At 41.6% G+C, this 119,717-nt stretch overlaps 8 protein-coding genes and 1 non-coding gene across 19 annotated transcripts; 6 read left to right on the top strand and 3 right to left on the bottom strand.

Annotated features, from left to right (window-relative positions):
- Nucleotides 1-6,333: 6,333 nt before the first annotated feature.
- On the top strand, nt 6,334-20,418 carry mtrf1 (mitochondrial translational release factor 1). 3 transcript variants are annotated; one of them, XM_041032038.1, is made up of 13 exons: nt 6,334-6,690; nt 12,558-12,755; nt 13,666-13,745; nt 16,960-17,050; nt 17,670-18,010; nt 18,166-18,257; nt 18,353-18,434; nt 18,589-18,696; nt 18,856-19,028; nt 19,105-19,222; nt 19,333-19,469; nt 19,569-19,667; nt 19,806-20,418. In XM_041032038.1, the coding sequence occupies exons 4-13, from the start codon at nt 17,013-17,015 to the stop codon at nt 19,944-19,946; spliced, it is 1,329 nt and encodes a 442-aa protein (XP_040887972.1). In that variant the 5' UTR covers nt 6,334-6,690; nt 12,558-12,755; nt 13,666-13,745; nt 16,960-17,012; the 3' UTR covers nt 19,947-20,418. The 3 variants fall into 3 exon arrangements, with proteins under 3 accessions (XP_040887972.1, XP_040887971.1, XP_040887970.1); XM_041032037.1 differs by having other exon boundaries at nt 13,666-17,050; XM_041032036.1 differs by lacking the exons at nt 6,334-6,690; nt 12,558-12,755; nt 13,666-13,745; nt 16,960-17,050 and having other exon boundaries at nt 17,143-18,010.
- On the bottom strand, nt 15,047-16,353 carry LOC121178233 (coiled-coil domain-containing protein 122-like). Its single transcript, XM_041032795.1, has 4 exons — nt 15,988-16,353; nt 15,729-15,845; nt 15,503-15,576; nt 15,047-15,143 (listed from the first exon to the last, which is right to left on the bottom strand). The coding sequence occupies exons 1-4, from the start codon at nt 16,351-16,353 to the stop codon at nt 15,047-15,049; spliced, it is 654 nt and encodes a 217-aa protein (XP_040888729.1).
- A 164-nt stretch (nt 20,419-20,582) lies between the features above and the next one.
- wbp4 (WW domain binding protein 4) lies at nt 20,583-24,028 on the bottom strand. Its single transcript, XM_041032039.1, has 10 exons — nt 23,910-24,028; nt 23,662-23,734; nt 23,507-23,569; nt 22,844-22,970; nt 22,548-22,748; nt 22,324-22,394; nt 22,128-22,203; nt 21,807-22,021; nt 21,452-21,687; nt 20,583-21,332 (listed from the first exon to the last, which is right to left on the bottom strand). Coding segments are annotated over exons 1-10 (1,266 nt in total). The 5' UTR covers nt 23,912-24,028; the 3' UTR covers nt 20,583-21,130.
- A 387-nt stretch (nt 24,029-24,415) lies between these two features.
- trnae-uuc lies at nt 24,416-24,487 on the top strand. Its single transcript has one exon. It is a non-coding gene; the product is annotated as a tRNA-Glu (tRNA).
- Nucleotides 24,488-24,888: 401 nt separating this feature from the next.
- LOC121178059 (glycerol kinase-like) lies at nt 24,889-33,447 on the top strand. 3 transcript variants are annotated; one of them, XR_005893453.1, is made up of 22 exons: nt 24,889-25,064; nt 25,441-25,514; nt 25,696-25,802; nt 25,930-26,007; nt 26,131-26,210; nt 26,426-26,563; nt 26,696-26,805; nt 26,959-27,025; nt 27,318-27,335; nt 28,518-28,553; nt 28,634-28,701; nt 28,821-28,863; nt 28,959-29,039; nt 29,142-29,220; nt 29,356-29,452; nt 29,552-29,636; nt 29,773-29,893; nt 30,719-30,862; nt 30,958-31,044; nt 31,186-31,272; nt 31,402-31,561; nt 31,647-33,447. XR_005893453.1 is itself a non-coding variant. In XM_041032559.1 (21 exons), exons 1-21 carry the CDS (start codon nt 24,972-24,974, stop codon nt 31,410-31,412), a joined length of 1,704 nt encoding a protein of 567 aa, XP_040888493.1. In that variant the 5' UTR covers nt 24,889-24,971; the 3' UTR covers nt 31,413-33,447. The 3 variants fall into 3 exon arrangements, 2 of the variants coding, with proteins under 2 accessions (XP_040888493.1, XP_040888494.1); XM_041032559.1 differs by having other exon boundaries at nt 31,402-33,447; XM_041032560.1 differs by lacking the exon at nt 27,318-27,335 and having other exon boundaries at nt 31,402-33,445.
- Nucleotides 33,448-34,320: 873 nt separating this feature from the next.
- On the top strand, nt 34,321-38,574 carry nfkbiz (nuclear factor of kappa light polypeptide gene enhancer in B-cells inhibitor, zeta). 3 transcript variants are annotated; one of them, XM_041032563.1, is made up of 11 exons: nt 34,322-34,424; nt 34,512-34,642; nt 35,175-35,266; nt 35,692-36,023; nt 36,140-36,245; nt 36,339-36,485; nt 36,618-36,681; nt 36,768-36,937; nt 37,050-37,160; nt 37,295-37,462; nt 37,546-38,574. In XM_041032563.1, exons 2-11 carry the CDS (start codon nt 34,579-34,581, stop codon nt 37,582-37,584), a joined length of 1,293 nt encoding a protein of 430 aa, XP_040888497.1. In that variant the 5' UTR covers nt 34,322-34,424; nt 34,512-34,578; the 3' UTR covers nt 37,585-38,574. The 3 variants fall into 3 exon arrangements, with proteins under 3 accessions (XP_040888495.1, XP_040888497.1, XP_040888496.1); XM_041032561.1 differs by having other exon boundaries at nt 34,321-34,424; nt 37,295-38,574; XM_041032562.1 differs by lacking the exon at nt 34,322-34,424 and having other exon boundaries at nt 34,476-34,642; nt 37,295-38,574.
- A 251-nt stretch (nt 38,575-38,825) lies between these two features.
- farp1 (FERM, RhoGEF (ARHGEF) and pleckstrin domain protein 1 (chondrocyte-derived)) lies at nt 38,826-86,265 on the top strand. Of its 3 annotated transcripts, none has more exons than XM_041032043.1 (28): nt 38,826-39,043; nt 43,848-44,075; nt 61,798-61,902; nt 62,867-62,909; nt 63,230-63,308; nt 65,545-65,642; nt 66,903-67,017; nt 68,777-68,924; nt 69,639-69,734; nt 69,861-70,027; nt 70,126-70,194; nt 70,370-70,445; nt 70,840-71,050; nt 77,705-77,913; nt 78,230-78,316; nt 80,344-80,477; nt 80,793-80,874; nt 80,979-81,043; nt 81,175-81,350; nt 81,528-81,658; nt 81,807-81,875; nt 81,959-82,048; nt 82,492-82,574; nt 83,071-83,171; nt 83,929-84,089; nt 84,902-85,009; nt 85,307-85,458; nt 85,824-86,265. In XM_041032043.1, the coding sequence occupies exons 2-28, from the start codon at nt 43,902-43,904 to the stop codon at nt 85,897-85,899; spliced, it is 3,105 nt and encodes a 1,034-aa protein (XP_040887977.1). In that variant the 5' UTR covers nt 38,826-39,043; nt 43,848-43,901; the 3' UTR covers nt 85,900-86,265. The 3 variants fall into 3 exon arrangements, with proteins under 3 accessions (XP_040887977.1, XP_040887976.1, XP_040887975.1); XM_041032042.1 differs by having other exon boundaries at nt 78,227-78,316; nt 80,982-81,043; XM_041032041.1 differs by having other exon boundaries at nt 78,227-78,316.
- A 696-nt stretch (nt 86,266-86,961) lies between these two features.
- LOC121177733 (gamma-glutamylaminecyclotransferase B-like) lies at nt 86,962-88,148 on the bottom strand. Its single transcript, XM_041032047.1, has one exon. It carries the CDS (start codon nt 88,033-88,035, stop codon nt 87,565-87,567), a length of 471 nt encoding a protein of 156 aa, XP_040887981.1. The 5' UTR covers nt 88,036-88,148; the 3' UTR covers nt 86,962-87,564.
- Nucleotides 88,149-90,396: 2,248 nt separating this feature from the next.
- Nucleotides 90,397-98,747, top strand: arl13b (ADP-ribosylation factor-like 13b). 3 transcript variants are annotated; one of them, XM_041032045.1, is made up of 10 exons: nt 90,397-90,886; nt 92,688-92,758; nt 93,120-93,369; nt 93,738-93,843; nt 94,084-94,286; nt 94,633-94,747; nt 94,860-95,019; nt 95,709-95,831; nt 96,506-96,574; nt 97,350-98,747. In XM_041032045.1, the coding sequence occupies exons 1-10, from the start codon at nt 90,828-90,830 to the stop codon at nt 97,361-97,363; spliced, it is 1,170 nt and encodes a 389-aa protein (XP_040887979.1). In that variant the 5' UTR covers nt 90,397-90,827; the 3' UTR covers nt 97,364-98,747. The 3 variants fall into 3 exon arrangements, with proteins under 3 accessions (XP_040887979.1, XP_040887978.1, XP_040887980.1); XM_041032044.1 differs by having other exon boundaries at nt 97,205-98,747; XM_041032046.1 differs by lacking the exon at nt 96,506-96,574.
- Nucleotides 98,748-119,717: the final 20,970 nt, after the last annotated feature.

Genomic DNA, 119,717 nt, shown 5'->3' with positions numbered 1-119,717 from the left:
AATGCTTTTCAGTGCACTCCACATTTTCTAGATAATAACCAGCCTCCACTGCTTCCCAGTTGGCCCACAACTCCCAGTTTAAAAGCAGGGTTGGCTGCATCCTCACCACACCTCATTACATATGCATGGTGGGCGACCGCCATGTAAATATTTATCTATATGTTCTCCTCTCATTGGTCGTATATGATCGAGCCCCCTAAAGCCGCTCCGCCCGCCGCCACCTCACGTGGAGGGGCACGTTGCGAGCGAGGACGCGCAGACGGGGAGCGCGCAAAGATATGGGGCGACGTTACGTGACGCGACTGAACATTGTGTTTAACTATAAAATATGTACATTAAACGTCTTAAAATTAGCTTTAAAACCGTTTTTGAAATATATATCTTTTTATTTAAGAAGATACACGCAGGCTCTGTTTATGTTTTTATTACAAATGCAGTTGTATCTGATTAAAAGCAGGTTAAAATGGATAATACATCATGTAAAGAAAAACTAATTCCTATGGGAACTCAAAATACAATAATAATAATAATAATATTTATATACTACTTTTCTAAATCTGCATTAAAAGCGGAAAAGAGAGAAAAAAAGATCATCCATAAAAGCATGCATGCTGTTTTATTACATATTTATTCCAACCCGCCTACACACATAAATACAGTGTGACCACATTATAATCTCCAGTTTTCAGTAGGATTATTATCTATAAATCTTTTTTTTTTTTAAATCTCCTAATTCACACAAATGCTGCAGTATGTGCTATATTTGTGCGGCCCCTTAGATTTATTTTATTAATATCAGCAAAGCTAAAAGAAGAAAAGCCCTGCTGCTGATTAATCTGACTGTGGAAACCATATTTATCCGTCTTGTACAACATAAGTGGCCATAACATAATAATATACACTCGGCTGCCAGTGTATTCAGAGCACTGAAAGCAGCACAGTTTAATACAAAGCCCGTGCAGCAAAACCTAAACCTGTGCTAAACATGGTCTGTACCCAAAGTCAATCACAAACCTTCAGGCTCATCTAAGATAATAGTTCAGTGACTGATGTTTAATTTCAAGGCCAAGTTTTAACCTGAAGGTACAGCTGCTCAGAGTGTGTCTGTGGTATTTTTAGTAGCTCTTTCTAGGCTACACTTTCCCTCCTGTTTAGCTGCAGAGAGTCAAGAGCTCAGTTTCTTTTGAATTCAGCCAGTCCAAATGAGGGATGTTATAGTGTTTCTTTGTTGGTTTAATAAAAACAAACCGCTCAATCTGATTTTCATTTATTTAAATCAATGCAGCTTCATGTTTTTTTGCACCATTATTATCAAGAAAATATATGTTAATGCTGTCCTAAGGCAAAATCTAATTAACTGCGGTCTGTGATCTGATGTATATCTATTTAAAGGACCCAACCACCCCCCTTTCTCAGGTCAGTCTGATCCCAGATCCTGACCTCGGAGTGGCTGGCTGACTGGCTGGGTGGATCAGACGCTGTGTGGAGACGCAGCTCCTGTTCTCGTGTCCAGATGGCACTTTCGCAAATCCCATTTCATTGACAAAAGGTGTTTTCTTCAAGCTCGCTGCCACGGGTACAGGATGTACTCTGAGGCCGAGGGATCACATGTGGATTAACCTCCTCTGTTTGTGCCTCTGGCAATGTTTTTAGGCACAAATACAGAGGCTGTTATTTACATTATGTGCCATCGATAACACATTTGGGCCCAATGGCTTGTTTAGGTTTTATTCTGAGCCTGCACACACTGACACATGCTACCTCTACCTTTGGCCTACTGTTCCCAGACATACAAAGACCTTTCTGCCCTACAATCGACCCCAAAAAATCCTCTTTACACCCCCTAAAGTGGACCTCCTTCTGTGCTGCTGATGTCGTCCTTATTGCTGAGAAAGCAGGTGGCCTGCTGGTTAAACCCTGAATGTCCAGACTGTCAGCAAGTGGGGCTGCACCTCCTGTGAGCCCCCCGAGATGCAACGTGGGGATTAAGTCGTCTAGTGTCCAGGCATCAGAAACAGTGTTTGTACACACAGAAAAACAAAACCTGCCTCATCGCTACAAAATCCCAAATATACAACGGCTAAAACCTGAGCTAAGAAGATCATTCGAGCACACGGCAGCAGCTTCATAAAAGGCTTTTTCATCACGATCACGTCTTCCATTTTCACTGCGACTGTGGGGTCAAACATGGAGACAGTGCTTTGTCTAAATTTCATTCTGACGTACGATTAATCAGGTACCGATGCCACAGCCTGTGAGCGAGGACGTCTCTGCACCAGTCTGAACATCTATTTACACACAAAATCCAGACCAGCGGTGACTCATTTGATGCACCATGTGATGCCAATAGGAGAAAACCCTCGAAACACGAGTGTGGACATTCTTAGGAAATTACCAGACCTACTACGCCGGCCACAGTTAATTGGACGTTCAGATGATTGAATGAAGAGGCTATTTGTGGGTCATGTCCGTGTGTTTGGGAAGCAGCTGGCGGGAGATGTGAACACGTGACCGCACTTAAATAGAGCATGAGAGAAGAGTCATGCTGAACATGAGAGCTCCTTCACCGGCACAGAGGTAGTGTCCTCTCGAAGGGTTACAGTTTTTTAAGAAACACTGACACGTGCAGACTTTCTTTGACGGCCTGAGCACTCGAGGAGTGTTTTGTAAGCAAGTGCTGCAAAGGCCTCACTATGCTCCAAACTATGAGCTTGTCAGGTGAGCCCTTCATTCAGCAAACACAGCAGCTTACATCCTTACGTCCAGGTGAGCTGCTTGCCCACCTTCGAGCACAGCCACTGGGTGCATGGTTTCCACTCTATTACAGGAAAATATTTGGCTCATGTTGAATTTCCTCGACTTCACTTCCTGAATTATTTGTCAAATCAATGGAGGAAAATGTCCATTAAAACAGGACTGAAAATGTTGATATCATTAATGCGAACACTTTGACACACCCCCACAGCCTGTGATTTTAAATGATGGGTTATTATTTTGTGTTAAGCTCGGGGTCTGTGTGTGCATCTACAGTATGTTTGTGTGCCCACGGCCCTGCAGCAGGACCGCTCTTCGGTATGTCCCTGTCCTCGTTTGTCCTCCATCCAAAGTCACATTTCCAAGAGACACGTGCTCCCGCCGCTGAGCGAGAGCCCTCTGAAATTTCAAAACAAACCGCAGACGGAAGCGCAGAGATGGAGGCACATAGCTCATTCCCCCACCGGGGAGAGAAGGGGATTATGGGGGATTACAGCCCTCTCTTATCCTCCACTTTTCCTCCCCTCAGCACCTTCTCTCGCTCCCTGTGAGTTGTCAAAACAGGAAAAGTTTTCATCCTGAAATCTCCATTGCTACAACCATGTAAACAGTGATTTGAGCACAGAGCAGTGCACGGTTGAACTGTTACTGTGTCGTCCTCTGCTAATGATTTTTCTGCACTCAGCCGTCTGTCTGAAATACTTTGCTATCGTGTCAGTCTGGTTTGACTGGTTTCCTGTGTCATTCTTTTTATTTTGCTCTGTCACTGTGAGAAGAAGACGCATTCCTGGTGCATATTAAGCATCTGCCAGATGATTTCTAATGAAAACAAAACAATAACCACACCTAAGGATAGTTGAGACGACAAAATGTGCGTGAGGACACACAGATTTTAGGCTCAAGCATACAATTTAGGCAGACAGCAGTAAATGTGCAGTGACTCTAAATGACACTTTTAGTGCTCTTCACTATAATTCTTTGTTTGTTTTGGCTGACATACTCTGAGTTTGTGTCTGCGTGTGAATGTGGGTGTGTGTGTGTCTGTGTGTGTCTTTTCCGTGCAGCCAGACAGTCATTACACCACTGTTGAGCTGACACAGCAGGAGAGACAACAACAGGCCCAACAACGCTACATTCACTTAAAGAGCTTTGCTCTTAATCATGTTGTTTATGGCACAGACTTTTCCAGTTTATTAGAAGGACGCTTGAAGGACTTTAAGTTTGAGTCATACGATAAAGTCCTGAGAATAATGTGCGTCTGGTGGGAAGAGTTTTTTTTTAAAGCTTTTGTCAAAATAAGTGTTTAAAATTATCCAGATAAAACAATCAGAGGCGCGCAGGGCTGCCTAACCCATTTTATAAACCTTAAAAAATACACAAGCAAGAGATAAATAAGGGAGTAAACCTGTTTGTTTGCTCTTAGAGTTGTAACCCTGCATTACTTCAAAAGGCCAAGGGGCCAATCAACTACCTCTGTTCTTTATCAAAATCTCGTGTTGAAAATGAGTTTCCAGTGGTAAATCTGCCAACATTATCACTGTAAACTGCAAACTCGCTGTGTTAGAATAAAACATTCGACAGACGTGGATGAGATGTGACTAATAGATAATGGCTTCACTCTGTAGCATCAATAGTAATTGATTTCCATCCCTATATAGACCGACATCAACTGTTTTGTGAAGTGCAAGACAGTCTGTTCTCTGGCTGACGATGTGCTGATTGGCAACAATCAGAGGGCGCGCAGGGCTGTCAGGGTGCCAGCGTGAGCATTAAATATGTCCGTCTGCTGGCTCCACATGGATACATCCACTCAGCATTGCCAGCTCAGACCGCAGGAAGGAGAGGTCTCGACCTTGTGTGACACAGTAACGTGACCTAAAACCACAGCAATCTCAAAAATAGATCCAACACTCAGCAAGTGTCAGTGATGCTGACGATCGAAGCGAATGTGACCCCGACTGAGGAAGCCGTTACGCTGATGATCTTTCAGGTCAGAGCAGCGCAGCGTGTAGTGTGTAACAGAAATCCAAACTTTTCCTTTCCTTCAGATTCACCACAGTGGGTGTGCGTGTTTGAGCAGGTGTGCACCAAATGGCCAACGAAGCCCGAGGCCTCTCAAAGAAGCAGGAGAACAGATCTGCTAAAAACCTGCCCCTAGATCAGCCCTAGATGCTGAAAGCTTTGTTTAAATAAGTAAATAAGCAGTGGAAGGCATCATCTGGTTGACATCTGCCTGTCTGTACTGGCACATCTGCAAGAACGTGCAAAGCCCTTCACAGAAACTCACAAATCCTACTTTTTTGTTTGTGGAGGCGGGGTGTGGGTGTGCTCGGTGTGCAGATAATTTGACACAGCATATTTGCTCTGAGATCATCTTTCCTCCAGCTCTCGGGCGAGCCTCTCGGGCGCTTCCACAGACACAACAGAGCTTCCTTTGCATCTCGTGCTTTCGTCGCGGTCCTGCTTGAGGAGTAATTTTGTTTTTCTCCCCCCTGCAGCTCACCACAAACAGCAGTTTAAGAGAGATAGATGGAGCTGGGTCAGTCAGCCAGTCAGTCGTGCAGGCACAGATATGTGAACACGTAGGACTTAATCTCACTCTCTAAGCTGTCTCCTTTCATATTCAGAGCATCTGAAAATGCTATTTCTGTGTATCCTCCATGTCCTAGAACCTTCATTCAGTCCATGTCGGGTACATAGTGTTCAACCACACACACACACATGCAAATATAAACACACACACACACACACACACAGAGTCTGAGGTCAGCCTCTATCACTGCACGGTTTCCTTCCTATTTTTGAGGCAGGAAGAGAAATCAGCAGCCGTGTCTTTCTTCCACACACCGTCCTTCACTTCTCATCTCACTCTCATTTCCACTTCCATTATCTTTTTTTTTTTGAAAGAGCGTCAATCCAACCACCACTATCACCAATTCCAAATAATTCACTTTCATTCATTTGACCCTGAAAAATGGCACCTTCACTGCACATTTTTCTCTCCTGCTTTTTCCTTCATCTTTAAGAACCTGTTTTTAAATTTGACAATTAAGCTCGACAGGTAACATTTCCATTTCCTCCTTAATCTTTAAAGTGTGATAGCAGGTGACTTTCATCATCTCAAAGGTGAGAAAATAAATTGTGGCAGCTCTAAAGATATCTACACCAAGAGACCACAGATGCTGGACTGAAGCAAGTCTGATTTGTTTTAAAATTTTAATTAAATACTCAACATTTCATTTCCAAATAGAGAGTTCATATTTTGAATCTTAGTTTCACAGCAAAATGACAGAAATAGTCTGGTTTCATTTGACTGTTTAGATAAGACAGTCATCTTAAAAAAAAAAAAAAAAATCGGATGTGTTTCTTTAAATTCTTCCCTCCTTAAATCTGTGGGTCCCTCTCACGTTTTCAGTCCGGCTCCAGGCAGCAGACAGCGACACGTGGAGCCAACACCAGCAGGAAGAAAATGCAGGCCGAGGCAAGAAAAGGAGAAGAGCACAGACACAGTGAGGCAGCGACAGAGGCGCAGAGTCTAAGCATGACATCAAAAACAAAGTATTTCTGTTGATACGCACTGTCCATCTGCTGTATCTCACACAGATGCTGTAATTACGCTGGCTGACAGTCAGACATGTGACGCTGCCATTACATATCAAATTATTTGTCCACAAAATCATGGTATGAGAGTGAATTTAATCTGTGTTAGACTGTTTATCATTCCTGCATTTGGCATGTTGTGTAGAACTGTGCTTTCACTGGAGCCAATTAACGACATGTGACCTTCAGATGGACACAACCGCCACCACCTGATACTAATTAACTAATGAACAGCAAAGGGTTTGTGAAACAGAAATCACAGTGACTGACAGTGCTTTTTCCTAGAGCTGAAGTGATGGCGTCACATCCTGCTGGTCTGTCTGAAAACATCTGTTGGTGAGTATTTCTGTCATTTCTCTTTCGTCCACTCTAATATAATTTTATGAGCTTTTTTAGAGAGCTGTCAAACCGGTGTTGTTTACGTTGGTTGAATCTGACTGTTTTGTTTGTGTTTGACTGTTTAAAGCCAAAATGCTATCTAAAAATTAACAAAATAAATATAATAGCTTCCTTTAAATTAAAAAAATCAAAAAATGCTGATTAGAAGGATGACAAGTTTTATTATGTTCCTCATACCATGTTCTCAGACCAACACTTCCATCCTTTGCATTGTTTTTAATATTTCCATCAGTGTGGTGGTACAGGACACTGTGTCCTCACCTGTCCTCCTCTAACAGAGCAGGTGCAGAGCTGCATTAAATATGAGCGTCAGGCGTGGGGCACAGGAAGCCCGCAGCACACTAGAAATAGCATGAATATACTGTAATTTGATTTGTACGATAAATTTGGTAAAATATAGATGAAGCTCCTCCATTTTTCCTCACAGATTTTAAGTTTTAAGAAGAATTCTGCGTCTTTTCTCTCCACTATCCCTCTGGACATCATTTTAAAGAGCTTATGAGACCTCATACACTTGAGTCCATCGTTGCTTTCCCTTTATAAAACCAAGCTTCTGGCAGGAAAAGATAAAGTGTAAAATACTTTCAAATATTTGTTAGAAAGTGCCAGTTTCCATCTGCATTCAGAACTACTGCAGTAAGATCACTGTGTAAAAAAAGCTTGGCATTTACAAACCAAAGCGTCTCTTTCCTAATTATTTCCAAGAAAATAATTCATATCTCCTCTCATGTCATGAAAATATTCTCAGAAAAGATTTTATTTCTCTCCATCACCCGACACTGTATTAGTAACTTTAGAAATGTGGGAATTGAAGCAGAGTACAACTCACACAAACTCAACGTACACAAAGGAACACACACACACACACACACAGAGGAAACTTTGAGAGACAGCAAACAAAAGCAGAGGAAGGGTCAGTGTTTAACCTGCAGTCACGATACATCAGAGCGTGGGCAGAGTGTGTAAAATACTGAAGATCTCAAGTGGTTTAAACAACAAACCCACTGCCTCCTCAGGTTTTTACCCACTCGCTATTGTCTGTTTTGTGACTGCATTTAATTTGTCATTTCAACAATTCAAACTGTCAGAGCTGATGTGACATAGCTTCTGTCGTGATTTACAATGAGGCCCTGAAATAAGAAGACAGCAGTGTGACAGTAAAGCTTGTCATGCAACATGTTTTGAAGGATTATTTCCTGAGGGGGTTTCTCTGTAGATGTCGAGTGATGCCAAGAAACGACAAAACTCGCTCAGGGCCTGCAGTCGCCCAGACCACTGATGCTTTCCTTAGGAAAAAAAAAAAAAAAAAAAAAAAATACACACCAGCAGGAAAAAGGCAAATATTGGCGTCTAAACACCCACACACACCTGGTGTACAGTACTAAGTGGTAAACAAGCAGCCTCTTCACAAGCAGGAGTTGAAAAAGGCTGCTGGGTCTGTTTGCATGAAGTGTTTATCTCAGTCTGGAGCTTCTTTTTAAAGAGCCATAGGAGAAGTACAGCCATACTGTCTATTTAGCAGCTCTTCTTCTTTGTCATTATTTCTGTAGCCTGCAGGGAGAGGGATGCTGTAAACGTCTTATTTTTAACCAACATTTCCAGGGCGTGATTTGGGGGTTTGTGGGAGATAAAGTGAAGCCTCTTAACATCATGTACTGATGATTTTCACATCTAAATACTGAGGGAGAAGGTTGAGGACAATTCTAATTGTTTACCATGTTCATCATCTTCATTTAGTGTGTTGGCATGCTGACATCTGCTAATTAGCCCAAGCATGGCTGAGGATGAAGGGACTGCCGATAGTTTTGCAGGTATTTGATCATAAACCAAAGTATTCAGACCTGACGATGGCGCCTCCTGAAAAGTCAGTTAAAGTTAAATTAGTATAGAGGGTGGGTAAAGGGGAGGATGCTGTTCATGTTGTTCATTGGTGATGTTCAGTGCCTTGTGAAAAAAATCACTGCAGAGCGATAAAACTGCAGCTGTGGTTTCTGTGTGCCTGCATGAGGGGCAATAGACAGGGAACAGTATGTACAGGACAGTGCAGAGCATTTTCATTTCTACATGTGTGAGAGGAAAAAGAGGCCGCGGAGAAATGATCCTTGAATTTTAGCTCCTTCCCTCCATCTCTTCCTCTTCACTTTCATTCATAATTCACTGTCCCACTGTTCTGTCTGCAATTAGGGTACAGGGAGGAAACAAGCTAAGGCATGCCCCCCTCTTCCTGTAGCACACACACTTGTTCTTATGATGTAATGGAAGATGCAGGACTCCCTGCTGCTCCCTCTAGCTGCCCTACTTTCTGGCTGTGGAGGAACAAAATCGGCCTCCTCATCTCTTGTGCTGCTGTTACGGTGCTGCCTGCATGCAAATGGCATGTAAAGCATCTGGAGTCCTGGACTGCACTGTTTATTTAGCAAGCTATTTATATGCAGTGAAAGAAAAGTGTGCAGGTGTAAAATGGTGAGGGCTATCTGACTTAAATGTACACACACCGAGCTGACACTAATGCATGGTCTCAAATGTAGGACATTTTGGAGAAGACATAATGTCAAACATCTGGATCAAGCTGCTCTTTAATCTGGATCACAGTGTTCTCTTTACATAGAACCTCATCAGATTAAATCACGAGCAATATTAGCCACATAATGAACCAGCTGGTGTGTGTACGATGTTGATCTGAGATTAAATTATTCTACACTGTGATCACACTGATGCATTTATCTAAACTGGCTGCTTTAGAGCAGCCATAGCTGTTCAGTTCAGTGCAGGGAGACAGGTGTAATACATTTTTAATGCACAGACACAGGCGGCTGGGACTTATGCAAACATGGGGTATATCTACCTGAATCCTGGACTTAAATATAGTTCTAAGATACTTTACTGGAGCATTTAAAACTGATGCTTCATCATCTACATGTCAATTAATCATACAAGTTTCAGGTTACCTTTAAGAGAGTATTTTTAATGGTAGTATTATTATTGCTACTTGTGTTTGAGTAAAAGATCCAAATACGTCCTCCCTCACTGGGAATAATGCTGGAGGATTAAAGATGCTGAGCAGTATTTACAAAAATGACTCACTGCTGAGTGGGTGTGAAGCTGACTCTGCACACCTCCAGATGTACATTTGGCAGTGGGAACAGATCACGTACAGTATACAGTAGATATATGTTGTTGTGTGTGTGTGCAGGTGGATCTATGACTCATCTGAGTATCAATAAATCACTGTAATGTCACAATTCCTGTCGCTATGTTTAGGCGAGTGGTTGTGTTTCTGTAAGCACACAACATATACATTCTTCTTGTTTTAGGACAAAGAATTAGTGAATGTGTCATAGCATGCATTGTGAAAAATGCGCTGTTATCTATCATAGATACAAGTGTGTGTCTGTGCGTGTTTGTTTACGTTGTTCAGGTACACAGCAGGGTGAGGCTGCGTGATGGGCGTGTTTGCAGGTTAAAGGTTTCGTTTACTACATCTATTTTCGGCCTGGGCTTCTTCCTGGAGTTACGTGAGACCTCTTAGCCACGTCAGTCCTCTCATCCCACAGTCACAGTCGACTGTGGGCCATTTTGTGCCTGTGCATATCAAAACATTCCTCAGTCTAATGCCCGGGCCACACCCTAAGACAACTCTGAACGCCTTCACCTGGTTTCTGTGTGCAGCTGATGCCAAGAAAAAGGCAAGGAAACCAGAAACCTCACATAAACACCCTCGTGACTCAGCCAGTGGACATGTTCGAATCTGAAAGACGCATGCTGACCTTTGCTATTGCTCATTTGCACAGATAAAAGTAACATGAAAATAAAGCAGGATGTTTAAAGCTGTTTTAAAAGTCAGCAGGTTTTGTAAGTGAACTGACACGCTGGCGATTTGCTGTTTAGTCTAACAAGGACCTACGGGGGCAATTAGAGGCCAACAGAGTCACAGTGGTTTCCCTTGTGCGTTCATCCCTAGCCTTCTGAGGGATGTCCCCTCCTTGTTTCTTTTTAATTTGGCAATCCACGCACAAACTACACACTTATTTTTCCTGCACCGACACAGATCAGGGACCTGTCTCATGAATCAGGTTTATGGCTTTGTGAGACAGAGTTGTCTGGATAACTTTACACAGACAGTAATTACCTGAACAAACAAAGGAAGGTAAATAAACTCTCTCTGGTCTCCAGAGGTAAATCCTTATTCAAGTTGACTATAAGCTCTTGCCCAGGGGGTTTGTAAAGCACTAAAGCTCTTAAAGCCACGGTGAAACAATTACTGGCAGCACTGAAATGTCGTTTTCACTGGAAATTTATATTTCTTTAACTTCTGAAACTGTTCATCTCTCTGAGATCAGGAGCAAACAAATCCTGTATCCTCTCCTGACTGCTATGACGTGCAGAGGAGGGAGGACGCTTATTTGGGAGGATGATTTCATGCTTATTTCTCGGAAAGCTCATCCCACCTTTTCTCTGGTGTGAACTGTTGTGGAGTGAGCTGCTGATGCCACAGAGGAAAACTTTACTCTGGTGTGTGCGCACACAAACACAGCTCGGCTGATTGTCTATAAACACACAGACAGTTGTGTTGAAGTGCCACCCACCAGTCAGGCCCCAGGCTGGGAATGTACTGGGGGTTGTGGTGGATGGTAAAAAGGTAGTTATGGCCAGAAACAGTGAGCATCTGGAAGTTTGGATAATAAAAAATTTCCACTGGGCAGTTATTTTTGGTATCAATTAATCTTTCAATTATTTTCTTGATAAACTATTAGATTGTTTAGCCTATGAAATGTCTTAAATGTTCTCTGTTGATCAATAGATCAAGCACTGCTTACTCAATAATCTCTTTTCTAAGTGCTGACGTCTCCAGTATTCAAAATTCACACCGCAACTTAAACCCTGTTTTGCCTTGAGTATGTATTTTTAATTCTTAGAATTCTTAGAACGGACCCCAGATATTGTTGCTTAAAAATACGGTGCATCTGTGAGGAATGTAATCTGTCTGATGCAGTTGAGTGACAACACTTAAAAAGCAAGTAATGCTTTCATAAGTTTTCAAAACAGCTGTCTTCAGAACAGCTGTCAATTCTGTGACAACATTCACACACACACACACACACTGACACGCTGATAATGAAGGTGGCGACTGGAAATCAGCCGTTGCAAACACACACACAGGTGCACCTGAAGACGTGCACACATTTTGGATATTTTCATGCAGTTTAGATAATTCACACACCCACACAACCAGCCGTTATGTTTCAGCAGAGTCTGCCAAACTCAGCTGTAAATACACCTCAACTGACAGTAGTAAGAGTTCAGGAATTTATTACACAAAGCCCAACACTCAAAGCATGCACATAACGATTTCTCAGACAGTCCAAATCCGCCGACTTCTGCCTTCACGTAACATAGATGGGCGACGAGCCAGAGGCTGTGCAAACAGCTGTAAAGGTGCCAATCAGACACTTAATCATGCACAACATGGAGTACGGCTGTAAAAATTGTTCAAACTGAACAAACTGAACAATCAGTACTCATATTCAGTCTAAAATCTGTTTTTTAATGAAATTTCCTGCCGCATCATTTTTTCACTTTGATTTTCGGGGTGTCTTTGAATTCAGCCCTCTGTAGGTTGATAATTTTCATTTCCATCAACAATGTGGTATCCTTTGGTTCCTAACACATTACCTAGTCCATATCAGTATAGATATCTGGCATGATTTTTTTTCCAATTGAGATCTGATGTGTTTTCAAAATGTTTCTTTAATTTTTTTGAACAGTGTATATTCTTCCCTCACCTTCCTCTACTCTCTCTATAGACTCCATTTTGTTGGAGAGACAACATCCACAAACAGTGCATCTACTGAAGATGGCAATGCTGCACAGAGAAATAAATGAGCTCAGCCTTTCTGCAGAGAGCTCCTCAGTCGATGTGAAAGCTTGCCAAGCATGTTTTATTGGCACATTCATTTATCAAAAGGCCAACACAGGGTGAGAGAGACGCCTCTTGGAGGGAGGTAAGCCAGTTTCACATGAATCAACTACATTTTTAACTATAGGTACTTCTCAGTGCTGTAAAAATGGCCTATGTCAGTGATCTACCTGAAGAAAGTTGACTGTTTTATGTCTTTCACAGCAAACTCAGCCTCTGTGTTCTCTTCTACTTCAGCAGCCAAGTATATTTTGAAATGACAGTTGATGCCAAAATGGAATAGACAAATGTGTCACAGCCACATAAATGAAAGCGGCATGTGGTGGAAGGCTGGTGTTAAATTCAGTCCCCACGTAGCTCGGCTCAATTAGCTTGGACAGGGAGGATGTGACTGGCATTTACTGAAAGAGTGTCTTACAAAAGAAACTCACTGCAACGAAATGCTCCTCAGAGAGGAAACCCCTCGTCATGTGAGTGCAACACAGTGCACCTGACATTGCATAACTCTCACTGTTGTAATCAAAACAAATGGTGCACAGTGAGTTTCATTTCAACGACCGCAGTACGAGAATTAAGTTGTGGTAAAAATAAAGTGGTGAGAGGGAAACGAGGCTAAAACAGAAGGTCACTCTGTTAGGAGAGGCACTGTGGGTGTGAGTGTACAGGCACGTGCTTGTACTGTACAATGTGAACGCTCAAAGGCAGGAATATAATATTCATTCCCTATATTCACATGGTTTTCACTTTAGATTTGTTTGTTGTGTTATTTTTTCTTTAGCTTTTACTTCCATACTTCAAACCTACACTCGAGCTTTACGTAACTGATGTTTAACATTCTCATGCTGTATTATGAGTTATGCCAAAATGTCATAAATGTGTGGACCCTCTCATTTGCTTCAGATCACGAGTCAGGTCTGTAACATGCAGTTTGTGGCACGTTTGCCTGTGACTTCACGTCTGAAATTTGTTGTGTGTAATTGTGTGTGTTTTGACAGTTTGAGTAGAGGGGCCCTGGGGCTTGGCAGCGTCAACAGGACGGAGCAGAGGGCTGTCAGGCTGAGAACATGCTAATAAGGTCAGTCAGACAGAGCAGTGCTGCAGTATCACAGACATAGAGACTGACTGGATACTCTCCACCATGTGCACCTTTAAGGAAATGGCCCACTTAACTACAATTTGTGGTTCAGTGGGTAATGAAAACAGGCCCAACTTTTGGGCAATTCATCACACGTTGTCCTTTACCTCCCACACACTGCACTAGACTCGCTGATTGTAAATTAAAGCTGTAGGGACTATGGGTTACTTACTCCATGGTTTACTGCCCAATACAGATAACTGTTCCACATATATGTCATGAAGCAATTGTTTTTAAAGGGAACATAACTGCAGGTATTTATCTCTCTATAACTGTTCCAATAATGCAAAGGGACATACAGATAAAAATACGGAAATCAAGCTGCACTTGATATCACAAGTTATAGCTTTTCTCAGAGGCTGACGAAATACATTCTGATGTGGAGTAATTTAATGAAAAGGCATTTTCATTGTTTAATTAGTTTTGAGTTATGGCTGAAGTAGCACAGTCACGCCCTTGTTAGCCGGTGGTGGGACTGTCACCTCGCAGACCATCAAGCCACTCAGTGAAGCGGAAGCTGGAACAGCGTGTACCAAAACAACACCATCGCATCGACAGTTGGAGTGTGGACACTTGGCTGTTGTTCTGTATGGGTCACTGTTGTGGACACTCACTGGACAAACCCGCCTGACCTAAAATCCCATCCCATGCCCTTTGCCTCTGATATCGTCTCAGAACAGTCTCTAAAAAGTGTATCAGAATCAGAATCAGAAAAACTTTATTAATCCTCGTAGGGAAATTCTTTTGTTACTAACAACTCCCAACTGAAAATGAAGAAAAGAAGAAAATTGCTCATAGATTGTGTAGTAAGAGAAAAAAGTTTCTAAAATAAGTGAAGTGAAAACCAAAAAAAAAAAAAAAAAAACCAACAAAAAAACCAAAACACTCCTGCACATTCATCAAATTATCAAATAATGTGATAACAGGCAAATATTTTAATATTTATATTGAAACACATTCGGCAATAACTGCTTTGTTAATATCTCAAGCCAAACTAGTATAAAAGTCTAGGTGAGGGTTTGGTGATGAAGTTAAATGCATAGGGGTAGACATTTATGAGACACTGCTGCCCCCAGCTGTTCAAATGTAGTAACAGCAACAATTCTTCCTCAAACAGACTCAAACTAATGATCCAGTCTTACATTTAATTTGAAAACAGGACAATTAACCTATAAATATAAGAACGCTACTACTATAATATAATAAATCATTTCCAAATAAAAGTAGCCTGACACCAAGGTTTAGTGGCCACTGACCACTGAGTCCTGTGATGACTCCTGCTGCTTCTTGAGCTCAGCCAGTTGTCTCTGCATGCGAGAGATATCTTCAGACATTTGCCTAAAGTGAAGAAGGCCTTGTTTAATAGCTTTTAATATGTGGAACATCATTGCACTACTGAAGTAGTTTGCCCTCAAATAGCCTCTTATTAAACTACAACAAATGAAAAGACACTATGAAAAGCAACTGGGGTGATTATCATTGGAAAACCACAGGATGGGGTACAGTAAATTAGTTTTTTATATCATTAATCTGAAAATTCTCATTTAATTGTATTATTAAAAAATATGTTCCTCATTTTCTGGCTTTTCAAGCTGTTTTTGTCACAAAGAACAAAGGAAATGCCATTTTTCTATCTGTACTTTTTTTTTTTTTTTTTTAGAATGAACACTTGTACTTGTATTTGTGGGGATTTTAACCTGTGGGCAGCCTGGGCCCTACTCAGTTGGCAGTGGAGACGCTTGACGATGGCTTCATAGCGCCTGTTCTGGATCTGAGGCAATACAAATACAAACAAAATTCAGTCAGATGAGTTTTTATTGATTTGATTTAATTTAGTGTTTTGGATTGTTGTTGAACTTGTGATGAGCATTTTTTACTTGCAATACAATACAGTGAAAAAATCACAACTTCTCTCTGACATACCTCTATGCCTTTCTTTATGTGGGTATGAGTCTCAAACTCTTTTTGTAGTTGCTCTCTCCTCTCAGCTATGGTCTTCCTTGTCACAGAGATCTGCTCCTTCAAAGCGCCAATCTCTCTCTGCAGAAAAGCAAATGCGGAAAAATAAAATGGATAAAAATGGCTTATTGTCATCTGGATGGACACACCGTTGAGCCAAAAAACAAAAAATGTGATATGTTAAATTCAAAATTTCACTATAATTCAGGTTAATTTTCTCCACCTTTGCCATACGCACTGCGTTTCCATTTGGATTCTCCAAATCTTCCTTCAGCTCCTCTTTCTTCTGTGTTACCATCCTGACCAGTGCTTTCTTCTCCTCCAGCTCTTTATGGGCCTCTGTCTGGCTTGCTGCATGCAAAACAGCTGCTCTGTGACCCTCCATCTTGTTTCTGTAGCTGTTAAACCCTGCCAGTGCCATGCGAGCGTTCTCCTGCTCCTCACATATACAAATCTGGAGTTCTGTGTTTTCTTTGCTGATGGATGCACAGCGATCATGCAGGACTTTTGTCTGCCGCTCCAGGTGTTCCATGTCGCCCTCCAGGAATAGGATTTCCCTCTCTTTAGATCTCAGCTCCTGCTGCGCCATCTCACCTTTGTTCTCGACATCTGAAAGAGCTGCCTGGAAGAGGAGGCATAACAAGTTCAAACCAAAAAAATATATTTTTGAGAAGTCTTTTAAAATAAGCATGTAGACGGCGCACTCTCACAGCTGTTTTAGAGAGCGTAGTCAGACTTGTCAGTTGGATGAAAAAGGAAATACTGATACAATATTTTCCTTACAATTTTATTTCAGAAATTGGATGTAGGTTCATTAAGTTGTATTCCTTTGTTAAAGCAGTAATGAAACCGATTCTTTTTTTTTGCATGGTCTACCTGATAACCAATTTACCAGTTTTGGCCATTAATAAGTATAATTGAACCAAAATATTGCAATAATTAATTGCCATCTATTAATCAACTATTTCCACTGTGATACCAACTACTTCTACTTGTCCTGCAACTTCTGCTGTTACTGTTACTACCACTAATAATTGATGTATATACTTCTTCATGCAGCAAAATGCTAGAGGGGATTTTAATTGTATCATGGAGAGAATAACTGAGTGTATGGCAGTGTTAGCTTGAGCCTTTGGTAAGTGAAGGGTATAAGTTGAACCTGCAGGGAGCTGAGTATCTTCTGTTTCTCTCTCAGAGCCTCAGTCTGGGTGTAGCTGTGTTGACTGACATCCCCCGCTGCTTTGGCTAATGAAAAGCCAGGATTTTTCTGAGTCCCTGAAGGAAAGGTAATTAAATGTGTGTTAAAATTTCTGTAAAATCAGCTGATTGTTAATGTAACTAGTTAACAGTCACTTATAAATTTTAAATTTTAAATTTAAATTAAACTCAAACACATATGTATGTTTATTTAGATAATATCATCTTACCATCTTCAGTGTCTCTGCAGTTTGACATTTTAGTATCAGTTAGATGTTAGCTCAGCTGAATGCTTTAGGTTGGACCTCAAACTAGCCAACAAATCAACCAAATCAGATCTATGCTAACGATCTATCCAATTATTGGATAGATCGATATAAGGATAGATTGGCCTAAATGTTAAATGCTAAATGTTAACATAAAACATAAAAAAAAAAAAATAAAATTGGTGTTAGAGTGTTTAAGCAGCTGGGCTTATGAAAATCACATCACATCCTACAGCTCCCACAATTCCTTTCTTGCGTCTCCTCGACGTCATTTCCGAAACTACATCCGGTTTCTGTCAGTGCTAGCTGCAGTGGGCAATGAAAACAGTACAAAAACACGTGTGAACATTGTTTTATTTAACTCATTGCTCTGCAAATGTAGTGAAATGCGCGTCGGTCGCTGTTTTCGACTGTGCTCACTGTGTAGCCGTGTACTTTACAGCAGTAGCGCTCCAGGAGGAAGAGGAGGAGGATGGAGGACACTGACAGGACACAAGTATGCTAACATCACAGAGGTGCCACTGTGGAGTACAGCAGCAACAAAACGTCTCTGTCACAGTGGTCTGGGGGACTTGTATAAGAACGAGTCTGTTCAGAGGTACCTTCAGCAGCTCATGGAGGAGTACAGAGACCTCAGCAAGAACTTACAGCATGCTCACCTCAGCGATTCAGACAGAAAAGTGTTTATAAAGAGACACACAGAGCTTCTGCCTCTGGTAAATATATTTGGTAATGTTGAACAGGCTCTGAAAGACCATGAGGAAGTCTATTCACTACTGCATGGTGAGTATTTTTTAGACTTTCCGTCAGTAACAACTATCAGGACATAGTAAACAAGCTGATTTTCTTTAATACTGTTTGTTCAATTTGCACATAGCTTCAAAAAGTCTGAGAATGCAAATGCCATGTTCTGTGTTTCCTGCTGACTGCGGGTTCAGCTAGTACCAAAGATGAAGATGAACAACTGATCCAGCTGTTAAGAGAGGAGGAAGCACAGATCACCAGCAAGATTTTGGCTTTAAGAAAAGATGTAAGAACACAGAGGCATGATCAGATATATGTTGAAATGTGCCATAGAACATTCGGTGTTAACGATTGTTTCTTTGTAACGATCTTTCTCCTCAGTTGATCAAAGCTCTCATGCCCACTGACCCTCTTGATTCCAGTAATGTCCTGCTGGAGGTTGTATCAGGACGGACGACAGGAGGTATGAAAGAATGCAAAAAGTTATTATTTGAAGACTGGACTCATTTTTACAATTAGTTAATTAACAAATTTAGCAGCTGTGAAGTAATTCTTACCACCTACCTGAATGAACAACAACATCCCATATATTTTCTTATACATTTATTTGGTTTCAGGTGACATTTGTCAGCAATTCAGCAGTGAAATGTTTGATATGTATCAGGGCTTTGCCTCTTACAAGAACTGGGACTTTGAGGTTTACAACTACACACCTGCTGATTACGGTAAGTCATGTTTTTCCCTGTAATTGTGCATCATCAATCTCGATTTATTGTGAAAATTTGTTTTGTTGAACATCAAAAACTTCTGCCACAAAATTATTTTCACTTCCAAAGAGAAGCATGACAGAAAAGGTTTTAGCATTAACTGACTGTGTGTCTCAGGTGGTTTGCATCATGCAGCAGTGAGAATAACCGGGGACAATGTGTACAGATATCTGAAGCATGAAGGAGGAACCCACCGGGTGCAACGGATCCCTGAGGTGGGCCTCTCCTCCAGGATGCAGCGTATCCACACAGGAACCATGACTGTCATTGTCCTGCCTCAGCCAGTGGAGGTACACTCTACTCCTGTGTCTTTTACCACTTTCTTTTTCATCAGTTTGTCTTTATTAACGTGTTTTGTGTTCATAGATTGATGTCCACGTTGATCCAAAGGATCTTCGCATTGACACTTTTAGATCTCGAGGTGCTGGGGGCCAGAGTGTCAACACAACAGACAGTGCAGTGCGCATCGTTCATCTCCCCACCGGTAAAAAAGAGAAGAGTTCTCAAGCTACTCCAGCATTTAGACGCAGCTGTTCTTTCACATCGTATAAACCTCATGCCTGGTTGATGTTTTCATGGTTACCTTCCCAACAGGCATAACAGCTGAATGTCAGCAGAGTCGCTCTCAGCTGCAAAACAGAGACACTGCCATGCGAGTGCTGAGGGCCCGGCTCTACCAGAGCATGATGGGTAAAGAGACCGAGCAAAGGGATACAGCACGAAAGCAGCAGGTGAGTGAATCCCTCACACTGGAGACATTTTTACAAGGAAACTTACTGTAAGATCCACGTGTTTTAGCGATATCTTCATTCTCCTGTCCCTGACGACAGGTGGGTGCACGTTCTCAGTCAGACAGGATTCGCACCTACAACTTCAGCCAGGATCGTGTCACAGACCACAGGACTGGATATGTAACTAGAGATATTAAGGTTAGATATTAAGGGGCTGGTAAACCTGTACATTTTGTTTTTGTCATTCCTTTTCTTTTCAACCAGCAAAGGTCTCTTGTAAAACAGTCCTTTCTGTTTTTTTTTCTTTAACTCCAACATGTTTTGGTCCATGTGTAGGAGTTCATGAAAGGAGGGGAGGCTCTCGACAATCTGATTTCTGACCTACTTGAACATACAGAGAGGGAGGCTCTTCTGGACGTGGTGGAGAGAAGCAGCAGCAGTCTGAGAAAACCAGAATCTGGCCAACCTGCAGACTGACACCCAACACAACGTGCTGTCAACAGGACTGACCATACAGTATGTTTAAATACATATTACTTTAATGTTAATGTTGCAGTTTACCCTTGTACAGTAGTCACATTGCAAAGATGCAACATAAAAATTGCATCCATCACTCGTATATCAGGAGGTTTTTATTCTTGTAATAAAATATTCAGTGATGTATTTTATGTCATGGTAATTCCCTGATTGTCCAAGTTATATTCAGAGTTTCTAATGTTGAGTTTCAGCACCATTTTTACTACTTTACATGGGTAAAAAGCTCAAAGTAAATTACAGTACAGCTTACTGTCGAATATAAACAGATATTAATACTGTTTATTGTTGGTAAGTCATCTTCGTGGTTCTTTGCCAATCAGGGTGCGGTAAAACCACCTATCAGCTTTGTACACACACTCTCACTGAAAGCATGTCACACCCTGTGTGTGTGTGCCAGCTGGCCAGCAAATTATTTTTTCTCTTACCATCTGACCTGTGAATGTGCTTATATTGCTTATATTTGTGAAATTAATTATGATGATTATTTATTCGGTTGACCTTTACCTAGTTAAAGCTTGTTACATATTCAAAATAATTTTGCTGGCAAAGTTATTTTTTCAGTATCCAGACAGTCATTGTTTATTGAGATAACATTTCTTATAAAGTATGACATTCATTCACTTTAACTGACGAGTATTGCAGTGATGTCTCCACAAAGATGCCTTACTCGCTTTTCATAACTTACACTGGTAAAAAAATACAGATATGCAGAATATAAAAAGTTTTGTGTATTGCTCTGTATGGATACATCTGCACTCACCAGACTACAGGAAGAAATGTCTTCACATTAATAAAAACGATCACACCAGGATGCCTACAATATTGTACACATGGGATAATACTAACCTGAAGACTATAAAAGTGTTGCACACCTTCATACTGACAGAAATCAGGACAGACAAAAGAGTGTGTCCAGTGTTAGGCATTTATGGTAGGATTAGAAAAAAAAATGTTGCATCAGAGATGTTTTGCTTTGTCTTCAGGTTTTTCAGGCCAAATTGTCTTAAAAATGTTATTACACAAAGGCTTATATCTGTGCACACTTCAAAGATCCTAGAAAGAGTTGTATTTGTGTAAAAGTCTCGTTCTGCTGCCTTCTGGCTTGAAGTTTTGCTGTGTTCGGGTCAGTTGTCACTGTCTCTCTGTCGGAGGTTCCTGGATTTGCCGTTCTGTGTCTTGTTCTTCCTGAATGAAGCAGGTCCGCCTTCATCTCCAAGGGAGGTGATGACGCGTTCCTTGAACTTGGGTTTGGGCTCTGTTGGGAGGTCGGCTGGAGCGCTGGCTGTGCTTCCCTCCACCTGGGGCAACTGTAGGTCCACACTGGCACTGGAAAGGAAAGCAAAAGAGACAATGAGAGCCTTTTCAATAGCTACAATCAGTTATTGGATCAGTCCATGGTGTACCTAATCAATCAGCACTTAAATAGGCTCAAACTCTTCACTTACTACGGATCCTCCTCTTGCTGGATCTGTTCCCAGGTTCCATATGGATTGGCAGCTTTCGGCCTTTTGGCTTGGGTCTCCCCTTGTGTTGCCTCTTTCTCTTTCTTCTCCTCAGGTTCAGCTGTTGTGCTTTGGACCCCCTCCTCCTTTTTCATCTCCTTAGCATCCTCTTTTGGAGTATCATCACTGGCTTTATCTTCTCCCTCTTCTCCTGAGGGCTCGACCTCTGCTTTTCTTTTCTGAGAACCCAAAAAAAAAAAAAACAAGGAGGAAAACTGAGAGGTCTGGATTTTGAAGAAGGACAACTTGACCAGCAAAGGTTAAAATTTAAATTCTGCGCTGCCAGGACTCCTCTCACCCTGAAGCTGATCTTTGGGACTTTGGGCTGCTGACTGGCTTGTTCAGGGACCTCAGCTTCCTGAGACACCTGGGCCCCGTTGGAGCTCTCTTCTTCTCCTGAAAGTGGCTCCGGCTGAGGGGTGGAAGGCTCCTCCTGACTCTTTTCCTCTTTGCTGTACCCAGATCCAGATGCTTCATTCAAAGGAAAGTCTGCTGGTTTCTCCCAGCTGGACTCTTTGAGATGAGAAAGATATAGCATGTAATTATCAGACAGAATGTTCACGACGAATAAGAAATAAAATCCAAAAAATAAGAGCAAAGCATATGGGAAATATTCCACCTCCAGTCTCTGTGTTATAGTAATATGTATAACCATCAGGGCTGATGGCTTCCATCCAAGGGCAGCCTGAAGAGCTCTAGAGAGAAACATAATTTTAAGGTATAAATGCATGTTATGAATACAACATAACAATACAATACAATGCAGTTTACAATAAACACAATATACTAAAAATGCACAGAAATATTTGATTAACCTCTGTCTGTTGAGGGTTTGCAGTGGCTGTACTTTCTCCTTGGAAACCTTCTGGTTTTTCCCATTGAGATTCTGTGGATCAAATACATTTACAACATAATGCAACAACCACAGTGGAAAGAGTCAGTTTCACCTGAAATAGAAAAGTATTGTGGGGATACGTTGGTATAAAGGGCAGTTTCAATTGTCATGTTAAAGAGGAGTTATATTTTCAGGTGTCCTTACCTCCAGTTATTGTATTGTAGTAGTATGTGTGTCCATCATCTGTTTGTCCTTCAACCCAAACCTGTGTTTCTGTTTGTTCTATGGGTTTCGGTCTTGCTTTCCCTTCTTTCTTTTGCTGTTTTCTGGGCTGAAATTTTGCCTGAGGTTTTGGCTGTTTTGGCTGTGTTGTTTCTGTTGTTGTTTGGGCTGGTGAACTTGATCCTAACACAAAAACAATGTTAATGTAATCAAAGCAAAAGGTTCTCTTACATAACCCTGAAGTTACACATTACTATTATAAAATGCCAAACAATTACCTTCTGCCTCCCTTTCCATCCTCTTCAGATCTTCCTGATACGCTTTCATCGCAGCCTCCTCCATCGCTGCAAAGTCTTTAGACATACGTTCCTCCTGCTTTGCCTTGTCAATGCTCTTCTTTTTAATCTGCAGACAGAAAGATAGGATGACATGAGTGACAGCTGCTAATAGCCAATCAGAAGAGAGGTTTCAAGTCAAGAGTCTTATGCGTGCACCTTATCTCCTCTGCCAGTACTGAGAGCTGTGCCAAGACAGGCAGGTTTTTCTTGGTTGTTAGTATTCATGGCTGTGTGTTACTGAGAACCCAGTCTGATGATTACAGATATGTGTATTTGTTTTTTTATAGCACTGTAAATTAGAAATGCAACAATTAGCCAATTAGCTGATCAAAAGAAAATTAATCAGCAACTATTTTAATAATCAAATATTGTCTGTGGTCTGTGGGAAACTACAGGCAATTTTTACTTTTTTATTGAATTTTATAGACAAACAATTCATAATTATAATAATAAAATGTATAATCAAATAAATTCGAATAAAAACAAATAGATCAGATTAATCATTATGCATTCTTCATGGACAGACTTCATTCAGATATGGAACTCAACTCACATGACTGAATTTTTGACTGAAATGGGGAAAAATAAAATACACGTTAATACCTCTGAAATTTTGGCAGCCACATTTTCTTTATGATTCTTCCCTCTTTCATGGAACTCGACGCTCTGCAGAACAAAACAAACATGAGGAGAGACATTAGCATTAGATATATGGATATTGTCCTCAGAACATGTATAGCATATTTAGGTCGACTCACAGGCTTATTGTCCGCAATCCAACACTTGCAGTACTGACAGAATTTCCTCGGTTGTGATTTCCAGTAGTCGGCCCTGAAAATGCACAAAAGAACTTTTTTAAGCTTACAAACAGATGAATGAATAAAATTACCTTTAGCACGGGCAGCTAACGTGTTTAACTGTCTGAAATGTTGCCCAGGGCTTAATAATTCACTTGCTGTGCTACACATCGTGCAGATAAGATTCCCCACTGCATCGCTTTACGTACATTTTAGTTTTGGTCTTTGTAGATTAAGGTAGGACGAAGAATTTAAAACAAACCAAATAAAAACAGAACCGCTTCCCACATTTCAAGAATGACAACACTGTCCGCCAGTGATGACGCCATCGCTCGTCGCCGCACAAACGAGCTCCCAAACGGAAGTTTAGAATAGAGTTTTGTTTAACTTTGTTGTATGTTCGGAAAAACGTCGCAAAATAATCAATAAAGGAATAAAATAATTAAATAAAATATTTAAAAGATTGTGAAATGCCTTTATCTCAAAATTTAGGTTATTAGGAAAGACTACCAGGAGCATCATGGGTTTATTTTTATATTTTATTGCCCCATAGTGAGCTGATATAGAGATGTTTTGCAGAAATATAAGAATGAAATAGATAATAGGAAATAAATAAATAATAAATAAAGATATAAATAATATATCTTAAATAAATAGAGATCATGTACGCTCACTAATCTTCATAAGCTCTATTTTGTAGATTAAAATTCAGACCTCCCATATGGTCTAGCGGTTAGGATTCCTGGTTTTCACCCAGGCGGCCCGGGTTCGACTCCCGGTATGGGAACAGGATTTTTTGTTTTTGATTACACAAATTAAACATACACATTAAACAGACAGCCATATTTACATTTATATATGAGACTAAGGTAAAGCCATATAAAATATGCTTTATACATAAAAGGACTTTTTTATTTTTAGTGCATATTGTGCTACTAAACACTAATAAACAGATCTTACTGCTACACACAGCTGTGTGTTCCTGTTTTATGAAAATATCCACAATAAATATTAAAAAATATTTGTCCGAAAGTGACGAATAAAATAAATATGAAGAAAGGAGATACAAGATGGCAAGTTGCTAAATACAAGATCTTTACACCACTGCAACTAGGACGCGACGCAACTGCGTCATCACTGATGGCCGGGTCGAGCGTGACGTGCGAAGGCTGCGACTGATCGCCCGACTTTGGTTGAGGTTGATCCGCTTTGCCGCGGGTGGTGTTAATCGGTTTCCTCTCCAGCTCGGCGGCGAAGCTCTGGGGCTGCCCATGAACGGCACCATGGCCGCGTCCTCACACCGGATAATGATGGGGCCACTGGTTGCTGCCATCGACCAGGGAACTAGCTCCACTCGGTTTCTGGTATGAGAAACGCCGCTTGCTTGTAATGCCTGGCTCACAGACGTGCCCTTGGTTGTATTTTGTGGTGTTTTGTGCAGCTGCGGTATTGTATTTTCCTCCCTGCTGACAACTGTAATAACTTGCAAATCAATGAACCACTGTTCAGTTTGCACTTGACAGACAGTAGCCTGGTGTCTAGAAAATCAGGCTTGGTTATTCATCAGATGCCAGTTTGGATTCCACAGCTGCTTGGAAACTCTAAATAACTAAGGTTCATCAGCATCCATGATGAACTTGAGATACCTTGCAGGGTTAGGGTTAGAGTGACTGCAAGCTTTCCCTGGGTGAATTAAGGAGAAAAAAAATCTGACTCTTGTGCTGTTTCCTCTCTTCACAGGTGTTTAATTCAAAAACAGCAGAGCTTCTCAGCCACCACCAGGTGGAAATCAAACAGAGCTTCCCCAAAGAAGGGTATGTGAAAAGATGGTTTTAAAATATTTATTCACTGCCTGCTTTGTGTGACACTGCTCCACTATAGTGATTCAATTAATAGTTAAGTCTTGTTAAATCTTGATGCATTTCCTAATAGAATAACATTCAGTTGAGAAATGTGTAGATCTCACTTGTACTTTTTTTTTGTCCTTATTCTCAGATGGGTGGAGGAGGATCCCAAAGAAATTCTGCAGTCGGTGTACGAATGCATGGAGCGGACATGTGAAAAACTCACCCAGCTCAACATAGACATCTCAAACATTAAAGGTATGCACACATGGGACTTATGCTGCCACTTGCTCTCTGTAAGCAGCACTCAGACATAATTTACATCTATTTCAAGGAGGTGTTTACGATCTAAAGTCTTTGGAAATTGTTGCTTGAATTTGTCCAGCTATCGGGGTGACCAACCAAAGAGAGACCACACTTGTTTGGGACAAAGAGACAGGGGAGCCCCTCTACAATGCAATCGGTAAAGTTTTGTTTTAGCAAACTCACTCACTGACACAATCAAACAGAAAACAGGGTTGTTGGATTTGACTGATTTTGGATGTGAAATAACTTCAGTGTTTTTTTGTGTTGTTTTTTTTTTCAGTTTGGCTGGACCTGCGAACTCAATCAACAGTTGAACGTCTAATTAACAAAACTCCAGGAAGGAATAAGAATCACTTGAAGGTGAGCTCCTCATCTGTTATGTTAATTCTTCTGTTTTCCTTGTCTTTTTTCCACGATTTTACTTTCATGATCATGCAGTTTCGGTGTTTTGTTCTTTGTCTTTTTTTATTTGATGTTGATTTAGCTACTTTGCAATTTAAAAACAGACGCAGACTTCTGATCACATTGTTCATTGTACCACTCGTATAGTTGATCATGTGATTCTCATCCTGCAGCATAAAACAGGGCTCCCCATCAGCACGTACTTCAGCGCGGTGAAACTTCGCTGGCTGATGGACAACGTGGACGAGGTCCATGAAGCCGTCGTGTCTCACCGCGCCATGTTTGGCACCGTGGACTCCTGGCTCATCTGGGTAAGAGAGTAAAGACTGCCTAACTCAACGGCTGTGTAGGTGTCATTCAGAATTTGTGTGTGAATTGTTGAGCTGGCTGATGTTGTGAAAAACTGACTTTCTGTGTGTGTTTTCTTGGTGACTGTCCAACAGTGTTTGACAGGGGGCAAGTCGGGTGGAGTCCACTGCACAGATGTGACCAACGCCAGCAGAACCATGCTGTTTAACATTCACACCATGGACTGGGACCCAGAACTTTGCAAGTATGACAGCTGTCTTTTATTGGTCTGTAATTCCATCATGCTGCACTCATATAGATTATGCTTTACTTATAAATTCACGCCATACATTTCAGGTATTTAAATATAGAATCCAGAAGTGGCTTAATTGTTGCTCTTTCCTCTAATCCCTGTTAGATATTTTGGTATTCCCATGGAGATCCTGCCCAGAGTGAGGAGTTCTTCAGAAATATATGGTCTCATGGTAAGCAGGCATAACTTTGTCAGCGTCCTGCCAAGTCTCTTCTACTTAAACCTTCCTGATAATAAGTGTTATATTAACTTTCTTTGCTAATGATTTCATTGCTGTGTCTAGTGTGACTCTAGTGTTGTGTTCAAAGAGTGGAATGTCTCATGCAGGAGGCCACTGATAAGATAATTTTTGTTGTTTTTTTTTGGTTAGTAAGCTTCCAGACAGTTTTAAGTGCATGAAGGTTGACTGAGAAATTCTTTTAGGCATTCTTTGTGTGCCATTGTCTCTCTTTTCTCACTGGTAGAAAATATGTTCTAGCCGGGTAAGTAATACTCGCCATCACTATTTTTTACCTCATCATGCAAAGTAACCCACCCTGCTTCTCCGTGGCCAAAGCGAGTACACCATCACACAGTGCATTTCCAAGATTCATATTTCAGTAGCTGTGCTGTTTTGATTTACCTTTTAACTGATGGTTGGAAAGTTGTATTAACAGGTCAGACTTTGGTGGCATGACAGTAAGAGGACGATGTTTAAAGAGACCGCGTTGCTCTGTATCTGCTGGATGTTTAAATAAGCAGCTGTTTATAACTCTGTGCTTGTTTTGCTGCCTCCAAGTGGCCAGTTGCAGGTTTTACCATCTGAGCAGCACAGAGACAGTAGTTTATCACAGGCTCGACCTACAGAAGACAAAATTTACCAGCCTCTGATATTTGGACACACAGACACACACATGCTCTCATACTAACATGACTGTGTGCATATAGGGCCTATTGGAAATGTACTGGATGGTCCCTGTCCCTCATTGCTTCTGTTGTGGCATGCTGTTCGGCTGGTTGTCACTGATGCCCACAGCTTTCCTGACAAACCGTCTTCGTCGGCAGCGTCCCCATCACGTCTCCTAAATCTCTTCACTCTTTGGCACAGCTGTATTTAACTTCTGTCGTCTGACTTTAAACATCTCACCCAAACCTTAGCCTCACGTAGGAGTGAAGACATTTTCACTTATAACAGGTTCACACATGCCTTTGTTTTCCCTCACTGTGTTTCCACTGTTACAGTTTGCTTTATGTAACAATGTGGTAGAATTAAAATCAGTTTAGTTTTGTTATTTGGCTTCATGTGGTCAAATAATGAGTAATTCCCTTTTTGTTTTCAGTGTTGTTGTCAGGCCAAGGTTGTTGCTTATAGTGACTAAAAACTTTCCTCTGATGACCGATTATATTTGTGTTTTATAGTGAATTATTGTTCACTAATTTGTCCACTTGAATTATACCCAGGTGTATAATTTCAAGTTAGTGATAATTCGACATTTTGTGACCTAAAAATAATCACAGAGGTTCATACGCTGCTTATGAACAGAACTGTAAAGTGGTGGTACAACCAGATTTACAAAAAACTTCTTTAAAAAAAATAATTAGGTAAAATGTTCTTTTAATGTGACTTAACCAAGAAAAAAAACCCACAGTTCATTTGTAAAACAATAAATCTTTTCTTTTGACAGAAATCTGGAGCTCTTTCAGGCATTCCCATCTCAGGGGTAAGTTTATCTTTCTTTATTTGTTTCTGTTTTAATTGTTGCACTAATGTGATAAATGGATATATTTTCTTTAAAAACAGTGTCTCGGGGATCAGTCAGCAGCACTGGTTGGACAGATGTGCTTTCAGGACGGGCAAGCTAAAAACACGTAAGAGGCTTTGGTGTGGATTTTTATGTTTTTATTTATTCTTTTTTTTCATTGCCCAAATGTGTGGGTTCTCCTTTGTTAGAAACTTAACGTGAAGTTGAATGTTTTGTGTGTTACAGGTATGGAACTGGCTGCTTTCTTCTGCGAAACACTGGAGCCAAGGTACGTTTTTTTAAGACTCGTATTTTAAACACTCATATAAATGGTGATGTCCCGGCACTCATTTTAAACGGAGACATTTTCCTCTTGTTTCGCAGCCTGTAATGTCTGACCACGGCCTTCTGACCACTGTGGCGTACAAACTTGGTCGGGACAAGCCTGCCTGTTATGCACTGGAGGTATTTCAGAAGTACACTGACATTTTAACGCAGCTGTTAAACAGAGGATGCGAGGATCTTTCAGTTCAGGTGATTTGTCTTTTTGCTCTGCTTTGTGGCCAGGGCTCTGTGGCCATTGCAGGAGCTGTGGTTCGTTGGCTGCAGGACAATCTTGGGATCATCGGCTCATCTGAAGAGCTCGGTATGTCCTGCCCATCTTTGCTCAGAAGTAAACAGAGTTATATACATGTACGCCCAGTGTTTGTGCACCCAGCTATGATACAGCTAGTTATAACCCCGAAGATGGTGATATGTTCCTGTTTCTTTCCCTGTGCAGAGAAGTTGGCTGCGTCAGTCGGTACATCCTACGGTTGCTACTTTGTTCCTGCATTTTCGGGTCTTTACGCGCCCTACTGGGAGCCAAGTGCACGGGGGTAAGGCCAAGAGCTCCTCTGTAGTTTAGTAAAACTATTCACACAGCCTGCTAAAATAAATCTTTCTCTCTGATTCACTCATTCTTAATCTTGTCACAGGATCATATGTGGGTTAACTCAGTTTACTAATAAGAGTCACCTCGCATTTGCTGCACTGGAAGCAGTCTGTTTCCAGACACGAGAGGTGAGTCCTCTCTGGTGTTAAAACTCCCCAAGACACATTTAATGTTTTTCACTGATGTTTCTCCTGATATTTATATGATTAAATGCAGGCGTGTGTGTGTGTGATAATTGGGAATGGATATATTATTTGGACGCAGATACTAGACGCCATGAATCAGGACAGCGGCATCCCTCTAACTCAGCTCCAGGTGGACGGAGGAATGACGTCCAACAGACTGCTGATGCAGCTGCAGGCCGACATTCTCTGTATCCCTGTTGGTAAGACTTCCGTTTATTTCCCATCATGTGTTTCAGAGATGTGTCTCACTGAAAATAAGGGATCTGTGTTACGTCTGTAGATCTTATTAACAAGATAACTGTCTTCATTTGTCAGGAAGATTTTCCTCTACATCAGGGGTGTCAAACCTGTCCACAAAGGGCCGGTGTGGCTGCAGGTTTTTGTTCCAACCAATGAAGAGCACACAGTTTGACCAATCAACTGTCTGAAGACTGAGATCAGTTGATTAAATGAGTCAAGTCTGGTGTGCTGCTGCTTGGTTGGAACAAAAACCTGCAGCCACACCGGCCCTTTGTGGACAGGTTTGACACCCCTGCTCTACATGATGGGCTATTTGCCCTTTTAATAGAAAGTCTGGTTCATTGAGAGAAAAGACGTGTGGTTTGTCTAAAAATGTGTGTCCTCAAGTCCCCTCTTCTCACATCTTCAGTGGGAGGGACTAAGATTCAAGGAAAAGACATTAAGGAGGCAAACAAGGATGCAGTTAAGGCATCTGGTTTGTGCCAGCCGTCATGCCAAATGGAAACTGGTGCCAGCCAAAATAAACAAACTCTGGCAGTGGTCAAACTGGTTCCTAACCATCAGGCCACCTTGATGTGCCGTGCAACTGTGTGTACATATTTCTTTGATGTGAAGCCATCACATGATGTCATTGTGTAGAGAAAAAAAAAAGCACAAGTAATAAATTACAAAGAATATACATAAAGCTCAAGCCCCTTGTTTTCACAGTTTATTTAATTTAACTGTTTTACAGAACTGCCCATAAATATTCCCCCAATGACCGTTATTGATTCTGTGTTTATCAGTGAAGCCGTCCATGCCTGAGACCACAGCTCTCGGAGCGGCGATGGCAGCCGGAGCAGCAGAGGGGGTGAGCGTGTGGAGCCTGAACCCAGAGGACCTGAGTGAGGTCACATCGGAGAAGTTCGAGCCTCAGATCAACCCTGAAGGTACAATGAGCGCGTGCTGCTCTCTGCACACCTGAAAACATGGGATGGTGTTGACTTTGATGAAGGTAAAATGTTTTTGTGCATGTGCTCGGCAGAGAGCGAGTTTCGGTACGCTCGATGGAAGAAGGCGGTTCAGAAATCCATGAACTGGGAGACGACAGAGCCTGTTTGTAATGGGAACGGTAGGAAGCACTACACTCACATTAGAGCCACATTTAGCCTGAGAACAGATAAATCCAAAAATTTGTCTGGATTTTCAATATACACTTTTTTTTTTTTTTTTTTTGACTCCCTCTGTGGTGCCTTTATCGGATGATCAAAAGGCGAAACTAGTATCTTCAGCAGCGTCCCCCTGGGCTTTTACATCATGGGCAGCATGCTGATGTTAATTGGTGCAAAATACATCTCAGGTCAGTGTCTTCTTCAGTTTGCATGCATGCTATTCAGTTATTTTAAAATAAGTCTTAATGGCTTTATATATGAGCCTTATATAGGAGGAATTAAGATTTTACAGCTCTTTGCCACACTGTTGATTTTAGGCCACAACTAGGCTCAGACTCCTGGAGGCATCAGAGCAAAGAGGGCAGGTGGAAATAAACGCTGTTCATGCTGGACCACCACTTTGCACTCTCGGTTGCACTGTTTTTCCCAGAAGCATTCCAGGAGGAGGAAGCTGCTGCAGATTCTTACCACTGACCGGTAAACCAGGACAAATTTGAACTGACTCATGGGACTTTTCTTTATTATTATTCTAATTGTTTTTTTTTGTTTTTTTTTTATTCAGACTGTTTTCTTTGCAGCAGAGAAGAACACATTGTCGCATTAGAGATGAATTTTAGCAGGAGTGTGCATGCAGTATTATCATTAATTTTATTTTTTACAGTGGTGACACAGTATGAATTCTGAGCCTACGTGTGTAGATACTCTACTGATAGTAGAGCAGATTGTTATCATCTTTCCATGGTGTTGTTAAGGTACGTTCAGAGTCTAATTTGCATTACTTGTTATTTGTCACGTCACTGTTACCCTTGATCGATCTTCCAGAAGTCATCTTGTGATGTTTTGCTGTTCCAGACCTTCACTATGAGCTACAGAGGATTTTGTAGAGCACTTTATATTTTTTGTTTTGTCTTGTGGGAGCTGTGTACTAACAAGAGTCCATAGATATATATATATATGTATAAATATATATATTTTCTAACAGGTCAAAGAATTTGAAAACAAGGGAAGAAAGAAATGGGATTTCATGAACTGACAAGGCTGCTTTTTGGCTAAAGTGACTTTCGTTTACATAACTGAATGTTTGTTAAAAGTGAATTTATGTCATGCAACAGGCAAACATGCAATGTAGGGCAATGATAGATGCATATTTTTGACAGAAGCCAGAAATCGAAGAAACCTCCTGAAATCTGAATTGACTTTATAATGATTCATTTATGTTGTAGGCAAAATGATGGTCTCAGGCCTGTTCATCCCAGGATGAATTTTTTAAGGCCTGACATGTAAGATTAGCCGTTGGAATATCCGGTTATGGAAAAGTCAAACAGCATTACTTTCGATGTCAATGCGCTTTATTTATTTATTTATTTTAAAAGAATTCATCAGGGAAGCTACACGTTTCTGTCATTCTCACTGCCCAGTTACTCTTTTATCAAGCTAAATTAACAATTAACATCATGCAAAACGCACCTGTCGCATTATGCAAAAGCCTTGTGTTGAACAAGTCAAATGCAGATGCTTTATTTGCATCCTTAAAGATAACGCTCAGCGAAGCAGCTGTTCCTGAGTAAATTATTCAGATTTAATGCTTAACTCAAAGGGAGCTTTGTGAAACCATTGGAACACTTAAACTCTAAAAGTATTTCCCTTTGCTGTATCGCAGAGGCTCGAGAAGTTATCTTTGAGGAAGTAGAAGTGAGTAAATGAATGTCAGTGTTTATTGTATTGCCCAACATTTGCCATGTTTGTTGACTGTTTGGCTCAGAAACAGAAAATAAGCCTGTGCTTCCATTTGATGGAGGCAGAGCGGGTTTGTTGTTCAGGAAATGGTTTAGTGTTTGCTCTGTATAAGGATGCAGTTATTTATTATACTGTACAATCCATGGAAGCCATGAGATGACTCAACGCAAAGGCTCACAGTGCTCTATTGGGATATAAACACAACAATGGGTATTTATTAATGTATTTAATTTAATGGAATTATCTTTTGGAGTAAGGAAGATTTATTTGAAGTGTGTCAAAGTAAAACAAGTGAAACTGGAGAGACTTAAAATGACTGCAAGCATGAAAGCAGTGTACAATCGTATTTAGATTCTCAATGCATTGAAGGGACCTTTAAGCCCAATTCTTATGTTCCAGATGTACTGATCTTATAAAAGTTGGTGATTAATGTATGAAGAGAAGGTAAACAGGAACAAATATACAACAGGCATTGCTTAGCTGGAAGTGTAAGGGGTTTAAAAGAAGGAAACTGTGTGTATGTTGTCAGTTCTTATGTATGGAAAACAGGTTTCATGGTAGAATAAGTGTCATCAAAAGTATTCTCACCTTTTTCTATTAAACTGAAAAACTGAAACTGAAAAGAAGACCGAAAGTGCAATTTATCCCCAGGCCGAGTCTTTCTTTACAGTTTATTTCACTCATGATTAGCTTGTTAGCTCTTGGTAAACATTGTTCAGTTGTTCTGCCGTGAACCGACTGTGAGGTTAAACTCTGCAGTACCTCCACCGGTTTCTACAAACCCTCTGCTTTCGTCTGCTGTCGTGACAAACAAACACAGTCTCCATGTAAGACAGGCAGGCTCTGTTTGGACTAAAGCCAAACACTGCCTGCCTTTCTTACATGGAAAATCCCAAGAAATAGGAGCTGGTGAAAAGGGAGTGGTTTGTGCCAACAAGTCGATGCGGGTTATTCTGTTATATGGTGTATGTTGTGTGTTTCCTCTGTGACACAGCTCTATCCTGTAGATGGTCCAGTGGTGGTGCACAACAGAAAAATTAGGATTTTCTAATAGTCAAAAATGTTTCAGAAAATGAAGACAATACAGTATCTTCTTTGCCTTATGGATATTTTGACAGGAAATATTTGTCTCATTACATATAACTTGGTTTTTCTGTTGCCATGTTGAGTGTTCGTATTTCAGATGTGAAGCTGACTTAGTTATTCACTTGTGAAGGCTGTATTGTTCAGTAGTTTTGCTTACATATGCAGAGCATTTAGCTCATTTACATATCAACTGACACTCAGCAGCTTGTTTAGACTTCAGGCTGGTTGGATGGGACTTTTACAAATAATTGATGTTAGTTTTAATATATACAAATCCTTTGCAGATAACAGACTGTTATCTTATATAACTATGTAGTTTCTGAATCATCTTAAATGTAAGTGATTAAAGTTTAGTGGGATTTAACCTCCAGGATTAAGTAGTACCTTTATTTTGAAAGTGAAATCAGACTCACTACAGTAATTTGTCAACCAGGAAGTTGTGCCAGGTGTGGGGCATTTTGTGTGGCAGTTGTTCCTCATTTCTGATCTTGCGTGACGAGCAGAAAGGTGCAGACAGGTGAGCCAGTCAGAGGTTCTTTTTTAATAATTACATTCTTCCGTTTGCAGTTCAGTGCACCGTGTTGACAGCCGGTTTACATTCCAGGTCTGTGGGAGAGCAGAAACTTCAGTTCCAAGTGTGGCTGCTTGTTAATGAATAACTCTCCTTAAACATGTTGGATCCGAGAGTGAATGAGACCAGAGCGACGGCCACCAACTTCAGCCCCAATTACAAAGGTCAGTTTTTAAGAAACAGATATGTTCTAATTTCTAAAGGGAACCAGGTAGATCACCTACTTACTTCTGTGCTGAATTAGTCACATTATTGACATTAGAGCGCAGGCCAAAAACCTAAAGCTGTTAAGCGTTCAAGTTTGGCATTTTTACAGAACACGTCATGTGTAGGGACTATAAAGTGTCAGTGTTTATAATCCCAGTTTGCCCCCGGGAGGGACTGTGGACCCCATTAAAGGGAAACCTTTTGTTCACAAAAATCTTCCATGGCTACGTGTGGAATCCTTTAAAGAGGATAAACATCTCATCTACTTGTTTTGTGTTCAGTTTAGGTTCTTAACTACATACATTTGTACAGATAACAAGGTTACCTGATATGGTCTGAATCTGCTTCCAGCCAGAGTACAGTGTATGAAATGAGCTTTTTCTTAGTGGTATAAAGCATTTCCACTCCACTACATTTCAGAGAGAGCTGGAGTTGTACTTGTTAGAAAGTATTTTAACATTAATGCTGCTTTTTTTTTTTCTCCACAAGACTTTGTTATCACTGGACCCAGGCCACCAGGATACGTCCAATCTATGCAGAAGAAAAACACAGTGAAAGAACTTCTAATGATGAAATGCCAGGTTAGTGAACAGGTATTTCAATGTGGCACATGAACAGAGCGAGACAAGTCTGAGATAAGATAATACAGGTTTTACAGTACGGTTAGGATTTTCTCGAAAATGTGGCAGTCAACACCATTACACGTTTGTATAAAAAATATGTCAGACTCAGGGCTTTCTTATGTTAAATAATTATTTTTTATGTGTTTTACAACTTGTAAATCAGTGTCTTGTTTGGTTTATGAGAATAGAAAAACTTTGAGTATGAGGAAGTTCAGAATTCCTACACTTCACTGATACAACAGACAATAAAGTACAGCTTTCCAAGATTAGTATGCAAAGTGTGGGTGTGTATAGCAGAAGATAACCCAATTACATTTGCACACTTGCACGAAGTTGCTCACAATTTTAACTGAAGTAATAGTTTGGAAATGGGTCTCTTTCAGAAAAGGAACTGCTCAGAGGAGGACAACAACGTGGAGTATAAGTTTAAATCAGCAAAACCTGAAACTTTTGCTGGTGATGTGAGTCGTCACATGCTGGGCCCTCAAGCACCCCTGAACCCAAATACCCTCACTCACTTCCCTCCAGCTCAAAACGGTTACATTACCCAACAGCAAATGCAACATCCAGCTCTGTCCCAGCTCTCTCAGGGCCCAGTGGCTCCGGCTTGTGAGATCAAAATGTCTTTATTTCACTGGCAAATCCAACAAGAGACGCAGAGAGTTGGAGGAGTTTCTCCTGAGCGGCTGAACGTGCAAGATGCAGACGGTGACACGTACGTATGGATGAAGTTATTTAGAGCAGCGATTCCCAAACATAGTTTGCAGTATAACTAATGAGGTGAGGTGGATGTATATACTGTAATTTGCCATTTTCTTTTACGCCTGCCAGGTTTCTGCATATAGCAGTGGCACAAGGTCGACGGGCTCTGGCGTATGTGCTTGCTGCAAAAATGGCTTCATGTGGCTCTCTGGACATGAAAGAACACAACGGGCAGGTACGCACACTGAGCGAGGGTGTATGTGTTCATCTCACGTAGATACAGCCAACAGACGTCATGCATGCTGATGTTCATACTCTTTGTCCACAGACAGCTCTTCAGATAGCTGCTGCTACCAATCAGCACTTAATTGTCCAAGACCTGCTGACACACGGAGCACAGGTCAACACTTTTGACTTCTGGGGCCGGTCTCCTTTGCATGTGTGTGCTGAGAAAGGCCACTTTCTCAGCCTGCAGGTAAGATTTCAGTGTTCATCAACACAGGTCAGTTAGCTGAGGCTGTTTGTGGGTGTAATCCTCGTTAGTCTCACTGAATAGTTGACTCTAGATACCTTGAATTCTTTTTCACACACCTATTTCCATCCACAGACCATCTGGAGGACCCTAACAGGGAGTGGGAAACCTATTGACATTGAAATTTTCAATTATGATGGTGAGTGGAGTTTTATCCTACAGAGAACTTGGTGAAGCTAATTTAAAATGCCTTTGTGTTTAAACAGTATTGTTCTTTGTTGGTAGGTTTAACCCCACTCCATGCAGCAGTCTTGTCTCACAACGCTGTCATTAAACAGCTGAGGTGTCTGGACAACCCTTGCTCATATGTAAAAATGAAGATGGCTCAGAGGAGACAGATGTTTGTTGAATGTATTAAGACTCTTCTGCTCATGGGTGCGTCCCACGGCACCAAGGTAACGAAGGGAACTAACAGAGAGCGCTTGGCTTTCAAATGAACACAACGTTTGTTTGTTTGTGTCGTGGCAGACTGGAGTCCCAGTTCTCATGCATGTTTCTTTGCCTCAGGATCTGAAGAGTGGACGGACTTGTCTTCACATGGCTTCTGAGGAAGCAAATGTGGAACTGTTGCAAGTTTTCCTTGACCAGCCATATTCACTGTCCCTTGTAAATGTTAAGGTTAGTCATTTTGTTGGAATGAAATTGGACATATCCTGATATATTCCGACTTTTTTTTATTGTTAATCAGCCTAAAGCAGTTTCAAAATACACAGACTGCACGTTCTCTACACTGCTGTGTCTATATGTTTCAGACATTTAGTGGAAACACTGCCCTGCACATTGCCAGTTCTTTGCAAAACCATTCAACTCAAGTGGAAGCAGTGAAGCTGCTGATGAGGAAAGGAGCAGACCCCGGGATCAGAAACTCTGAAAATGAGCTTCCGTCTCAGCTGGTGCCTGAGGGACCCATTGGTGAAAAGGTAGGGTGTGAAACAAGGACGAGGTTGTCCTGTCGCATTACTCAGATTTGATGAATGACACTGATAATTTGTCTTTTTTTAAGGTGAGGAAGATCCTGAAAGGGAAATATGTCCACGCTTAAGTGAAGTTCAAAAACACTGTCAGTCAGACAGTCGCCCCTATCAATGTATTATTTGCCAAAATAAGGCAGATGCTGTTTGTTTCAGTGAAACATGCTAAATTGTTCATTACCATGTAATACTCAAGGTGAAGTGATGGTGAATTATATATATATATATAAATATATATTTAGGGAGAATCATGGGTTCAGTCTTTTTTTAAATTTTAAAATAGGGTTGTAGAAAAAGGGAATGGAAATGTTATGCTACATATCAAATTTTAGAATAGAAATACCTAACATAGTAAAAGTTTCATTTTATTGTGGTGTCCATGTAGTCATGTGTTAGTAATAGAATACACATGTATTCTCTCACGTGAGATCATTTTGATTACGGTGAGACTTCAGGTGTTGACAGGTGATTCTATATCACCAAAATGTTGTTTTTTTTTAGTGTTTGTATATGTTTTAGTTGGAGAACCGACTGACTGCATTATTAAGCACATTTTGTTGTTAAATATACAGTACAAGTTAACTGTGCTTTGTGGGTGTCTAATTTTCAATAAAAAAGATAAAGACGTGGAAAAACTTTTATTTAATCCGGGTGCTGTAAGCTATTTCAACCAGCAGAGGGCACTGCTGTTACAGCTTCAGATGAGACAGAGTGGATACCAATAGCAAACAGAGGCGGTTCTGACACATGGTCAAATGGTTTACACGGACCCTCATTTCCCCACAATAGACTATGTTACATCAACATAATTCAGCTCTGTATTAACGCTCCTGTGGACATTACTGCATTACTATCTCTTTGCACTACATCTACTTTGCAACATTGCACATTATTATTATTTTTAGACTGTTTCTTCCCCTTGTACTTCTTTCTTTTATTTAGTATGTTTCAGTAGTTTTCTATGGGACTTATCAGTCCAATTCTTCTGTTTGCACCAACAACACCACGTCAAACTCCTTGTATGTGTAACATACCCGGCAATAAAGTGTTTCTGATTCTGATGAGTTGATTATTATTTACATATATTTATATTTTGTCTATATAATCCGAGTCTGCAAAATAAATAGCAACGAAAGCTGTCAATTAAATTTGCCTCCAAAATGTAGTGGAGTTATTGTAAATTCGCCACAAAACGTCAGTTTTCCCAAACCACCGTGAGATGGTACTGTCGAGCCGTCCTGGTCGCACCTCCCCTGCGCCTGACGCTGTAGTGCCGGGGTGCCTGTGCTGGAGGCGGTGTGTCGCTCTTCATTGTTTCGGTGGAAAGCCCGATGCACGGTTTCCCACATTTGTTTCAATGGCTACCGCACAGAAACCACGTCCCACCTGAGAGGGAGCGGTTCAGCTGCGAGCAGAGGAGCACCAAACCAGAACTGAGCCGCAGTACCGCGCTGTGTGGGGTTTACCGTGCGCGCTGGAGATAAACGCGCTTACTGGCGGACAGTCTGTGGATCCTGAGGAAAGAAGGGGGTAAGGAAATCATGCTCTCCGGATTATAAAGCGAGGTTACACGTAGCCTTTCTGGTCTTCCTTGCACCGTGAGCGATTGTGCTGAGATATACCCAGATTTAGTGTCATATGCGCTTCCAGTTATCAGACTAAACGCGTTGGCTTCTTCAGGCAATAGTGCGTGATGTTTGATGAGCCAGATATCTTAAGTAGAAGCTCGCTTCCATTACAACCAGCCTGTTCATTTTCCTAATCGGCTGAGCTTTAGGAGGTCCAGCAGAGCTTATTTTACTGTGAGCTTAATCATAGACCAGCGCAGCCTTCTGTGGGCTTTAAACATTTGCATGTATTTCAACATGTATATTTACATAACTTACAGTTTTGTAGTTTTAACTGCCAAAGACTTTTTTCCGTTTATCTTTAATATTTTGGATTTTTCCATCTTATTACCGTCTGTTTTGTGGTAATCATATGTTTCTATTCACCAAACCTTACAATGGCCTTAGCTTGTCATTGTTAAAACGTTGCCCATTGCATTACATTAATAATGAGTAGTACACACACAGTTTCTTGTGTGTGAGCAGGTTTCCTTAACCTACTGACACCTTTGCTCTGACCTAAAGGATTACTCTGCTAACCTACATTCGGGGGCTTGCACTGTGCCAACTGTACTTTGTTATGTGCGTGTTTTTAGGTGTACTTTATTTCGGTGCTTGTCTGTTTTATTTCATTTGACAAAGGTGCTGAGCATATCAGTCCTCCTCTTTGCTTGGTATTGTCAGGGTTAAAACCTTGACCCATCACCCCATTGCCTGGAGAATGCATGCATGGCACCTATTAGGTGTCAAACAAATCCCTTTCCTTTATTGATCTCTGGAGGGGGGGCACTCTCTCTGCCCCCCCCACCCCCCCCCCCCCCCACCCCACCCCCCGTCCCCTCCCTTCAGCTTTAGGTCAGAGCACAGGGTCAGTGGGGAACCCATGTTCAGCATTGTCTTGCTCACAGGCTCTTCATTTTGCTAATGGCTGGTGGAGCATGGTGTTGTGGTCTAAGCAGCATCTGCCAAATCATTAAGCTGCCCTGTTGCTCATTCATCTCACTTTTGGAATCAATATCATAGCCACAAAACCAGTAGAATCTGTTTTTACTGTCTCCTTTCTTGCACATGCACAGCCTCACAATAGAAATTCTCCTGAGGCCTGTAGAGCAGCTTAATGGTTCCACGAGTCGAGAGTGTCACCTTGACAAAATGTGGTACCAAGCGCAGCCATTGATCTACCAAGGTCCATGGGAGTAAGCTTGCTGTGTTGTAGTCTTGATCTGGCTCTCGTCTGTGCTTGTCAGGTTGTAGTTAACACGCCTAGGTGTCATTTTTCGGTTGAGCCTGATACTGTAGAGTCAGTGTCTGCTTTTTTTTGTTCATGACAGTCAAAGGAAATTAATCATCAGCATTTTTTTAAAATTCAAGTGCATGTTTTTTGTTTGAGTAGATTTTTTTAAGAAAAAAAAAAGTCATACTTCACTGGTTCCAGCTTCTTAAAAATGAATATTTGCTGGTTTTCTTGTTCTGCAGTTTTTAAGTGAATATAGTCAGTAAAAAACAGACAATTCAAGACATTACCTTGAGCATTTTTAAACCTATTTTCCTACAAAATAATGATCAGTTTAATTTTTAAGAAGGTGATTATTTTTTTTACAGCATTATATAGAGGTAATTGAAATGATTTATTAACTATCAAATGAAAAAATGGCTTAATGTCAGCACTGCTTAGTTTGGTTAGCTTTGCAGTGTAGCTGTGAAACCCACTGTGTCATACAGTATTAATATCCATCACATCCTTTTTTAGGTAGTTTCAGCTTGTGACCCCTGATCCTGTTTTATATCACAGTTTCTGTATTTTTAAACTATTTTTTGCTTGTTATGCAACAGCCATTTGAATATTCTTGCCCTTTTTATGTAATGTCAGATTTTTATGGCTTATTTTCCCTTCATCATGCAGTATGTGCTGTCTTGATTTATTTGAAAAATAGAGCTAATTCTTAATAACAAAAGTATGAAAAACACATTTGTAATCTTAGTGCTTGTATAACCTCCTCTGCAGATGCACTTGTATACACACACTCACATCCGATTCCCAGGGCCTGGCCTCCCTCTCACAAACTCTTGGGAAACTTTCAACTAACACCAGTTCAAAGGCTGGTTGAGAGGCCTTGGACCCGCAGAGTTAAAGCCCCACTGCTTGAAGCTCCCACAGTAGCGTCCTTTGTGCCTGTGTGACCAGCTCGCTCTGTATTCCTCTCTTGCTCAACCAACTCCAAGTATAATCCTCCCAGCCCCTACTGAGGAGATGATGAAACCTCTGCTTCCAAACTTCCACTCTTTAGATTTATGCAGTTGTGTAACTAATCCAAAATAGGAGAGAACGCTAAATTTATAGCCAGTGTGTTATTCTCAAGCTCTTAAATCAGTCTAGTCAGCATTTATGGTTTTGTTTATAACAGAAAACTCATTAAAAGAGCTGTGGAAGTAGCTGTACTGTGTCTTGGTTCCTTGTAGGCTTCTTGTTGATGAGTTTGTGCTGAGAGAGTGATGTGCAGGCAGCAAACCATCGCTGCTGTTTGCAGAATATGATTTATTGATGTTTGTCAGGGTAATTGGCACCTGCCTGTTAGAGGATGATTAGGCAGTGCTGTAAAACTGGCTCTGAGCTGACACTTGTTTGGCTTTGAAGTGGAGAAACAAGAAGGTAACCTTAAGTGAGTGAGCCCAGGGTTTCAAATTCAGATTATTCAAGCACTGAAATAACTAAAGCTCAAGAAGGACGACCTCTCTGTCTCCGTCCTTGTTAGTCAAATACTCTCCCAAACTGAGCTACTAATAATCAACCGTGCAGAGCTTTCATTTCACAGCAGCAGGGAAGTAGCACACAAATGAATGTTCCCACAGGTGTAATGAGTAACCTGAATGTCAGGTCCCTTTATTGTCAGGTCACTTCCTTGGCGGGGCTCCAGTTTCCAGTTCCAGCTTTTGTCACTGAGGTGAAGAGAGGTGCTGGTTTGTGTGTGTGCAGGTGGAGGGATTAGGAAAAGATAATGTCTTCTCTGTGTCTGTGTCTTTCATACAGCCTTGCTGTTAAGCACCCTGGTGAATTCTGGAGACAAAAGGTTTGTTCAGTTCTCACCTCAGTATCAAAAGAGTTGATTAGGTGTGAGAGGACAAAGGGAAACCAACAAAAAGCTGTCTTTAGAGGGTTTTTTTGTGCAAATACAGAACACTGCATGTTAAAGTTTTGTTGATTGATTTACAAAAAAGACGTCTGTCCTTGGCCACTTTCACCCTGAGGTCACAGGTCAGCTCCAGGCCTTCTCATAGGCATTCACTGACTGTGTGCCACATCCAGGTCTCCTCCTTCAGATCAGTTTTCTTTATTTTGATTAATTGTTTCAGCTCTGCCCTGCACACTGAGCCTGTTCCTTCTTCTGAGAGTTGATGGTGCACAGAGACTTTGCTGTAAATGTCCCGTCTTAACCTTGCAGAGAAAAGCGACCAGCGCTCAAGTGGATTTGAGGATAGTCTGCAGAAGCCCGCAAATTATACGCCGAGTTTATTCTCCAAATTTGGACCAAAGAAGGCTGTGTTTCCCAGGCACGCTTAGAGGACACTTTGGAATCAGACAGCCCCATCACCTGTGAACATACATTTATTTGGTCTTGAAATAAGGACCTTACATTGGATATTGGAAACTCACAGATTCTTTATTTTCCATTGTCCCGTACACTACCAATCAACTCAGTCACTCTTAAAAACTAAGGGGGCCTTTGAAGACGGTTTTAAATATTGGATTATTTATCAAAACAGCTGTTTGTGTGTGCCGGGGCAGTTCAGCTGTGTGTAAACCTCATCCCTGCTCTATCTTCTAAAACATTCCTCAGCCCTGATGTCACAGAGCGTCTGAGAGGATATTTATTGTCTGAGGTTGAGGTTTATCAAGTGTGCAGTGGAGGTGGGGGGCACCGAAAAGTTTGTGTGTGTGTGTGTGTGTCTATGTTTGAGTCTGAAAGAAGAGAAGGGGGCGGGGGGGCGGGTGCCTTTGTGTGTTCCCAGACCGTATCTCATCTGCCCTACTTGTGGAGCTTTGATTCAAGTCTGAACTGGTCTTAGACAGAGCTCTGTGTTTGGTTTGTAGGAAACGCAGTAAATCCCACCTGCAAGTGCTGTAGCTGGAATAAGTGTGTACATGTGAGTGTCTAGCAAGGTGTGACACATGTCCGTCAGCTGCTTTGTGCTGACTAAAGGTCTTGTGGTTTTTACACCGTGCAAGGCCAATTTAACCTAGACTGAATAAATGTGGGACTTTTTGAAGTTTTTTTTCACTAATTTACCACAAATTTTCCCTCATGGCAAAGTTTCATTCATTGCTACAACAGAGGCTTTTAGTTTCTAATAAATCTGAGGCATATTTTAGACAATTTATACCGGAAAGCAACTTTTAACCTTGATTCAGAAAAGGCGTTTGACAATCCCCACAAAAGTAAAATAGGAATATCTCACTAGGAAATTGTGTAAATAAATTTACCATCACACAGGATGTGATGTAACTGTGCTATTTAGGATGAGTGCCTGTGTAAAAACTTGGATGTTGGAGGAAATGACTGACTCTTCAAGCTTTAAACTGTCTACTATGTATTTAAGACGCCAAAAATCCAAAATACCCCAAATCACAGACTGAAGAGATTGTTGGCTTTGCTGGTTTGAAGCACATAAAAAAAAACACAAACCTCAAATTTTGAGTGAAACTAACTCTCCTTTCCTTTCTCCTCCAGACGTGAACAGAGGCCCCTGTTGCTCGAGAGCGCCTCACTGTAGCGTCTGCCACCATGGTGGAACCAGCCGACAGGCCGTCTACAGCCGGACAGAGGCTGGGCGCCCCTGAGAGTTTTGGGGTGTCCACCCTGGAGCCAGGCCTGCGTCCTCCTGCCCAACCTCCAGGGAGACAGGTCTCCATACGGGTTCAGATGCTTGATGACGTACAGGAAGTCTTCCAGATATCAGTGAGTTATATGTGTGTGTGAGTGTCTGGTTCTGTTTTTGCAATATTAATATTGCTCTAAAATCTTAGCAGAATATAAGAGAAGCAGTTGTGGGGTGAGAGTGGTGTCCTGAGGGTTCACGTGAGCTCCCTCATCTGCTCGGGTTCTCTGTGTGCATGTCCATCTATTTATCTAAGGATTTGTCCATCTGTCTATCTGTCTCCCCTATTAATACACCTCCCGCTGCAGCCCCACATTAATGACTGATGCAAATCTTCCAAAAAAAAGGTGTAATAAAACCCAAGAGTTGAGGCTTATCCGTGGGAATATTCAAATGTTCATTTTCCTGTGTGTTTATTCAGTCCCTCAGCTGTTTGTGGTTGCAAGAGGATGGCTCAATGTGTTCCATTCACCTTGAGCCTTATCTCACATCTCCACTTCCTGGAGATACACAGGAAGTGGGATAGAGGCCAGCTTCCTGTCTAAGCACACCACACCTACAGATCCCTGATTCTGCCTTATAGTCAGAAACACACACTGCAGCTTTTATTCCCTTTCTGTGTCTCTCTCTCTCTAATTCTTGTCTGCAGACTCAATCCTTAGCATTATTATCTTCTCGTTGCCATTCTCTCATTAACACACTTATACAAACATACATAACTGTAAAGTGTTTTTAGATTCTAGTCAGTATTCGTCCAGATAAGGCATCTAAAGTGTTTGCATGTGTTTTGAATCTCTGCAAATTTGTCTGTGAGCTCGAACATGTCAAGAGTGTGTGCTTGCATATAAGTGGGTCTGAGATGTTTGTCCACAGCGGCTCTCTGACTTCCTAATGCTGTTTAGAGAAAGAGGTCCTCTGAGAGGGCTGCTCTGCGAGCGAGCTTTAATGACATCGGTGCTGTGGTGCTTTGGTATGTCATCTCTGTGGGGGTGTAGCCTTGGTTTCTGAATTAATGTCTGCACCAAGCTGACAGAGAGTTTGGTTTCATGCCCTGCTCAGTGGTTTGCATGCCTTTAGAAAACTGCAGCTGCTGTTTCATAAGCTTAAAATTTGGGGAGTTTTTTTGTGATGATAATTGAGAAAGAATCCAGATAAGAGCCACTGTCTCAGCTGGCTTGTCGAACATCCAGAGCTGCCAGTTCGTGGAGCCGTAATTGGCTCTTGCAAAAATGCCAAGAATGTATGTGGTGGCTAGTGTGTCAGTGCCTGAGGATGCGTCTGTGGCTGAGTGGACGGTTTGACAGAGGGCTGGGCTCCGGTGTGTGTGTGTATGTGTGTGTCTGAGATGTCATCTGCATCTGTGTGAATTTTTTTAGCATTTTTTGAAACCCTAAATTGATGTCTTCTTAAATTAATGTAAGGACACAGAGCTTGTGGTTCTCCACAAAGCAGCAGCAGCAGCATCACTCCTCCTCCTCATGACAGGGATCTATCCCGACTATCTTTTCTACCCTCAGTCTCTCTGTCACACACACACACGAAGGAAATGGCCTGTCTCTGTAGAACATCTTTAGGCGTCACTGCTCAGACCATAACAGGGCAGAACGCATCAGCCGACAACAGCAGCATGACCACAAAATACTAACACTGCACTCGCACACACGCTCACTAGGTTGGGATTGTTCGCTTGCTGTCACAGTAGCTAAATGTGAACTGGCAGAGGACTGGACTGGGAATGATCATGGAGGGAGAAGTGGAGATGGGAGGAAGGAGCTGGGGATGGAGGGAATAGGCAGGAGAGTAGGAGAAAAGGAGTAATGCTCCTCAAATGAAAACAGAAGGCAGAAAAGGAGAGAAGGGAGCAGAAAATCTTGGAAGGGAAACCAACCAAATTAATGACAGTTGGTTTCACTGCTTATCACAGATTCAGTGAAATAAGGGAGGTATTGTCTTTTGAGCTTGACTTGCCTAATCAGTCTTTTGCCTGTTACAATGCCTTCCAGTGTATTTGTGCAGTAGGTGTAGACTAACATGTGAATCAGAAGATAAGCCTGCAGCTTACACTAGTGTTGGCACTCGTTTGGGCATTTTCTCACTGCAGGGAGGTAAAGTGTGTGAGTTTTGTGTGCAGAGTTTTAGCTGGACTCTCCTGTTTTCAGAGGCACAAACTCTGAATACCATTGAAATCTAATGTAGCTTTTCCCTCTCATAACATTACAGGAGAAATAGGCTGCTCAGCTTCTGCTCATAGTGCAGAGTAAAATATTTGTTTATAGATTGTTAATACTTTCTATGATCGTTTGTCATTTTCTTTTATTCTCTGACCTGACTTTGAGAAAATGTACATTGTGTTATTGTACATTTCATTAATAAAACATCATGATAAGACTTCGGCCCACAATACATTAGTGACTATAGCTACACACACACACACACAGTAGGAGGTTTCATTATTAATTTGGAGTGGAGGCAACATGGTGGAGGAGTGTGTGAGTGCACAACATCATCACTCACTCCCACCTGCTGAATAATTGAAGGTAGAGCGGATGTGCTGTGTGTGTGGCTTTATCTGTGTGTATTTGCATGCTCAGTGAATAATGGAGGATGTGTGTTACTCATTTGCTTTGACTTGGTTTCACCTATTTCAACATATTTCAGTTTCAGTGAAACCAGTGACTGATACTTTTCCTCTTTCTTCCAACACACAAATACAAGCATCCACAAATGAACATATCATATACTATTTTTCCTCCAGGTATATGATATTTAATGTATGTGTAAGCTGCAGTGTTTACTTGTATATCAGAGAGAAACTTTGCCCTCGCAAGAAAAGCCTCCTGTCCCAGATTCTCTAAGTTTATCTTGAGGTCACAGCATCAGTGATCGAGGGGAATTTTCCAAAGGAAACCATTTTGGTTTGTGTGGTGGATATTAATAAAACTCAGAGCAAAGGAACAAGTGACTGCACTTTACTCTAAATCACACTTGTTTCTAAATGGCAGTAAGGGCTAGCATGAGCAGCATTCTGAACACCTTAAAGGATAAAGTATAGTAGGAAATTATGATTTTGCTGCCCTTAAAAAGGGGAAAACGATTAATTTATTTCAGGCATTTCCCTGTAGTGAACGAAGCAGGATTGTATCAACATAATCAAGAATAAGTCAGGTATATTTTTCTTATTGTCAACAAATCTCATGGAAGACCAAGCCCAGCAATTCAAGTTGGAAAGCAGTGAACTAATGCATTGTTAGTTTTGGTCTTTTTTTTTTCTTTGCAAAAGCAAAACTATTGAATACCACCGGACTTATCCTGAAATTGGATCTGAACTTAAATTGGAGCCACAACAAAATAAAGACAGAGACAGAGGCCAGCAAGGCAGAGCAAAACAATGAGGCCGTGAATTTAAAATTACGTGTTTCGTTCTGCAGCAGGGAAAAACAAGAAGTGTTTTGATCCTTTCAGTTCTGGAAACATTGGAAACAACATCCAGCCTGGTGTTTTTCACATTTAGCCATGAGTTGCACACATCTTATTCTCTGGTGAGCCTGCATGATGGCACCTGCAGCTGTAGTTCACTACAGATTCATCAGGCATCTGCAGTATCCTCACATCTCAGCTTTGACTCGCTCTACATTATGATGACAAAGATGAACTCCTGCTGATTCCCTGGAGAGCAGTTGAGCTCAGTTAAGTCTGTCCCCCGTGGACCTGCCCTCGCTTTAAGTATCTCATTGGTTCAGATGATGCATACATAATACTAGCAGTGATTAAGACCTGCATATGGAGCCACATGTGCCCTGACAGAGCTTTCACTCTTGCTTCCCATTTCCTCCGTCTCAAAGATGAAATAATACAAAGGGAATACACTGTCTTTTTTCTCCTGTCTTTCAATCACTGGAGTCCGATTGGTTAATGTTTTTCCTGTACTGTCTCGTCCAGCGTTCTGACCTTAATCCCTGCAAGACCACCCAGAACATCCACATCAAGATTGACTTGCTCTGTGGACATCAGAAGCTTTATAAACAGCCCAGTCTGATGGCAGGAGAGAGCGGACAGGGGTGCGTGTTTGCATGTGTGTGGGAGGTATGCGTGCTCGGGTGCAATAAGATCACCGTGAGGGTTTTTGCAGCATGATTAGAATGTGGCTTTGTGATTTGCATCGCTCCTGACCTTTTTGTATGTGTTTTTGTCTCGAAGAGAGCTGGGCAAAGATGCAGGACTACAGGGGGGAGGGTTATGAGGATTAGGATGATAGAACTGCTTTATAGACAAGATCATCTGATGGACTAGCAGCCCCCCAACGCCTGTGATAGATGAGTTACAAGTCCCTTGTCTCATTATGCGGTAACACACACAGCTCCGATGTGGAGTAGTTGACATTTCAAATGGATGGGCCTTTGTGCCGTCGGCTCCCTCAGGAGTAAATGATACATGTGGAAAGAGCAGATATGAGAGGAATGAGAAAGGAAGATAGTGAGTCAGTCACACCTTTTTTAGGAGCAATGAAATCATGTGTGTTAACTGTGTCTCATCCCTCCTCCACAGCAGAGGTATGACTGCCTCATTGTTGTGCTTCCACCACCGAGACCTCAGCTATGTGGCCCCAACAAGAGCAGAAGAAATTAGTTTAAATGCAGCCTCCTATTAGTGAACTAGTATGCACAGAAGCAGACAGTTACAATTTTGTCCAGACTAACTCACAAAAGCTGTTTTTAAACCTAAACTGAGCAACAGTTTTCTTTTTTCTTTTTACAAGAGTCGGCCAGAATCCTCAAATTAAAGTTAGGGGTGTTTGTAAGTGCTCGACTGAAGTGTTTTACCCTGAAGCAATTTAAAACTCAGCTGAGAATCTTTTTTTTTTTACCTTCTCCTTTATAGAGTTTCTCTTTTTGTGACATTTACACCAGAGAGAGAAGAAAGGGGGAGGGCAGACAGGAAAGACAGTGATAAGAGATAAGAAAATGTGTGCTTTGAAGCTCGGAGCCAAAATCTGATTGTGTTTCTGTCTTCTGAAGTTGGCAGGAGCACTGACAGTTAAGTTGCTGTGGTTTGGGCGTGTGGGCAGGTGATGTCTAACAACAGTTTAATGCAGTTTTTTCAAGGCTTTTTTTTTTTTTAGGTTGAGGTTGAAATGGTGGCTTTGTGATCCCTGCAAGTTTGTGACCCGTCATCTCTTCTCTTCTCTCTCGTTATCCATCCATCCCAACTCCAAACCTTCTCCTTCTCTTTCTTTCTGCTTTTTTGGAGCACTTACAGAACTAACAGTAGCTTTGGCAGATCTCATTCGTCATCATCCACAGAGACCTGCACTCCGTGTGTGTTTAAACCCCCCCCAGTCCCTGCTCAGTCCAGTACACGCTAAACCTATATCACTGCTGTTTATATGGGCTCACAGGAGCCACATTAAACCACGTTACATGGATGTGTGAGTTTATAGCTCCTTGTGCATGAACATATGTGTACTCAGTGCATGTGTGCATGCTAAAACCTGCCCAGCAGTTCTAAAGACCGAAGTCTAGTTAATTACAGTCATATTAAAATAAATATTTGATAAGATTTGCAGATGTAATATCTTCCCCCTTTATGACTCTCTCATAGACGGGAATGCTGGATGAACATGGCTAAATAATTCATTGTTTTTTTTAATCATTTAAATACGTGGATGATGCGTCATCCTCCCGTTAGCCCTGAGTCACCCCACGGACCTCCGCATTACTACCGAACTGCAAAATTTGTACATCATGGATTCATTGCCTTTTTTGGCCCATGGTCCCATTTTTAGATCCCACAACTGACCGTTTGCTAAACCCTCCCCTAAGCAGTGATTGTCCAGTAATAGTTTAGTAACTAGCCAGGGCATGACTGTAAATTTTTTTCTTTCTCCACATGCTGAAGTGGAGTGCATTAGGCTGTAGTAAGAGCGATACATAGCGTACATTTTTTTTTAAGCCTTATCAAACCAAAAATACAAGAGTAAAATTATAAAAACTGATTAAACCTTGTGTTTGTCTTCTCTAATGTAAGAAAGTTATTGGTGACAACATTTTAAACCTACTCACAGAGTTAGTTTGGAAAGTTTGACAGGTGTAGCCATGGTAACGAGGGATAACTGGTCTCAGTGAATGAAGAGTCAATTGTGACCCCAGCAGTTAGACTTGTTATGTAAATGGCTGTCCTGTATTTTGTATTCTGCATCAAACAAATAACTAAATACACGAAGTGGAAATTTTCTCAGACCCTGTGTGTCGTCTCAACCCCAAGTTTCAGAAACATGTGGATGCAGCGTGCTTGCACACAGAGGAGCTGCTCTGGATTATGTAATGGTTGGCATTCACTGTCTCATTCCTGTGGTCAGAGACCTCAGAGAGGGACTTCTGACTGTGGACTGACTTTCCTCTCAGCTACTTCTTCTCCTTGTTGTTCCCTCTGTAGCTGACCCTAAAGTTTGACCTTCCTGTGGAGCAAAGGAAGAAGGAATTTTCCCATGGGGATTAATGAAGTATCATAATGTTAAAGTCATTTAAAGTCACTTCTCTCGCTGCTCTGTGAAACAGACTGATGTAAGATCAAGTAGGTACAGTACTGCCGTGGCACTGTTTGAATAGAAACATGCATGTTACTTTGCTTTCTGGGTGGATGTGTGCACATGGAGCCACGTGGAAGCATTTAGACGTGCTGAGTTCAAAGACAGGGCCACAGACAGAGCTGCCTCTGAGCTAGGAAGAAGAATGAGGGAACAAGACAGAGAGATTATTACTCAGTGAGTGGAAGACTGTTGCTGATTGAGAGACAGTTAATGAGAGATTGTTTTTCTGAAGGGGAGCAGGATGGGGGTGCACTCACTGTGAGAGACAGAGACAAAGACGGTCTGCAGCACTGGGAGACAGAGAAAGCCTCATACAGACACACATCCGTCTCCCACAGAAGCCTTTTGCATTACGCCGGCAGCCAGTGAATGAGCAAACACTGTCCGCTCTGCTTGGCTGCACATGGGATTTTTTTTTTTCTTTTTTTTGTAATTGCAGTGAATGAGGTCCCCAGTGAGGAGGCTAGTCAGGCCAACAGTGGAAGAGCTGGGCCCCATTTAGGGTAATCACTGTACCTCTGCTTCCCTGTGCTGCACAAAACCACCACACTAATTGAGCAGTTTTTGTGGATTAGAAGTATTGGTCTGTTACAGCTGCTGTGTAGCTGTCGAGGTGGACTTGTGGTGAAATTTGCTCTGTTGTTTTTACAAGTTTGTCTTGTCATTCCATTCCTACAAGTGGGATATTAATTATTTCCTGCATTTGATAGGAGTTGTGGTGCTTTGATGCTTAACATGTTATAATAATATCTCAGCCTGCTTGTCATCACAACTGCTATTCCAGTTTGGCATGGTCATACCTCAGTATTGTTGTTTTAAACACAATGGAAAATTAACATCATGTGCTCGCTGGTAGGTTTATCATCACTACCAGACTCCCTGGCAGGAAGCCAGAACTCATTTGGATCTCCTGTTGTATTTGAAAAATGAATGTGGCTGAGGTTAAAAAATAGAGGCTGTGCGCTGTATTTCGTGTTGCATGTTGCTGTTGGACTCAGCAGTCAGCTTCAGGCAGCAGTGCTGTTTTTCCTAATCAGATCAATTTTGCTCCAAAATGAGGCTTGACTTTTGATTTTCCCTCTCTTCCTCTACCTGGAAACTATAACCTAATTTGTTAAGAGCGAGGCATTTAGGCAAGAGCTGAGTGCACAGAATGTCACTCAAAAGGTAACTAAAATAAACCTCTTACTTTTCTTTCTCTGGTGTGAGCTTGACAGAGCGATGTGGGTAGAGTTATTAGGTTGTGTGGCTCCTCGTTCCAGCTGTCTCTGCTGCTGTAAATCTTCCCTCGATGATGGAGGAGAATAGTTAGCTTGTGTCAGGGTTTTCCCTCTGCATTGGTGATAAAGTCACCGGTAAAGTAGATTGTGCTTGTGGGGAGGGAGTGGTCGACGTCTCCCCAGGAACACATCACCTATTATAGAATCAAATAAAAGTAATTCAAGCAAATCAGCTCACTATTTTTCATGTCAGAACCTCTTTACAATTTTTTTTTTGTTTTCCTTTCTTAAGGCTGGGCTGTAGTTTGAAGGACTAAGCCCAGCGTCCACACACTTGGCATGTCGCTGTTTGGAGAATGAAATGTTGAACTGGACTTAAGCAGTTCCTCAACATCAGAGTCCATTGTCCTTTGTCTGGGAATCAGGGCTTTAGATTTGAAATGAAATGCACAAGTGGACTTTACCAAGAGTTTAGCAACCAGATTAAACCCCTAAGTGTCAGCTCCAATATCCTAAATGAGATTTCTTCCCCTTTGCTGTTAACCACGGCTCCTTATTAAACCTTTCTAAGGCCACAGAGCTACCTCGCTCAATCTCTGTCACAGATCTGGACCAGGCTCTGTAACCTCGCTCCTTAGTCTTGAGACATTGTTGAGTGAGTGTGTGAGTGAGCAGGCAGCGTTAGGTTTTCTTTCAATAGGTGAAGTGTTTCTTAATCTCTTCCCTCGCTCCCCTCCTCGTCTCCGTTTGGATGTTTTCCAGAAGCCTCAGTGGAATTCAATGGCGTCTCCCCTGCTGTGTCCCTGGGTCTCCAGCCGTTTGGTTCTCTGAGAAACTAGCAAAGGAATGTAGGCTGAAATGTGATGTTTGGGGAGAAAAAGTAGTTTTGATTTTCGCCTCTCTCCACCTTCCTGTTCTTTTTCTCACTTTTTCTCACTTTTATTGTCACTCTTCTTCCATCTTTCTGTCACAATTCATGCTCCTCTCACTGTGAAATTATTTTCTCATCCTTAAATCTCATCATTCTTGCCGTGTTTAAAGATAATTCCATCATAATTCGTTTCTGAGGGGACTGTTACTTTACATCCTCGATTGGGAATTTCCAGTATTGCGTCCCCTGATGAATCATTGTCACCACTCAGCTGGCTTTGGCTGTGATTGATTTATTTGAATCATTTGTCTTGAATGATCAATTTGGTGCATTTCAGCTTATCAGTTCTGTTTGGGAGCATTTCATTTGAAGCCGAATGGCTACAAAATCTCTGTAAGAGATTGATTTACTCATGAAAATTGGTGTTTATGGTAATGTGTGTGCTGGCTGACATGCTTTAATGTCACTGTGATTTTCAGTTTTAATCACACTGACGATATTTGGGCTGTGGTATCATTAACGTATGGTGCCTTACTTGTAAATCATCTGTGTAGCCTCACACAAATGTGTTTACCACAGGCATAGTTTAATTATTCAGTTGTGTTTCCGCACCCTTTTTTTCATTGTAAATCATCTGTTGCAGCAACACGTGCACAGACACACACACACAAACGAAAACGCATGCCAAGCTTCGGCATCTGTGACTTGCTTTTAATGGCTGGTTCTTTGCTGTGGGGTTAAACGGGGTAAAGCTCCTCAAAATGCCTTTAACAAACGTATACACACCATTAACGATGCTGCTGAGCTGTTTGTGGGTGAAGTTAAGAAAATGTGGTTTTAGGGGATTTTACTACTTACAAGTAGTCTTCATCTGCATTGTCAACCATTAGAGGCCCCGGTGTTTTAACCTATGTTTGTTTACATTTTGGCAAATTGGCACCATTAAAGGTATGCCACATTAGCTATGTACCCATGGTTGTTCAGAGGACTATCACTGGGTTAGTTTGGCACTGAACCTAGAAACATGATGATTGTCAGGCGAGTTCTGTAAGGAGCATCTTTGTTTTATGATCTCCAAGCAGATGTGTTTCTATTTATATGCGATGGACACTGGAGATAACAGAGATATTGATAATTGGAGATATTGTTAGAAAGTATAAGTCACTCTGAATCTAAAAATATGTGTATCATGTCTGTGTGTTGAGGTTTGACTCAGCTACAGCAGAGTAGGCGTGTGATTTTTACCGTGATATACTAAAAGACACTTTGGATAAAAGCTTGTACTATTTGGTCGACGGCTTTCGTTTTATCATTCTGCTTCTCGATGGAGCTCCTGAGGCTTTTAGGAAACAAAGAAGCCCTGTTGCGAGATTTACAGACCTCATTACTGCACGAGGCGCAGTACAAACGTACCCACCACCGTCCTACACGAGACACTAATTGCTTTTTTTTTAATGGTACAACATTGTGCATGTATTCCCTTCTGCTGCTCAATTTAATTGTCTGCCTCAAGTGTGCTGTGAGCCATAACCTGCACGCACACACACACACACACACACACTTAGACACACCGTTGTCTTCATAGCAGCCTGTAGGCATTTTCATCATACCACATCAGGGGTGCTGCTAGTTTGATTTCCCACTGTGCATTGCTGGCAGGTAGTTTGCCAACATGCTGTTTATTCAACAGTCCAGTTAGGCATATGTGTGTCTGTCTCTGTGTCTGTCCGTCCCTTCCCTTCTGGCAGCATGGAGGGGCTGGCCGTGACGTCTTGCCAGTAGGTTAAGCCGTTTAACCTAATCTTAACAAAAGAATGCGATTGGTGGACAGTCGAGGAAGGACGAAGCCTCGCCCAGCTGTCCTGCTGTTCAGTGGTATTTTTTTATTTCTCTCTTTTTCCTTGAAGGGAAATTGCACTGTCCAGGCCAGTGGCATTCTTTAGCCCTGTGCCGGGGTGATATTGAGTGTAGTACATTTACAAAAAAAAAAGGTAGAGGTTTAAGTTCACACCGCTGTCCATGATTTGGTTCAAGCAGTGGATGTATTAGAGGGAGTCGTTCTGAAAGGAAGTCACACTTCAAATGTTCATCATTCAAGATGGTGCATTAGCCAACACTAACAAGCTGCAGGGAAGCCTCATTGACATTTTCCTTTCTCTGACATGAGCTGAGCAGTTGCTGGGTTAACTGGTGTACAGTGCACAGTGGGGATGAAGAACAACAGCTGGGGACCTTTGTCATTTGTCTTCTCATTTGAGAAGCGATGCCGTTGCTTTAGGCACCCTGACAATTACTTTAACATGACACAACTAAACCAGATTTTATGGACTACTGTTCTTGTGTCTGTGTGTAGCTGGTGTGGAGATAGGATAAAATGCTGGCATGTCTGTAGTTGTGTTGTACTGCATGTTGCTGTAACTCGATCTGTGTCCTCTCTGTTGATTTTTGGCCCACTGACCTGACGTTCAGCTGCAGGATATAGCATGTTCATGGTATGAAGCCTTCATATTTTCATGATACGTTTGAGCATAAAAAAAAACATATACAGATTTACAGCTCAAATTACTGCTTGGTGCATACACCCACACTCAGACAGGGGTTTAGTTAACATTCAGGTGATTCCCTGCTTCTCTCTCTGAGCTGTGTGTAGCTATCTCTTTCTTTCTTTTTCTCTTTTTGTCTTCATGTATTTCTTTCTTTTATCTCATACTTCTGACGTTTGTTTTAAAGTGTGCAGTTTGCCTGATGGATTTCCTTCATTTCATTTTAGTATTTTTTAGTATTATTTAGTATTTTTATTTTCTACAAAGGTAGATATTTAGGCCTTTGCTGCTAAATTGACAGGCAAAAAAAAACATTCATTAAGGGTACAGTTTGAAAGTAAAATCTCAAAGCAATAACATCACACTCTTCTCCAAACACCCGCAACAAAGAGCTGTGCTGAAAAAAAACCCTGCTGGAATTCATAGCAGGGGACTGAGGGAAGAAACTGAACAGCTTTGAGGTGTTTTTTTTCCTGTCTTTTCCCCCATGGAGAGTTCTTATCATCAGTCTCACCCATCTGGTTTCTATCCTTGTTGACATTAGTCAGAGTGCTGCAGACCAGACCAGGACTAAAGAGCAGTACCTTTCAAACATCCCCTTACTTCACACCAGTTTGCTTCAAGACATTTTCTTTTGTTTCTTGCATGTGTGGAACAATGATTTTATTCTGGGGAAAAAAAATCTCTGTCAGTACAGTAAGATTGAAAACTTGATAAGTCTCGATACTGAATTCCCTTGCTGAGTCTGTAGTTTTTGGAGTTGATGACCTTATTCATAAAATTTTAAATGAGACGCCCGAATCTAAATCATCACAGCCCCAGGTTTGAATACTACAAATGTCATGTCCATTCATGTTTTCTTGGATTTCACAGGTCACTTGCATCAGTGACGCTGAGGGACTCTCTGTAAACCCTCAGCACACCACCACAGATGGTGAGACTATTTAACTTGGCCATGGATTGCAGGGGAAGACAGGATCTGAAGAAAGGGAGAGGGAAGGAAAATATTGGAAGATAAACAAAATAATTAATAGGTAAAATATATCTACTTTTACACAGTAAATGGCAAACTGACATGGATTTTGAGAGAATAGTTACGCTCACAGAGAGACTACTGCCGTGACAATTTTACGAACCACTGACTTTCTTGGGAGAGAGGTTTCTTCCAATAATTTATGCATTTTCATTAACTGTTCATCTCACGTGAAGGGAGCTTTGGCCACAGAGAAACAGTAACAAGAATAAAGAGAAGTGCAGTGAAATATATGTAGGTTTTCTTTGCGATAGGCCTCAAGGGTCAAGAAGAGACTGGATGGTAGAAGAGAGAGAGCATTTATTTTGATATAAAACATTTATTTATTTTTTTTGTGTGTCTGTTTTTACTGGCTGATGGTTTTTCTGGGTAACAGTGAGGGTGGGTTTGGCAGAAAGACAGTCTGATGAGTAACCAGACTTGCTGACAACTTACTGGCAAGTGTCCCTGATAGGCAGAGAGCCTAACTGGAGGCTGGACACTAGACAAGGGACAGAGTGAGTGCAAAGGGAATCCAAAGAGAGAAAGAGACATAGAAACAAGGCCACATCTTCCTGAATTTCTAAGACGAAGCAGGCAAATTTTCAGCACCTGTCTTTGGAGCAGTTTGGTACATTTCATGTCAGTTTGAGCTTTTTCTTCTTTTCGCTGACACAGGCGTCTCCAGCCTTGTTCATTGTCAGTAACAGAAACCAGAAACACTCACTGTGTGGGACCCACCGCCAGTCAACCTGCCAGCTGACCATAATGGATATTTTTATACTTAGTTGTGACACACAACCCCCTAGCATGCATTTTGTCTCAGAGCCACCACTATAATTTGAGTCTTGTTTGCTGCAAAAAAAAGGACATGAGTCATTTTATGAAAGGTAAACAGAGAAAGGAAGCAGTTGCCACAGCTGCAAACGGGCCTTTCTCTTTTATTAGCCTTTTTTTTTGTGACTCTCACTTGCTGGAAAAATAACCAGTAATTCTGCTGCCCTGCACTGTCCCATCAGTAAAAATGTGTTGTGTTTTCCTCATTAGCTTTGTTATAAACGAGAACACTGGATTATAACAGCTGAACTGTTGGAAGGAATCGCTGAAAAGATGCAGAGCAAACTGCAGTTCTGCTTTTTGCTCCCTCTCCCATGTCTGGAGCTATTTTGATGACTTCTTAAGTCTCCACTCGTCCTCTAAGAAGTTCTTTTGGCTTGAATGTTTGGATGATGGTTGCCAGGCTTGAAGCCAGATTCCAGCACAGTTCACTGATGGACAGTCGGTTGTTAAGGCTCAGCGCAAGACCTACTAGCCTTCTAATTATCTTAAAAACAGAAGAGCCATGTTGGTGTAAGGCCCAAAAGGACAGCTGTGTGAAACTGGACACGGCCTTTAAGGATGCGACCTTGGCCTCTTGCAGGTTGCTTTTACTGTCTGGAGCTGAAGCAGGAAAATCTGACTTCAGCTGTATTTTTTTTCAGGCTCTTTATTTTGTGTCTGCATGCGAGCACACGTGCCAGTGAATGTTTCACCGTATGCACGTGCAACAGAGAAAGCACTTAATATGTCTGGATTTGTAAAGCACCACTCCACAGTTAGATAAGACGAAAATCACGCGCCAACATATCTGTCTCTGTGTGTAAGTGAGTGTCTGCAAGTGTGTGTCATTGGCTGACTAAGAAAGGCTCATTGATGGAAGCTGCTGAATGAAGCGATTGTGATTTGAACTGAAAGGAGCCCAGTCTGTGCTGCACGGGGCCGAGTCTGCTCCGTTCAGCTGAAAGATTTCAGCGCACACATGCGCCAGTTATTTTAAGACTGTCAAAATGTAAAACTTGTAGAAGAGATTTCGCTGAGGTGCTATGTCATTAACATCCTCACTTTCCCGACCTCTTCCCCCAGTATGACTGACATCAAGCTATTTTTATTCTCCCTTTTCATTAAAAACAAAAACCTATATATATCGTGTTTGACCTCAGCCGGGTGTCCATTTCCTCTGCCGGAACTGTTGCCAAGATCAGACCATGAGAACAGGCTGGACTGTTCCATTTTAAGGGCCACTTTCATTTAGTAAAGCAGCATCTGCTCCACGTATGCACCACTGTTTACTGAATGTGTTAACACTGGAGTTGCATGAGGGGGGAGTAGAAATCTTGGCTGGGACTATAGGTGCATTAAAAAATGTAGTTGAAAAGTTTACAGCCCGAGCACACGGCACAAACTCTGTCAATCACATACTTTCAGAAATCCAGTCCAAATATAAGGTCACGCAGTCTGATGTGGAATTAAAACCTTTGGAAGATGCATTTGTGCAGTGCAGTGTGTGACAGAGGCATAAAGATGGCTTCACCCTATTAGCCAGGTGAAGCTGAAGCCTCCTAAAGTCTGGAGATCACATTAGAAGACTGCAGTGTTTTGGCCATGGCTGACGGAGGGGATTAAAAACTAAGTGGTCAGACTGGAAGCTGAAGGACCTGATCTCTGATGACAGGGAAGTGTACCTCTTACTGAAAGGCTCTGCTGATCCTCCAGTGTTTAAACTGTATTTTGAGCCGTGTGTGTGTGTGTGTTCTGGCTGGTAAACATCAGTTCTGGGTGTTTTGTTTCACATCATCTCACCTCTCTCGCTCTCATTTCCTTTCTCACCACTGAAACCATGTAATGAAAGTGAAGCACTGCTAATTTAAATTAACCACCCGCCCATAAAATACTATCAGGCTTTAAAAGTTTCATTTTCTGGACTCTCTTTACATACAGTTCTAAAATTTGCTTCTAAAAATGCTTCTTTCGTCTCTCTGTTTACCACACTCATTGGGTTTGTCCAGCTACTGAATGTTGTTTTTAGAGATTTGCTTCGGTGCCTGAAATGAGCTGAATCTGACCGCACCTATCAGGTTTAAGTCGGGTCGGGATCCATCTTTCCTCACTCTCAGTCACTTCTGCTCTCACCATTTCATTAGAGCTTCTCTTCGCACAAGTTCCACACAGTTTGGGTTAAATTTAGATTTTGCCTTTCTCTGCTGACTGCCAGTTTGCTGTTTTTATTTCACAGAAAAAAGAGCGAAGGTTTTTTAATCCTCGCACACAACTGTAAGGAGATACAGTGACAAGTTCGGGAAGCCTTTGTTATTATAACTGGTTTTGATATTTAAAGATCTCCCCATCATTACCTCAGTGACATTCCCCTCTGCATTCCAGTGTCTTACATTACTCGAATGTGATATGGGATATCTCCCTGATGCATGCACACAGGCTTACTCTAGTTATTGGAGAAGGTTTTGCTGATATTGAAGGAAATTGCTTTTGCCTGAAACATACTTGGTATTCTCCTCCTTTGCTGTTCAAAAATGTGGTTGACATATAACACTGTTGACAAGAAGACAGGGAAATGGGTGATATGGACTAGAAATAAACAGAAGTGTGCGTTTCTAGTTCTCTTTTCTCCCTGGATTTCACTTCACTTGTTCTGCAAGAGTTACTTTGAAAATGAAAGTCTGAGTTTGTCACAAGTTTGCCTGATTATTTTGTTAAATTCTCAGTTTAAGAAAACGGAACAGATCTTTCTTATTCTGTCCTAATTTTCCTCTTTTCTGTAAAGTCTAAATTTCTGCCAGCATACTTCACGTACTTCACATCTCGCTCTCCTCTCTGTCTCAGCGTGTGCTGTGTGTTTTTTGGGTCGCACTATAAAGCCCCTGTGTCTCCTCCTCTTGCCCAACTTTCTTTCACACGGCGGAAAACTGGACTCCGTGTTGTAGAAGTTGGACATTTTTTATGGGAGTTTCCAAGTTTTTGTTAATGAACCACATTAAACGATTGATTTCTTGGTTTCTTCTCTCTCTCTCTTTTCCCATCTTTTGAGCCGGGCTGTTTACAGGATTCTGTTCCAACCTGTTCTCCCACTTCCTCTTCTCCTCTCCTCTCTTAACTGCCCTTAAACCAAGATTACCCAATAACTGGATTTCATCCAAATTCTAAACATCCTTGAACTTTGTTCACGGCAGCGGCATCTGTCAGTCAAGCTCCCAGTCTCCCTGTCTTAACAAACATATACACAGGAAGTTCCTCAGGTTGTCATTCACGCCATGGTCAGTTATCAGTGCTGTTTCCAGAGGCCTGTGTAGCGTGAGTGTGTGTATAAGTGTGTGTGTGTGTGTGTGGGCGAGTGAGTACAGTATGTGGGTGTGTCCCTACAGACAGTTTGACCGCACAGAAACAGATGGACACACACACACTCACACACGCATACGGTAGCCAGATGGTGACAGACTTGGCTCACACCCTGGCCTTTACTGCTCTGATTCCTCTGCTCTTCATTTTTCTTCTCAGCACTCTCTCCACTCTGTGCCGCCTATTGTGTAGTTCTATCCTCCGTCCTGCTTGGATCCTGCACTAACAGGCACTTTGCCAGTTTTAACCAGTGGAATTAAGCTCATGGCTGCTGGACAATGGACTATAACTATACTTGGATAAGACTGAATCTGACTGCTCAAATTCCTCAGTGTCACCTGCAGTGGAGTCACAATAAAAGGCTTCATAGGAAACTCTGCAACAAAACAGAATTCTTAAGTCCACAGTGGAAATAAGTTATATTTTATACATAATGTGTGCATACGTATGTGATTTATAGTTTGTTTTGTTTTGTTTTATTTTATTTCATTTGGTACTTTTTGCTCAGGTTCATGTTCAGGACACAATAAAACCAAACTATAGTCACAATATTTCATAATACGATGCACAGAGGCACATGAACACGCACCAACACCTATCTGTCCTGATCATACAGTCTTACGTTTTGTCTGCAAGTGAAGTGTGAATTTTTTTCATGATTACAGCGCAGCTCTCAATCTCAGCTCTGCTGATAAAGTCTTTATCTGTTTTTGCCGGTATGTGCGTGTCAAAGGTTGGAATGCATGTTTTCATAACCACATATTAACCCGACTAGAGCCTCATCAGACTCACTGAATGTATAATAAAAAGCTCTGCACACTGACAGGGTGGTACCGTTTAGCTTGAACCGCCTTGGGGAAAATTGTTCTGTGCTAATTCTGGGTTTGCTGCCATGTCTGCGCCGGGCTTGGCTCCACTCTTGGTCCCTGTGCTCGCTGATGGAATCAAAGAAATCCCAGATTCTGGAGAGGAGATTGCTTGATGCTGCTGAATGAATCCAGAGAAAACAATGGTATCCGTGCAAACGCAGCAGCATTGGATATAGCTACGTTATTAACCAGAGCACAGCTGACACTAGTGTATTGAGGTGCACACACACTTTTCCTGGGGCATGGTGGTTGTCTCTGAACACTTCCAGCTGAGCCTGGGCCTCCAGCGATTCATTAGACCCAAACCTGAAGCCTAGACCTCACATCAGGGTCAAAGGTCAGCAGCTTGTTAAATGAAGGGAGGCTTGTTAGAGAAAGCAGCATCAGGATTTCCCCACTCTCTTGACTCTGACAGTTTCTTTTTGAAAGCAGTTTTTAAGGAAAGGCAGGTGACAAACATGGAAACTAGGTTAAATCACTTCTTTATTTTAATCTAATCAGTGTTTTTACACGTGTCTTCTTCTCTTCCAGCAACGTTCCCCTGGCAAAGTGCTGTTTGACCTGGTTTGTGCCCATCTCAACCTGACAGAGGGAGACTACTTTGGACTGGAGTACCAGGACCAGCGGAAGATGACGGTAAGACATACACACTGAAAGACTCAGTGGTATTTATTACCATAGACGATGTGCAAACCATATAATATATTTTTGCTCTCAAAGTCTACAAAAGACCCTTTTTTCTTCCAAACTGTTTTTGTGATCTTATTTACAAAAGTCAAATAACAAATAGTAAATACTCCACTGCCTTTGCTTGTAATTACAACCTAAAGGGAAACATTTAACAGAATATTTACTTGTTTGTTGTCTGGTTTAAAACCACATTCCCTTTCCCACAAGTTAACTTTAGCTTAAATCACGAGTGCACTCAAAGATTGTGATTAGTCACATGTACGGGAAGTGCTTCATGTACCACATAGAGACTGCAAAAAATTATTTTCTCCTGTCTTCAATTCATCTACATCTATGTGGATTTAAGGCATCACAGCTTTCACCTGGACTCAGTTTTTCTACCTGTTTCATGAAGGAGCAGCTGGTTGTAATAATAATCTCCACACTGGGTTTAAATGCCTTGGGGGGTTGTGTGTGTAGTTTGCAGACACTATTGTCTCTACTGCCGTTCAGGCTGCCGGTAGAGTCTCCATCAGTGTGTGAAGAAGCGAGTAATAAAGGAAAACATAGCTGGAGAACAGCAGTCAAGTCTGTAGCTCACAGATGGACGGACTCGTTCATCAGTATGCACATACAAATGCAGACACTCGCTGTACATTTCGGTGCCTCGGGCATAGGAACAGTTTTGAAGCGGAGCAGGGAACAAATGATGTAATGCAGAAGAAATAATGACACCATTGTCCAAACACGCAAATACATGAAGCTACACAACAAGTAGATACTGATGAGTATTTGAGTGTTTCCTGTCTTGTTTGTGTTTGTTGGCTACCAACTTTTTACAGTAGGGCCACTGCAGTGTAGTGAGAAGATCCTCAGCAGTCAGCCTTTAATACACCGCAGTGGTCGTAAAGCTTGTCTCTGTCCTCCACAGGTGTGGCTGGATCTGCTGAAGCCGACGCTGAAACAGATCAGACGTAAGTAACTCACAGATTCTGTCTCGTCTTTCAACTTTCGAAATGACCAAGAGCATAAACCTGCCATTCAAAATAAGTCACACCACTCATTTTCAAAACAGATAAAAAAGTCTTGAATTTGAAGGTCTGTGCAGTCAAGCCTTGGAAATTACAGTCATTTAGTAAATGTCACATACAGGTGGACTCAAATCTTTGTAAATCAGACACTAGACATGATTATATGAGAATATATAACACGACAGCGGTGGTAAAAAGATTTTTGCCTCTTTCCTGCATCTTTACTTCTCTCTTAACCGTATCCCGTCATTTCCATCCTTCAGGGCCTAAAAACACCATCCTTCGTTTTGTGGTGAAGTTCTTCCCTCCTGACCACACACAGCTCATGGAGGAGCTGAGTCGGTAGGTCTTCTCGACACAGAAGCCACACCTTTCTGAAGAAGAACTTCTTTAATTAAAGACTTGTTGTTATGCTATTGGTTTTCTGTCTGGCCGGACGGTTTTTTAGTCCTTGAGGAGGATTTTTTAAAAGACATTTATGTTTTACAGCTCTATCTGAACATAAGGCAGAGGCCTCCTTACAACCATTTCTAACACATTTATATCCACATGCCACAACATCTAACTTTTTTCTGCCTTTTCCGGACCCATACAAAAAATTTTAGTCTGTCATCTGGGAACCAGGCTCATGAAAACATTTGTTGTTTCAAACCAGTTGTGAGGAGATGAATGCTCTGACCACTTTTGGGAAACAAGTGGTTTTACTGAAAAAAGACTAAAGTTTGTTTCTCTCTTAGAGACGTATTTTAATCTTCAAGTCATCTCAGAAAGTCAGCTTCTTCTGAAGAAGTATATTTTTGCAAAGATTATATTACAAAGGACAAATGTTCACATTCCCACCTATTGCCTCAGTTCTTTTCACCTCCTTGTTTAGAAAGTGTGAATTATCAGCGACCATCTTGTCTGCCTCTTTGTTTTGTTTAGTCTGACTTTGCTCATCAGTGTCGACTGCGCTGTTTAACACAAACAGTGCTGTCTAAGCTAAATCAGGAGTTCTACAGTGGAACTCCGTTCTCCATCACATAACCAAAACATAAATAGGAGAATGATTTGACCTGCCACATTTTCCCATGGCGCTGCCGTTCCCTCGAGCTCAGACTTGGAGACAAGAGCAAAGCAGGAAGTTCTCACTGTGCCTCTCATCTGTGAGGGGATCTCTTGCGAAGGAAGATTTCTGTAGATTTTTGATTTTCTGTGTTAGAGCTATATCCAAAGAGAAGTCCGCAGATTTAGCATTTCACCCCAAAAACACTGAAATCTCAAAAACAGAAAATCATCACCAGTTCAGAATTCCGTAAATATTTTCCATTGACGTTGTTCGGCCTCTCAGCTGCCTGTTTATTCCACTGATCTCACAGTGTCTTGCAGTGTGCCAGCTGAGTCCAGCGTTAAACAGGAAGTGGGCACACAGCCTTTTCCCCCCCTTTGTTTGGCTTTCACAGTGTTTCAGTGTTGTCAGTGTTTCCTTTGATGGATAATGTGGGTACATACAGACCAAAAATGTAGATGGACAGACAGAGGAGAGATTTGTTTGAAGATATATCAGGCTGTCATTAGGCTTTTATTAAAATGGGACACTGGCCAGTCGCTGTCGCTGCAGTATGATGGAGGTTAGGTTTAATCCAGTTAAACAGAGATTAGAAAGATGAATCATTTTATTTTGCTGCTGTGTTATTCACCTTTCTCATGTTGATAATATTTATGAAGCACAGTGAGGTTGCATTCTCCATTACAGTATATGAGCTGGAATTTCACACTAACTTCGCGTGGCGTTCTTAAATAGTAAAATTGCCGTTCTTTCCCTCGAGGCTAAAATAGAACAATACCGAAACTCGCCAAAGCCTCATTAACTTTATTAGCGAGGTAATCGTGCAGTTATAAAAAGGTTGAATTAAAAAGCTGCTGCGGACCATTAATCATACACACACACACGTGGATGCCATCTGAATGTGTACCTCAGGCAGCCAGTCCACTGTTGTCTTTACACAGTCAGCAGAGAGTTGGTGAATCAGACGAGCCCAGGGTTTAAAAGCACTCACATTCTTTCACTCTTTCCTTCATCGTTACCCGAAAATGAACATCAAAAAAAATACACTGAAAAATAATGCAATACAAATTATTAGCAGACTTTATGGAGCATGTGTGCTCTGAATCAGTGTGTTATTCTCTTTGAACTGATAGCCGAGTTTGATCAGCTGCTTTAATGCTGTCTCCACACTAACACACGCTCTGCGCTCTACGTTACGGTGCTGTCTCGGCTGTTTCTCGATTAAAATGCAGCGTCATGACCTGGCAACATGTGTGCCTCTGCTTATGAGGTCCAGATCACCTTATAAGTAGCAGACTGTATAATGATTAACAGGAAAGGGCATTTTCTCAATTAGGGCTCAGTTTGAAGTCAGTAGATGCAATGTATCAGCCGTGTGTTTGTGTGTATAAATGCCAAGAGTTTGATGGTAATGGAATTGCTTTCAGCATTATAAGCTGCTGAGTTTATAGAGTGTGCATTAACCTAATGACCCCTTTTTTACCTCCTCGCTTTCCTCCTCGTCTCCTTCTCACACTCTCCTCCCTGTAGGTATCTGTTTGCCCTGCAGATAAAACGTGACCTTGCCTGTGGTCGTCTCATCTGTAATGACACCAGCGCTGCTCTCATGGTCTCCCACATAATTCAGTGTAAGTGCAACACATACAGGCACATGTGTACCAGTGCTGTGCGGCAGGAGTTGCAAACTAAATGAGAAATGTAGTCCCTTACTGGGACAGAATCTAATGAAAAAGTCCCTCTCACGCATGCGTTACATAAATGTGATATGATATCCAGTCAGACATAATAAAAGAGGCAGCAGATCATCAATTAAGGCTTCAAAACGTTTGAAATCAATCACTGATGCAGCTTGTAAGAGAACAGAAAAACTTGCTTCCTCCTTCCTGTCACTGCTTTTTAACTCGCCACTTCCTTTTGAGCACCAGGTGCCAAATATCACGTGGGGGTTGTGGCTCTTTCTGTAAATGTCCCGCCATGTCTGGATGAATCCATAATGGACACCTAGGCCTGAATAGCAAAAAGCCGTCACTTTAACAGCAGTGCTATGTTTTCCATGTTGAAAATGGGCTGTCTAAAAGCCTAAATGCTTCACTTCATGACTGAGCATAAATCAGCAAATACAGAAATATCATGACAGAAATTTCTTTTTGGGAAATTCTTATCATGGCGGCTCTTATCATGGCCCAGAATGCACTGAATAAATGATAATTTCAATACAAAGCTGCCTCTCTCAGTGTTTTACAGTTACAGTAATGCTAATGGGAAGAGGCTCTCACAGTTGGGATCTTTTGTTGGGAGGCGTCTCTCTCCAGCAGAGCAGATTCTTGCCCGCATTAGATCACGAGATCCCAGTTCGACGTGTTGCCCTCCTGTCGCTCGGTCTTTATTCCACAGTCCTTGTCACTTCCATAAATCCATCCATATTCCCTTAACATGTAAAACCAATAATGTTATTGGTGATACACACCTGCTCGTCAAGCTCTGTGCGTTCATCTACCTGACAGTTGTTATTCAGCACCATATGTGGAGGATATAGAATTTATGCACTCCATTCAGTCTCGAAGACAGCGGCGGGTTAAGGCACAGCATGCTGGAGGATGTCGCTCGGTTGCCGTGGTAACTGTCAGTGCTGTGTGTGTGTGTGTGTGTGTGTGTGTATATATGCGCACCTGCAGGTGGTACAGTATGGGGGTTATTATTGCTGGTATTGAACAGATGGAGACACACGCATCAGTACACTTCATCTTATCTACAGTAGAATAGATGGACACAGAGTATATTTAAGATTAAAACAATACACAATCCCTCTTCATTTTCACTTCAAATAAAATTGAAAAAAACCCCTGAATTCTCACCCTCCCTCTCCCTCCCTTCTGTCCCTCCATCAGCGGAGATAGGAGACTTTGATGAGACCCAGAGCTGGCAGCATCTCCTCCACAACAAGTACCTGCCAGACCAGGACGCCATCCGAGACAAGATCACCGACTGCCACCGCAAGCATGTGTGAGTTATTGCACACAGTTTTGACTGTGTTTTCAGTACATTGTTAAATAATAATATTGTTTCAAGTAATGTAGAATAAAATATTTAGTGCATGTAGTAATTATTTCTAAGAGCCCAAGGAAACATCTTTAGATCACTGGTTTTGTCTCACCAGTTCTCTAAAATCCAAAGTTATTAATTTTACAGTGATATAAAGGAGAAAAAACAGCAAATCTTCACATTTTAGAAGCTGCGATTAGCAAATGTTTGGTGTTTCATCACTGTTTTAATTATAGAAACAACTGTGGATGAATGTTTTGTTGATCCTATCTGATTATTTGACTCACTGTTTCAGCTCTAATGTTAATATACCATTATACTTTCTGCAGAATTGCTCAGTGCACTGATTGTACACGTATCTTAACTTATGTAAGGAAATGTGTTCAGTAATGATAAACATGTACTGCTCTGATTTTCACCTTAGCATTAATATGAATAAGGAAACAACAGTTGAGGTCATTCTAACAGTCACAGCAGCGGCACTGTTTCCTTGGAAATAGCTGGGTAATCCCTGCTTGGAAAACAATACTGAGCTGAGCTTAAGTCTGACTGAGGATCAGTTTCTTGGTGGCATTAAGATTTAAGGTGTCACAAGACATTATGTTTAACCAAAGCACACACACACACACACACAGCACATGGAGTTCCACAGTACTGTGGTTCTGACCCACAGAGATATTTATCTGTTTATTCAAAGTGCACTCGCAATCACACTCACAGACACACACGCACACACACCCATTACACAATTACACCCAACCCACACGTCTCTCTCCTGCAGAGATGTTTATCTCTTAAACCACAACTGCTCACACACACCCACACTCATGTCCACATACACACTTTTAATCTCTCCCCTGCAGAGGTGGCTATCTGCAAACGTACAACTTGGCTCTCCCTCTGTGCCCCTGGAACCTCACACACATGCATGCGTGCATGCACACACACACACGCGCGCCTCTCTTCAGTGTTTACAAATCAGTGTCAAATCCATTTTCTTGTTTTCTGGAAGTGTAAATTCCCCTGAATCCCTTCCTCAACCACAGATAAGAGCTGAAAACCAAACCTCCTACTTGCTGATAATTTGCCATGTCACACTCTGCACCTCACACCCTTTCTCTGTGGGCTCCTGCTCTCCGGCTCCCTTCCCTTCTCTTCTCCAGTCCCTCAACCTCCCTCCCTCGCCGACGCAGGAAGGAAGTGGCTAATTCACCAGCTTATACAGGAAACAGGAAGCTATTTTCAGATTTTGTGAGGAAACAAACTTCTTCTGTGGCAGATTTCTTTCCGCCCACAGCGTGCACCGCCATCTGATCTTGTGGTGTATTTTAAGACTGTTTGTTGTTTCTACATTCACAATCCATCTGGATTAGAAACTTGGAATGGGTCATGCCGAGCATCTCCTGCATACAGTCCAAACGCTCATAACCACTTGGTGAAGGATATTGATTTGCCCTAAATGCTGACAAATCACTCAGGAAAGTGTGCTAAACATCCCAGTGGTTGTTGCCATGGTAACAGTCCATTCTGCCCACCTATAGCTGCTCTGAGAGTTAAACGTATGGAGACACCTAACCTACAAGCTAACAGAAGAGAAAAAGGAGAAACTAAGATGAATGTTTTATTGCTTCAGCTTGAGAAAGAGTTGGATGAGCTGCTGATTGATGAATATGTTGATCGATGGCTAATTTCTGGACTGATCGATCACTCTCCTCCATAGCGGGCAGACCCCTGCAGAGTCAGACTACCAGCTGCTGGAAATCGCTCGGCGGTTGGAGATGTATGGTGTTCGTCTGCACCCAGCCAAGGACAGAGAGGGGACTAAGCTCAGCCTGGCCGTGTCACACACCGGGGTGCTGGTTTTCCAGGTAAAGCCTTTTTTAACTGGGCCTGTACATGTCAAACGTACGGTAAAGTCTTACCATAAATACAGAAATAGGGATGAAATGATAGGAGAAAAAAGACAAGACAAAAAACTGATATAATCTGTAAATTCCTGAAATGCAATTTCAGGTTCTGCTCAGGTCGTAGTGTGGGTGTTTCTTCCACATAAACTAAGACAAGGTCAGAGTCAGCTACTTAATTGTGTGTTCAAGCAGAAATATCCTCACTGCAGCTCATCTTCAGTCAGCATTTCATGGTTTAGTGAAGGCCACGCCTTGTTTCAAACACTCTCTGATACCTTTCTGCATTATGTTTGGAGTCAGAGAGAAGATGCACGCTCTTTTGACCAGACTGACCCCAATTATGTTCAGTCTGCGCTATTTCTGATTTTTCTCACAAGTTTTCAAAGAGTGCTGGGATGTTGAAAGTTTAGCTGATGTGTCAGCTTGGTTAATTGGTCCATGAGGTTTTGTGGTGAGCCTCCACCCAGCTCAGCAGGGACGAAGAATGCACTGAATGGTAGCTTGTGCTTGTGCCTAATGTGTTATTTATCCAAAATGGGAAAATATGTTTGGGGAACTAGGAAGTACACCCACATTATGTGTCTTGGATTTCTAAGAATCAAATAAAACACATTTTTTGGGCATGGAGAATATATTATTGTATCAGCTTCTCATGATACCATCTCCTTTATTTAGGGGTACACAAAGATCAATGCTTTCAACTGGTCCAAGATTCGCAAACTCAGCTTCAAACGCAAACGGTTCCTAATCAAGCTGAGAGCAGATCCCACAGTAAGTATATGACACATTTTTTTGCCTTTTTCTTCTCTTATTTTTCTCTGTACTTTCCTTCCCTCTTCCTTCTTTTCTTCCTTCCGTCCATACTCATATACTGATATCTGCCTGTGCGTCTTCCAGCAGAATGCCCACCACGACACGCTGGAGTTTGCCATGGCCAGCAGGGACTGCTGCAAGGTCTTCTGGAAGATCTGCGTAGAGTATCACGCCTTCTTCAGGCTCTTTGAGGAGCCCAAGCCCAAACCCAAGCCCATCCTCTTCACCAGAGGATCCTCGTTCCGGTTCAGGTTAGGAGAAGATAAAAAGGGAAGAGAGGAAACTACTACACATTTGCATTTATCTTTGTTTTTCATCACCTGCTTCTCTCTCTTCTTCTCTCCTGCAGCGGTCGAACTCAGAAGCAGATCATCGACTATGTGAGAGACTCTGAGCTAAAGAAAGTTCCATTTGAAAGGTGAATCTCCCTCCTTTATTAGATTCCTGCAACCACAGAGGCATCACTGCATGAGACAGAGCCAGCCTACCCAGCATCCATCACATCGCAGAGACATAAAACAGTGATCATATTTCTCTGTTTGCTGATTAGTTGCACGTGGTTTGACCTCGTCTGTCTCTTGTACTCTTTTCAGGAAGCACAGTAAGATTCTGTCAAACAGCGGCATGTCCCCTCACTCGTCTTCCTTCAGATCACAAGTGCCAAAAGAGGTAATACACACTTAAACACCAACAGAGGACGACCTTTATGCACCCATAGTGTTGTTTATTGCATTTTCAAAGGTTGTACACATTTACAGGCTCTTGGTGTCTGTTTTTATTACTTCTCTCTATCGCTCTGTTTAAATCTGGAGCTGCTCTGTGGCCAAAGGTACAAAGCTGTTTTTGTCCTGAGCAGCTCCAGGGAGTCAGAGTGTGTGTGAATGTGCGCTTTCTCTTAGGCTGTTCCCGTAAGTAACAAATTATTCCAAAATCTGTAATTCAGTTTAAAGGGTCCGGTTAAATAAGAGTTTTTTTTAAAAAAGCTTCTCCTCAGTTCTCTCCTTTTCTCCTCTTTAACCCATTGCTGCCTTTTCTTTTTCTTCCTGTTCTCTTTTCTTTTCAGAGTGCCATGTCTGTCCTGTCAGCAGACCAGCCTGACTCAGTCAGACTGGGCCATCAGGCTGAATCTAACGGTTCAGAGGAGCCGCCACTGGTCACAGCCCCTGCCAATGGTTTCCGAGATATCCCGGTTGCGCCTGGCTCAGACCCGATTCAGTCCAAACAGAACCACCACGGCGCAGGGTCGGCCCCGGACCAGCAGCTCCTCAACCCAGGTCCATCCTGCAGGGCAAACAAAGGCAGCAGCTCCTCTATTCCTTACATAGACTGCAGCGACATAGACAGTGAATGTGATGTGACAAAGAGCCACAGGGCTACCAGGGGCCACAGCAATGCAAATGACAGCAATGAGGATGAGCCTACTGCATATAATAATAAGTATGGGGGTAGCAGTCGCAATGGGGGGCAAGCTGGGAGTCTGTTTGGGGTTGTAAATGGGTTTTACCACACCAATCACCAGGGGCTGATGCAGCAGCATCAGCAGCAGGGTGTGCTAGGTAACAGAAACCATGTAGATCAGTCTCCGGTGTCCAACAAGTTTAATCTGAGTCATGAGCAGACAGATGATGAAATTTTGTCAAATGGGAGCCCGTTTCACGGCCGTCTCCCGCTCCACAGCACGCTGTTGGATGAGATCTTTCAGGGTCGAGACAAGCGAGGCGCAGCGATAGGTCGTCCGTTAGGAACTGGGACTCGCAGTCAGTGCTCCAGCCCGGTAATCAGCGGCTTCCACCACCGCACAAACTCGCTCAGTCACGCCGAGACCACAAACGGTTACGGTCAGCCGCGCTCAGGCTCACGCTGGGATGATGGCGGACATTATTTCAGTAAACGTCCGGGAGCGGTCCCTGTGGAGACCCCCCCTGTCCCGCCGTCATCCCACCCACCAAACCACTATGGCAGCTACTCCCCGATCATCTCAAACCACACACCACCACATCTGGCCAAACCTTATAGCAACAACAACATGAGGAACCGCTCAGATACCGATCCATTCATTCTTAGCCAGCTGACATCTACTCCCATCCACCACCGTGACCCTCATCGCCCTGGACTGCATGTCCAAGCCCCGTGTTCTGCCCCGATGGAGCGAAGAATGATCCTAACTAACGGCAATCACGCAGGAAACCTCATGGTTACGGGTCAGGCGCGATCCAATACTGTGCAGCGGTTATTTGGCCGTCAGGGAAAACCCAACAATCTCAACCAGCCGGTCCAGATGATCGACGGCTCCACCAGCAGTGGCACCGACACCAGTGACACAGAGTCAGACACCGGTAGCAGCGCGTACAGCCAGCCGTTAATGTACGGCAACCCTGCTGCCGTCAGCTCCCTGAATTCAGTTAACTTGAACGGCGTGAACTCCTCCCCGCTGCCTCGCAGCAAGTTCTCCTTCGGGAGTCTGCAGCTGGGGGAGGGAGAGGATGGCGAGGAAGAGGAGGAAGGATGTTACCGCTTTAATGAGGAAGATATAGGCGGCCGGGTTTTTAGCTGTTGAGGGGGATTTGTATAAGAAGTAGTTGAGCCTCAAATTATCCATTATTATGCACAATAAATATAATCTTGTTATGTAGGAATCTTAATTTAGTATTTTACAGATAAACAATTGTGTAAAGTTCATTTTATCCTCTGAGAGAATTTTTAAAAATCTATCACCCAGTTACATTTATGAAGACTGAAAACCGTTCCATTAATATTTGAATATCGAAATAGAAGAAGTAGTTTGAGTCCATATTTTTACACTAGGTTAGCTGAGTTTACACCTTCTGAGCAAAGGCTCTAACATATTTTTGGAATGTGGAAATTTCTGACATATTTTGTGGATTTTCTAACTGTGAATAGAAACACCTACCTGACCTTTAGATGCTTCTAAACCCCACAATCAGTACAATTTTTTATATTGAGTTTTGTATGCAAGCCCCTTAGTCTAACTTCACACATATAGCTGCTGGCTACTTGTTAAAAGGAAAATCATTTAAAAGCCTCAAGGCAGTTTTGCCAGCTCGCTGTAAAAAGTTAAAGCATTAGCATAGGTGGTGTTTGAAGGAAAACCTTCCTTACAACGTGCCATAAAATGTGTTGTATGTGCAGATGAATCATACAGATTTTGTGGTTGAAGTTAAACCTTCATGAGTAGAACTGTAGTTTTTCTGAGGAAGAAGCTTCTGCAGTTCTTCCTCTCAGTAATCATTTAGTAGCATTGATATAATCCACGTCAGTCTGTTCCATTTAGGAGAGATTACGATTCTGTTGACTGTAGCTCACTTTTCTAAACGAGAGAAAAGCAATGTTTGTTGTTGAGATATTAAGGTGTTGAAGCAAGAGATAAACTTGATTTCTAGGTGGCACTGAGTTGAGGTGAAATGTGACTCGTGATAGCTTGTTCTGAAAGCTGTTGAGTTGACCAGGATGTGCTGCCTTGCTGTACTATTATACTCTAATAGGACTCTGTTTGTAGTGATAATGTTTCCCCTTTTGTAGTCCCCTAATGTAGCCTTTCCTCTAAACTCAAACGTTTTATAATTATTTGATTGTTGTCTTGTGCAATAGAAGGGCTTTAATAGCTGGAGTTCATTAAGGGATTTCAATGAGACGTAATGGAGGTTTAAAGGGGAACACAGATGTTATTGACAGTATATTTGAATGTTTTTGGTAGAGAATGGATTATACTTAGAATAATACACTCAGCTTTTAGAAAAATGTGTTTAATGTGTAAGCAACTGGGACCTTTTGGAGGAGGAGTGCTGTGGCTAATGGTCAGTCTGCCTTCTTATTCGGTTTTGGCCGAGCGAAAGTCCTTTTCTTTGGAGCACTTTTTTATGCTTTCACTGGATTTCTGTCTGTCTGTGTCTGTTGTGGGCAACTTGCACTGTAATTTGGACGTTTGTGGTAGAAGCTTTTGTAGTAATTCTCTTTTGTATTTACCATTAGTGGACGACCAAGAGTTTGAATAGATTTGTAAGTTAAAAAGTTTGGCCCTAACATTTATACCCGTATTTTTGATAATAACTGAGGCTCTGTCTACTACACTTCTACTGAAGATGCATTATCTGCGCTGCTTCTGTTGATTGGCTACGGCATTTGTTTTATCATTATATCTTCCTACCATTCATTTTTCTTTCTTTCACGTTTTCACACATTTATACAAACGATAAGCGATAATCAAACCCTCCTGCTGTCGTCATTAAACCTGTGACCATCCATAGCTGTTCACTTTGCTTGGCTTGGCCCTTGGCATGTGCTACAACCACACAACAGCAAAGAAAAAAGTAACTCACTGTTATCTTTCACTTTCTTTGGATTCTGTTTTCTCTTCTGTTACAATGCTGCTTATTGAAGGTGTCCTGGCCTCCCATCCCATCACTATGGTTTGCTGGCTGTCTGCTCACTGCGGCGCACATTTTTTAGTTTTCAGGAAACGTTTGTCCTTAAAACACAGGGGTTCAAGCTACGAGGTGACTTAACTGGGACAAAATATTATCAAGATTTTATCATCTAAAGTCAAACAGCCGTCTCTTTCCTCAGAGCTACTGCTTCTTCCTGAAACAAATGTTCATGCTTTGTAAATTCACTGTTTTTAAGCATGTTTCTGGATTCCTGAACACTGTTTTCTCACCATTTCCTTTTCTTTACTGTGAATGCATGTTAACCAGGCAAGCAAAGTCCCTGCTTTTCTGTCATTCTGCTCTGCTTCTGCTCACTTTATCACTTGGTGTTTCTGTCATGGGGCTCAAAATGGTTTCAAATGTGTGAGAGGCTTTAGGTGCAGTACAACAACATTTGTAGGGCATTTTTACATTTTTCAGACACCAGCTCCTCTTCACTCCCTGTGGTTACAGTTTTCATGCCTTTCTCATCACTAGACCCTCATGATTAATTGGCCGCACCCTGTCTTTTTTAAACATTTAGAAACCATTTGTGTTTTGCTCCAGGTTTCCTCTCTGTGCACAAGTACGAAACAGGTCTGACTCAACTCCAGTGCTCTTATAACAGAGAGCGAGAGGGCGAAGGTAGACAGACACAAGTAAAGTTAAGCTTAATGCAAATGTAAGTGCAAAAAATAAAAAGATATCTTTGAGAGACATGGCATAATTTTGCAGGGTGTGAAAGTATGAGTATTGTCAGAAGATGGACACACACACACACATACACATACATAATTGAATACTGGAGTTGAGTCCACCTTATCTTGCCTGTCACCAAATAGCACTTGCAGCAAGTCACTTCAGGCTTCTGTGTAATTTGAATGCGCTGTACACACAGTAACAGACTGATAGATTGTGATTTTGTACTGTAATTTGTATGTTAATAGAGTTTATCAGAGCCAAATTTGCTAGATTTACTTTAAATGTTCAAGTAAAATGATTGTAGTTTCTTCTGCGATATACACACTGTGATGATGTGGTCGTGTTTGGATGATATCGGGCTGCTTAAAGATATAGTTGGGTATTTTGGGAAACGTGCATGTTTGCTTTGTTACCAGATGAAAACATTGATACCACTCTAATGCCTGCACAATAATTGTGATGCTAGAGAAAGAAGCTGGCAGAGCAAACAGACTGGGAACGGGTAAACAGCCAAGCTGGTTCTGTCCTGAAGTACGATTGTACAGGGATTGTGTTACCTTTGGACAGAGCCAGGCAAACTGTAGCTTCATATTTACCCTACAGACATGAGAGTGGTATCAGTCTTCTCATGTAACTTTCAACAATAAACTCAACAAGCATATTTCCCAAAATGTCAAACTATTTATTTTAAAATTCAGTTGCTAAAACGGTGTAACGTTGGCGTTTGAGCATCATGCTTCTCTTTCTGTTTACATCACGCACTTTTTACTGACTTCTTTGGAAGGGATAAACGAGCTTTGTGGCTGTTCTTCTAATTTTATCATTCACAGATTGGTGGCAGTTTTATTTTGCATGCCATGTATTTATTTGATTTCCCATGGTGCTTGCCAGTGCTGTAGCATGCTGTGTTTGTTGAGCGACAGGCTTTGTAACATCTCTAAAGCATGAAATCGTAAAATAAATACTGAGCATGCAGAGTTCAAACTGCTGCCAATTTAGCTGAAGAGCTGCCAGATAGTTTTATATGTTCCTTTACAAAGAAATGATCCATTTTTACCTTAACGCACACTGACTAAATGGCCTCAAGAATCACTGACTCACTGGTTTTCTGTCACTCTTGTAACACTGTGTATTCCTGCACACCTGTCCTTTTTCATTTTCGTCACAAAACTCCTACTGGATTTTTTTTTTTCTTCTGACTTCTCTGAGTTTTTTTCTTTACCCTTCGTCTCTCTTTTTAACACTGTAAGTGATAACTGTGTGCACTAGTGTCAATAAAAAACAGCCTTGTATGTTCGAAGAAAAGGGACTCCAGAATTTTCTGTAGGGGCTACGACTGTCCAGCCACCCCTGCCCCACCCCTCACATACCCACCCACTCTCATCCTGCTTGAATTGTGACCCCTTCCCTTGTCTTGTGTTGTGGTAGTTAGATTGTAGAGTAGTGGGTTTTTTGTTTTGTTCCGTGTTCAGTGTGCACACGTGACCCGGCATGTTTCTGTCTGTTTCATGTTTTCTAGCTCCTTTTAGCTCGCTGTTGCACCTGTGTTTTCTTGTCGTAATAGTTTTTAGTTGCTTTCTGTACGGTGGTAAGTTCTTTTATAGCACCCGTCACAGATCTTCACTCTGTGGTTGCCATGGTTTTACCCATGATCCAGTTTGGTGTATAACAGTGGACTCTTTGGAAACTTTGCACCTGGGCAAGTATACAGTCACAACTTAGTAGTAGTAAACCTCTGTAGTGACTCTGTCTATAGTGAAAAGTAGGTTTAGCTTTTTATTCTTCTGTCCAGATGATAATAATTTCCCCAAAAGTTGCTGAAGTTGATTTCAGCTACAGTCAAACCAGACTCCCATTAAAAAAAACAAATTATTTAGGCATCACAACCACCCAGACTATCTCATAGCTGTTGAAGATCATATCTATGGTGCATTGTAAAGGAAATGGAAAGACGGGAGAAGTATTCATAGATTGTCATAATGCATAATGGATTAACAGAATCAGTTATTTTGAAAATGGAGTAATCCTGAAGCACAAGTGACAGATTTTGCTGCTCATAGATGAACACATCACCTTTGACTGAAGGACATTCTATAGAACAAAGGACTATTTGGTTAATTAAAAAATAACTGGGAGATAATGGGAACTGCTTTTTAACCTTTGTCTTTTTACCCGCCCTTACAATGCACAGATATGGCCTTTATTAAACATCTTGCAAATATGCAAACTTGTATGATCCATAGCTCCTTACTAACCATCTACTTAACATTTATTGTGATATTTTCCATCTTTCTGTCCCTTTTTTTTACAATATTTTTAACCATATTTTAGATGAGGATCCAAATAGACAAACAGAGTAGATGTAGCCTCGTTCGGAGTCAAGGGATCGTAGCATTTTTGTCATGTGGGGACCTGCTGGAACATAACAGCTGCTCATCCTGGGTCCTGACTCATAGTTTAAGATTGATTGTGTAGGATTGTCTAACCTTGAAATTCATTGCCATACTGGGTGAGGAATGTAGAGGAGTTATTGGGAGAATATGTTCACATCTTGAGCTCAGAAAAGTAAATCTGGAGACCTTTTCCTCCACTGAGAATGAATGTAAGAATGAGATGATAAGAAAGATGAACGCACTGTGGCAGTGAATTTCATGAAAGTAGCTGAACAGCTTTCATATTGTGCATATAGAATCTACCATAACACCATCCCTTACCTTCTCCCACCATCTCCTCTTTTATCTCACTCTTTGTTCTGGTCCTGTCCCCATCTCCCTCCCCTTTCCATTTTCCTTTCCTCCCCAGGAAGCCCGGGTTCAGATGACTCTCCTCTGGGAAGTCCCCGTGTGGTAGTTAACGGCAACGGCTCAGTAAATGGACAGGAGATGGGTGGCACCGGTGTCCTGGGTCCAGGTCAGAGTCCTCAGGGACAGCAGCTATCGCCACTCACCAGCCCGCTGCTGACTGAGGCTGGATATGTCCGCAACGACGATGAGGATGAGGCGAGGAGGAAGGTGGGCATACACACAGGGAGGGGGAACAATTTAGAGTAAAGCAACATCTGATTATGTTCATGCTGAATCCATCATATAAACACTTGTATGTTTGTCATGTCGTTGAGCCCTCGTGTCTTTAATCAACATATCAAACCCATTTCCAGAAAAAGGAAACAGAAGCCCAGCAGCAAGCTGTGGCAATAATACCAATTTCCATTAATTTATGAGCTGAAGAGTAAATAAATAGATTTAAGGTTTAAGCTGTTCATTGATCAGTGATAGATTGATGGATGGACAGCTGGATCGATCTCATCTTTCGGTTTGTGTCCAGAAGTTTCCCACAGACAAGGCCTACTTCATCGCCAAGGAGCTGTTGACCACGGAGCGCACCTACCTCAAAGACCTGCAGGTCGTCACAGAGGTGAGGATTTCTAAAACATCTCTGAGTGCCCATCTGTGCGTCCGTCCACATGTACTCTCCTACGATGAGGCCGCTAAGGGAGAAAGCTCTACGTAAAGCCATCTGTGTTGAGATCAGGAATTAGTCTGGCCAAGTATAAACACATTCACAGCCCACAGCCGTGCACAGCGCACAGAGACAGTGAGCCAAATTTGGTCTCTTTAAAGCCTTCGTTCTGTAATAGTGAGTCAGAGCTGGTTATTTCAAAGCCTGAAGTTTGGGACAGTGAAGTAAAGCTGGTCTTTTTTAAAGCTCATATGGTGGGACAGTGAGTCAGGAGTTGGTTTGTGCAAAGCAAATCCTGGAATCAGGATATGAATCTGGTGTTTTTACAGCCTGAATATTGGGAAAGTGAACTCAGCTTGGTCCTTTGAAAGCCAAAATGTCAGGGCAAGGAGCTGAAGTCTATCTTTATGTTTTTTTATTGTGAACCAAAATCACAAGCTGACGGACTTTTCTGTCTTGTGACATTAATATTACATTGTGGCATTCGACCAGTTTGAGAACACTATTCCAGTGTTTTTATTCCCACATTTAAAATGGTACTTTTATGTGCATTTAGTTTCAAAGATGGCTCAAGACTGAGACGCAACATCTGAAGGTTTAAGAGCATTTTTCCTGCTCAGGACAGATGACAGATGGAAATACAGCTTTGCAGTGAGCATATTAAAGTTCCTTTTGTGTTTTTAAATGAAGTTCACGCTTTTGTTTTTCACAAGAAAGCAGAAAGCATGTGTTCAGTTCACCTCATTTTAAGCTGGAGAACTTGTATCTTGTTTGTTCTTAAATAGACTATTAGCTCCCGGCTCTTTGGTTTACAAGTAAAGCCACAGAAATCAACACAGAGGAAAAACCCTCTCTGCATTCATAAACACAAACGTCTGGATCCTGAATCCTGGGATGAAAGTGCAGCTTAATGTGGGTCAGACTTTGTCTTTGCTCTTTATGTGATTCCACTGTCTGTCTGTTTTTACTCTCTGTTACTAACTAATGAGGAGAAAATTTGCATCAGCAGTGTCATGAGTAAAGACCAGCAGTGGGGAAAACTGCTGTTCAAGCACCTGCCTGCTGAAGACCCCATCACCTTAATGTGATGAAGCTGACCCTGACCTCTGTCCTGACTGTGGAGGGGAAAATAATATCATGTTTCCCTTCTCTTGTGTCTTTTTCTCCCTCTCAGCTGTTTTTCTTTTCAACAGTAGTTTCCACCCTCTTTGATGTGGGAGGAAGGCGTGCGCTGGCGCTTTTTTAAAACCTCTTAAATATTTTCTTTGGCTGGCACCGCTGAGGTCTGAGATCCCACACCCTTCCCTCCTTCCCCCTCTTTTTTCACCCTCCTCTCTGTCACCCTTCCTCTCTCCCAGCGAGTCCCTCTGTGAAACAGCTGGACGGCCTCCTGTCTGCACTGTCTGTCATAATCGTGTGTGATTTACTCTGAAGGGGAATAACACCTCTGGAATAACACCTCTGTGCCAGAGGACTGTAGTGTCCTCGCTTGGGGCCACAGGGATCAGTGTGTGTGTGTGCATGTGTGTGTCCTGTTTGTGAGCTTGCTGATGGATTTCCTTGGTGCAAACGCATGTCTTTCAAGTCAGATCACTCTCTTCTGGCCCACTGACCTCCCCCTCAGAGGTCTGTTGGGATTATACCGCTTATTGTGTGTGTGGTTCCCTCTTTAAACTACATTCACTTCATTATTAACCCAAATATGATTTCTTAAATGTAGAAGCACTCACATATGGTGTGTTCATTTATTTAAAGCATAATTAATTTTATTAAATGTGACTAGTCTGACTTCAACTTGGGATGCAACTGAAATTTTTTGTTACTTTATCAGAAAATGCTCATCACAGCTTCCTACAGCTCAGAGTAAAGTCTTCAGTTTGTTTTTGTTTGTCAAGAGTAATTTGAGTTGAATCTTGAGCTGGACAATAATGTACGTCATACAACTGATGATGTGTTTTTCTTCGTATGTGTGTCCATCACAGTCCTTCCAGAGCTTTGTGGGCAAAGACGAGGCATTTCCAGACTCTGTCAAGAACCTGATCTCTTCCAACTACGATCCGATATACAAGTTTCACCAGGGATTCCTCAAAGAGGTGGAGCAGCGTCTGGCACAGTGGTCAGTGTCTGTTACATTACATTTGCACAGAGACAGAAATTCATCACAGACATTTTCATGTGCACACGCTAACTGCAAGTCCTCGTTTCCTCTAATGGGAATCTTGTTTTGTGTTACGACAAACACACGCACAAACACATACACAAACCATGCTTTTGGAAAGGGCCCAGGAACTGGCTGGTAAGATGAATGGGGATGATGGGAACTGAGTCAAGATTTTCCAGTCATATGTGAGAAACCTGGCTCTGGCCTGACATCTACTGGTAAATAAATGTTACTGCACATAAATAAATAATACCCTCTTGTCTCTCTCAGGGAGGGCAGGTCCAACGCCCACATTAAAGGAGACTATCAGCGAACTGGTGATGTTTTACTGAAGAACATTCAAGGGCTCAGGGTATTTATGTCTCCCTTGTAGTTGTAGATGCTCACTTTTTGAAATAACAGCTTACATGAAGGTGAGAGGTGTTTCTAATACTCATCTCCTCTCCTTTGCATCAGCAGCAGTTGACAATTCATCTCCAGAAACATTCAGAGTGCTTGGTTGAACTGGAACGGGCCTGTAGGTAGGTGCATGATGCAGAACAACACAGGCTGTGCTAAAAGACCAGTGTGAACAGTGTCACTGAATCAAGACACAAGAGAAAATAAAATAAGATAGAAAATAATAGAAAATAAAAAATGCTGCGTCCCTCAGGTCCAGTCGGAAGGTGGAGACTCTGTGTCGAGACCTTGAGCAGCAGAGGGTTTGTTACCTGCCCTTCAACATCTTCCTGCTGCGACCTCTCCATCGCCTGCTGCACTACAAACTCATCCTGGAGAGGCTCTGCAAGCACTACCCACCCACCCACGATGACTTCAGGGACTGTCGAGGTACTGGATAGAGTGGTGTGTGTGTGTGTGTCTGTGTGTGTGTGAGTGTTTGTGGGTGAGGAGGATACTTTTCTCCTTTCACCATCTCCATCTTTATGCCCTCATATTTTTGTACACATGAAACTAAATTTGTCTTTTTTTTTAACCATCCTTTCATCTTCCTCCACCCCCCTTCAGCGGCCCTGGCGGACATTTCAGAGATGGTGCTGCAGCTTCAAGGCGCCATGATGAAGATGGAGAACTTCCAGAAGCTTCTAGAGCTGAAGAAAGATCTAACCGGCATCGACAACCTCGCCATCCCCGGAAGGGTTAGACTGTTAACATTTATTTGCTGGGGAAGAGGGCACTTTGATGTTATTAGTGGAAGTTCATGCTTTATTTTTGTGGATAATTTCCTTGTGGAACCAAGTGGAAGATTTACTCTTTTTTCACAGTGTGTTTGTGCTCGACTTACAGGAGTTTATCAGGCTCGGCTGCCTCAGCAAGTTCTCAGGGAAGGGCCTTCAGCAGAGAATGTTCTTCTTGGTATGACCTTACAGCTGCTTCTCAAAGTATATCTAATATTGATGATGGAAAAAATTATAATCCACCTTTTGTCTTCCCCTCAGTTCAGTGACTCCTTGGTGTACACCAGTCGAGGGATGACCCCGTCCAACCAGTTTAAAGTCCACGGCCAGCTGCCGCTCTATGGCATGACGGTGCGACTCACTGATACATCAGGGGAAATTTTAAACCTTTCTTTTTTTCCTTTTTCTTTTAAAGTAGTTTTTCTTTACAGAATTTTTAACTTTTCTTTAAGTTTTCTTTTTAACTCAGAGTTTGTCTTCATGTTATGTTGTTGTTATAAGCCGTGATGGATTTTGTTTACATGCCTGAACTGTAAATTTTCTAACCATATTTGGGATTGCTGAGGTCTGCCTCCGAGGAGCTGGCACGTATAAACACCATTATTAGATTACTGATGGTTTTAGCAGCCTGTGTTGAGTTCTGCCTCCCTGATGGGTTTTAAAATATTATGTTATCCAGGGTTATTTGTGAGTTTTTCCCAAAAAGCATATCCTGAAAAATGTCTCAGGCGGGGATTTATGTGTATGAATGCAGTGTGTGTTTACGTTTGACGAGGCCATGTGTGTTTCTGCAGATCAGAGAAACTGAGGAGGAGTGGGGAATCCCTCATTCCTTCACCTTGTTTGTACAACGCCAGTCTGTGGTGGTTGTAGCCAGGTACGCATAACTGCACACACGCAAACACACACACAGCTGAACTACATCACAACCAGCATTTTTTTTTATAAAATGATGAAACTATTTTACTAAAGAGTTTTAAAAAAAATCACAAGCAGAAGGTGTAATGTTAAAAAAAAGGAATTAAAGACAACAAGCAAAAACATGAGAGGAACAATGAAATCAAACAAACCGCATTTCTCATGACAGAAAAACAAATCATCATGATGAACAGACGCTTTGTGTTTCTAAGAATAACAGTTGGAAAGATTAATACAGGCCAGCCTCATTAAAAATGGATCTCTGCTCCTCAGGACCTCTGCCACAGCTTGTTTGTCCTCTAATGAAGTTGGACAGCGTGGCCTAGTTTCCATTCATTTACTCATTCACTGATTTAAAAGTTTTAATAAATAAACTGTACCGCTAAAAGAACAATTTTGCACACAATATCTTGCTCATTTTCTTCTTTTCGTCTTCTCTGTCTGTCTGTGTCCAGCTGTGCGTCGGAGATGGAGCGGTGGGTGGAGGACATCAGGATGGCGATCGACCTGGCAGAACAGAGCAGCAGCCCCAACGCTGACCTCCTCTCCGACAACAGTACGTCCGTCCTCTGCATGTACAGTACATATATGTCTGTGTGTGGGGATTTGAACAATCCTTCCACATGTTATAATGTGACACAGGGACTTCAGCTGGGACCTGTTATCGTTCCTGACTGGTTATATTTGCTCCCATCATTAAGGTCTTTCTCTAAGGGAAATGGGCCAGCTCTGACCTATAGACGTGTGAAATTCCCACAGTTCCAGCTCTTCTTTTTTCCCCTTTGACAGACAGCAGCTTTCAGCGCCACGTGAATAATCTCACTGAATTGTTCCAGTCGGTCTTTCATCATATTTTTAATGTCACCTGATACATGTAGGTTCGGTCCCCAGCTGTCGTCCCCTATTTCTCTTCTTCTTTTTTCTCATTCTTTATCTTAAATGCCTGTCATGCTGTTCAATGAGGCCTCCATCTGCTGACCTTTGGTTTGACGTCTCTATTGTCCCTCTGCTAAATCACCTGATATGAACATTTTTAACTCAAACAGTTAAAGAGTATTGGCTTACATCTTCTAACAAAGGGGTATTTTTTCTCCTTTTTTTAGTCCAGAATGTATTGAAATTGCTTTGATCAGTATTTTGGCTCAGCTCTTTGTTCTGTGGCTTTTTCTTCAACCGAAATGTTCACCTCCAGCTGCAGGCAGTAAGCATATATGATCGTATGTTTATATTAGAACAACATTTTCTAATCCTGCCCAGTGAGAGCACAGTTCTCTCTGCTAACCACTGTGTTTAACATGCCCGTCCTTCCCCAGAGCTGTTGGAGGACAGTGGAACCGAGCAGGAGTCGGAGGAGGAGCTCGGCGGCTCGCGCTCCTCTCTGGAGCGTCAGGGTCACCGTGGTAACACCACCGTGCACGTCTGCTGGCATCGCAACACCAGCGTGTCCATGGTGGACTTTAGTGTTGCTGTGGAGGTACCACACTGTGTGCTTTGTGTCTCTGAATTGTCGTCTCTCTCTCAACATCACACTCCTGTTTTTCCTTTCAAGTCTTGTAGCTGTGGAGTCCAGTGGCCTGTTGTTGTCCTGTGTCTGTCCTGGTCTTCTTCTCCACAATCAAAGGACCATTGACCTAATGTCCTTTGTCTTACTTTTCTTCTTATGTCTGTTTACTTCCTTTCTTTCTTCTGCTCCACCATCTTCATCCATGTCTTCCATCCTATGTCTTTCTCTGTCTATTTCCACCTCTGTCCATTCACACTGCCATGGCTAGAGGACAGTAGTCTGGCCAGTGAGTTGACGAGGCCCCTCAGCAGACATCAGGGGGCCGTGTCTCTCTCTGTGGTTTGCTGGTACAGAACACACAGCCTGTCCTTTAATGACACCTGCTGGAGGAGAGAGGTACTGCAGCAGCCACAACTGCTGAGAACCAAATGATCCCTGGAAGAAAATTTCCCTTAACATACATGATAAACTCTCTCATACATAAAGAACCTAATTTCTCTGAACACAAACTTTTTGTTGCACAAAACTACTGGATTTTGAATCCCTGCTTTCTACCAAACTTTAATAACCCAAAATGAACAATACAGATTGTGCCATGGCTCCTCAAATGTTTATGGATGTGCACAAGTAGAAAATTAGTCGGAGCTCGTCTTAAAACTATAATGAAATCAGTGACATTGTTTCATTTGATTGAGTCATGTGTGTCTTTTATTTTATTTATTATTTTATATATTTTGATTTATTTTTACTGGTTTTCTTTCTCTCCTCCTCTGTGTTTCCAGAACCAGCTGTCGGGGAACCTGCTGAGGAAGTTTAAGAACAGTAACGGCTGGCAGAAACTCTGGGTGGTCTTCACCAACTTCAGCCTCTTCTTCTACAAGTCACATCAGGTTAGATACACAAGAACTTATTGAAAATTATGCATTAATTAATGTGGTTGGGGGATTAGACTGACAAGTTTAGTTTTCTTCTGGTTTAAGAATATAGCTGTGGTTTGTCAGTTAAGTTAAATAAGAGAAGGTTGTATAAAGTAGGTTAAGGTCTTGGTAAATAAGGGATTAATGAGTGGTGACAAAGTTCAAGCAAGTATGAACATGTTGGATTCAGCTGTTGCTAAAGAGCAGTACAGACAAATGAATGAGGAAGATGAAAGAGGTTTTTCTGCTCTCTGGTTCGTCTGCCTGCAGGACGACTACCCTCTGGCCAGCCTCCCTCTGCTGGGCTACTCTGTCACCGTCCCGTCTGAGTCAGAGAACATCCACAAAGATTACGTCTTCAAGCTCCACTTTAAATCCCACGTCTACTACTTCAGATCAGAGAGCGAGTACACCTTTGAAAGGTACAGTTTACCCTGCATCATATCCAGACTTTGTTTTGTTCTCAGCTGGAAGAGTAATGTGGGACATTTGAATATGTAAAATTAATGATACCAGAGGAACAACAGAAATTTTAGGGGAAATATTCTGGTGTATATATGATTAAAGACAGGATTTTCAATCTGTCTATGTTTGCTAACTTTATTTCAGATGTATACACTAGAATATGTGTAACATATCATAGCAGCGGTTTACCAAACACAAATATGCAATTAACTGGCTTTTACAATAATAGAATTTGGTAGTTATGGTTGTAAAAATGCTGGATTTACTTGATTTAAATCCCCAACTGACTTAGTCTTTTGTGTTTAATTTTTCTCATCTCCAGATGGATGGAGGTGATCCGCAGCGCCACCTGCTCCTCCAGCCACTCCCTGCCCAGCACCAGGAAAGACCTTTACTGATGGACCTGCTCCTTCCTCCTCATTGCTCTGACACTCGCCTTGGTTAAGAGCTGGAGTTCAGACGGCACAGACACCAGAAAAGACTCTTATTATAGACATCCTGTTGCACACAGCAGGCACTCAAACCGACACTAATTAATACCTCTGAATAGTTGATTCACAGCCTTCACACGTGCGCACACACACACACACACACACATCGCTCAGAGGTCTTCCCACTTCACCTCCTGTTATTATTCACTTTCTGCACCACTAGTGTCTGATTAGAGGCTGGGATGGAAGTCGTCCACAATGTACATGTTTTCCTGACCAACTGTTTATTTTTGACTTTATGTTTGTGCCACTGAGTGATGTTCACATGCACACACACACACACACACACACACACACACACACACACACACACACAGATTTCATGTTCACACTAACAACATCCCTGTTTACATTAAGGAGGATTTTATCTTTACCATAAATCTGATTCAGATACTTGGGATTTGGGCCACTGAAGCATGAGTGTGTGCACCACTTAGTATTACTTTGTCAATTTAGAATATTTCCTCTGTGATTCTAAATATTCCTGTAAGATGGCACACCCGTTACAGTTTTAAACATGTATATAAACAAGCTTGAATAAGAACTAAACCAGGATTTAATAGACTGTACGTGAAAATCTGTGTGTGCATGTGAACACACTCATGGTGAGTATTTTTTGTCTGTATGACAATCTTTAATTAATTTTATGAATTAAATGTGATGCCAGTTTGGACACGATTAGAAAACATACATCTCTTCCTTTTTGTAAGGCGACTTTTTGTACAGTACTTTAATACACTGTGAAATGTCCTTCTCTCATTATTTGTCTTCTTTTGTCTTGTTTTCCTGTAAGTTTTGTTTTGTGTTGTGTTGAAAGGACATGGCTTCAAAACTGCTTCCGACGCCAACAGAGATTTAATTGCCAAAAACCCTCTCTTCTGTATTCTTCCAGTTTTCTGGATTTTACTATTTTAAATAAAGATGAGAAAAGATTGTGTTCATAAGAAAACAGTGAGACAACCCAGAAACTGAAGTCTTTTGTTTTTATCTGGTTTACATGGTTACACAGGCCCTGACGGGATTAGAACACAACATAAAGGAAAAGCATGAAAAAACGATGCAGAAAAAGGATTTGAAAGAAAAAAAGTCAAATGATAAATCGAAGCAAAATTTAGCTGAGTTATCCTCAGTTTTATTTACTACATATTTCATAGGAGAAACTGGACAGAAGTATGATGAATGCCCTCTGAAATTGAATTTACAGTGCAACATTTCACCACGTGTGAAGCCGTTTCAAGTACTTCAAATGAGACAATTCAGAGACCTGAAAGGAATGACATACTGAGACCAAAGAAATTATTATCAACAACGTAACACATTTAAATGTCAGCAAACGAGACCATTTAGACTTATTCCTTTAAAAAAAAAAACTAATCAGTTCTAATATATTGCATTAAGAAGGCTGATTTTAAAGATACAGTACATACTGAAGAATTACACTACAACGTGCTTTCTGGTTTGATTTTACGCCATAGTTGGTCTAAAATCATGAAAATAAAGACAGCTGTGTTTAGACAAGGCTCTGAGGTAAACAGGAGACAAACATCCATGTGAATGCACCAGCGAGCTCCATCAGTCTCGTGCTTCTCTGGTCACATACTCGAGCCCATGATCTCCATGTGAGTCATAGCTCTCATAGCTGGGCAGCGAGGGCCAGTCTGGCTGGTACGTTGTCGTGCTGTACACAAACGCCTCCGTGATGTTTCCCGGTGACAGCGTCTCCTCTCCCTCTGTCTGCCCCACCCACTCCTTCACCTCCAGCTTGGCCAGAGTCCTCTGGTACATGGTGGGGACGCTTTCAAAGTCGTCCAGGAAATTCAGCATCTTGTCGTCCACTTTGTAGATCTCTCCGTGGACTCTGTGACCCTGGCCGGGGATGTTGAGGAGGAAAGGGATGTTGTACTTGCCGGCGATCACTAGTGGGTATTTCTCAGAGGTGAAAGCTGAGCCGAGGAACTCTGCCTTTCCATTGGTGCTGTTAAACATACGGAAGTAGTTTGGCTGCCCTTTCTTCAGGGTGCCATAGACAAAGACACGACTCATGTGGATGCAGGAGTGCAACTTTAGCGTAAAACAAACACTGTTCGATTCTTTGCAACCTGGTCAATGTCTACAGCCTTACCTTTAACACTCCAGCCTGGTTCTTCCGTGCTCGGTGGCCTTCACTGCTGATAGGCTGTTACCGGTGACGTGTAGCCAATCAGATTGTGCTGTGGGCGGGAAGAGCGGTGACTATCAAAATAAAACAGGAAACGATGAGTAGATGAATGATACCATGAAAAAGAAGCTACACGCAGAGCAAACTGATGATGGTGAATACTCAATATTTGCACACATGCAGCATCACTGTCAGATGTCTCCACATCTGGACCAATTATGGCCCTCAGGCAGAAAATCTTTCTGGCTGTGGAAGTATATGGACCAGACTCAGGCCTAGGATCCAGGCATGTATTCAGCCAGAAGCTGTCACCAGAAAATTAATGCTATTTGGGAGAAGCAGGGCAGGACATGACAGTAGCCCCCCCACTAGGGATGGTGCCCAACTTCCCAGGCTGGCCAGGATGGGGTTGGTGGAAGTCTGAATGAGGTCTGGAGCCACAGTATTGCTGGTGGAGATCCACAATCTCTCCTCAGAACCGCACACCTCCCAGGTGGACTGGGAATAAACTGACTCTCACCACAGCAGCATGGAACGTGGGGTTAACCCTTAAGGATCTGGGGCACTTGAGCTGCACAACCACTGGACTGATCACCTTGGAGACAGGGAGCGGGGACCCACAAACTGGAGACCCAACTTGATGGTACATTTGTATGTGACCACAACAACTACTACAACTGCTCCCTCTGGTAATTAGTTACCAGAGGGCTGTAAACTAAAGGGAAGGAAACAAACTAATATTCAATAATTAATCATATAATAAAAGGGAGATTTGACTGCTGGCTCCATTAAAGCACACTTAACAAAACAGAAATGTTACAAGGCCATTCAACAATAATAACATCAGGAGCAGAGAAAAACATGATGAAGAATTACACTAAAGGATTTAAGCTTCATTCTTGAGTTCAGCACCTCTTTAATACTCAGGGTAAATTGGAGCCAAAAGGACAACAGCCTCATTACTGTCCATTCAGTCAGTTTCAGTGCCCACACTGAATCCCAGTAAACAAATAAAAATGATTACTGTAGCATTATGAGAGCAGCAGATAGATCTCATAAAAATTAAGCAGAAGTCATCCCAGGGGGAGATAATGTTTCCTCAGACAGATTCTGTTTAAGGACACACATTCTTCATCCGGCCTCACTGCTCTGACTGCAGACCACCTGTGAGTGCTTGTTGAAATGAACTGGGACAATAACTCAGCCCAGGAATTAAAGTGCATCCATCTTGGCCTTAACAGACACTTGACATTCAGTCTAACAGCAAAAACAGCCTACAGACTCAGTCCAGGTAAGTTAGAAATGTTTAATATACCTTTCACTTTGGTGGAAAGAGGGAGAATCATTGACTCTGGTGAAGCAATAAGGAAAGGTTTGTCTTTAAAAAATAAACACTGCCTCCGAGGCTGTGGTGCCTCTCACGCTCTTTTTGTCTCTTGCTTTCTGTTCAAGTCGTTTCCCTTTAGTAATATGAAAGAAACAACAGCTACAGAGACTAATATCTCAAAGATTGGCATGTTCACGCATTATGCACTTTCATTTCTTGACACTTACAGATATATGCATTTGCAGTTATGGGGCTGTTTTACCCATACATTTTTTTCCCTTTCCATTGCCCATAATTCAGTAATTTCTCTTTTTTCATCCTCTTTCTAGAAAATAGATGTTGTATAGATTGCCGGATACGCATTTCATGTACATTACATATTTGTATATTTGTATATTTGAAAATATTTTTATATTTTATATACTAGAGAGACAACAACTGCCGGCAAAAAATTCCTTGTATGTGTTTGCGTACTTGGCGATTAAACCTGATTCTGATTCTGATTCTGATGAAGACCAGATATGAACTGCTTCCTGCTTCTCCCTGTGCTTTTCTTCAAATGTTGTCACAAACAAATTTATTTCAATACATTGTTTATGTTGGTTCTCTTGACAGAGCTGAAAAGGTGAAGGAAACAAATATTTACTACTGATTGGGATGAGTGAGATTTAAATAACTCTTTATAACTGCTTTTTTTTTTTGCAAGGGGTCACAAGACAAACTGGATGGACACCACTGGTTTAACCACTGGTTTAATCTTAATGTGTTGTATTCTATATGTTCATCATATTTCTGTATGTAAACTGTACTTCAGTACAACAGCTGTGTAAATATACCCAGATTGGTTCAATCTGAAAGACGCTGTGATTACGCAGGATGACGCAAGCACGTCCGCAGCCTAGCAGCAGAAAAGACGGCGTAAACAAAGCGGAGAGCTACAAGATGAGCTAGCGCCAAGTGGCTAATGTTTTGTGGGTAAATTAGCTGTATCGGGCCATTTAAGATAGCCTCTATTATTGTATTGGTGAGCACAGCTTCCGTTCATATGGTAACGGGCTTATCCAGGTGCTGAGACTGGAACTAAACGAGTTAACGAGGTACCGTTATCGCTAGCTAAATTAGCTTCAGCTAACCTTAGGTAACGGGACACGGATTTGGTGTTTCTGCAAATCGATGTTATCTGAAAGAACCTTTATCGATAACACATGGTGACAGCCACTTGATTCAATTTTAAAAGCTGCCAACGCTGACGCTATCATGACTTAGCTCGCTATGTAGCTGATTTAGGTTCATAGTCAATCTGCTGGCTGAACAGACCACTTGATTGCAGTCACCTGGACCCAGACTGCAATGTTTAGCCTGATGGCGAATTGCTGCAACTGGCTAAAACGTTGGCGAGAGCCCGCTAGGTGAGTGATGTGACACTGAAAGCTAAACTTTTAAAACAAATCAAACAGCTGAAATCAATTTGTTTCATTAGTGTGCAATGATGAGATAGAGCTGACTTGATGTTGTCAGTCTCTTTCCACTCGTTCATAACAATTTATTATTAACCATTGTGACTTTTTTTTACACAACATATTAAAGAATGATGAATTTGCATTCTGCCTATATTTAAATTTTTTTTTTGACAATTACAGCAAAACAAATGCAAAGACACTACTTAGTTGGACATGTTTTAAAGGGCATTAGATGCACACTGCAGACATGCCTCTTGTGAGGATGAAAATCCTTTTGTTTTGTGTAAAATAATGTGTGTCATCATCTGCTGCTTATCTGGGTCCAGGCCCAGGTTGCGGAGGCAACTGCCACCCAGTCCACAATGCACCGATGTCCTACGGCACCTCCCACAGGTGGTGAGCCCATGGGAGGTTGTGCCGTCCAGAGTGCGACTCAAACCCACAACCCTGAGAGATTGAGTCTCATGCTCGACCAACTGAGCTAACCGGGCGGCCAAAATAATGTGTGTTAAATGCTAATATCAAATGAATGATGTGCCTAATCAGCAGCTATTTTATAACTGATAAACTGTTCTGTTCTAGCTTCTCTAATTTTGAGGATGTGTTGATTTTCTGTTCAATTTAATTTTAGATGAAACATCTTAAGGTTTTAGCTTGTTGGTCGAGCAAAATAAGACATTTAATGCTGAATCCTTGGGCTTTTGGAAAATGCAAGGAGGACCCGCAAAATCTAGCTGACAGTGTTTAACTCACGTGGCACCTATGAGGCATCTGATCCTTTGGACTTAGTCAGAAATCCTCCCCTAATCCCACAGCCAGGTCTGTTCAGACGTGGTCTCTTCCTTTTGGCTTGATGCTGTGAGGAGTCTGTAGCAGCGAGGACAGAGGGTTATGAGGTAGTGGACATGGCGAAGACAGTGTCTCACCTTTTGGAGGTTTACATCAAGAGTCTGCCCTGATGAAGGCCAGTTGGCTTCAGAGGACGGTTAGATGGATTGTGCGGTTGATGTCTTTTCGACGCAAGTGTCAAAGTTAAGTATCCAGACAGGAGACAAAGACGGGTGTGTTTATGTGTATGATTCAGCTGCTTCTTAGTTTCTGGCAGTTTTCTCTTTTTCAAGGTGCTGAATTTCATTCTCTGAAGGATCCATTCAAGAAGTGGCTTCAGATTCTCAAATATTATTGTGAGAGCTGTTGTGTTAAACATTAAATTATTTCTTTTATTTTGGACAGCTTAGTCAGGGCTAAATGGAGACAAATTATGGTGCAAATCTTGCATTGCTTTCAGAAAAGTTTGTCGCACTTGCATATTAAGTTTCCCTGTAAGATAACTGGACAAGGAGAAACTCGGCTGTACCTGTTGTTGCTGCCCAGGTGTGCGTGCCTCATACCTGCAGAGATTACACAGAGTGCATCTGTTGTTTTGTTTCTTGTGTTTCTATCAGGAATGTTTTTCAAACACTAACTTGATATTGTCAGTATATTGTATTTTGATTTTGTGTCTTGGTTAATTTGTGTAAGCTGACCACGTGACTGTTGCTGACTCACTCAGTCAGCTGTGCAGATCTCTGATTGCGTTGGTCATTCAGATTATTAACTGGCTTATCTGTGCCCCCAAATGCGTCATGAAAGCTAATGCCAGGCCGATGCTTTAGCTTGGATGCTGTAAAATTGCATGCAGGGCACCATGGGTGACAGATGCCCCACTTCTGGACATATGTATTCATTTTTCCTGTTTCTTATCTTACAGGAAAGTGACTCTGGTGATGGTGGGACTGGATAATGCAGGAAAAACAGCCACAGTACGAGGAATCCAAGGAGGTGAGGGCCTTTTGTTATAGACGTTAATAATGTATGTGTGTAGTGTTCAGTGTTTTGCACATTTTCTTGTTTTTCTCTCCACCTTGTTTACTCTGAATAAACTGCCTCATCTTCTCCTCTGTTTAGAATGTGCTATCATGTATATTTTACGTTGAATCTGACTGCTTGCAGTTATGAAAGCCTCCCTGCTTTCATAGTTTATCACTGCTAATACATTTTTAAATGTTTGAGCATAATAAGTTGTTTCACAAAGTCTGAGTTAAAAGGTTTTATTGACCTTATGGCATGCATTCTCTCTGTTTATGTCTACGCATTACTGATTTTCCTTTGCTGTCTTTCCTTTGTTGTCTTTTCCCCTCAGAGAATCCCAATGATGTGGCTCCAACAGTAGGTTTTTCCAAGGTTGACCTGAAGCAGGGCAAGTTCGAGGTGACCATCTTTGACCTTGGTGGCGGGAAGAGAATCCGGGGCATCTGGAAGAACTACTACTCGGAGTCACATGGTGTGGTGTTTGTGGTGGACTCCAGCGATGTCCAGCGGATCCAGGAGACGCGGGAGACCATGGCCGAGGTCCTTCAGCACCCGCGCATCGCAGGCAAACCTGTGCTAGTGTGAGTGTGCGAGTCACCCAAGGAAATGATGCTTTGGCACAGACATAAAAATGCTAAAATTAAATATTCAAAATGTGGGGAAAGGCGTGAAGGGATTAAAAAAATAAACAGGCTGACTTGACACAGAGGGCAAGTTGTAAAAGAGGAGGAGATTACTGAGAAGTCGCCGGATCAAAAAATCCTTGGTTCAGTTTGTTGCTGAATTACTGTCCTTGCAACTACTTAACCTTTCTCTTCAGTGAGGGAGTTGGTTGAAGCTGAAGCTAGTCTAACCTCACAAGAGAGGGAGTGCAATGTTCTTTCTATTTATTTATGTAGCTTTTTCTCCAAAACAACACTCACTAATATCTTTTTTATTCTTCTTTCAGACTTGCTAACAAACAGGACCAGGAGGGAGCGCTGGCTGAAGCAGACATCATTGAGAACCTCTCTTTAGAGAAGCTTGTTAACGAGAACAAGTGTCTCTGTCAGATCGTAAGTGTTTGTGCACCTGTTGTGAGATGACAGTTGAGTGACATTAAGGGCGTTTGGTCTAACTGTAGCTTTACCCATATATAGACAAAAAAGCACAGCCTTTAGAGAACAGTTTATAGTGTGTAAGATAGCAAGTAGTTTGAAGGTTGCTTTCATCCAAAGGCTCCCAAAAAACCACAAATGCTTACATTTTTATTCATCCTTTAGTTTTTAATCTCTCGATACATATCCCTTCCTCAGGAGCCATGCTCTGCAGTCCTGGGTTATGGCAAAAAGGTCGACAAGTCCATCAAGAAGGGCCTGAATTGGCTCCTTAGTAACATTGCCAAAGACTATGAGGCCATTACTGAGCGTGTGCAGAAGGACACGGCCGAGCAACGCGCTCAGGAGGAGCAGGACAAGAAGGAGCGGGCAGAGAGAGTACGGCGGATACGAGAAGAGAGGTGAGGACGTGTGATGGATGGAGGAGAACACAGGGACCATAAAAAATAATGAGAATCTGTGGACTGAAAAACACTGTCCTAATAAAAACCTAAACATGACAATGGTTAAACTACGAAGTGGAACGTAGAAAATTCAAAGACAGGATGGACAGATGGAAATGTCTGATGATGATGGAAGTATATTTGCTCTTGCTTTCTTGTACTGAAGTGATTAAAATATACATTAAATATTGTGTTTATTCCAAAAGAGCAAACTCCTTCTCAGTAGTAGAAATACCAATTTGTACTAATGCACAGTGTAATGAAGTTTTGCCACTGAAAGGTTAACATCTTGTTCTGTCCACAGAGAACGACGGGAGCGGGAAGAGGCAGAGCGAGAAGGCAGGCCGATCCAGGAAGAGGAGCCTGATGATGAAAACATGCCCAGCCCCTTCCAGCCAATCAGCAACGTAATCTCTGAGGTGTGTAACTAGTGAGAAGGTGTATGGATCTGTCTGAGATTGTTTAAGACTTCAAGTTGGAGTATTTCAAAGACGTCAGGAGTGATAGCTGTGGCTTTCATGTTCCTTTCAGAACGAGGATAAAGAGAAGGAGGGGAAGAGGCAAAGAGAGCTGCAAGAGGGCAGGACTAATAGCCTGAAGGCAGATGTTGATCAAGAGGAAGAGGAGTACGAGGAGGAAAATGACGAAGAACCAGACGACTTAAGACAAACGTCAGAAAATGCTAGTTCAGGTGAGCGACCACCTCAAAATTTCTAGTTTAGTTTAAAAAAGGAAAAAAAAAAAACTGTGTACAGTTCTATGGCTGGAAATAGTTCTCAAATATGTGCCTGGTTGATTGGATAACACCCCATGATTTCAATCACTTGGCAAAGGGTTCAACAGTTTCATAAAATGTGCACACAAACTTATTAAAACTGAAAAATAAAGATTATCATCTGTCTGGATGTGAGGGCAGCGGGTTTCTCTGAAGAGGCTTCGCTCGCAGCATGTGCTTTGGCTTTGCACCATATGGGAAGAAAGTCTGAGCTTGTTGACAAACAGAAAGCAAGATATTAAATCTGTTTTCACTTTGAAAGCAAATGATTAAACAAACATCCAGGGACTGAAACAAGCATTATAGAGAAATTTCAAGAATAGGAGGAGATATGCCATCAAATTAAGCCACTCTCTGTAATGCAATCTCTTTTTTTCACTACTGGTACTGATAGATAAAGATAATTATACATTCAGAAGATAATTAGCTTATAAATTGAGGGATAAAAAGATTAAACATGCTGAAGTCCAGGGATGGAAAGTGAATACACGACGCAGGAAAAGACTGGATCATTTTTGTTTCAGCTCATATTGAAAAATGTTGCTGCTACTCTGTCTAAAGTCCAGTCCTGGGGTCTTACCTCCAAAATGTCTCTGTACATTCAGCCACAACAGGCGAGCAAAGCAAGAAGAAGACGAGGAAGCTTCACCTGAAGAGGAAGCACCGGGTGGACCCGCTGAGGACAGAGGACGGGCCGGCAGAGAGCCCCACCCCTCCCCCTCCTCCAGGTCAGTCTGTGCATCATTAGGTGCTGCTGTCCTTAAAAGGACTAACGCAGCTTCTCACTGGATCCAGTCCAGTTTCACTCCTACATTCCTGTTCGTACTGTCACATATGAGCTAAATTTAACTGATCACTTTCAGTCGTATCAGAGCTGTGTGAAGTTACCACTGATGCAAACCGAACATTGCTCCTTCACATTAAGGCTTTCCACCTATAAACTAGCATGAGGCTTTTACTGTGAAGCAACTGCAGGAAATGCAATCTTAGCAGAATTCTTTTCCACTGGTACCGTTCTTCAATAGAAATGGTTTTGCAGGAGATATGACAGAAGACGACCACGGTGAGCTGTCAGAATGATGGTGGTTGCTTATGGCTCAGCTATCGTCGAAGACATCAGTGGAGAATTTCTACAACTCATGATGAAATTTTAGCACAGGGATTAAACGATGAAAGGAAGGAGAGATGTTGAATTCTGGATCGTGACTTCTGATACTCACTGTCTAGATATAGACTGTCAGATTCATTGCGTAGCGTTATCATTGTTTCTAATCCTTCTGAGTAACCCGAGTCTCTGATGAGTCGCATTGACTGATATGAAAAAGGAACATGCGCATCACTTCTAACTTTATTTTTCTTCCTGATGAGTTTTCTTTATTTTGTTTTGCTTTTTTTTTTTTAGTGGGATGGGCCACACCCAAAGTTTCTAGGCTGCCAAAACTAGAACCACTGGGGGACTCGAAACATTCTGGTAAAGCTGCCTGTGAAGTCCGGTTATGCTTCATCCCTCACTGCTCCCCACTGTTTAATTTCATGCATCACTTCCTTTTGTTAAATAGCCAAATCAGCCATTAATTTCCTCACTAACCTGGTCTTTGTGTACATTAACCCGTTCATTGTCATGGTGCTGAATCAATGTTTCCTCTATGTGATCTGGATTCATAGCAACACTGCATTAGTTTTTCTGAGGAGTCTCTGGTGGATTTGTTTCACAGCGGCGATGGTAAATTTGTCAGTGTGGTGTTGTAGAGGAAACACTGAACTCTGTCTGCCTTAAGACGTGTGCTGACTGTTAATTAGTATCACAGACCCACATCTCTGTCTTTCTCTTTTGCTGCGTCTCACCAGGCATGTGTTTGAAAGTGTGTGGATGCTTCGTGGTGTCAGACATCTTAATCAACTCAAAGGCTTGTCTGTGCATTCATCCATATTTTTCCTCCAGTTCACATTTCCCATCTACCTCTGTGCAGCGACTGTCATGGCTACCATCTTCCTCGTTTCGCTTATATTTCTGTAGTTAGATGTTTAATTGACAGTGTTTTTATTTCAGGACTTGATGGACTACTAACATAGTCAAACCTTTTTTCCATCCCCTCCACAGAGTTTTACAAGAAGCCCCTCCCGCCTCTTGCGAACAGGCCGCGGCCTAACGGCGACGCTCATGACATCATATTTTAGCCTCTTTTACTGATTGAGGTTGACTCCCGACCAATCACGGCTCTCCCCTTTTGCTTTTCTGTCTCAAGCGAGCGGTGTGTAGACAGCCAAACACACAGACGGCTCCTGACGCAGGAACCGGTGAGCGCGGGAGTGCGACAGACGTGAAACACAGGAGCATCAGGCGAAATGAAGTCATGCTCAGAAGCTGTATTTTGGTTTCACAGATTGACACAGTTCAGTGTGAAGCCGGTTCTGTCTTTGCTCAACAAAAGCACGTGTGGTGCTGAAATCTCTCCGCTACTGTCGACGGAAACTTTATTTTTTATTGTAAATTTTCAGTGTTAGTTTGGATTCCATTTGTCCAACCGAAATGCTTTTAATTGACAAAGAATGTAAATATGTTTACTATAACCTTACACATGTTTATGTCTGTTACTGATTCATATACACAGTGGCATTAACAGTTACCATATTTTATTCATTCAGTTTTGCATCTTCAGCTTTGTAGTGTAAACAAAGGCGCATATGATTTTGTGGATGTACCTGAATATGGGTCAAAAGGAAAAGATCTTAAGCTGTTTTACACGTGATCTTTTTTTAAATCAGAAATATTTCCCTTTTTAAAACAGTGGTGTGAAATGAGGATAAAGTGGAGGCCAAAGCAGGTTGAGTTGTGGATGTAATTAGCTGTACTGTACAAGGAAAAATGTTACACTACATTGCGATTGTTGACTGGTCAGTTTTAGTCATGACTGTGTTCACATTTCACTTAATGATTGTAAAGTTTTTATGGCCATGAAAAGAAAAAGAGTGATTTTTAAAAAATCTCTAATAGGGAACATTGCTCGTGTCTTGCCAGCAGCGTCGTAAAGGATTTTATCTTTTTATTTATTGTTAAAAATGTAAACATATGGAAAATATATTTGTCTACAGGGCTACAGACTTTCTACGCATTCTGCAGTTCACACTGTGTACCCGTTCTTAAAGTGATATTTCTCTTGAGGCAGGAATCAGCCTCAGACTTGCTGCCTCTCAGGTGGCCCTGAGGTGTGAGCCAGCATTGTTGTTGTTCCAGCTTCTCTGACTCTGTCTTCTGCACCAGTTTCCACTTTTGAAAAAAAAAAAAAAAGCTGAAAATAGATAAAATTGCATCTCAAAAGCCACAAACGCAAATTTGTGTGTAGTTGGAACGCTCCTTTGCCCCAGTTAAGTTTTATGTTGGAAGAGTTTGCAGTGGGATGATGAGGGAGAAGGAAGTATCACTACACCGACACCTGGAACGCACAATATTGGGTCAGAGCACATGAGAATATGTGTAGCAAAAGTAAGAACATGAAATATCACTTTAAAACCACACCACTGTATTTCAAAGCTATAGTACAACACTCACTCTCATGTTAATGCTCTAGATGTTTGGAAAAAAAATATTTTTTCTACCCAATTTGAATTTTATAACAGCACAATTAAAGATGTTTTAAATATAATCTGGACTGATAAGACTCATCTGTTTGCAGTATTTCTACATCACACATTGGAACGGTTCTTAGTACACTGAGATAGTCTGACATTTTTCAAAGAAAAACCCAACTTCTACCGAGAATTTGCTGTTGTTTGTACTGTTTATAGTGTGGTATTGGGCTGTTACAGTGACATTAGGAAATCTGTGAAACAACCAGGCTGTACAAGCTGCACTTTCATCACTGACAATAAGAGATGAACGGAAGCGAAACAAGATTTTGAATGAGCAGGTTCATTACACGGCTCTTCAGAGAGAACAAAAGACAAAAATGAATCAAAGCAAGACATCAACAGAGAACAACATCAGAAACTTTGTGTGTGTTTGACAAATCACCGTTAGACTGTGGTAACTGGTTTTGCATTTAAATGAGCTTTGTTTCATGGTTCTGTTAATAACACAACAGTGAAAGTGTGTTCACAGGCCTAGAAAATGTAGGTAACGTCACATTTTTCTGACTCATTGTTTCTGTGACAACGAAGTGAATGGACTCATTACAATTATGAACACACAGAGCCTGGATACACCATTTCTTTTGTTTCTGATCACACAGTACAGTAGCGATCTGTCACTAATACAAATTAAACTGCCCGAGGGCAAAACATATTTCAAGGTGGAATTAGGCCGTATAATAAAACAACTGAAGCTTCCAGCTAAAATGGGCAGAGAAAAAGTGACACCTGCTCCGAAATGATGGATAACACAAAATATGAAACTATAGCAATTCTTTAAAGGATGGTAGGAACTATAAATCCCATGTCGACAAAGTAATTACACATTTACAGTGCTGGTGAAAGCTTCTTCTGTATTCTTTATCCAGAGACAGCAGGGAGAGACGTGTCGTCCAGGATTTTATTAAGACTAACTAAGGGAGGCAGCTCCAGAGAAAGCTGATGATCTAAAAAAAAATGATGTATGTGACAATTTGGAAATGAGCTTCAGCAATCTGCTTTCCTCTAAAAATAGTTGTTTTTGGCTGATCTGTCTGCTCATTTAAACGCTGTCAAACATCTGTTAGCAGCTCTTACAGCCCATGTCACTTGCAGCCAGAACATTGCAATAATGTGCTGTCTCATTATGGTTCTCCCTGTTGTTGTTACACAGACAGGCTTCATTTAAGTGAGTGATGCCGTGACGCCGGAGCCGAAATTTGGTGCGATGATGCCGCGTCCTGCAGGAAGAGCACTGGTAAATGCACCGGTGCCCTTAAGCAGGTGTTTTCAACGATCAACACCCCCCTCCCCACCTCCCCATTATGCTTCCACTCTTTGATATCATCAATCTAAGATGTTCAGCTCATTCCAGGAGCAATTCTGTGATGAAGTGTTGTAATTTCCTTCCTCCCCTACTCTCCCAAAATCTGCTTGTCTGCATCTGTTTTACTTACAGATAGCACAGAATGCCTTTCAGCAAACCCTAGAAATTTTAGTAAGGGCAAGTTTTTATGTCAAGGAAAAGTGAGTGTTGCCATTATGTGGCTTATAAAACTGTTAAAATTACAAAAATGTCCCAAGTTACAGAAGCAGCAGATCATAAAATGAGGCTGCGTTGCATTTTGGGTCTGTTGAGGATTTTGTCAGTGGAGAAATTGGTATCTCTTCCTCTCTTCCTCTTCTACAATAGACGTCTTTCTGTATTGTTGTGCAAATGTAGGTGGGTTTGATAGTATCAAAATGCTCTGCTATCAAACTCCACTGCAGCTGCTTCAGAAATATTTCAGTGTGACATCAAGTTCAGTCTGTAAACTATAAGAAAACAGTGAAGAGCTGTTTGAAACACAGTGGTTTTCACGTTTAAAGTAACATGCTCATTTATAGGTGTAAAATTAAAAATAACCCCCAACAAATGCAGATGCTTAGACTCTACTGTACAAAGCAGTAATACATGAGAGGCACAGACTGGCACCAGGTGTTGGCAGCTGTAGACTGGTTGTGGAAAAAGATTTCTCCTTGCGGGATGAAAGTAAACGGACTAAATCTCACTTCAGTTAAATAATCGCCTTTTATTTTAACACAGTATCTCAGAGAAGAGGCATGAGAGTGTGAGTGGTTTGTGTTTGAAACGAGAGGTCGGGTTCACTAGAAATCTAAAAGTGCTTTACCTCCATGAAAGAGGAGCCATTTTTACAGTTGTGGTTGAGAGAGGTACTTTACAGAGGCTGTATAAAATACATAATATAATACATGTAGCTGGAGGAGACAGTTACTCTGGTACTGGGTTCTTGAGCTCCCCTGTTAATCCTGGTGAGTTGGTTCTGGCCAATAAGTAGATTCATAACTGGAGGAAGAAACACTCCAGTATACAGGTAATTACAGAAGAGAGAACCTATGGCAGCTAGGGAAATTTCAGCTCATAACAAATGATAAAAAACAGTAATATATGGCACTTTGTGACTTTTATATGAGTACCGTGAATGTTGACACCTCCTAATGATAAAGAAGATCAGATAGTTTTATGACTTTCTTGAGTATTTTTCCAGATGTAATCTTGAGAGTGTGGTCGGTGTCTTCACCTCTGTACCCTTCCCTCTGCCAACTAAACCCACAGAGCAATTAGAGCTGGAGAGGAGTGGGACCTCCAAAGAAAAATGAGTGTCAGTGCAGAGTTGAAGTTGGCTGGTTGTTGCTGTTGTCTTCTTCTAATAAATTAGTTGTACCACCTCTATTTTCTTTGCAATATTGGGGAATACAGTGTCACTGTGCAAGGTGGCAACAGGTGGCAAAAATAACCTGAACACACTGGAGCATACAGATCATCAACATGGTAAAATGTTTTATTTATGTTTCCTCTTTTTTATTTTCTACACAGTTTTGAACGCCCACTTTCACTCCACTCCGTGGAGCCGCTGTCCCCAGCTGCTGCATCAGGCCCCTCCAGCTTCGACCACCCAGGTAAGATGTTATTATGAGTTTTTGAGACAGATGATCTCATACCAGGATACTCAATACCATCTGATCTACCATAGTTTCATTTTATTATTTGGAATTCAGCTCAAACCCCTAAGCACCACAGAGCTGCCGTCTACTGTAGATGCTCCCTCTCACACTTCTTATATATGAAGCAGCTCATAATAAATAAGCAGAAAGGTCAACAGTGTCTCACTCAAGGGCACATGTGGGATGATGGACACACTGAGTGCAAACAGAGTTCAGTCCTGTGGCTATTAAATCCACTCAGTTTGTGATCCTCTCTGTAATGCTGGAACATACACCTCATGTTATTCTGGGTTTATTTTCTGTTTTTTGCTTCATCACAGCCTTGAAATTTGAATATTGATGAGATGATGACGCCAGCATTGAATATCTGTTTGAAACTGAGCCAAGAACAACACCTGCAAACATCCAGGGCTGTCAAACCTAGATCCCAGATATCCCTCTGGGATCTGCTGAAAAATGGTGCCCGATACGGTTTTGATGCTAGTTTCAAGTTGCCATCTTATTGTTTATGATACTGTATCTCTTTAAATGCTGCAACAATGCTCTCTGCAGGCAACTGGTCACTGCAGGAAGCTTCTGCTCCCTTCCTGTCCCGTTAAAAAAGACAGTGAAGAAGACAAATAATCCACATATGAAGGAGAGGGTGGTGTTAAAGACACGTTATGATGATATATCATTGCTATATAATCCTGTGCCTTTGATCTTGAATCACACCAGACTCTAAACATAGTGGGGATTGGCTAACCAGGCCAGTGCTGTACACTCTGTTCTCCTCTGTGTGTTCCTCTGTGTTATTGTGTGTGGGTATTTTTGTGTGTGGCATCTAGAATAATCAGTAGTAGATCCCTATTATGCAGTGTAAGGAGTTTAAAAAAACGCCCGCAGTGTGCGGTAAGTTGACAGTTCTCAACCTGTCGTGACACCCTGAGGGTTAGATAAAGAGCCAATAATGAACAAGATGTGTTCTGGCTTGTGGTTTGTGCATCTGTCTTTAAAATGGGATAGAAAAGGTAATAGGTAATTGAGTGTGCTTGTGTGCTGGAGGGGGTTACGCAGCAGTAGGTTGAGCCTATGGGGAGCGTACAGAGAATCACTGCTGCTCTGTGTTGTCACTGTGCAGTCATTTCTCCTCATTGCCTGCAGAGGGCAATGCAGCTCCAGTGATTTGCTTGCAGTACACAGCACAGGGAGTTGGGAATACTTGGACACCAATAACAGCTGTGAGTCTTGCTATTCATCTGGGCTGAATGGCGTCTTTTAGAATGTTTCTAGGGCCGACTAAGTGTCTCACCTAAGCCTGTTGACAATAAAGGAACAAAACGTAGCTCAGGAGAGGCTAAATCTACTGTATTCAGCCGAGAGCTGGAGGCTGATTTTAACTCAAGAGCACCAAGCTTTCATCCTTTAACGGAAGCTATGCAACGGCTCATTATGTAACTCAACAGGGTAGAAAAGGGGAAAGTTGAAGCGTGCGATGAGCAGACTTTGAGCTCCTGGAGGAGTTCACTTTCACAGAGAAGCTGCTAAATGTACACACTGACTGGTTAAATGTACATTTGACAGTGTTACATACAAAGATGCTGCTAGCAGGGGAGCACGAGGAGGAGGTATACTGAGTATTTGTACTGAGGAGAGTGACGAGGAGACGCTTTTTGTCAATAAACAAATCAATTGATCTGCTAATCGTTTGAGCTCTCGTAGATCAGTCTGCCCTCAGACCAGTGGTAGAGGATCATCTCTGCACATCATCATCTACACATCTTACAGCCTTCAGCAGTCAGTGGAGGTTGTTCAGTTGTTTTGATTGGACGCTTTATTTGTTATTGCCTGACCAGAGTATTAATTCTTGATCTCATCAATTTGTCAGTGTGTGGCGTAGCTTGTCATGACTTTCCACACTATTTCCTTTGACATATTTCAGTTCTGCAGTTTTAGGCACAGATGAGCTCTATTAGTTGTTTAATCTCTCTTTAAAAACTCACATATTAAAGTCCTGGTTCCTTGATCTCCTTCATCGCTGACAAATGCTGCTAATAGCAAACCAATACGAGCCATTTTTGTGACAGGTTTGTGATGGTTATTTAGCAGCTTCACCTTTTATGTGGTTTTACACTCTGGAAAAATGCCAGAAACATTCTCTGGTTCCATCTCAGATTTGAAGAGTTGCTGCATTTCTCTGTGTTGTATTATTGTGCACTGACTATCTTTGTGGTTTGGACTCTGGGCCGGACAAAGAAAGCAGTTTAAAGATGTCCTCTTGGGCTTTGGGAATACATGTCTGCGTTATTTTTTATTTCTGTTATACATTTTGTTTTGTGCAGTCCTGGTTTCAGCTTCTGTCACAACACAACATGTAAACAACTGTTTTTAGCCAGTGAAAAGATACTACAACTCAACAGTGCATAAGTATGAATGATAATCTGGTCTTTTTATAGGCGAGCAGTAATTTGGATGGAGAACTGGCACTTGCTGGGAGTGTCCCGTATTGTAACTACTAGAAAGCTTATAAGTGCTGGCTCATGAGATTCAGGCTTGATTCCACAAAAGCAATTTGCACCTATTGGTGAAGATGAATACAGTTAATGTAAATTAAGAAACTGCCCTGCAAAGCACTTGAGCCAAAGCCCTCGCTATCTAGTGCCCTTATCTACAAATGCACTTGGCTGTGCTAATGGTGGACCTATTTCAATGTCGCATTATAATATCATTTCTGATCCAACAGCCTCATTGCCTGTTGTAAGTATTCATCTAAAACAATGGACTAGTGCACCAGATGCACTCTGCTGTTAGTAAATTCATTTCCCACAACATCTTCTTAGCGTTTTGGTATTAGCACACCTGATAGGAACACAATGCAAGGCTTGATTGAGGTCAGTAAAATAAAAAAAAGTGGAGGTTAGCAAATGGCAGAAGGAGATGCAGAGCGGCGGTAAAAAGAGGGAGATTAGGGAGGGAAGGCAATGAGAGATGGGAGAGAGAATAAAAAGAACAGATAAGGGATAATGAGGTGTTCGTGGGAGGAGTGATAGAGAAAAGAAAGGAAAAAAGCGCAAATAATGGGCAAGTGGAATTTGGGGAAGAGACCGAGGAGATAAAGGTGAAAAAGGAGCAGAGGACGGCTGTGGTATATCTGGCCAGGCTCAGCAAAAAAGTGTGAGCAGGGATAGACAGGAGCCACACTGAGAGCGAAACAGGATTGTGAGAAAGCTTGACATCGCTGAAGCCATTGGCCGTTTGAGTGACAGGATGGTCTGAGGGCAGCTTGAGGGAACATCATAGACTGTGTCTGCATCTGCTTGCAGTATAAAACATCTCCTGCTGTGTCTAATTGTTTGAGGGGGCACAAATTTTAAGCATTTTGTAGGTGGAAATGAAACAGTGAGTTAGCTATGAACAGAAGGTGATGATGCCCAAGAGATAAACCACCAACAACAACATAAAAACCACCAACACATGATTTAAAACCCCTTTTTCTCATTCTCTCACAGAGTCTAATACTAGTAATTGTAATGTAAAGGTGAATGGGCAGGTTTACTCTCCACTGCCTCTCTGCATTTAATATTGGGGCTCAACAGGCCATCAATGCCGCACAGGTTTAATTAAAGCACAGCTGTGGCTGCATCAATATGCACTGGACTCACCCTGAGTGGAAATAAAGTATTGGTTGGCTCACAGGTCAAAGTTCAAGGGCATTTAATAAAGGTGAATAGACACAGTCACAGGAGGGTAGAGTTATGTATGTGTTTATGTTGGAGGTGCAGATTATATGGGGAGAAATGCTGAGAGATGAAAAGGAAATAAATTCAGGATAAAAAAAAGGCTGAGTCGAGCTTCTAGTTGATATCATCAGGCTAAAAGTGACTGAAGAATACTAAAGAGATGTTTTTGGTTTTTATTTATTTTCTATCAGAAGTCTCTTTCCATCAGAAAAAAAAGGATGAAAATCACCAACATGCATCTTCGTCTGACCAGAATTCAAACACAGATATCGTCAGTGTTTTTTGGCTTCTCCCGCTGTTTTTCTGTGGTTGGTGTGCATTTTCATCACGGTCCAACTTGCCATTTAATGTGCAAGCATGCACACAACTGAGATTAATCTGAAGTGTGATTTTGACACACACCTACACACACATATACACACACACACACACAAACAGACGATTCTGTTCTCACTGAATGACTGATCCTCGCTGTGTTGGGCCATAATTACTTACTAGCAGACAGTGGAGGACAGGAAAGCCAAAAAAAATCATTAGGGAGCTGTCAGGTATCTAAAACACTCTAATGTCAGTCCTCTGTGGGCTCAGTGAGGCAAAAGCATTTCTGTTTTGCCAAAGAGCACACTGGAGAGACTGACTGTAAGGATGAGGAGAGAAGAGAAAACCAACAAAGACAATGATGGATGTGGACCCTTGATGCAAGTATGAGAGCAGATAAGACTGTGAGAGCACAAGCTGTAGTCATGGGTTAGTGTAGATAAAGTTCTTGGCAACCCTGAAGTTGCATTAATTGGTGTTTAGAGAGTAACTATTCTCAGTTCAGTTCGGTTTGATATATAAATCTGTTCATATTTGTGTGCATGAAAATGTGGGATCTCTTTTAATGAAAATAAATAAATATATAAGTACTGCATTCAAGCCTTTATACAAAGTGAATTGAAAGAAAAGCTTTTCAGTTTGCATTGAAAGTGCATCAGTCTGAGATTGAATGGATGGAATTAATGTTAACTGGCAGTTTAATTCACTAATTTGAAAGACGTTTACATAATTTACTAAACAGATACCAGTACAGTTACTGCTACGACATGGAGCAACATGAACCGTTGTGGAGTTGTTTTGGACCACTGGGTGAGTGTAAATGTAATATAGTTTTTAACTTTAACTTTGTCTGTTAGTTGGTGCTGGTAACTGGCTTACAGTGGGTTTATCAGAGCTTTATATCCTGAAAACAGCCAGTAATTTGCTTCGGAAAATTAGGGTTGATAAGAGAGGAGAGTCTGAACCAAAACAGGGAAGCTGCAGGCCGTAAAACCAATAACAATGAGCTAACAGATGCTAAAAATGTTCTGTAGAGCTGAGGGGAACTGCAGAATGAGCACCACTTTTCACAATACACATCCATACTGTATTGATTAGAGCAGTTTAATTTACACTGACATGGTCTCTATTTCACTGCTAGGAATCCAAATCAACAAGAGGGAAGTAAACAAAGAGAGAAAGAAAGAAAGAAAAAAAATCTATCTATCTATCAAGTATGGAGTCTCACATTTTCAGCATGCTCTATTTGGACAGTAAATTCAAGCTGAAACAGGAAATATTTTTTATTTTTTCATGATGGATGCCTGTCAGGGGGAGGGGTGTGTGTGTGGAAGACTGCTGTTGAGAGCAGATCAAGGCAGAGAATTATGGTCAAATCAAAGCAACAAGGCAAGTCAAAAATAAGAGAAATCAAGAAAAATGCAGCTCTGGTGTTGATAGGCAGAGGAAAACGACTATCTAGAGAGGCATTGAAGGCACCATTGAGTGATTGCTCCCTGAGGGGTAAATCAGACACAGAGGGGAGAGTGATTTTATCCAAAGGGGAGATGTGAGGGGGTGTGTTTTATAGACTTGGTTTGTACATGTCGAGTGACCCTTTCTGTGTGGCTTTCTTCTGCCTCTTAACCGTATTAATACAGATCAAGTTCAGGTGGTGTGGTAGTAATCATCTCACCACTGCTACTTGTATGACCCTCCATGTGTCATGACTAGCCCCTAAGGGGGCTTTTTTTCTGAACCCTTTTGCTTTGTTATGAGCTCTTTTGTAGACATTTGGACCTTTTCAGAGTCTAGTTTAGTTTGTTAAGTTTTGTTCATAGTTCCTGTTTTATTTTGAAATCATGGCCCTTGTGTATCTTGTCTTGTTCTACTTCCTGTCTTTGTCTTGTTTCCCTCCATTTGTGATTGTTTGCCCCGCCCTAATTGGTTTCACCTGTTGCCCATTGCCTTGTGTCTCTTTATTCCCCTGTGTCCTTGTCAGTTCGCCTGTGCCCGTGTCAGAGTCTGTACCTGAGTCTGTGTCTTCCCTGTGTTTGTTCCCATACCTGTGCCTTGCATTTTTTCCCCACTTCATGGACTTACCTTGGTTTCCTTAGTTTCAAGTAAGGACTTTTGTATTTTTTATTTAGTTTTGTTCCTAAGTATTTTTCTCCTTCGTGGATGACTTTTGGTTGTTTGAGTCTTGTTGTTTTGTCCTTGCCCTGCCCCCCCCCCCCCCCCCCCCCACGACACCATGTTTAATCCTGCAGTGCAAAGGTTATTTAATCCACAAGTGTAGCAATTACAGCACCTAAATATGGGCTAACCAGAAGCATCAAACACACGCTTTTCATCTTTGCCTCCCAGTTTCATAGACACACACTGAGTCACTTCAAGGTCTTGAAAATTGGATTTATTTACAGCAGCTGAAACAAGGTCGTAAAAGAGAGAAGAAATGGTGGGATAGCAGGAAAAAAAAATGTTGCATCTTAGAGGCAAATAACAAAATATTCAGCTTTGTCCAAATCTTACTCTTTGTTGGGTTAGAGTCTGAGGGATCAATGCAGTCTGCAAAGAGAAGGTCAGGAAACCTACACTTTCTTTGAAAAATGAATAATCATTAAAGCATTCAGCTTTAGCTGTGTTTTAAAAGTTATTTCACCTCTATTATGTTTTGATGAAACACTATCTGATCAGTGTGATTTGAATATATTATATCTCACTCTAAAATATGACATTACACTCTTCATAGATACTTGTGAAACATAACTTAATTAAATTAAAACCACATTTAGGGATCACTCCAATATATATTACTTGTCAAGTTCTGCATTATAGTTTGATATTAACTGAATTTCCTCTAAAACTCCTTAATTTCCACCAACTCTGTTCATAATGTGTGAGTGAAGAAAAATTATAATGCACTGATGAACCTAATTAAAGTTGTGATGAAGCACTGAGTTGGAATATCACTGTAGTAAAAAAAAACAAAAAACAAACAAACTTTATTTTAAATGAGCAATTAAATAAAAATAATGAGATATGGAAAGGAAAAAGATAATATTGTTATAATAGCTTGCAGAGCCAGTAGTGCATAGCTCGCTGTAAACATGATCGAACATAAGCTTGCTAAAGGTAATGTGAGTCTGACTACCCCCGTCTGTCATATGGCCCTTGCCTTCCTGTCCCTCTAGAGTCTCTCCTTTGTCAGACCTGCTATCATCACTGCAGGTTACAAAAGTAGATGTTCCGTTTTTGGAAATACACATCTTCCCTGCCTTTCCCTTTGCACTATGCAGCAGCATCTTCACCACCACCTTCAGATCATTCCCTGAAGTGCAGTGTGTAATTCAGATCTTGTTTGTAGCCACCTGGTTGGATAATCCCTGCGGAGAAGCCAGAAAGCGCATGGAACAGGACAACACAGCAAAATTCAACGCAGGAAGATGAATCCACACAAGTCCATGTAAGTAACAGACTTCATTAATCAATGCATCAAGTTACACAGATGAAAAGATCATCACTGTTTCTGAAATACAAAAAGCTTCCTGTTCAGGAGAGTCTGTGGCTTAATGTCTTGAATTGTCACCTATGTGCTTACACCTCTGCTTATCTCAATCAATATGTACCTGCGTTCCTCTTTGTGAAATTTGGGCAGCTGTTCCAGTGGACAATCCACAAAGCCATTTTGGCTGAACAGTCTGGTTGTGAGTTATATAGCCGAGCCAGATGTGAAATGAGCAAATCAAAAGTAATTTGTGTATGGACAGTGTGGGCGGACTCAAACCTGTGAAGAGGAAAACAGTTCTCGGAGAGTTACGTTAAGTGTTACCACTTGTGTTACAGAAAAGAGTGGGTGAGGAGAGAGGTCACACCAGGTTGAAATCGTCGCCTGAGAAGAAGCGGCAAGTCTGTGGTAAGGCTGGGGTGGTGTGTTGTTGTGTTTTGTTGTCCTCGTGAAGCGTAGGAACCTGGAGCTGCGTGGGTAGAAAGCTCAGCCCGTCAAAGGCCCTGCAGATCCAGGAATATGACAGTCCATTGTTCCATGCATTTACATGACCAGTAATCATATAAACTGAGAGCATGAGCAGATTCTGCAGGTTGAAACAAGGACATTTTGACAGGAAAATGTTCATGTATATCATTTGGGAATTGTTAGGATCATCTAATAAAAAGACTGTAGAGGGGCCTTTAATCAGAGTACCACTTTGCTAACACTCTTTTCCAGCTCAGTGACTCCATCAGTTTAGATTTACCTCATACTGTGCCAGAGAGCTGTAAGTCATCTGAAAATGGTTTTACCCCCAAATACTGGCCACAACCTGTCTAATATCTCCTTATTAATATGTTAAATATTATCCTGGAAGTGCCTTCTGATTAGCTGTTTAAGTGTGAGTCCTTATAGTTACTGTTGCTATGCCTTTCAAGTTTATCTTGGTTTTGCGCTGCACACATGCAGCTTATAGTGATAGCGGTGTTAGATTTACCAATAAAAATTAGTTGTAGTTTCATAAACAACGAGTTCTTGTATTTCAAACACAAATCAGGCTTGTCACTTCTACCCGGCCACTGTCGGTTTTGCCTGCTGAAATAACAACTGTCACTCGCAGATTTTGTCAGCTGTAAGTAGCTCCCTAATTAAACTAACATTAGCAGAAAACTCTGTGTTTTTGATGTTTCAAGCCGACTGCTTTTAAAAACGAAAACTGATCTGATATTACTTGATGGCTGCATGTGAGATACTGAGCTAAAAGCCTGAGGCTGAGGCCAACATCACATGCTCCCAGGCATGAAGTCTTCATCAGCCGATATTACATGTTGAACACATGGAAATAAAGGAACTCGTATTGAAATTTAGAGCTAGTTATGTTTAAGTATGAAAAGGAAAAGTGTAAAATTATACTGTTATTGAATTCAGACATTACCCAGTTTATCTGCTCAGCTTTCATACTTGGACAAACAAGACAAAGATAAGATTTATGCTTTTCTTTTTGTATTTTCAAACAGTATGTCCTCACTTTTATGAGAGAAAAGGCTTTTAGGATGAAGACTAATGTGTTTAGTCTTGACTGGGGTTGCTGGAGTGTAAACTCTCCCTAATCCAACAGAGGCATAACGTTCCTACACTGTGATAAGTTACAGTAGCATCCAGTATCTGATGGGAAGTAGTACACAGTGGATAGTACTAACCATGAATGATTTTTTTTTTTTTTTACGTAACCTGTAACCCCATAAAATAATGTACTATGGTGTCAAAAGCTGTTAGCCTTTTTAAACTCTGCTCTCCAATGGTAAACATAATGATGCATGCAGTCAGTCAATGTACTAAAGTGCAGTAGTGGCTGTACAGATTAGATTATAATGTTGACGAGTGCTGTGAACACGAGCGCTGTAAAGAGGGATATGAGACGACCTTTTGCTCCTTTGCATCACTTCATTTCACGTGTGATGTAGATTTTTTGCTTTTGCAGAGCAGGGAGCTGTCTGTGCGTGTGGAAAATATCACTCTAAGTCAGGCCCAGAGAGTTACACATCAAACCCATCACCAGCCGCTGGACCTCGGGGACGACATTTGCTGTTGTTTTGTTTGAGCAGAGACAAACTCTTTTTATCTGGCTGTGTCATTTTAGAAGGTCATCTTTCTCCACAAAGACTAACCTCATTAAATTCATCAGGCGGACACAAACTGTTACAGGCGTCATACAGATGCGTGCAACAGGCCCCACTTCCAATTGTCTGGCTGAAATTTGCAATCAAGATCTTCAGACAAAGTAAATTTATTCAGACTAAAATAAAGGAGAAAAATTACACATTCAGATCTGTGGTGTCCATGTGCCAAACTCTGAATGCTGGAAGTGTGTGTTAGCTTTATTTATAAAACCTTCCTCCTGTCTTTGTCCCCTGAGTTGCCAGTTTTATTATCAAAGAGGTTTGGAGGGGATAGGATTTTCAGTATATCTCTTGCATCATGTCATGTTTTATGAAAGCACTTTTGTCTAACTGTAAGAAATTGGACAGGTTTAAAAGTTTGCGTTGCTTTTATTGGTGCTTGAATTTCATCTTTGGAAATAATAACTTAAAATGGAAACTAAATCATTAGTGCAGAACATGCGGAAGAACAAACAGCCATTATGCTGTAGGAGATATTAAATCTACACCCATACAGACATGGGTGCTAACTGAGACAAATGAAAGAGGAGGGCTTTGAGAGTGGTGGTGGTCTTCTCATCTATGTTCAAAAAGGCGAACAAGCATATATGCATTAACCAAAATGTCTAGCTGTTTCGTTTATAAGGATAGGTAAAACTGTAAAGGGCAGATTTGGCCTTCCTGTAAATGTTCGTATTGATCTGAAACTCCTACTTACTACTTACAAAGCATCACAGGGCCTTGTGCCTTTGTATACTGTTGCTCTGATTTATTTACAACCTATCAGCCCACCCATACTCTCTACGCGCAGGATGCCTTGTCATCCCGCTCATTTGAAATTAAACAGCTAGGAGCAGAGCCTTGGCTCTTTTGCTATCTCTCTTTAACATCCCTGCAGTCCATCATCTGCTCACTTCTGGCCGCGCGGCTTTGAAGTTCATAAACTGTGAAGCAAAGGATGGCTGATCTGATGGTCATTGCAGCTGAGGCAGAAAGGACCCGGTCAATAAACCCAGAGAGTGAGGTGCCTTTTGCAGAATTGCAGACAGACATTAAAGCCTGGCCTGTAAAATCATGCAACCAAGCACAGTTTACCTTTTGCTCTCTTTCTGCCACTCTGTCTGTGAGTGTGCTTGGGTGTGGTGTGAGGGCTCTTCAAGGATAGCTGAACACTTATGAAAATTAGCTCCTATGGCTCAGAATATGAGCAATTATTGTTTTTTGATTTCTTTCTTGTTATCTTCTGTGACTTGATCACATTTTCTACTGATAGAGCATTTTGAACATACTTGTTTTGATTTCCACACCCTCAGATTCTCTGTTTTATCACAATTACATACCTTTTTCAAAATTTTAGTCAAAAGAAAAATGGAATGAGGGCTTTAATTTTGACATCACCCCCTACTGAGACCACCCCACCTCTGTCAAATGTAACATAACTATTGCATGAATACATCATGAGAGTTCAGGAAATCAGTATTCAGGACTGTGCCATGAGCTGTTATGGGGCCGCTGTTCAGACATAATGAATGTGTTAGAGACCAGACTTCATGTAAAGTGAATGTGGGGAAAAAATGAAGTTCACTTGACCTCAATATATTCCCCTCAGCTCCTGAAAATTGCTTTTGCTTTGGTCCTTCCACATGATATCTTTTTGCCAATCACAGAGTCACAAAGATCCACAGAGTGTCCTCTGTGTCTGTGCACCGTCAGCGCTGCTGTCGTAGCTAAGATTGTGCTTAATGCACATGTGCCAACTCAGCAGCTGTCACCTAAAAGTGAGGAAGGCCAGAGTATGAAAAGGAATCTGTTCTTGCTTGACACTTTTCAAGTTGCAAGAATGGCAAAACACTGCGGAGTGGCAGTCTGCTCCAGTGGGTAAACAGGCTCTTGTCTCTGAAAACAGAGAATCAGACTCAAGTCCCTGTTTTGGAAAGTGTCCACCCTGCTGAAGTGTCCTTGAGCAAGAGATTGAATCCCCAGCTGCAAGGATCACTACATCTAAATACAGATGGCTGCTAACTGGTGCTTGAAACTCCACTGCTTCCTTATCATATATAAAGTTAGCAGTTTTTTTGCATGAGAAGTTTGGGTCTGAATATTTAATTTCCCTTATTCTTAAAGCTGAGTCAATACTTTGTTGGTGGCGACTGAAATATGTCTGTGCAGATTATCAAAAACTGGAATATACACATACAGTACATCAGTACTTGTTAAAAGCCCCAAGTCAAATTTGAATATTAGATGTTCTATTGCAGAGATATTAAATCTTGAAAAGGGTAAAATTGGGTTTCATGTATTATATTTGTTTTCATTCACAGGTGAATCAGCCTCAACCAAGCTCAGCCGTGGTGGTGTTTGCTCATTACTCTTCCTGCCCCTTCACCCAGACACCACTCTGAATCCTGAATTTGGACTTTCTGGCTCCGGAAACTGGCAAAGATAGTGGTAAGCAGTACATCTACTCTATTTTGTGACTTGAACATGACTCTTTAGACATGTGTGGATGTTATCACAGACACATGGATCCATGTGTCTGTGATAACATCCAGTCCGTGGGTGGTAATGTGTCACCAGTCTTGATCTCTGACCAGCCTTCACACAGACAGAGCTAGAAGTCGCTCCTCTTGCATACTGTGTTCGTAGTATTTCTTTATTTTCTTGAAACCTCTATTCTGTAGCTAGTGAACAAGTAAATACGCAGCAGTCTACAGAGAACAGTTATCATTTTTAAATACACAGATTGAATTATACATACAGTATTAAAAAGGGAAGAAAACTGTAGTACAAAGCTATTCTAGAAAAGAAGTGGTCTGAACGGTTGTACTTCTGATGGAGATGCTCCAAAGACAGCAGTTATGGGGGTAGGATCTACTGTACACATGTAGGAGATTGTTTTGAAAATCCTCACCCAGAATTACACGACCAGAACATGTGACCTGGTGTAACTGGGCTGTGTTGACACCTCAGGCTTTCAGGGTTGGTGCCAGGGTATATTTTGTCCAATTTCTCACTTGAATAGTGCTCAATGTACGTAATCAATGTACGTCTCTGAATTGGATGAGACCATGTCTTGTGCAGAAGTTACTGAAATAATTGGATACAACCCGCTGACGAGCTAGTTGCTAACTTTGTCTTTCCTTGCTGCAGATTTATTACTGGTGAGACTGGTGAGAGTGAGAATAGTAGCAGCAGAGAATAGCTAAATTAAAGTCTATTATTAAAGATCAGGTTTGTCAAAACTGTATTTAAATAAATTACACGGGGAAAAGAGTGCTGTATCATTATCTGCCCTGTGTGGGAACACATTCACCTGGTGCATTAAGAAATCAATCTTGTAATGAGTCAAAGCAGCAATAAAATAGATTTTATGGAGAAGAGCTGCAGTCAGAGTGGGGCTCAATGATAAGAGCGTATTGAAATGTCACATATTTGATCCATAACAGCCACTATATCTCTTTATTATACTTAAGTCCCTTCTGAATACATTAATAGTATAAGCTGAAGACAGAAAATGTAAAATAGATATAATTTGACCATAAGGAATGAAAAACCCTCCAGTGCCTGTCTAGGTAGCCTTCCAGCAATCTGTGATTGCTGACAATCTTGTAAAACACCAAGGTGCCTGGACTTTGCTCTGTTGTTTACAAGACAAGTGGTTTTTACCTGCCAAGCCACAGCATCTGCTCCCGCTCTCCTTTTCAAGCACTGACTGAAGCAGCAACGAGCTTTGAAGGACCACTGTTTCTTTTTTTTTTTTTCTTTTTTACTTCATGCAACTTCCAGTGCTTTGGTTTTAGAGCAGTCTGTTTATGGAGCACTTTTAAACCAATGTAAGGTTTGATCACAGTGCGTTGCAGAAAAACATAACATCAAAATAGGGGAGTCACACCCAGAACAAGATCTTATGTAATGTTATGCTGTTTTATGTGACTTTATTCATGATATTACATCATTCATCGCCATGCTTATAATCAGCATCATCATCTTTGCCCATGTTTTTCTCTTCCTTCTACTCCTCCTCCTCCTCATCATTTTAGCTAATCATAGAGTGACATCATCGTGCATTGACACTGTATTGCCTCTGTAATTGGGATGCTCATGCCACATGATAACCCACAGGACTAATGACAGCATCTCAGACAAGCTGTTCGGAGAACGTGGGAGGCTGTGACACCTGATGAGCAGCTTGTCCTTCTTATGGAGCCTACAGTGTAACAGAGGGAGGTTAGGGTTGTAAATTATGCAGCTTTATATTTTAATAAAGAATACGGGCATTTCTCACACTGTATTATGAGAATAATATATCGCAGCGAGTAGCTATAGCCTTGAGAGAAGTGCCTTATTCTCTGCTGCTCGCTCAGTAGACGCAAGACAAAAGAAAAGCTTAAATGTAGAAGGTGGAGACTGTATGGACGCAGCAGATAAAACAGAGCTGGACTTATTTTATATGAAAGGAAGTGATAGCCTATATGCAGAAAGAAGGGTCTGCAGAGCATGAGACGGAGCCCCAGACCCAGGCTGTATCCCCCTGATCTTTAACCTCTTAAAGGCCACTGACAGGCTAATATGAGAATACAACCTGCCATTATTTGGGAGACTAATGAGCGCTTAACTTGCTGGACCAGTGTGATAAAATTACACATCTGGGTCCTCCATGCATATATTCTCCACAAATGAGAGGCTGTAATTTTAAATATGCAAACAAGCTGATTTGACAGACTGCCACAAGGTGATTTCTCCAGCTTTAAACCCACTATAGGGAAAATAAAAGATGAAAATGGGATGGTAAGGGGTTATTGGTCGACATGTCTCCCTCTCACTCTCCCGTCTCCCTCCCTTTAAGTAGTTGTGAATTTTATCGCCTAGTTATTTTTATATTTGTTATCCTGCAGTGTTTATGTCTGCTGTAACTCTGCTTCCTGTCATGGTTATGTATCATCTTAAAAATTTGATTTCTTTAAAGCAACAAAGTAGTTAGATAAGTTAAAAAAAAGACATCTTGCCAGTGCTGTGCTGATAGGAAAGCAAACACCCAGATACACACATCTGCTTTTTAAAGACGACTGTGTCATATCCCTTTTCTTTTGTCTGAGTACGAGTGCGAGACACTGATTTGGGAGTCGCAGCAAGGGCGGCTTTTGTGCTCTCCCAATCCAACAGCACTTCCTGTCTGGCTTCTTCAAGTGGAGTGAGGGGTGACAAAGGTGGTTAGCCATTGTTGCATAGACAGGTATAGTAATTACATTCTCCTCCATTCAGTCCCTATCTCTGTACAGCACCAGCATACCCCTCTCAAACTCCATTATAGGCTTGCCAAATGGAACAAAAGCCCAACATTCAATGGTTTTGGCACTCAAAAAGAAACACTGACCCCTTTTGGGGTTAGACATCAAATTGTGTCATGGTCTTTCAGGCTGCATACTATGACTTTTAATTTATGGTCTCAGAGTGGGATGTCGTATCACCCGCTGGATTATCCTCATCTTGGCACGAGTGGACTTGAAAGCCCTCACCCCCGCACTTGCTGGTCACTTTAAATTTAACTGTGTGTGTGTGTTTTTTGTTTTTTTTAATCGTCCTGTAGTTATAAATAGAAATTGTAATGTTTTATGTCTTCAGCATGTAGAAACACATGCCTTCTGTGATGATCTTTTCTGAAATGACATGTGGCACTGTATGACAGGTCCTCTATCAAAGTGCAATCACAGTTTGCACATTTGTCGTCACAATGCAGAGGAAAGTTTCTGTATTTTGGTTGAAAATGTGACATTTTTGGCAGAAAGAATTACTAACACCCAGCATCTCAGAGGAAGAATACTCTGCTCTTGATTGTTTGTCACAGTCCTTTTCAGATACGCTCTAAATTACACTAAATTGAACTGTTAGGGCTCAGTAGACAATTCCTAATGAATACAGGGGTGACACACATCACATGCACAGTAGCTTGAGAGTGCACAGATGTTATAGTGGAGACTGAAGTAGCACACAAAGCAAGGCACTTGTCTTGTCTGATGAGAGGGCTCATTTGGAACTGCCATTAGTAGACATATGATTTATGGCTCTGTCTGCCGCTCCTACAGAAACCACCACTTTCCCTTCAGCAACAGCAGCCCAGAGAAGAGAGTCTCCCTCTGCTTCTGCTTCTTTGTTCCTCGTATGCAGCTCAGTGAGCTTTAGTGGTACGGATGAAAAGCAGAAAGAAGGTGTCACATACAACTAAATAAGGCTTGTTTTAAAAGTAGATGACATGATGGACGAGGTAAAAGCACAGGTGCTAATTTTCCTCAGGTTCATATCTTTTGTAAGACTGCTAATGGGAAAATGTGGTGCAGGTGTAAATTGTAAAACTTTAGAAGAAGCACAGTGCCTTGCTTTTGTTAAGGCCGAGTCCGATGCTTTCTGAACTGAGGAAGCTATTTAGAGAAGTGGTGTGGATTGCATTTTTAATGTGACTGTGGAGGTGGGATTTACTTTGCACTTGATATTGACTTTTTAAATCAGAGATTTAGCACAAAAAGTGAGTTCATAGTTGTGTTTTGCGTTGGTTTGATTGTGTTGAAGTTCGTCCAGTGTGTGCTTTGCACTGTTCTAGCAAAGCTGCTGTTTTTCCACTTTGTGCACTGTATAAGAAATCAATGTACTGATTCATTTGGATTCGAAATAACACTGCCGATTAATGAGACCACCATCTGCACACAACAGCCTGAAAACCTGCTTAGGTCATGATTGTGTAAATGATGTATGAAACTGGGAGGACCAGTCATACTCTCCTGTCCACTAGTGGGCCTCAACCTGTCAGCTGACCTCTCACACCTGTTCTTCGTCTGCAGTTATCTTCCCTCAGTAGCCTGGTTAGTTTGATTGCACACAGCTTTGCTCCTGTACTGTAACAACTCCTGTCCTGTGCTGTACTGTCCTGTCCTCTCCTCCCTGGGTTTTTAGCCTGCCTGCCTGTTACAGAATGAAGGTCTGTTTGATTTTCAAGTTAAGACTGTATGATTATATTTCATCTGCTTCCTTAATGTGTTTTTGAGTCCAAGCCCAGTTAAGCAGTGTTAAAAACCTCTGATGTTTCACCTGTGTAGTATGCACTGTATCCAGCTGAACCGTCAGGAAGCCCTGGGGTAATCCCTTTTCTATCAAAACTTCATAGTAAAAACATGCCCAGAGAGGGCGCATAAACCTGGTCACCTGTCGCTTTCGTTTCATGTTTTCTCAGTGATATTTTCCCAAAATGTCAACCAGCTGTTTTTCTGACCAGCTCGTAACAGAAAAAAACAAAATGTGAGCCATTTGCACTTTGAAAATGGCAAATTCACTCTCTTTTCTCTCTCTCTCATAATTTCCTCCCTCTCTGTCCTCACTAAGCAGAGGGAGGCAGCTCCGAGGTGTCACTCCCTGCCTGGGTGCTCTGCCATGCCACATCTGTCCATCTGTCAAGCATACAGGCCCATCAATCAAACAGCTGAATGCAGGTGAGTGTGAAGTACAATGAGCAACCATTAATCACTCTGAGACATAGATAACGATGAAGTGTGCTGGGTGTGCGGGGTGTTTAAGTACTGTGATTATACCGTATGTGTGCATGTGAGAGATAGTGAGGAAAATACATGATGCAAATGTCACATGTGATGGCTGGTTATTTTTCCTATGTGACTTAGGATGTTTTACTTTACTTGACTTTTCTTACTTGACTAAGAGCCTGATTTGAATGTTCTCAGTGTGAGAAATAGTGTAAATACTGTTCAAAAGTCTGAACTGTGATTTCAAGAGATCCAGAAATGAATTAAGCCAGAATTACGTTTGACCATTCAGGCCAAGTTGTTATACTTCTGTTTATGATGATCTTTGAGTAATCCTGCAGGGAGCGTCATTCCATGTTGACATTAGTGGCTGAAACGCAGGGAAAACTACAGGCTGAGGTGTTCAAACATTCCTGATTTTCATGTGAATTTTGAAAATGCGCCGTTTTGTAATTTAGTATTTAACTTCCATAAAGTCGTTGGAATTGTGAGAGATATGTTTAAGAAGAAGGGTCAAAATCTGAGAAGCAAAGCCTTTTTAGTCTTTAGTAATGCACAATCTCTTAAATGCACTGGATCCTATGCTTCCCATAATGCAACTAGATAGCTGCTTTCATTAAACTCTCCCTGCCTGGTAAACAGCCACAGCCTACTAACTCCACGCCTCCATTAACACAGGCTTTCTGTTACAAATCTGTAGTCTCCAAGCCTAAGATTATGACTTCACTGTGACAGCATCAGGGTTGTTTTCTCAGGCTTCAGAGCCTTAGTGCCTTCTGTTTTCCCAGGCTGGGTAGTCCTCTCCATGACA

Source organism: Toxotes jaculatrix, chromosome 24, assembly GCF_017976425.1.
Source record: "Toxotes jaculatrix isolate fToxJac2 chromosome 24, fToxJac2.pri, whole genome shotgun sequence".
NCBI classification, from domain to species: domain Eukaryota; kingdom Metazoa; phylum Chordata; class Actinopteri; family Toxotidae; genus Toxotes; species Toxotes jaculatrix.
This window is presented reverse-complemented; position numbering and strand designations above follow the sequence as displayed.

Excerpts from the sequence above, each read along its gene's own strand:
- LOC121178233 (XM_041032795.1), bottom strand. The coding sequence starts at position 16,353 with ATGGCGCAGCAGGAGCTGAGATCTAAAGAGAGGGAAATCCTATTCCTG. Across the intron at positions 15,846-15,987 it reads ACGCAGTGCGTATGGCAAAG|AGAGAGATTGGCGCTTTGAA; the intron begins GTGGAGAAAATT and ends GCTTTTCTGCAG. Across the intron at positions 15,577-15,728 it reads ACATAAAGAAAGGCATAGAG|ATCCAGAACAGGCGCTATGA; the intron begins GTATGTCAGAGA and ends GTATTGCCTCAG.
- LOC121178059 (XM_041032559.1), top strand. The coding sequence starts at position 24,972 with ATGAACGGCACCATGGCCGCGTCCTCACACCGGATAATGATGGGGCCA. Across the intron at positions 25,803-25,929 it reads AGACATCTCAAACATTAAAG|CTATCGGGGTGACCAACCAA; the intron begins GTATGCACACAT and ends GAATTTGTCCAG. Across the intron at positions 29,637-29,772 it reads TCTGTTTCCAGACACGAGAG|ATACTAGACGCCATGAATCA; the intron begins GTGAGTCCTCTC and ends ATTTGGACGCAG.
- wbp4 (XM_041032039.1), bottom strand. Across the intron at positions 22,395-22,547 it reads CTACAATACAATAACTGGAG|AATCTCAATGGGAAAAACCA; the intron begins GTAAGGACACCT and ends TTTGATCCACAG. Across the intron at positions 22,022-22,127 it reads CTATAACACAGAGACTGGAG|AGTCCAGCTGGGAGAAACCA; the intron begins GTGGAATATTTC and ends CTCATCTCAAAG.
- farp1 (XM_041032041.1), top strand. The coding sequence starts at position 43,902 with ATGGTGGAACCAGCCGACAGGCCGTCTACAGCCGGACAGAGGCTGGGC. Across the intron at positions 81,876-81,958 it reads AGCAGAGAATGTTCTTCTTG|TTCAGTGACTCCTTGGTGTA; the intron begins GTATGACCTTAC and ends TCTTCCCCTCAG. Across the intron at positions 85,459-85,823 it reads AGCGAGTACACCTTTGAAAG|ATGGATGGAGGTGATCCGCA; the intron begins GTACAGTTTACC and ends TCTCATCTCCAG.
- mtrf1 (XM_041032036.1), top strand. The coding sequence starts at position 17,365 with ATGCTAAATGTTAACATAAAACATAAAAAAAAAAAAATAAAATTGGTG. Across the intron at positions 18,435-18,588 it reads ATCAGGACGGACGACAGGAG|GTGACATTTGTCAGCAATTC; the intron begins GTATGAAAGAAT and ends ATTTGGTTTCAG. Across the intron at positions 19,223-19,332 it reads CATCGTTCATCTCCCCACCG|GCATAACAGCTGAATGTCAG; the intron begins GTAAAAAAGAGA and ends CCTTCCCAACAG.
- arl13b (XM_041032044.1), top strand. The coding sequence starts at position 90,828 with ATGTTTAGCCTGATGGCGAATTGCTGCAACTGGCTAAAACGTTGGCGA. Across the intron at positions 92,759-93,119 it reads AGTACGAGGAATCCAAGGAG|AGAATCCCAATGATGTGGCT; the intron begins GTGAGGGCCTTT and ends TTTTCCCCTCAG. Across the intron at positions 94,748-94,859 it reads TCAGCAACGTAATCTCTGAG|AACGAGGATAAAGAGAAGGA; the intron begins GTGTGTAACTAG and ends TGTTCCTTTCAG.
- nfkbiz (XM_041032561.1), top strand. The coding sequence starts at position 34,579 with ATGTTGGATCCGAGAGTGAATGAGACCAGAGCGACGGCCACCAACTTC. Across the intron at positions 36,486-36,617 it reads GCCACTTTCTCAGCCTGCAG|ACCATCTGGAGGACCCTAAC; the intron begins GTAAGATTTCAG and ends TTCCATCCACAG. Across the intron at positions 37,161-37,294 it reads TGTCCCTTGTAAATGTTAAG|ACATTTAGTGGAAACACTGC; the intron begins GTTAGTCATTTT and ends TATATGTTTCAG.
- LOC121177733 (XM_041032047.1), bottom strand. The coding sequence starts at position 88,035 with ATGAGTCGTGTCTTTGTCTATGGCACCCTGAAGAAAGGGCAGCCAAAC.